The sequence below is a fragment of the Netta rufina genome, assembly GCF_964035555.1.
Source record: "Netta rufina genome assembly, chromosome: 5".
In the NCBI taxonomy this organism is placed as follows: domain Eukaryota; kingdom Metazoa; phylum Chordata; class Aves; order Anseriformes; family Anatidae; genus Netta; species Netta rufina.
The window spans coordinates 40204904-40349082 of NC_140128.1; the positions used below are offsets into that span (position 1 = coordinate 40204904).

The 144179-nt window shown below is 37.9% G+C and overlaps 5 protein-coding genes across 8 annotated transcripts; 2 read left to right on the forward strand and 3 right to left on the reverse strand.

Annotated features, from left to right (window-relative positions):
* Nucleotides 1-3290: 3290 nt before the first annotated feature.
* MIA2 (MIA SH3 domain ER export factor 2) lies at nt 3291-36691 on the reverse strand (the record flags this gene model as incomplete). Its single annotated transcript, XM_084287295.1, has 29 exons — nt 3291-3807; nt 4604-4829; nt 5235-5311; nt 7730-7861; nt 9232-9390; nt 11308-11439; nt 11791-11873; nt 12549-12616; nt 13569-13604; nt 13956-14016; nt 15251-15352; nt 16872-17010; nt 18187-18277; nt 18506-18552; nt 19274-19397; nt 19990-20112; nt 23744-23848; nt 24258-24329; nt 24693-24803; nt 25561-25632; nt 25990-26078; nt 26183-26204; nt 27889-28020; nt 31408-31508; nt 31643-31870; nt 32399-33563; nt 33896-33982; nt 35277-35410; nt 36577-36691. The coding sequence occupies 29 exons, from the start codon at nt 36689-36691 to the stop codon at nt 3656-3658; spliced, it is 4185 nt and encodes a 1394-aa protein (XP_084143421.1). The 3' UTR covers nt 3291-3655.
* Nucleotides 36692-42723: 6032 nt separating this feature from the next.
* On the reverse strand, nt 42724-53465 carry PNN (pinin, desmosome associated protein). Its single transcript, XM_084288574.1, has 9 exons — nt 53309-53465; nt 53005-53076; nt 52143-52211; nt 50527-50599; nt 50335-50429; nt 48212-48287; nt 46338-46493; nt 46113-46251; nt 42724-45105 (listed from the first exon to the last, which is right to left on the reverse strand). Exons 1-9 carry the CDS (start codon nt 53419-53421, stop codon nt 43823-43825), a joined length of 2076 nt encoding a protein of 691 aa, XP_084144700.1. The 5' UTR covers nt 53422-53465; the 3' UTR covers nt 42724-43822.
* Nucleotides 53466-54183: 718 nt separating this feature from the next.
* Nucleotides 54184-59528, forward strand: TRAPPC6B (trafficking protein particle complex subunit 6B). Its single transcript, XM_084287436.1, has 7 exons — nt 54184-54376; nt 54463-54530; nt 55452-55569; nt 56214-56297; nt 56779-56872; nt 57441-57489; nt 58144-59528. The coding sequence occupies exons 1-6, from the start codon at nt 54296-54298 to the stop codon at nt 57470-57472; spliced, it is 477 nt and encodes a 158-aa protein (XP_084143562.1). The 5' UTR covers nt 54184-54295; the 3' UTR covers nt 57473-57489; nt 58144-59528.
* A 262-nt stretch (nt 59529-59790) lies between these two features.
* On the reverse strand, nt 59791-67531 carry GEMIN2 (gem nuclear organelle associated protein 2). The gene is made up of 10 exons (XM_084287211.1): nt 67388-67531; nt 66951-67035; nt 65639-65728; nt 63970-64029; nt 63686-63796; nt 63049-63093; nt 62246-62314; nt 60825-60935; nt 60561-60619; nt 59791-60232 (listed from the first exon to the last, which is right to left on the reverse strand). Exons 1-10 carry the CDS (start codon nt 67507-67509, stop codon nt 60193-60195), a joined length of 792 nt encoding a protein of 263 aa, XP_084143337.1. The 5' UTR covers nt 67510-67531; the 3' UTR covers nt 59791-60192.
* A 2982-nt stretch (nt 67532-70513) lies between these two features.
* Nucleotides 70514-97710, forward strand: SEC23A (SEC23 homolog A, COPII coat complex component). 4 transcript variants are annotated; one of them, XM_084287094.1, is made up of 20 exons: nt 70514-70621; nt 74301-74542; nt 75820-75877; nt 76121-76207; nt 76837-77073; nt 77176-77255; nt 77966-78110; nt 78441-78599; nt 79387-79502; nt 81237-81360; nt 82486-82566; nt 84691-84780; nt 85982-86088; nt 87165-87318; nt 88138-88215; nt 88460-88621; nt 90188-90274; nt 91757-91912; nt 92496-92561; nt 96340-97710. In XM_084287094.1, exons 2-20 carry the CDS (start codon nt 74322-74324, stop codon nt 96427-96429), a joined length of 2298 nt encoding a protein of 765 aa, XP_084143220.1. In that variant the 5' UTR covers nt 70514-70621; nt 74301-74321; the 3' UTR covers nt 96430-97710. The 4 variants fall into 4 exon arrangements, with proteins under 4 accessions (XP_084143220.1, XP_084143218.1, XP_084143219.1 ...); XM_084287092.1 differs by lacking the exon at nt 70514-70621 and adding an exon at nt 70730-70797; XM_084287093.1 differs by lacking the exon at nt 70514-70621 and adding an exon at nt 70962-71119.
* The last annotated feature ends 46469 nt before the right edge of the window (nt 97711-144179 follow it).

A 144179-nucleotide genomic window follows, 5' to 3' on the forward strand; every position in this document is an offset into this window, starting at 1 on the left:
CTGATTGTGCTGTGAGACTTGGAGTGGCTGTTCGGTGTGCGCGTGCCAAGCACAGGTTTAACTCGAGCTTCTGAACTTCATTTTATGACAGCTCAAACCACCACCGAGCATGAGGATTGCGCTCCTTGTTGTTTAAGGAGTCTCCTAGAGCTTGTAGATCTGGCAAGCAACAACGCTTAACGACTTATTGAAGAGAGGACGAGTAGATTTTGCGGTGGGTAATAAAGATAAGGTATGTATGATTATAGCTCTTTATATTCCAGTAAAGTGAAATAACAGGACTGGATCATGGTGCCTTTCGGGGTTCAGCCTCCTGAGGGAGGTTTATGTAGCAGTTATATCTGACAGGGATTGTTCAGCATCATCTGGACCTTAAATGGGGTTGTAAAGTGACCACATCTCTGGCCATTTCCGTGCAACTTCCTAAAAATGTTGCATCCTCTGGTTTAAACAGTTGCAGGATGTTAATTCTACCTCTGCAGACTACGGTGTTTCTATGGATAGCTGCAGGATTTACCTCAGTTGGGAAGTACCTTGTTTACTTTTGTTACCTAAATGCATTTTTCTTTTTCATATAACCTATTTTCTGCTGCGTTTTTAATTAACTTAATATTGAAAGGTAGGGTGGGGGCAGGAAAAACACCCCTCCTGGCTATGGTACAGGGGTGTTCAGGCCTCTCACTCCGTTTAAAATAGGCCATCTCTGTGGGTGCCCAGGGTGAGTACTGGATGTCAGTACATTCACTTTGAAGCAAGTCTAAAGAATGGATAAGGTTTGTGTTCTAGGTGCAGAGTCTTTATACTTAAAACATACAGATTACTGTAATAAACACTTGCTTCCCAAGTATGGGGAGTCCAGTAAGGTGTGAGTGAGTGAAACATACCTCGAGCAGGGTTAAATACCTGTCTAACTGTTCTGTTTCTTAGCAATAAGTAAAAGCTGTTGATGGTTGCATTTTTAACAGTAATTTGGATTAGTGATATTGGGATGAAGGGATTTGAACTGAAGCAATTTGCAATCAAGTGTTGGGGAACTTAGGCAGTCCTAATGTGGAAAACACAATCGTATTTGGAGTGGGGTCTTACAAGCTGTGTGGAATTGCTTTGAGTTTGCATAATCCCAAATGGAACTTTGTTTGTTTCCCTTTGTTGTTCCTGAGCAGACAGCAATGTCAAGTTAGTCTTGCTTCATTCTAGATTTAGCAGCAAGAACTTGAAACACAAGCCTTCAGTTGTTAAAGCTGGATTGCTTTTTCTCTGGGGGGGAGCAGGGGCTTTCCTGCATACACGCTTGCTTGATCCTGCTCTGTCAAGCTTCTGTAACCTATTTTATGGGCTACTTTGCCCTACTTCCTATTGCATACCTATTGTATCTATTGCTGGGCTGTCGCTGGAAAAAGAATATCTGAAATTATTTCATTCTGTCTGCAGGATGTGTCTTAGTTCTGGTAACTTTGTTTGCCTGCAGCTCCCGATATCATTCTGGGCTCAGAGTACAGTGTTTTGGTGGAGGAACTGTATTTTGAAGACAATTAACTTGATTATAAGCTAGAACAAATATTCAGCATATACAGAGAAAATACAGTACTTGTTCAGAAAACGTAGTTACGTTTGTAAGTAGCTTGCAACCCTTTAAAGTGTGGTGGTGTTATCAAACTAAGCACTTCTGTGCTATCAACCATGTCCTACAGACAGGGTCAAGCTGGTAGTTTGCTCTTCTGGTTGCTCTAGGGGCTGATGTAAGGGTAGGGGTAAAAACTCAATAGTTTCTAGTATGGTCCTGGTTAAGTCTGGCAGGCAAACTTGGAGACTCCAGAAGGCAAATCATTGGCTTAAAGTGATGCAACAGCTGAGCTAAGCTGAACAGCAGTTAAAAATTTCAACATACGTGAGCCTTTAAAGTAGCAGTTGCCAGAATTTGTTGGTGACTAGCTTAAGTACAAAGGCTTTTCTAAATACCTCTGACTAAACTAGGAAGAAAGAAAGGGCAATAAAGAGCTGTGGAAGAGTTCTGCAGCTGAAATAAGAACAAGGAAATAAGGTTAAGAGGAGGAGTATTGAGCTGAAAAAGTAAAAGCTCAGCTGGCAGACTTGATCTGAGTCAGCAATTACAAAAAAAAAAAAAGTGTTCTGGAGCTTTTTGGTAACTTCCAGTTATGGGGTGTCGTGGCCTGTGAGAGTAGAACAAGTGTACACACTAAGTTTATATTTAAAAACTGTGTTTTGTGTGTGTAAAGGGGGGATGGCAGTTGAACTGCTGCTACTGTAACTGGAGGCTTGTCTAAAAACAGTTTCCTTCTGTTTTTTTAAAGGGTTCTGTACCAAATGACTGCATTGTGAGTAATTATGTGGTTTTTAAACTGAAGCATGCTGGTCTCAAACAAAACAAACTGACAAAACAGCCAGCAGCTTCCAGCAGAAGTCTTTAGAGTGTATGGCAGGTAAAATTAGAGTGAGGCTCTGTCCAGATCTCACCCAAATGCCTGTGCCCTGGCTGCAGAGACTGGGCCTGCTTCAACAGCCATTATCACAGGGCAAGAAGCAAATAGGAATGAGGAGAACTAAATGACATAACAAACTTCTAGACACAAGATTATCAATTTTGCAGTTTGCTTTCTTTGTTGTTTGATTCTTCGTACTTTGTGAAGCCTAGCACACACTACAACTTGTGTGTGGGCACTTGTCTAAAACCTTTTTCTAGCTTCTATGATGCTTCTGTATCTTTGGGCTTGTTTTAAATGCATGTTTGCTCTAACAGCATATTCTTGACTACTTTTATTGCTTTACTTTTGTTAAGTCTACGGGGTATGCTTGCTTTAGACAAGAAAGGAATTTTACTTTTTTCCTTGCTCTTTTAATTATCTGTAATGTGTAAGGATGAGCATGGTTACATAAGTCTCCCACTACACTATACAGCCATTTTGTTGATAAATACTGATGGTTCTTCAGAGTTGGAGAATTGGAAGAGTGAGGACTGGAAACTTAATGTGTCTTTTTGTCCCATGCACCTTCCCCAATGGCAATATTAAAATCTAAACACTATTGTAGTTGGGGTGAGACAGTGAAAAAGCAAACAAAAACCATACTAATTAAGGGCTTCAATTTGCTGTGGTTAGGCATCTCTAAAGGCAATAGTCTGGTGGTGCTGAAGCATCACATGCAGTTATAAAAAAAATATATATATATATGTATGTAAGTTCCTCTTTACTTCCTCAACTACTTCTATAGTATCATGGTAACAGTGAACTTGCAAGGGAAGCTTTATTTCATCATCTTCAGTAGACATTTATTGTTTCAAATTTTTTCACATTCTACTCATAAAGCAAGCATCACTTGGCATGCAGAGTCCCTGTACAGCTAGACAAGCACAAAGCAGCTGGACTTTTAAGATTATTCATGATTTAATTTTATACACCTCTGAAGAGATTACTCAAATTAGAAATACTTAATTTAAAATGACTACTGTACAATGGAAATCACTTATTCACAATATTCATAGTTATATTTCATTCTTTATTTACAAAATACTATCCTGAGACTTCTCTATTAAGCTTCAATTTGAGCAAAGTAGTTTATATATATACCTAAGTAACAGTGGTTACTTAATGTAAGGGAAAATGCCACTAGCAGAATACAGACATTGTTCAAATGACTGTCAGGTCTCTTGCTGTGGGTCCGTTTGTTCTACAGCTGCTGTATTTGACTGAGGTGGCTCGATTCTATTTTCAGGAGGCAGCGGTGGAGGCAAGAATCCAGGTCGTTGAGGCGGATAGTGAGGAAAAGATCTCATTGGGAAAGGATTTCTCACTGTGAGACAAGGAGAGTAGCCCAGTTAATAACAATCAAACAGCACACACACCTGCTTCTTTACCCTACGCATCTTATTGCTCAGCAACAGCCTCCCGAAATAGAAGTCACAAATTAGAACTATGTTAGATGAGGTGCTCTGGTGAGACAGAGCTGCTAGGAAGGGAAGGACAAAGTGATATTTTTCTCACTAGTGATCTTGTGACAGGCTCATGGCAGTAGCCAAGTTAGTGCCTTGTAAGGGGCTTCTGTGGCCACCACCTTCAGTGTGATGATGACCTGGTAGACCTTCATTGCCATACCCCACAGGTGCTGTGGGGGATAAAGAGCTCAGTTCTTCCCAGGTCAATCACAGAACAGCAAGAGCCAGGAAGAAGCCCTTCAGTCTGATACTTCCATCTTGCTCCAAAAATGTGAAAGGTGAAACAATTAACAGGTATGTCATAAATGCATGCCTCTGTATGAATGTTAGCACACCTTAAAGATATGGAGTTTAAAGATTTATCACACTAAGACTTATGTATGATGCAACCTCGCATCTACTTGCTTTACTATGCGAGAAAAGGAACCCTTCAGGTGCTGAACGGTGTTTATATGCTGTTTTCTAACGGTAATATTTGTAAAAGCACTATCACTGTGAGCAACTGAGAAGATGAAAATACACACCACCACCTTCAGCACACAGATGCTCCCTGCAGCTGAACTGAGTAGTAGTATGTGCAGGTAACGATTTAAGTGTTCACCCCATGTGATAACTCATGCTCATATGAAGTAAATGCTCCCTAAAGTTACATACTTGGCATTGGAGGGCGTGGTGGCCCAAAGTCTCGTACTGGAAAACATTCACGTGGTCCGTACATGCCAGCAGGAGGAGGAAGAGGAAATGGAGGTCCTCGTCTCATGAAAGGTCCTCTAGGATCCATAGGCATTAAGGGAGGTCTGACAGGAGGGAAAGGTGGAGGAGCAAACCCTGAGCTGACTGCTTCGCTTTCAGAGGCCAGTGGCTGATCAGGCAGTGAGTCCTGTAGCAGAACAAAAACAGAGAAGTTAGCGTTGGGAAAGGGATTAGGAGAGGGAGCATCTTCAATCCCATCAGGTCCATTTTGATGCATGCTGCCACTGGAACTAGCTACAAGCTAGCTCCCAACAGCTTAACTCTGAGCAGGCTACCTCTGTGCACTGGCCAATCAGCTTGACCATAGCTTTATCTTTGAGGCCTTAACTAATTTGCAATGGGGATTACATTAGCAACATCTCAAAATTAACTCACAAGGCAGCACCTGCTTTGATAAAAGTCTACATTCATTTTTATGATTTGGACTGCACAGTGCAATGTAACACATGACCAAGTACTACAGACAAACTCTCCTATATACTTTGCAGAAAATTAAGGATTCTTTAGATCAGGTTTCTGGTTAGCTACTTACACTAAGATTAGAATGATCTTTCATCCCATTTCCACTTGGTTCTGTCCGTGGGCTATTTTCTGAAGATGTTTGTCCGTCTGTATGCAAAAGTTAAACAAGTTATTCAACGTTCACTTCCCCACCACCAGCATTTTGTCTTAAATTAGAAGATACAGGCAAGAAAAATAAATATACTGCTGTATGAAGCAACTATTGTGCAGGCAGACTGAAAGAAAACAGAGGAACACAAAGCTATGCTTGAACATTCAGGTTGCACATGAATATACGCAGGCTATAGCTCTCACTCAAGTTTCTTGTATGGATCCTTAATTCAAATAAAGTTTTTTCTCGCATTTTAGTATGTTTTTCTCACATTACAGATGCATTTTCCTACTGATGTACTCTTTATAAATGAAGAGAAAAATATGAACTTCAGTGTTTTTACCTCTACCTACCCCCAGAGAACAATTATTTTTTAGAAACAAATGGAGAAAAATATTGAAGAGAATTGTCAGAGGAGAATCAAAGTGGTTATAAATGTACTAGTGATACATACTAAATTTACTCCAGTATTCAAAACAATCCAAACCAACAACAAAAAACTCAGCACTTTGAGATTTGAAAAATACTGCTTCCTTAAACTTCAGCATCAACAAAGACACTAATAATAAAAAGCGTAAGACCAGAACAATACTGCTAACAAGTGACAGATTTCATTTACATTAATTGCATCTCTTCTCCTTTAAGCAATAAAGCTCTTTTCTCAATAAACAGAAACGTCCTTTCCAAAAACCTAAATTGTGTCATTTCAAGCAGGCCTACATTGCTTATGTTAGAAATACTGTTACTTAACAATCTGAAGAATTTCAGTTACTTATGTCATGCAGAGAATATTCCTTCCTTGATACTTAAGTTGCAAAACACTTTCCATTTTAAATCTGTCAAGTTGCTCACAATCTGTCAAACTTTAACCCTTTGACAAAAAGTTTCCTGCTCTCCAGGTACCTGCCTCAAATTTTTGGAGTTACCTACCTCAGCTTAGGAAAATGCAGATTATCTTGCTCACAGAAAATAACATTTTGATCATCTTGCTGAGAAATCGTAATTAATTTGAGTTGGAGTCTGGATTTCACTACTGCAAGATGCTGCTCTTCAGAAATCAGATGGTGTATTGGTTTTGTTTTTATTTTTACAAATACCCAAGTCTAGTGAAATTATATGCCTCTAAAATCAACATTCACATGTGCTTAATTACATGTGAATTTTGGCAGCAAGGTTATCCAAAACAGTTTCCATTAAGTTGGTTTTGAACTGCCCAAGAAGAAGATAAGCTTTTTTTTTTAAAAAGAAAAAAACTTTTAAAAGCAGCTTTTTTTTAGCAGCTAAATAAATGGGTAAAAATGAATGCAAGAACTGAGTGCAAAGACCACATGCGTCTCCTGTCCTTCAGTCAGCAAGCAGGCACTTTGAAGAAAGCAGTGGAATTCCCCAATGGAATACAAAGAAGTAGGAAGCAGAAGTGAAACAGACAGGCTTGGGGAACATGGTAGGAAGGTGAGTAGCTGTACAGGAACAAAACTGTACAGAATTTTCCAATAGAGAACAATTCCCTATTAAACCTTTACCTCAAAACAGAATTCAGCATTCTGACATTATGACACCAAGTAAACAAAGGGTTTCTCTTCTATTGCCAGGAACTGAGCAGCAAAGATGGTAACTTACTAATAATCACATGTACCTGAACACTGCCTGGCACAGTTTCTGTCAAGAGTTTAAAGGTTTCGTTATTCCTGACGACTCAGACATGTCACTTAGTAGGCATTAAATAATGATGAAAACTGTTTAATGAGTATTAAGACTCTGAGCTCTTAAATTGTTAGTGATAAGGTTTAAGTCACCACAACTTTGTCTCTGAGCGTCTGTGTGTCGCTCAGTGTCACAAACAAGAATTTACAAAATTGGGCCATTTCAAATGGTAATGAGACAGTGAAACATGATGAAATTGATGGGCAACTGCACTGTGAACTACAAAAAGCTCAAAGTATTACAAACAGTTTGAAGGAGGCTGCAGGACTTTCTACTCAAAGCCAGTGAATACTTGAAAATGTTGCTGTTGTTCTTTCAGTTTCATTTACTCTAACTTTATAAAAAATGACACAGAAATGCAAGTAAGGGTTTGTGAAACTTTAACACTGTGTTGAGCTTCATGGGAGGAACCACAAGATATGGGAGGCCATGTCTGAATGGTTAATACCCAGATCAGTGAAGGTGGACAATGAAAATACCTCACGGTTACCATTCACTGGATTCCATCCACCCAATAGAAGAGCCTGTAATTGCTGAGAACAGTGAAAGACTGCATCAAAGCCAGCAGGTATTAAAATGTTTTTGCGCAACAGAACATATCAGGCCTGGGGTAGCTGTCAAACTGCCCTCCTCCCATGGCGTAGTACATATGGTCACCCTATACTGAGACTCCTGATCATGTCATGGAAGCCAGGTAAAGCAATTCCCACCTGTTTTATCAAAAGACTGCATGTTGTATGTTCGTAGCTCTGCTGGTCCAGAAAGTCTTCCAGTATTTGGAGGATTAGGGAAAAATCTTTCTTGTCTTCGAGGAGGAAGAACGGCATCAGAATAGGGCTCACCTATCATTGAAAACAAAAAAGTCACAAAACAGGTCAGTGAAGATTTATTACCTCATTTCATGTAATTTTATATCAGCAAAATTATCTGGATATCTTATGCTCCCATTAACATTCTAAGTGACTATTAAGCAGGGTGGGCAAACAATCCTAGAATTAAAAAAAAAAAAAAAACAGACCGTAGGAATCCCACCTTCATATACTACAGCTTACATTTGGAGTAAACTGGCATTTCAGGAGCTGCAAAAGAGAAAGCTCCCTGATTTTTGGTTTAACATACAGTAGAATTCTTTATGTTGTGATTACATAAGTGACCTTGAAACAAAGATTCAGCACAGCAACGAAGGCTCATGTCAAAATAAGTTACTGTACATTTGAAGCCATGCTAATGCAGGAGTGCTGTTTCCCATGACATTTCTTACCACTCTACTGCATTTCCCATCTCCTTGCATTGAATCTAGCAATTATGCAGCTACAAGGCAAAGAGTATTAGTCAGATCCTGGGCAAGGATGGGATAAGAACACAGCTCTGGACAAGAAAACAGGACTCCAGTATCCTGTAAATAGATGAGATCTGACAAATGGAAAACTGCATCCTGAGGGAATTTTGAGTTTTATGACCAGGCTTACATACAGATGCACAGCAACTACAGTAGCTTGCTGCATCTGGAAACTGAGGTACATTCACCTGTTTTTTTTTTTTAATTTTTTTATTGTAGTATTTTTGCTTCTTTATTACAAGTACACAGGAAGGTTGTTTCCTCCCCTGAATTCAGTTTACTTCATAAACATCAGTATCCTCTTCATTTTATCTATGTCTTCCTTGAGTGATGATGCGTAACACACGTTTATCTAAAGTGAGAGCGATGACTTATTTTGTTCCTGTTGTTATTTACGGAAGAGGCAACATCGACATGAAAATAAGTACTAAACAGCACGTTTTCAGCCAGGATGACTGTCCCATGGTGTTCCCCTACTACGAGCAGAAACATTAAAAAAAACAGCTAGCTTTTGGGATTTTTTTTTTAAGCTAATGTACCATTAAAAATTATGACTTTCTCAGATCTCTCATTCATCATCTAGCCTAGACAGCTCTTTTGATGCACTAAATAAGCCCCTAGTAAAAGATGAAACTAAGCAGCTGATTATGCACTGCTAGGATCAATATACATTTAACAGACAGCACAGAAGAAGTGCAAATGAACTGCACTATTCAAGAAGGGGATAAAACTGTACTATTAAAAAACCTTATCAGTGTGACTGCACATGCCATTCCTAGAAAACACCTCATATTGCTAAGCAAAAAAAAAAAAAAAAATTTATGCTGCAAGTCAGAAACTCCATTATTCTAGTAGCTAAGCAGATTTCTATACCTGGTGGAGGCAGAATTATCCTGCGTTCTCTGTCCCAAGGAGGAGACAGGGATCCAGTATCTGATGGTGGTCTGTGGGGATCAGGTAATCTATCAGAACTCAGCTCTCCTCTTTCATTACTAGCTTCATACATGACAGTAGATCCTGGTCCTCTGGATCCTAATTGAAGAAATGAGATAACTATTTACTCTGGTTTTCAAATCCTACATTACGTGTCTTTCTTCATTAAGTCTGAAAACAATAAAATATATCATGCAATGCCAACACTTTCAAGACATGAGAGGTGCACAGCTCCCCAGGAATCTCCAGCTGTTTGCTGCTGATGACTTACTAGAAGTGTTTAAAGGTTTGGTTGGAATGAAAAAAAATGTAGTTCAATGGGAGCGTAGCCTACAGTACCTGATTTTTTTGGTAATCATTTTAAGAGTTTCTGTTCATTGAAGTAAAAAAAATAAAAATGGTGCCTTCATGATAAATGTTATTCTTAGTACTAAAATAATTGTCATTAACAAGACTTCATCAATTTAAAAATTAGCACTCAAAGTTAACAACCTCATTGAAAAAAATATTTGCATTACATTCAAGATTATTCTCATTCGTTCTAACTCTTTAATCAAGAAAAAAAAATAGAGAAGACCAGGTCAACATATAAGCAAGTGGAAGACAAATGTGATGAGTGACTTCAGATTGCAAGTTTCCTTTGAAGTAAGATTTGGTCTGCATAAATGCAGAATTCCAGTATCATTCTGTAATTCCCTACCCTAAAATCCAACTTAGTATTTGAAGCCATTTTCTATCTTGTGCAAAGTGAGATAAGCACTATAATCGCTCTATAGTTAGCATTGACTAAACACATCATTTGTTTAATCTTCCCAAGTTAGATTAGTGCTCCATTGCAAAGTGAACAGTAACGTCTTTGCATAATTTCTTTCCTTGCTAAGAGTGCATTTTGAAATCCAGTTTTCACTCTTACCCACCAGTAACAGCTGAGTTATAATTTTAAAGATTCATATAACATCTCAGTTTCATTACATACTGTCTCTATTCAAGCAAGCAGTTATCAAATATGTGATTTTACCTGCATGTGGTATGTGTGCTATGGTTGAACATTTGATCTCAGTTTTTTTTTTTTTTTTCTTGACTTAGAATGTGAATCAACTTTCATATGCAACTGGGTATACCACTTAGAGAGAATTAAAGTAAAGAAACAGTCTTCTAAAAATCAATGTTGATTAGTGACATCCTTATAGATGAAACATATTTAGATGTATTTCCTGTGAAGCAAATATAGGTACCAACAGATTTAACAGCGGTATTAAGTTAAATAGTAGCTTCTTCATTACCTGTAATAGATGCTGAACCTTACTCTAACATTCATCAACACTGTTTCCATTTAAAAAAAATTACAAAGGAGTAGTGTTTCCTTCCCTTATCAGCCATGACACTATGGATTTATTTCACCTACTTCTCAAACTCTACATTTTACTCCTTTTTACATTTACCCTTCTGTTCTCTTTCATCAGTAGGAATGAAACAGCCTCCATGTACAATGACTACCTTAAATTTAGAAACCAAGGGGAGGAAAACATTACTGAATCAGTAACTTCCTATAGAAACATTTTTCATACGTCGATGTGTCTTGTGTTTTTTTTTGATGTATTTAACTCCCCATTCTTCTCTCTCCATCTTTAGACAATTGAGAAGTATCAACATTCTCTCCTGAGAAAACTAATTAACTTGTTTACTTTAAAATCAGAAGTTTATTTCAGCAGAAGTGCATTTGTCCAAAAAATAAAACAAGACTAAGCTTGGCTTTTCACTTTTCTCAATTTATGCTTCTGAAAGCAATCTACTGACTAATCCACTAGTACCAACAAAACTTTCCGTTGTGCTGGTATACACTAGACAGCTTTAGAAACAAGTTGAAAAACAGGAATAGTTTGTCTGAGGACCTGTTTGTACTGAATTGGTGGTTTTAATACTTTTTGTCACCAGCAAGAGGAAAAGGTGTGACAGATTTATAGCAGAGGAGAGAGAAATCCAGAATAGATAGATTTTCAAGTTTAAGAATTGTACCTCTTCCTCCTCCTCCACCTGGAAGCATAGGTGAAAGCCTTAAAGGACCCTCCAATAAAGTTGGAGGGGAAAGAAAAGCTCTTGTTTCAGATGAAGGCCGGCCCATTGGTGAGGGTCCATATGGGGAATGCTCTGGAACAGTTAAAACAAAATGCTCAAGTTCACAATACTTAGTTCAGCAAACTGTATAAAGTAATTAACTTCTCAGGTGAAGTTTAAAAATAGATTGTATAAGTGAAACAAGAACTGTGTTCCAGTTACCATGTGTGTCATATTCCACTCTCCTCTCATCAATGCTGCAATACTGCCAACACTCTTAATTTCAACAAAATACTTGACAGGACCTAGAGTAACTTTTTTTTTTTAATGACTACTACATACACATGGCCAGGATAGTTTTCAAACGACTACATATGTGCTGCCTTGGGAAACAAAACCAGAAACCAGAACAATTAGAGTCTATTTCACAGTTCAACACTGTACCTCTGCCAAACGGTCTAACTGGAACATCAAGAGCATAAGGATCTTTTTCTAAAAGGTCAAGTTTAAATTCTGCTTCTGTTAATCTGTAAACAAACAACAAAAAAGAAATGCAAAAATTTTACTGGGCTGCACTGCTTACTAGTAACATTTCTACTAAAAGGGCTAAATAGACAAATGTATATCATTCCTTAAATAAAAAGGCGAGATATCACAGAACTCTGAATTTAAGAATTCCTTTAAGTATTCATGCTATTGCATGTAAGCTATAATTCATAAGTTGAAGTGGCATGCTAGATGTCCTAACTCCCAGGCACAACACTATTCTCATGAATATGTTGCACTTCAAGTGTTAGTTAGCTGTACATCTGAAGGTTTCCCCCTTACACACCTCAACTGCTAGTTCAGTATAAACTTCTGAATTAAAGAACTGCAAGATTATTTAGTAATCATGACTTCTGGTTAATACATGCCTATTAAAAAAAACAGTACCATCAAAACCCTGGAGTCCTAGACCTACATTCTGTTTCTTTTCTGAAATATTTCAATGCTTTACATAGTTCATTTTTTCTTGCATAGTATCATTACAAGAATCCTCAAATGACTCCCCCTCATTCAGAGCTACAGCAGAGCACTGCTCTCTGCTCTGTCTCATTCACCATTGATTAACATGTGCCTAGAAAATACCAAATTGCATAAATCCAAAACATTTTCACATTACAAATCACATTTGTTTAGAATCAGATGAGGACTGCACTTACTTTTGTCTGTTATGTGCATTTTCTTTTCTTATATCATTGAGGTGTCTTTCAGCTGCTCGGGCTGTCAGCTTTCAAGAAGAACAAAAATCAGATGCTTAGATATTGCTGTTTATTAATTAAATGAATCATAAATGTGACAGCTCCTAGATCCAATACATTTTTCTATCTGAAGTGTTCAGATTGTATTTTCATTATGTATGACTCATATAGAAAGCATAGGAAACAGTCTCAAAACATCACCAAATGACACTAGCAGTTCTACTACCCAATTTTTTGGGAAACAATACAGTTTTCCTGCAGATTCTTAACACTGCAGAAATTAAATTCATTGCTTTGAAGCATCTATGGAACACATACAAGATTTAAAATCTCCAATTTTACATATGCAAGTTTTATTTTTAAAATAATACAATTCAAATCTGTAATATTATGACCATGAAGTGCCATAACTTTTGACAGGACTATCTCACACAGACCATTCAGTGAAACTGAAGAATGTATTAGTCAGGAGATATTTTAAAGTTTCCTGTTTGGAAAAAAAAGGTTAAAAAAAAAAAAAAAGCATTTTGTAGCAACATTCTTAGGAAGCTGTCAACGGAACATACTGTTCTCGCAGGACATAACGTCTTCTATTAGCAGATAAAAAGAATGGAGTACATCCAGGAAAAATATTAAAATGGCACCAAAGCAAGGCCAAATGCTTTTATTATTAGCAAAATGCCACGCACTTTTTAAATGGCAACATGTTATTCAAGCAGATTTAGCGCTATAGCAAACAATATTGTAGTATTCAATTCTACTGAGCTCAGAGCTCACTCAATTATTGCAATTGTTCTATGACAAAAGTATTTTTAACATGCTTTTGTGTATTTCTGCAAGAAATCAGTAGGTAACAGGTTAATGTTGATGATCTGTGTTTAATAACAAATTTAGAAGTGACAGACCAAGCTATTCAGACCATTGAAAAGTGAGACAATAGTTGACATATCGAATTAAGTAAATTTATTGTTTGGAACTTACCCAATTATCATGAGCTTTTTTCTCATGTGAAGTAATCTGTGAAAAAGATATTTGTTAGATCATTACCGAAGTGCATTATTCATCTGAAAAAGAAAACTTAAGATTGAATATATGCTCTCATTCATAAATGTAATATGTAGGTAAATTATTATGAGACATGTAAACTTAAACTGAACTTATTTTTAAATGAAGTTAGTGATTTCTACTAAGACAGTAAGTCTACGAAAAACAGATGACATAAAATAGGTAATAAAGAAAAAGACAAGGAGAAAAACAAAACAAAAGAACAAGCCATATTCAGTACAACAACCTAATGGAAAGTGGTATTTCAGTTGCATTAACATCCATCCCTACTTGGCATCAATGCCAAGTAACATAAAGACATACCTGATTCTGATAAGAACGAATGGTTCTTTCTAACTCATCTTCGAGATCTTTTGCTCGCTGTCTGTAACAAAAACAGGATTTATGACACTGTAATAAAATGCTGAGGAAAATAATTTTAAATATGGTAAACACAATGGTTAACACAAAGTATAATTATTTTCAAAAAATAATTTTTGTATCTAGAAGTATCATCACCTAAAGCCTAGAATTTCCATTGCTAGTCATTTTTGTGTACCACGTGATCCTTAGTCAACCACTCCCCAACTGCTCAGTGGTCTGTGATATATTTCCAGTATGAAGGATATCACCCTACAGTATGTCCTAACAGCCAGGTTTACCCAGCTCAGCAATTGTAGTGACATGGCTAGAACCTCATGCCGTTACAGTTTAGCAGTCGGTTCTGGGGGACAGGTAAACAACAGGTAAAAGAAATAATTTGCACTCAAGTTATTTCAAGACCACAGTAAGTATGATGCCACCTAGTTGCCAGCTGCCTGGTGCACAGCCTTTCTAGGTTCTGCACCCTCTCAGCAGGTGGGCCAAAGACACATTCCGAGTAAATCAAAAAGAGTGAATTCTGTATTCCTAAATGAATACTGAAAAATGTCTACAAGGGCTTCACATTCCAGAGGAATGCTCCTCAGGAAGCATTTCTGATCCGTATCGTTCACTTAAGTGTCAATACTCCCATGAACATTGAAGGAAGACAGGAAATACATATTACAAATCAAAGAATTATGCTGTAGCTCAAGAAGCTACTGAAGAAGCCCATATGTACACAGCTAGTGTAACACAAAACATTTACAAAACAATTACAGAAAATATTCCCACATTACGGTAATACTATTTAAAAGCTTAGAGATACAGAAATAGAATACTAAAACTAGACAACAAATACGTTCAGATCTATGGAAAAGGTGAATGTTGCATTTATTTCACAGTATTCTCTTTTTAACTTTCTTTTTTTTATTTTAATTTTTTAAATCTGTTCACTAAAGGGAACTAGATATAGACCCACTTCTACCATTCCATTAAAGCTAACATTTCAATACAAACAGCATTCTAATGGAAAAGCTCTCAGTGGTCTTCCATTCTCATTTTATTTTTTATATATAGTTTTTAATAAAACAGAAACTCTAATACTATGTATTATTACACACCTACTGGCATATAACAACACAAAAAAAAGCAAACCAAAGAATCTGGAAGAAAACACATTCACTTAAGCTGGTGTTATTCTCTACTGCCTTCTGTTCACTTTAAAAGTCATAATAGTAAGTAAAATTTGTAATTACCGGTAGCTGTTTAGTTCTTCAGCAGCATGATTAATTTTTTCATCTACTTTAGAGAGCTTTTCTTCTTTTTGTAGGCGTTCTCTCTCTTCTACTGTCAGTTTCCTTTAAGAAAATTAATAAATTCATCTTAATTTTAAGTCAACAATTCTGCTGGCAGTCCAAGAAAAAAAATTCTCAAATTATTTAGGCACGATGTGTAGATGATATTTATCCAGATAAAGAACTTTAGAGGTAACATATAAAACGGCATAAACAGAACTAGTTTTTATGTCTTTATTCAGTTTATTTTTTGCTTTGCTTTGTTTTTAATGAAGCAATATCACTATTCCTAAAAGCAATTTGGAAGACAATTTAAGCTCCCAAATACTCCAGCTTTCCTTTTGCAAAATATTACTGCCCTAGGGAGCTAGTATTGCAAATGGAAATATTTGCAAAAATGTACAACCACACACAGAACTACACTATCTTTCAGTGTTATTTCAATAACTATTTAAAAGATGTCCCACTAGTACTAATATCCTCTTTAATTCAGCTATCTCCACCACAACAGCTTCTCTCCACTCCTTTTTGTCTCTTGCAGTCTTTGACAAGAAGCATATGTTTGCTGAACTTCAGCATGGTATCTTTAAATAACTTATTTTCATTAAGTTCCATTCTATCCCTCATCCCCTATAAAAATCAAATGTTAAGGTAGTGGATCTGGGGTTTTGCAGCATCTATGAGGATGACAGTCACCTGTGTATTACACAAACTACAAAGCAGATTATCATAGAAAGCAACACTTGAAAAACATCCTGCATACTGCTCAGTACAAAATCAAGACTTGTATTGCTTCTCTTGCTGCCTTCAAGATTATGTTTGCTCCTTAAAAAAATAATTTCTGGCTAATAAAAATGTAAATTTGTGCCTTAAAATGATTCCCTCCTGATCCCACCACAGCCAGACACACACACTTCTCAAAGTTATTACATGCTCCATCCCACCCCAGTCCTTCTGCGTTTGATTTTGGTCAGCAAGTCCCGTTACCTACTGACATCCTTACTGGGAGACAGATGGCACAGCCTTCACACTGCGTCTTTGTTGGTGAGGAAAGACAAAATCACACAGGTTCTACATTGCTTACTGATAATAGCTGTCCATGTTTTCACTCTTAAGCTTAATTTTACATATAGCGCCACTCTTCCACAGACATTAGTAGCTCCCTTTACTATATAAAATATACCCCATAGTTAAAGAAGCTACTGATTTTCTTTCTTTCAGCAACTTTGATACATGTATTACATCATACCTCAATTTAGAAGTCAAGCTTTCCAACTTCACCCACCTTACATCATAGATTAAAGATTTGTTACTTCTCATGTTATCTTTTTTTCCCTATACTTAATTGTGGAAAAGTCCTAACTTAATATACCACTACTTCCATGGTAACAGTTAGTATAAACTTACTGTCATCATAAATGCACATGAAGGTGCAATGTAACAGGGTCTTCCTGCTACTCCCTACTTCAGGAAACTCTGGAAAGCAGTATTCAAATTTCTAATAATTTTCAGCCACCCAAATCAAAAAGCGTGAAATCTCATACAGTAAGGATTGAACATAAAAGTGAAGAAAAAACAGCACCTGTGTAGTTTCATTTCATTTTCTTGATAAAGCTCAGTCATTACTTTGAGTTTCTGCTGAAGCTTTTGAACTTCACTTTCAAAGCGTTCATTTTCAGACTGCAAGGAAACTTGTTCACTTTGGAGGTTTTCTATACGCTCTGTCAAATGCAGAGATAATTATATTGGGAACAACATACAATTTACAAAATTAAAATATTTGTAACATTTTAGGACAGAAAAAGTCTGTAGAAGCCTCTGCTACTATACTTATTTAATAATGTATGCAGTAATATGTATTGATACATTTCAGTAAATTATAAAGATTGAGAAACAGTGTTGGTCCTTTGATGGGAAGCCAGCATTATTCTCTCTACCAAGTGCAGCTCTGAGCAAATGCCTAGTCTTTGTTTTCCCTCTAAATGGCATAGCTCCTCTAGACACTGCAGTTTTATAATTCACAATTTTAATTTGGAGCTTTTATTATTGTAATTATTCCACTCTAAAAGAGTAAAATCATTACCATTATATTGCAGATTTAGCCACACAAAGCCTTGCTCAGTAGCCTGAAGGAATAATTCAGATTTGTTATCTATCCGAATTAAAATCAGTCCTGTTTTCCTTCCTATTTACTATTCTTATGCCTCTTTTCAAAAAAGATATAAAACTTCAAGTAAGCTAGAATACCTTTATGAGAGAGAGTTAAAATCAATTTGGAAAACGAGTCAGGCTAAATGACCTTCATGCATTAAAAAAGAGCATATCATCATTCAAATAACAAAGCACAGTACGTTCAAAAATGATGGCTATTCTGCTGGCTGTTATCTATAAAAGCAATTGGTAGTTACAGACTGTTTTTAATTGAAGTGGCAGTGTTTTCATTTTATAAATTTTAATTCAGTGTAGCCTACACAACAAAGGAAAAATTAGAGAAAAATACTTTAGCTTTGATTCTCTAAATGCAGTATTTTTGATTTTACTAATTATTCAGCTTCCACCTACTACAACTAAACTACAAATTTTAATAGAGTTTTAAAATTTAGAGTAGAACCCCACTGTTTCATGTCCAGCATTTATGTAAAGGTATTATATATTTATTAACATCATTTTGCTAATCTTTATATAACTTCTATACTGTAACGGTACAATAAAATTTGCAAATGGTGCTTTATAATTAAATATAAAATCACTATATTTTGACTGCTTTACCTCTAGAATCAAATATTTAAAATAGCTAAGCAACTCAAACAGGCATTTTAAACATTGAGTACATCTATTAATATAACTTAAATCAGTTTTTAGTCGAAACTAGACAGCCTGTAACATCATTTAATTACCTGTAAGTTCTCCTTTGGCTTTGTTTTCATCAGACAATTTTGAATACATTTGATCTCTTTCTGTTTCCATGGTCTTTAAACAAGCATTTAACTACAGTCAAAATTAAAAAAAAAAAAAAAAAAAAAAAAAAAAAGGAACTTAAGATTATTAGAAACTGTTTGTATGGAAAAATATTTAATTAAGTATCAAAAAATGCTGGGTCTTGATACCCTTAAGTGCACACATGTATCTATATGCACTTAAACTTACCATAAGAAATTGCACATAGTACATTTAGCCTCCCCCCCTTCCATCCACAAGTTTCTTAAACTCACGTACCTTTGCAGCATAGATCAATTTCTTTACAGTTCGTTTTTGCTGATCATCTGATTGACAGAATAGAATACGTCACATAAAAAGCACAGAAAGGTTTGTGACAGAGCTTACTACTCAAACATATCATTTGACTTTGCTCTTATAAAAAATGCAATCCCCAACATGCCATGATAGGCATATTTTAAATTGGTGGCTTGCCTATTTTCTAAATAGGTTCAGAATGCACTTATTAAGAGTGAAATGGTGAACACACATTGTAGGACTTACTGGGCTATTGTACAATCAGCACTAACAAAAAAGAACCTGCAGCAAGAATCAGGAGGAGGAAAGGCTACTCTGTGCTGCTGTTTTGAAAGGACCTACATCTATATCCCCACCTCTACTACACTGCTTGCAACAGCTGCATAAGGACAAGGAAACAGAAATAAGGCTCTATGGACCTACAGGGCTACTGCTTGTAGGAGCTTTGGGAAGAAACCAAAGCAACATTTCCATCTACAAATGCATGAAAATCATTGCCAAGACATCCTGCAAGAGACTGAGCACTCAGTCTTTACATTTCCCTGTGACAATGCATACACTTTTATCTATAGCCACGTTACCCTATAGCACAGGCTACTATTCCAGAGGTTTCCAAGCATCAGTTAACTGTCTGACATTAATAAAATTGGGTGAGTTTTAAAAACCCATTTTTTAAAAAGCTGATCTTTCTACTCTCCTAGAATTTTGTTGGTTCTCTATTTTTAAAACATCTATTAAAACATATTATACCTAAATGCTCTCCATTTTCTGTTTCACCCTTTATATCAGTGTCCCAGTGATCATCTTCAGTGTCATCATCATCTCTGATTGCTGAACTCCAGTCTTTCATCTTCAGCAAGTACTGTGTCAGCGACTAAGAAAAAGCCCACACAAAACAAGAACAGTAAAATAAATATAAACAATGAAAATGTGGTTAGCTTCCCAATTACTTTTCCAGGATTTCTGATCTTAATTTACTTCCCTTAGTAAATTTAACAAGCCTCATCCATAGGACTCTAAATGTCCAACATTAGTCTTCTCATTAAAACATATACCTGCAGGTTAACAGGTATGCTCTAGGCAAAGATTCCTCAGATACCCAAGTAAGTAGGCTTTTCACAGGGCTTGGGCATATATGGTATGCCCAAACACATGACAGTAAGTCCCCAGACCCCATGCTCCAAATTCCCAAAAGAGTAAATACTCTATTAGAACCAAAAGTGCTATGGTCTTGTTTAGCCTGTGGGCTTCCAAGGCTGTCAGACTGCTCCACTGTGCTGCTAAGCAACCTTTTTTTGCTTAGCAGGAAAGGAGACATTTGAGGATGGACACATCAAACACACTAACAAAAAAAACCAACAGCTTAACACATACTAAGAAAAGGAGAGTTTGTTAGATCTTCTTGAAACTTAATGGTTTAGCATCAGACTGAATAATACGATTCAGTGCTACCTGTCATCATTTACCTTGACTTGACTCTCTTTATTTTTCAATACTTCTTCTATATCTGTTTTAGATGATTCAAACATTTTTGTTTGTTCATTTAGTTCACTAAATCGTTCATCCCATCCTTCAGCTTCTTTTAAAAGCTAAAAAGGGAAACACTAGATTAGTGTGATTATTCCTTATAACAAAGAACCAAGGATGAATAGCACTTCAGCCTGTTGTGCATATTATCTACATACACAAAAGCAGAATTTTAACCTCTCATCCTACAATATGAATTAAACAAGAAGACTACAAGGCAGTCTCAAGATTCAAATATAAGACTTCTATGTTATTGTCCTGTTGATATAACTACAATAACTCTCTTGTAATTAGTTGCTAGAACATTTAAAAAAATAGCAAAAAGGTTCATTTGCTATTCCACTCACTTAAAATCACACGATGTGACAACAGCAACGCATATAAAAAGTGACAATTTGTGTAACAGTTATGAACACTGGGCAGGAGTGGACAGAGGGGAGAAGATTCCTTCCCCAACACGCACATACACTTTTGAAATTATACCTGTCTTCTCAACCTAGGAGAGGTCGGGGAGGTAAGGAAAATCTGGAAGCTTTTCAGACAGCTGCTTAAATTCACAAGACTTGTACATTTACACTATCTCCCTTGCTCTCCTCCACATTTCTTAATGACATTTCAAAATTTTATTTTAAAGAGCTTTCCCATTAATTAAAGTCACAGCAACTGCATGTAATCGCTACTTAATGGTATGTATCTTTGTCATTGTGGTTAACTAAACAACAGGCATATTCCAAGGTTACTTTTGATAGATATTCCCTAGTAAAATCTCATTTCACAAAAGTACTTTACAGTAGTAAAGCAATTTGCACATGTAAGCACTTAGTTTATTAAAAAAACACTGGAATAAATTAATCTAAGTAAACCATGCTTTCACATTGTAAGAAAAAACTGATATGCATGCAAATTTTAAAGATAAAACATACAGTACAAAAACATGGGGAACTATTTGTTTTAAGAGAATGTCAAAAGAATTTTGTTCAAACTTGTACAACGGGCAACCAATTTAAAAGCAGTGAGTGGACAGAAAGGAATAGCTAGGTTGAGCAACGTAAGTGAAAGTTATACTAAAAATAAAACCAGAAAATGGGAGTTAAACAGGGGAACTGCCATGCAAGTAGACAAACAAGTCTGGACACTTGTTATCAAAGATAAAATGAAAGGTGTAAAACAAAGTATGTGACTAGAATTGGATGAACACCACTTGGCACACAATCGCACCTTTCGAGCAGTAAAAGCCATATATGAATTTGTAGCATCAAACTAGAAATTACAGATAAAGCAAAAACACTCTCTTTGCTAATGCTGCTCAGAAGACACACACAAGCAACTACATTTATCATGAAATGTCATTCCTCAAAGGGAAACTAAACCTTAAGAGAGTCCTTCTACATGAAGTCAAAGAGAAAATAAATTGACCTGACTTTATATGCCTGTAAGAATTACAAGAAAGGATTTGCAATGAGCTAAAGCAGCATTTATTTCTGATGTTCCTAATGAAGGGGGAAAAAAACACATAAAGCAGGAAGTCTATGAGTTCATTAACAGTTCCCTTGTTCAAACTAAAAGGCCCAATCCTTTCTCTGACACATCAATCTGAGAGAGCACATCTGTTATAATGGTTAAGCTATTATGTGCCAGAAGATTACGACCCATTAGTGCCAATGGACAGAGGAAGAAAGCACTCTAAGTTCTGTAAACAAATAACATCTTTGTTACCTTTTGAGCATAAGTGAAATTCCATCTTTCAAAAAAAAAAAAAAAAAAAAAGAAAAAAGAAAAAAGGGATATAGATCTTCTAACACAGTAAACTAATTTACATGCTTACAACCACCTCATAAAAGAAAACACAAACAAAGCAGATATCAGGTCCTATCAACTCTTTCCAGGTTCTGTATCCACTAAAAAGCAGAGCAAAACACAACACATACAAATGTTCTCAAATTACTTAACACTGCAACAAAGCTCAGTTAATGACAAAGTGCAGGAAATTCATCCTAAACAATGTGGTTAAGGAACTACCATACCCAAGTTATTTTATCTGGAAGGAATACAAAAAAAAAAACTTATTTATCTAGGAACCTGACAAGTTATTTACATCCTGGGGGCTGTTTTTCCTGATTTTTTCCTGGGTTTGCTTGATAGAAAATTATTGCATATAAAATGTAGGGCAATTCTCATCATTCAGTACTACCTTGTTGTAAGCCCTATTAAGTGGAGGAAAAAAAGAATAATCTTTTTAACAAAAAGAAATAGACTATTTCTGTCTAAAACCAAGAATTTACCAGGAAAAACAAAACAAAACCCTGTTGAGACTTTACATCATCTTCTACTTCCCCTCCCTCCCCCCTTTTTTAAAAAAAAGTTTTACTGAGAACAGAGTTGTGCAGAATTGGAATATTCCTCCAACAGAATTTTTTTTTTTTTTTTTTTTTTTTACCCCTTGAATCAGTAAGTTTGATATATAATGATATATAAAGATGTTTCAATAGGAAAGGACAAAACCAAAAGTCCTGTGCCTCTAGCTCTGCAAGGTAGGTTCCTTGATACAATTCAGACAACAAAAGCAATCATCCATCAGGCAGGACAAGAAGCACGTACTCATAAAAATGAAACACTCTGTTTAACTTTTAATGTTCTGAGATTTTTTTTCAACAAAGTTATTGCACCGAATGACTACTGCATACGTTGAACATTTTAAAAATAACCAGCATTCTTTGGGATCTATTCTCACGATCAGAGGGCTAGAATGCCTCTCCTCTGAAGACAGGCTGAGAGAGTTGGGGTTGTTCAGCCTGGATAAGAGAAGGCCAAAGGGAGACCTTACAGTGGCCATCTAGTACCTAAAGGGGGCCTACAAGAAAGCTGGGGAAGGACTCTTTGTAAGGGAGTGTAGCAATAGCACAAGGGGTAATGACTTTAATCTAAAAGGGGGGAAGACTTAGATTACATATGAAGAAGAAATACTATGAGAGTGCGAGGCACTGAACAGGTTGTGCAGAGAAGTTGTGGCTGCCCCATCCCTGAAAGTGTTCAAGGCCAGGCTAGATGGGGCTTTGAGCAACCTGGTCTGGTGGGAGATGTCCTGCCCATGGCAGGGGGGTTGGAACTGGATGGCCTTTAAGGTCCCTTTCAACCCAAACCACCCTGTGATCTAGCTACAGCGTTAAGAAAAACAGCTAAAATTTGGGAAGTAACTAACAGTCCTTTCTGTATCTTCATATTACTGATCTGACTTTCCACTGTTTTATTTATAGTGACACTACAGTAGTTTCCTACCTGCCTTTTGCATACATTGCAATTTCTTCATTTTTGTTTTGTTTTCTGTATCAAATACAAGCATTTGCTCTCTGCCAATGCAGAGGATCCTAGCTGGAGACTTGCTCAAATCTCTCTGCTTTCCTTTAGGTCTCAGCAAAACTCTTATCAGTCCCACATTACTTACATGCTCACTTTTTCACTGATCTGTATGGATGTTTCTTTACAATTAATTTTGTTTTTTAATAATATAGGACTATCTTTGACAAAGTTTTTCTACAGAACTTCATTTTAAAGGCATGTCCTCTTCCTCATTCCGTTTACTAGAACACTCAGGGAGTGTTAACAAACACACGGAGAATGAGCTCCTTACAAAAGTCATGTTTACATTGGAGGAAAATATACAATTTCTAAGGAATTTAACTAGGAAGAACCTACTTGTTTCTCACTTTCCTGAAGATGGCAGTTTTCATCTACCGCATCTTGAACGGATGTCTTGAGTCTCTCTGTATTAATCTGATACACTTTTAGGGTGGACTTGGCCTAAATTGAAAGAAAGAAGCATTGTTTCAACTGCGTAAGTGAAGATACAACAAGCAGGGGCACCATGGTATTGCTGTACTCATTCTTAACTTTTCTATCCTTACTATATACACACTCTCACATTTTTCCCACAGTTTCAACAGCCTTTGTTGATTGAAGTTTTGCAACACTGTATCATTGTGGACTAAAAGGGTAAAGAAAAGACAAAGGTACTCCCCACTAAATGCCAATCACTACATGAAATTAAAAGTTGTTAAATCAAATCACCAAGAAGAAGCCTTAGCACATCTCTTAGTTTACAGAGCACATTAATTCTGCACACTTAGTAGGCAAATTTTTAAAAATGTAACTAGATGGAAAATAGAGAAATTATGGAGATTTGAAAACAAATGATAAAAATCAGACATACCTCATCAACTTGTGATTGAACAGATTTTGCTTCATTCTCTAAAGACTCCAATCTTTCCTCAATTTCAGCCACCTGAAAATTATTAGTTTTTAATATAGCTTCCACAGATTTGACTGGAAGTCCAGGCAATTGCTAAAGCTACTTTATTTTTCAAATTGAGAAGGTTGATACTGCCAAATCAGGGAAAAGAGTTCTTTTTCTGAACATTTTCTCACATGGGTGTTATTTTGCCAGTACGGCACAGGGAGTTTGAAGACACCAAAAGGGGAAATACAGTTTTTGTTTAAAAAAAATATATATACATATTGTCTTCTCAATAAACAATAAGACAATATAATAGACAATAAGACAATAGACAGTATAATTCCATAGGAATAATAAAAAAAACAGTAAGAAGAGTAAGAGCAACAAAGACAGGATTATTTTTATTCTCACCAAGTTATCATTTTCTGTCTGCTTAGATTTTTCTTCTTCCAGTTCTTTTTCTAGATCTGCAATTGCCTGGTTGAGTTCTAAGTTTGACTTGTTCAGTTTTTCATGCGTTTCCTAAATCAAATTGTTTTGACAGTTAAGACACTTGACATTGACTTGACTTCCTACCTGACTACGTAGGAAGAATATAAGTACGTTTTAAATATCATTTTAATGCAAAATGACAAAGTACATTTAACAAACATCACAATATCAAGGATAAATCTCAAAGTTCTCTAGACTCTTGTATGCTAACAAAGCATGTAACAACTAGATTTATACAGCCTGAGTTGCAGAACAAAATAAATCTGTTTTTTTATACAGTGGATTTGATATTATATAGCCTATGATGTATTTGATTCACTTTTTTGGAACTCTTTTACGAATATAAGCTTGGGGGATATAAGCAATGTAATTACACCTGATTTTATTACTTAAAACATGAAGCTATTCTCTCCTTATGTGTCACTGAAAAGCACTGGTAATTTTAAACTGTGCTCCAGTAGCTTATAAAATAAACTTGAATTGAATCACATGAGAACGTATTTAATGCAGTGCTCTCTCTGCTAGAAACAGGAACAGTTTACTGTTTAAGTAATTAAATATTGTCTAAAATGTCATTTACTCTAATATCAATCATTTTGTTTCCATTCTGCTTTTAATTCAGCTGTAACAAAAGCTTTTCTTAGTTAGTCTTACTTCTGTGCTATTTTCAGTAACGCAGGATTAGAAAACCAATCCTCACAATTACGCAATTATGTTTTTAATGTGCATAGCATTTTCCTGAAATACTGCCTTACATTGCTTAGATAATTTCTATTTATCTTTTTACCTCAAAAAAAGCTGCATCTGTTGATTCTTTTGTAATGTTGTCGTCCTTTAGAGAAGATTCTAGATCTTCAAACTAAAAAAGAAAAACTTTATGTCAGAATGGACATCGGGAAAAAAAAGTGCCTAAATAATAGAAATAATGATGTTCTAGTCTGAAACACAGCCATCACCTCACAAATATATGCTGCCAGAAATCAGGACAATCTTAGCTTGAGTACGTTATCAGAGAGGTATAAAAAAAACCCTTGATCACACTGACAATGTGATACACAATAAAAAGCACTGACATAAAAAGCATTTAAAGAATTACTTCTAAAAATTTTAAACCTTTTTTAGTCACAGAATCAGGCTTAAGTTTAGTAATTCAAATACAGAAATTGGATCAGTTTATCAAATGACACATGTGAAAGCAATTAATGAGAAATATTACCTCTTTTTTGCAAAGGCTGAGTTTTTCAAGAATTTTGCATTTCTCTTCAACTAGTTCAGCAATTTTGTTGGCAAGCTGTTTTTCCCTTCCTATAACAAATAGACAACGAAATGTTGCAGCATTCACATAATTGCAAGTAGCAAAAAAACGAGTTTAAGATAATAATGCTCCAAACTATGAAAAATAAGCTTACCTACATAAAGTCGACTTCTAACCTGAAATAAAAAGAATAAATACTTGAAAACATCTGATTAATCACTCTTGCATAGTAACTGAGAACAAGTTTTTTAGTTTATGGTTCTATGATCAGGTTAAACATGGCATTTAAGGAATATAAATACAGGTTCCTGTCACACAACCCACTATTGCCAACACAAAGTTCCCAACCCACTATTGCCAACACTTCCCACATACAACTCTGTGGGAAGTGCCAAATCAGCAGCTGCAGCATGAGGTCTAGTGCCCTAGAATCAAACTACGGGACAAAGCCTGTTACAAATGGCCTGGACAAAAGATGCAGAAGTTGGCTGGGCCAAAGATTTTACAACAAAAGACTCCTCTCATGGCTGGGCCTGGATCATGTCTCTAACATATAAGGAGTCTTTGATTTTCCCTGTTTCTTTCTTATTCAAAGACAAGGAGACCAAGTAAGAAGGGTAGAGTGAAGACACAATTATGCCTATCCTATCAACCCCAAAAGCAAAAAGTTAAACCCCACTGCTTTTGAATAAGCAACTATTCATTCTTCAGAAGACCACTCAGTGCAGTTTTAAGTACGGATAACTGAAAAAGCTGTCAGTAACTTGTAATATCTTGGGCCTTAGTGATAGATCAGGTAACACATGAGAGGAAAACAACACTAACTAGAGTTGCTGCTTGACTCAAGTATCAGCTGAAACTCGTCTTTCAAAGCATCTAAAGCAATGAAACATAGTTAAAAATCAAAAACCAAACCAAACTGCTAAGAGATACAAGGAGTAACACAAATTACAGATTTGTTAGCTTAAACAAATATGGACTACCCCTTCCAGACAATCTGAATTGCTGCTGCAGAATAAGTGGTGTTTTTCCAGATCTAAGGAGACGTTAGAAGCTGAAATAAAAATGCAATTGCTCTTATCTGAAAAAAATAAAATGCTACGCAGCCTATTTTCAAACAAAATTATCATTAAACCCAGCACAAAAAAAAAAAAAGTCACCCTCTGACTACTTAAGAGCATGCAAAAAAATTAAGAAGTTTACTAAATATTGAATTATGGACACTGAATACATTTCTTTAGTAGGGAGAGTTTGGTAGGCAGGTGTTATTGCTCACATCCTTACCCACTCATGACTGAAACCAACCCATACCTCAAAATATCATCTGATGTATGTGTTAAGAGGTTTCAGCACTACATTTCTCCAACACATCAGCTTAATTCTCACAAACTGACAGCAAAATCAGTTCAGTATTCCAGGAAACAGAATCAAGGTCACTGGCTGAAATGTTTTAAAATACCTGCCTTGATGGGACTCCATCCAGATTGCTTTTGCTAAGTTACCTTGGGAAAACCTGAGTTGATCTAGCTATAGCCAGAACAGTCAGATCAGTACATACAGCGATATGTACATCCATCAAATCTCCACATCCCATGGAAATAATTTAGGGACTGACTTTTAAAATCTGGGGTAGATATAAAAAGGGAAAGAAAGAGGAAGTCTTACTGTTTTGAGTTTTATTTCATTTCCTCTACTGACAATGGCCACTCGCTACACATCCAAACACTTCCCATCTTGACAGAACAGGCTACTTCCCAAATTTTCTCCTTTTTAGGGGGAATACAAATTAAATCACAGCAGATTCAAAGTTCCGAAGCATTAGATACCCTGAACACTAACAATTTCAATTTGAACACTTACTGACTGATAACTTCTATACAGGAACAGGAAAATTGTAAAGGCTCCAACAACTGCAGCACAAAACACTAATTCCCAAGGAAAACCATACAGATCAGGACCAGGTCTCATCTCTTCTGGCAGCGAAGCCACAGCCTGAAAAATAAAATCAAAAGTTTTAACTAAGGAGATTAATTTCATATTTAACACTGAGTGATGCAAACAGACATTATTGAGTGATGGAAATAGACACTAGAAGCAAATTAAATCAATACACAAGGCAGTAAGTACAGGCTTGTACTTTTTTTTTTCCCAAAAACTCCATGAAATTGGTTAACAGAAGCTTTTGATTTTTAATGTACACATTTAGTAAGTGAAGAAAAAATAGTAGAGATTAAACAAGATATTATGATGATGATGAAATAACGCTGAGTACTTCTCCTTCTGAACCTGCCAATTATGGTATTTCTTTCTTCAGACTGTCTACGTTTTAGTACTCAAATAGTCAATACCAGCCAGTATTTTATGATTTACTGTTAGAAAAATCGTTTAGTAGGAAGATCTGCTCAACCAACCTCACTCTAAAACGCACAGTCAATGAGTCGGTCGCTGTAAGCACTTACACCCACTCGCGTTTTGTACGTAAAGGGATATCGCTGTTTTCTCAAAGCAAACACATAACCTGCTTCAGGCAGGTGCCATTTACTACGTGCAGCGCGCCTTTAACAACTTAACAACGTGTTGCAGCACCACGCAGCCTCAGCCCCCGTTCCTCTCACAAATCGCTCAGCCCACCGCTACCTCAGGACAACCGGGGGGCGCAGCAGGGGGTGCGGAAACCCGGGCGTGCTCTCGGTCCCCACCCGCCGCCAGCCCCACCTGAGGCAGGCCGGGGCGACGCCGTACCGGGGGCCGCCTCCCTCCGGTCCCCTCCGGTCCCCGGCGCTCCCCAGCGCCGAGGCAGCGGGCCGCAACCGGCCCTGAGGGGCTGCGGCACTCACCCTGCGCGCCCCCTCCAGGGCCGAGCGGCAGCAGCGCCGCGCCGCGTCCCGCAGCCCCAGCCACAGCCCGGCCGCCGCCACGTCCAGGGCGCCCCCGCGGCCGGCGGCCGCCATCTTGGCGCGGCGCGGGCCCACCAGCGGCTCGGCCCCCTTCCGGCTCGCCGCTTGGCAACCGGCCCCTACCACTGCCGCGGGGCACGGGGGGGAGGAAAAAAGGAAGAAAGGGGAACGGGCGGGACAGCGCCGCGGGACGAACCACTGCGGAGTGAAGGGGGGCGCTGCGGCTGGGCCGCGATGAGAGAGTCACGGGGGGGGGGGGGGGCTCAGCGCCCGGCCCCGGCGCCTCGTGAGAGGCCGGCCGCTGCTGGCGAGGCTTACCTCCGCTCCTTCCATTTGCCCCGTGTAACACCAGAACCTTACAAAAATAAAAACACCGGCGGCTGGGCCGCTTCCCTCGGCGGAGAGCTCGCCCCGGCCGCTGTCCCCGCTCCTGTGACACTGGCACCGCGGGGAGGGGCAACAGGTGGCCCGGTGACAGGCGGCGGCGCACGCCCGCCGGGCCACACGGCACAGGGCTCCTGGCCACCTCCTTCTCCTTGATTTTTTTTTTTTTTTTAATTACATTTTATCTTATTTTTTTCACATAAACTTACGACGATTTATTTTCGTACGTATGCTAAGTCTGTTTTCACAATGCAAGGTGAATGACTTGCATGTGAAACTACCGCCAACAAACTGACAGGTAGAAGGTGGAAGTGCCTGTCCTGATCACATCAAACACCACAAAAATGAGAGTTGCCAAAGCAGCAAACTGTCGATGAGCATTGAAATCCAGCCTGCTTCACTAGAAAGAAAGCAAAACCCTTCAGCTTTTTTTCTCCTAGTCTGTGACTTGGCCAAAATCTATTAAGTCTGCTTTTACCTGGAAATCGGGTAAAATTAGGCGTGGTTTTTAAACTTCAATCACACAACCCAAACAAAGTTAAAACCAAAGTGTCACATTGATAAAGTTTACCATATATACCAGATACCATGTATCTGATATTACCCTTCTGTTTAGAGGGGATAGTGCAACATTGTCTACCCTTTCTCACATTCCCTTGGCAACACTGTTTTTTGTGAAATTAACATCTGGTAAAGTCCCCTTCACTTTGTCCCTAGTGCTAAACTTAATCCCACTTCATTAATTAATTTGCTTTTGATTCCCCCCCAAGCCCACCCTCTCCAGTTTCACTCCAAATCATCTCCTCATCTAGAAGGCCTTAACTTTCATGACTTTTCACTCCATTAGCAGAGTACAGAGCAGACCTGTACATATTTCTCACCTATTCCTTCCCAGACATTATTTCCCATATAAGTTCTCTCCATGAGGTTTCCACTGAATTCCTTTCCCTGTATTTGCCTGGTATCAATCCTTTGGCTCCACCATCCTCAAGCATCTCCCTTCACCTAAATCACAAGAGCCCAAGGCCATCATAACTCTCCGCTCCTCTTCCAAAGCTGTCTCTTCCAGAAACTCACCCCTTCCACCCCAGGCACCTCCAGTCTTGTTTACCATGCTTCACCTTTATCCTATCTCTAATTCCTGTCTCCTGCAGAAGTCCCCTCTCTGTTCCACCCCTTACCCATACCACACATTCCTCAGCTGAACACAGAAGAATGCCCTTTCCTCCTCCCTCCCCCCCACCTTTTTTTTTTTTTCTTCTTAGCAGAAATATAGAAATTAGGGCTGGGTTGGAGAGGCAAACTTGCCTTAGTTTAAAGTGGCAGAAAAGAGGCTAATTTCCAGGTGGAGAAGCAGATGAGGCAATTCTGAAAGGAGCTTTCTGCTCACCTAGCAGAGGACATAGGCAGGTCATAGTGGAAAGAGGCTAGACTAAAACTTCCTCTTTCCAGTTGTACCTTAACCAAGTAATAGGTTAATTAGGTTAACCTAATTGTGGAGGGTGTATTTAGGCAACCTAAGGACTTTCATCTTAAAGAAAAAAATCTTATCCTTGTAATTGAAATTTTACATTTTGATATTTAAGACATCCCCATAACAATCATAATATAAATCATATTTATATTTTTAATATTTCCTTAGAGAAATATTTTAATGCGGTCATGGATGATGTGAATCTTTGGAAATCAAAGCTTTGAAATTATATTTTTAAAAGTGATGGAAGTATTCTGTTTATTTTACTTATCCCAACCAAGCTTTCTAAGGCCATGCAAATCAGTCCTGCCATGAGAACTATTAATGAAACTCATGGTTCCCTAAAGCAAAAAAAAGTGGGGAGGAAGAGGGCAAAAAAGGCTGAGTTCATCAGATTCTGAATTGCAAACAGAAGCAGATGAACAGCAGCTGCCTTGACATTTTCTTTTTTCCAGCTCTCTTATTTAGTATCAGATATTCCTAGAAGCAAGGGGACTGCAAAGGTTTTATTAAAAATAAATTTTCTTTCCTTCTCTCCTGTCAGAAGTGCATTTCAGAACATGGCTAACAACTGGCTTAATTTTGCACCAATTTCCAAAATACTATCACATAAAGAACTCTTACCTTTTTGATAATACTTGTCATTGCTGAAAATACAGACTTTATCAACTCCTTAATCTCAAGAGCATCCAAGCACTGAAGAATCTGATATATCCAGCTTCCTTCTGGTTTGTTTATAAGGAAAACAAACAAACAAAGAAGATTTTGTATTACAGTGGTCAGCTTAATACAATTCCAACTATTTTTTTTTTGAGATTTCAAATTTATTTTCCTTCAAATTAGGATTTTTTTCACATACCATTACTTGGGATGTAGCTCTGAACTTGGAAAACGTTATCTGAGAAAGGCTTTTCACCATCAAGTGGTAAATCATCTACTGAGCTAGGTATTTTTTCTTCAGAATTTACTGAAGGAATTACTATTCCATTTGAATGTTGATCACTGTTGCATTCACCGTCAACAGCTCCATTCATTACATATTTCTCCTTTGGCATTTCTTCCAGAAGTTTTCGTTTACTGGCTATTCCTGCAAATAATTCTGAAAGGACATAATGTTTATTTTTAGAGGATTCAACTACCCATTCACAGTTTTTTTCCCCTCAAGACATTAAACTCCACTGAGATTTTGATCTTACATTTTTTAAACATTTTCCTCAACTTAAAACCAAACATCAGAGTGCTTTGTTAGATTAAAAATGTGCTGCAGATTTATAATTTAAGCAATGCTAGTTCAAATCATTGTCTCAGAGTAGAGTTTGGAGGACAGAGCTTTAAAGCAAAACTGGTATTGCAGCGCAGTACATAAATATTAAAGAAATATTATGCTCTTTTTTTTTTTTGCCTTCTAAACAGCAGCCTGGCTTTCTAGCTTGAGGGGTTTTAGAAAGCTAGCTGTAATGATATTTTTTTCTTTAAAAACTATCTTCTATTTTGTGGGCTTCTGGGGTAAAATTTTTTCTGATACTTTCCAGAGCTCAGATTCATTTTCTGTGTTTTTGTATCTTGCACAGTCTGTTTTATAATTAATAGAGCAATTACAGATTTTCATACCAACCTGAATGGCCATAGCTGCTTTCTGACTCTTGATTTCTCATTTTAGCTTCAGTGTTTTCCAGCAGTTGCCTTTCCAATATCAGTTCTTGTTCTGAATCGTAAGGTTCAACTGGCTCTTTTTTCCCACCAATTAGTATATCAAAATATGATCCAATGCTACTTGAGGTGCTTTTGGTGTCACTAAGAGTATGCACACTTTCTGGTATCTCCCCAGCATTTGGCATGTTACTGTTTGAATCTATTATTTCTTTTGTATAAATTTCATCTTCATCTGTCACTGCTTTAACTGTCTCCTTTGATTCGTTGTCCATGTGTGATTCTTTCTGGTTTAAAGTCTGCATTTCTTCATTCTTACTTGCTTTATCTTCTGTTTCTCTGCTTTGCTGATCTTCCATAGCAATTGTTTCTTTCTCAGTATGCCCAAAATTTAGAACATTACTTAAACCCAAATTGAACCAATTTGATTGGTATTGCTGGCTTTCACTATTTTGTTCTTCTATCAATAACTCTGTGACTGCTGTTTCATGTTCATTATCGGGATGTCCATCCACACCAGAAACATCACGGCTCTCTGGATCATTTTTTTCTGATACAAGACCAACATCCTCTTTCTCTTTACCAAAATACAGAAAGTCCGTCAGTCCACCCTGAAACCAACCAGATGCTACAGGCTCTTGTTCCTCCTTATCATTTGTCTCTTCTAACTCATTTTCAGCAGTTACTATTTTTCTGCCTCGGTAACTATTTTCTTCTAAAGAGTCAGTAATTGCTTTTAAGTTCTCTTCATCATTTTTACTTCCTGTGGTAAACCATCCTGCAATATTGGAAACCATCCAACTAGACTGAGCTGGAATGGGTTTTAATGGGAGACTGTTTTGAATTTCTGGCTGCTCAGCGTCTTCGTTTCTATTCTCATTTTCAGTAACCAGCTTTGTGCTTGCAGACTCCTCCTGACTCTGAGATTCCTTGGAATCATTTCCAAAAGCTGATTCAAGTCCTTCTTCATTTTGGTTGGAGTCTCTTATATGATTTAAGAGTTCATTTTCTTGCAGCTTTGATTCTGCATCAGATGCTGAATATTCACTTTCTTTGTTGGGGTCATGTAATGCACTGTCTTCATTTTCAAAAACATATTCATCTCCATCAAGACAAAGGAAATCAGTTTCCTAAAAGAACAATATTAACTTTTAAAATACTCTAACATATAATTTTCTACAGTGCTGTGTAACAAAGTAAAGCATCTTTACTCTCTTCCTCTGTGTGTATGTATAGTCTTACACAAAGTACTGTAAGTATTTATATTATTCCTAATGCTTCTATAACATTTATTAGATAAAAAGTTATCTTAGAGAACAATGAACACAAATGGTGCAATAAGAAAGGAACCATGTTTTGAATTATCTGAAAAAAAATATATGTTGAAACTTGAGCTTCTAACTGGGTATTAGATTTTCAATAGTTGTGAACTACGCTGGAGAATCCGGTGATGTTGATTTACCTTGGTGAGCACTTCAACTTCTTCTACAATTAAAACTTCTTCAACCTTCACAGCATCTTTTGGGAAATATCCAAAATCTTTTCCTTTCTGTAAGAAATATAAAAGGAGTGAGAGCACTTACACGGTAGTGGTAAGTATATGATATGCTTGCATATATGCTAGAAAAGTATGAACAAACAGTAAGTTTATAGGACTGTCCTCCACCTCCTTCATTTTTTTTTTTGGTCAAAAATGATTTATTTTTCCTTCACTAAAGTGTTCCATTTGCTACTTCAGAAAGCAAAAAGAATATTATTCTAACTATTATTTTCTGTAGTCTTAACAGTCCTTAACTGAGCACAGTGTTATGTACACAGATGGTCTCTGCTAGCTCCTAACAGGATCAGATGCAAAATTTCCATTTACTCAAGTTAGAGAACAATAACACCTTAATAACTAATGACCCATAAAAAGTTACAAGGAAAGTACGATGTGAAATCCAGGTATGAGACCAGGTGCTGCTGAAGAGAAAATGGCAATGAAGACAACACTGCAGAACATAAATAGATGATAATGGCCAAAAGAATAATGCCAACATAAGTAAGAGTCAGTCTGACGATGAAACCAACCACTAGCTTTACAACAAAGCACTGCACATGGCCTTTAATGGAGGAATACACCTTGGACAGCAAGAAGGAATGAAGTACCTGCAAAGATACTCTTAGATGCAGAAAGAATGACAGAATGCCACTGTTAACCAATAAATGTCATACATCATTTGGGAAAAACAAACAAAACAAAATAAAAACCACCATCATAACTGATGTATTCTGGTTTTGAAACGTTTACACTGTTTTACCAGCAGTTGGATTTGGATTGGTGCATCCACTGCCTTTTATCTATACCTTAACTTTAACTATAGCATAACTTCAGAGCTGTTCTAACTACATTGTCAATTGTTCCAAACCATTAAATGTGTGTGATAACTTCTCTGGGAACTTTCCTTGAGCACTGAACTGTGAAGTCATGTCCCAGTTCTGAATTGCCGATCAAGCAACTGTAAAATCTCCTTACCTGCAGACCTGTAGGTAGGTACCTGGCTCACTAGACCTGAAGGTTTTTAAGGGAACGAGATGTAATCATTCCAGCCAAATGATTAGATGAAGGAGTCAGAAAACTTGGATTCTGATCTTGACTTTGTTTCTCCATGAGTAATCTATGGCCAGATTTGATTTTCCCTTTTATAGAAAGATATCAACAATGACCCATCTCCCAAACACGATGTTGATCCACAACTGGTTAATGTTAAAAAAAGATGGAAGATCCCTAGAAGCAAGCAGACTGCTATTACAATGCTATCTAAATTATTTATGCAGAAAGCCTATCAGATTAAAGTACTTACACTTCCTGTCCACAAATTTTCATTTTTCCTGGAAAGTCTGGAGTATACAATTATCTCCTCCCCTGTTTTGAAGTTAAGATACCGGCAATCAGGCCCCGAGTAGTCTGTAATGGCTTGAACTCTGCTCATTGCCGCTGGAATATGTAGGAAGAAAGAAACAAGTAAGTATTGTAGCCACTTTGTTTGAAGAATGTTATTGAAGAAGTGTGTTATATAGATAAACATTATATAATTTATATACATATTTTTATATATATATACACATTTATAATTTTATATTTCAGAAATTGCAAGTTAAATCTAGCTGTAATTGCAGGGATTTTGTCTGCTATTTTGAATTTATTAATATTATAAATAAAATAGTTAAGCTCTAGTAACAGAAACCTAAACACATTGTCAGAAACAAAATTTACAATTCAATTTGAATGACTTCGCTTTCTAGTTGTCTCCACCTCTATCTCCTATCATAAAAATCATGGTTTATCTATCATAAAAACCTCCACTGATGTGCTCTAATCAGTTTGGTGCCCATTCCACGTGCTGCCCTAAGACAGATATCCCTGAGCACCCAGAACCTGGTGAAGTTGGAATGGCTCCACAGGAAATAAATCCAGGAGCATTCTGTAGAATTCTGAGCATTCTGTATGGAAATGTCTTTATTTATTGTTGTGTCCCCCCCCCGCCCCGGTGTCTCAGGGGCTGGTCTGACAACTTCCTGCAGAGCTATTTAATCCCCAGGAACTCCATAACTAGTTACTGCTCTTCATGTTAAAGAAAAAGCTACATTACAGTATCTTTAGAGAAGGATTACAAAAAAACAAAAACAAACAAAAAAACCACCAAACAGTTTGCTTAGAATAGAAAAAATACAGTATTGGAGAGTAGGTTATGAACCTACTGTAAACAAAAAATATGTTCTTTATTAGTATATAGACTACCATGTACATTTAATTACCTTTGTAATTAATTCCCTGTAAGGAATGAGTTAAAATACTTAAAAGTTGTTTTATGCTGAATTTTTGAGGAAACCTGAGAAAAAATAGCTATTAAAGAGTTTTTCATTTTAACTGAACGTCAATCTTTAGATACTTGCACAACACGATCCCTTAAGTAGGTTTTTCAGGAATATCTTTTTTGTCATTTGAAAAATTTAAGTTTTTTTTCATAAACTTAGTATATAGACAACAAACATTTTCTATGCCTACTCATTTTCATTCAGTGCTTCGTTCCTAATCTCAACATCACGGTCTGTAATAGCTACATATATATAAACTCCTTTAGAAAAAAGATTTTTACTTACTCTCACATTCCCGATCTCCACACTTCTTCCATTCTGAAAGTACCTTTGTACTCTGCAGACTTGTTATAAATGAAATTACTAGCAGCAAAATTCTCTGATCCAATATTCTTGACATTTTTGAGTAAATCTAGAATGCACTGAAACTGTGAAAACTTAATTCATTTGCAGAGTACAAGAATATTCTACATTATTTTTCTTAGCCTAACAAAAAAAAATCGCAACTGAAGTTATAATCCCATTTCCCTTCTCTCATCTGCCAAAGCAAAAGTACACTATGCTAACTCTGCTAATAATCTGCCAAGTCAGTTGTCCTGATTATACGCATGTGTTTAATAATTAACTTAGTTCTGATAGCTAGACTGATGTTTTGAATACAAACAAACTAGTTTTAGCCACATAAGAATTCAGCCACCATCAGAGAGGATTTTTGCTGTCAAGTCTACAGAAGGCTCTGTTCAGGGAAATTCAATATCAATTCTAATATTTTTTTCTGGATTATGGGATTTTTAACATCCGTTTTTAAGTTGAACTACCATTTTTAAACATCATTTCCACATCATATAGCACAGAGCAATGCATCAAATCTAAGCAGATATGTCCTGCTTTATAAGAAATACCTTCTGTTTCTAAGCAACCTATTACCCAATGGAGTTATAAATAATTTTCTCAAATACAGGCTATGCTTTAAAGTGGTAGTTGTGCAGGAAGTTGTACACAGCTTATATAGATATGAAGTTACACTATAAATGCAATCCTACAGAATGATTTGCTTTACAAGTAAGCTTTGCTTCAAATGCTTCACAGCATTGCCCCGAACATCCTTGGTCGACTATGCACGATACATCTTAGGGCCCTCACCTTTCATTTCCAGCTCTCCAACATGGGGTAGCCTCTACCCTCTCCCTTCCTGATAGCATCCCAAGAAACCATATTCCCTCCCAAGCTGATAATATTTGCAGTTATACATGTATGCTTCCTAGCAATCCTGCCCCTCCTTCTGTCCTGAGCATGACTCACACAGACTTTGCTTTGCTTTTTCTTTCCATGAACCTAAGCTGTATCTTACTTGCAGCATAGTTCCCCTCTCTCCTGCTCCACAACCCAAACCTGCCAGACATGGATGCTCACTACCTATGAGCCAGCAAACAAATCGCCTACAGGGGGCTGGGAGAGAGGGCACAAAGTGCGCTGCAGCCAGAGACGCGTTGACCAGCAATGTCCTGTAAACAAAGAAATCACAGTAGATGACGTCCTCCAGCTGCAATCTAACACTTTGTCCCCTTCCTTTGCCACATGACCTGATAGCCAGACGGGCCTCTCCTATGACCCAGCACACCAGCTGCCCCTGCTGTTAGGTAATCCACCAGAGAACCGCTGCACGCACCCACCAGGGCAAATGCATGATAGATCTGTACCCCAGCACTCTCCCCGGAATAGTTTTGATGGAGTCCCATCCCCAGTTATTTCTCTCCTCCACTCCTCTTCTGCTGCTTAGAGTGCCTGAGAACCTTTCCTGGGGTCCTCCAAGTTTATCTGTAGGAGGTGAAGGGGAGGAAAAATAGAATGCCAGGCAGCTGAAACATCAGGCCGTTTCTTTGCATTTGTGAAAAGATGGACAAGTTTTTGGTTCCCTAAACTGTACAGATTAGGACAAACTAGTGAGAAGGAATATATAAAAAAATTACACTGGGGAGTAGGAAGAACTACAGAAGAATTTTATATTAGAGGGATTGTCTATTACCAAGTGTCATACAAAAATCAAAAAAAAAAAAAGGACAATTTTTATCCTGACAAGGTTATAAGCTGGTCAGAAGAGTCTTTCATAATGCTGAATACCGACCGTGGAACGTAAGGCAAAAAAACAATCATGGTCTTAGAAAGTTTAATAGTCCCTTTCTGGCCTTGGTAACCAAGAGGTGATTCACAAAAAGTGGTAAAGCCAGACATTCTAACATCTAAAACTACATAGGTCAGCAAGTTTGTGTCAGAGGGCAAACTGAAGGACCCACACCTTGAGATCTACACATTACATTTGTCAAAATAGCTCTCAGAATGGCTGACTCTTCGTATGGACACACAAATGAATTCTCAGGTCTTTGTATGGAGATGCTATAAATGGAGTAGCTAGGATGAATTGCAGTGTTTCATCTACATCTGCAGTTTTCAAATTATTCTGGGCCCTGTTTATTGTGTAGCTTAGTCTCAACAATCATCATTCTAGGTTTGAAGCTGTTGAAAGGTTGATTAGCAGTGTTCTCTCTCTCTTTTATTTGTTCCTCTAATACAACTTCAATAACAAAGTACATTCATATCAAATATTCTTTTCTTCAGGGTGTAAAACTCACACTTGCAGATGTTATACAAATGTAAGCTGTAAGCACCCTTGAACTAAAGTCAAAGCTAAAGATACAGGGGGTTTATCATAGCTGCCTCCCAAAGGACAAAGTTGAAAACTTTACAGCAGGTAGAGCAAGATTTCACTTTATTTGTTTAGTGAGTAGAAGTTGGATACTTCTGCAGAACTGAAGCAACAGAAGTGAAGACTATTATATATGCAAAAACAAACAATGCTAATGAAAAAGATCTAATTTGAACAGCTTTCCTTAGAACTAAACTATTTTGTTGGAAATCTTAGTAACTATAAGCATTAAGCTTATAACTTTAGTTATAGGTAGTATAGTAACTAGTAACTTTAAGCATTAAGCTAGAAATACATAACATCACGTGTCTTGACATATCATAAATTCCTTCTGACATACTAAAATTCACAGAAGAATCAAGTCAGAATTAACGGTTTGATTTAAATCAACTGATTAGTATGGCTCACTGAATGACTCAAGATATGATCCTGTATAAATACAGAGATGTTGCATTTCCTAGACCATTCAGGATCTGCATGAACCATAGAGATCCCAAAGGAGATCATAAGCAGATACAAACTCTCTTAAGTACATAAAAATCAACAGCTATTTTATAACAGTATATACAGTTTTGATTATATTTTTATGATAGCACCAAAAGGTTACATACAGAATGTAAGGTTTCACTGTGTATAATATTGCACAAATACATGGAAGGATACAATTCATAACAAAAAACATTTGAAACACAGTTCTCTTGACTTGAGATGTTTGCATTAAAATGCAGATCAACTTTAATATGGAATCTCATGTTGTTTTTTTTTTAAAAAAACAAAACAAAACACTTTTTGGCATGACAACTATCTTTTAAAATCTAGTAAAACAAAGGAAGAGAAGAAACACTAGTTCACTCACTCTTCTTCTAGTTAAATATAAACATGTAACAGACATTCTTTATTCAAATTTAAACCATATTTTTAGCCAGGGTAATAAATTGTAAGAAAAAGCCATTATTGCTTCCCTATTACAAAAAGGGTTGCAAACATGACAACTTCGTGTGTTACTTGAAAATCATGGAACTTGTGATGTACTACTTTGAATCTTGATAGTACTTTCCTAAGCTTTGAATGCCTCACGCTTTGCTATACATTAAAAGGCTTCATGTAATAAGAACTGCCTGAATGAGGTTTGTGTAAAACAGGGATTTTCTACGCAACTCAGATGAAGGGGAAAAAAAAAAGGCAAAGAGCAAAGTTGTATTCTCCAAAGCACAGATCTCTATGTTATGCATATACACCACTGCTGCAGCATTTGATCACATCATAAATACGTATAGGATTAGAAATGCTTCTTTGAGCAGGGAAGCTCATTTTAAAGATCTGGGACACACAAAATGAAGATGTTTGTCCTGTTGTGCAACAGCAATTATTACAAAATGAGCAGCTAAATCTGGATCCCAGAATTATAACTGTGGCCTAACCACAAGACCTTCATTTCCTTAGGAAGAAACGATGCTGGAGTTATCTATTTGCAAATTTACTGATCTTGGAAATTATTGAAGTTTACCAATACCTTCTTTCTTCAGAAAAATTACTTTCAAATTTCCTTACTTACAATGAAGCTGTTCTAAGCACAAACACATGTAAGTTTCAAGTAAAGAAGCACAAATTTGAAGAAGTGTACCTTTTATGCAAAGTCATGCTTCAGCTTACAGTTCATGAACAATCTGCATAAAATCTACTCTGAGAAGGACTCCACGTGGAACATCGTGGAAAAACACATTCTTGGAGACTTCCAGCTTACTGCTGCCAGGAGTGAAGAAAATTGAGACAGGTAAATGGTATAGTCAGTGCACATACATGTAGTATAACAGCACTGTAACAAAATACACCAATCCAACTCCTCTAAATTCTCATTTAAAGCTAGAGTGGACAATTTGATGCAAGCACTCCACAAGACACGCATAGATCTTACATGTTACCCACTCGTACAAAACATCTCAACTTCATTATTAGTTTTTTGCCTCTTTGATTGTTTTTCTGTATTACTTGACTGAAAAGAGACCAAGGTATTTTTCCATTGATCTCTACTCACCACTATGTGGGAGTGAAATAAAACATTTTAGTAATTTCCTACTTGCATGGTATCTGCACTTAATTCTCAGACACAAAACTATTACATTCAATTTTAAGACCTCATTTGATACATTTCTACTGCTATTTGAAATAGACTGGGAACAGAAAGGAAATTGTACTCAGGGTCTCAGTATTATCCACAACTTTGTTTCAGTGTAAGAGGAAACACATCTCTATCCAATGCTTTAAAATTGTTTGGCTCAGATGAAGTGACATTGAGCGTAACTAAATTACTAAAAATACAACTGCTTTTTAAAGACAAGGGTCTTTATGTGGTATTGTGCTAATAGTACAGTATTATCTTATACCACTACTGTAACAGAATATTGGTTGGAATATACGTAGTTTTTAGAAAACTTGGTTCTTATAAATTTATCATACACTGACATTTATATGTTGCACTGTGCTGCTTGGATTTGGCAAAACTATTTACAGCACAGCGTAACCATGGCAGTTAAATTTCTTCAAATAAGCATTAAACTATCAAATACATCACCTGCTTTGTAACTTGGCAACAAAATTCCTGTATTTTCACCTTTTCAAATATATATTCCTGCCTGTAATACAACCTGAAACAAGAAACTTGAATGTTATCAATCCATTCCCTAGTTTAGTTACCGGCACCCACCACACTTATTATAAACCTATGCAGCTTCTGACCAGCCGCCTATTCCAGCTTAGTATAATTACATACATATATAAATACCTCTATATTCCAGCCTAGTATAATTACAGTATTAGCTATTAAAACCTGTACAATAAAACTACAAAAGGTATCATTTAACACTGGATCACTCAAGCTCAGAGTAAGAAACCTTAAAACATACTGTTAGGGATATCAACAACCAAGTAAATTAAAATGATTTTCAAATGCAACTTGAAATTTGTATGTTTCACATTTCACACCCAGTGACATTTACTCAACTACTCAGTGTAAGAATTTTTCCCAATGGTAAACCACTGTGTTTAACATCTTAATAAAAAACTTGAACATTTTGCTTCCAAAAAAACAAAAATACATTAATCTACCACTTTCCCCTGAAGGGAAGGGAAGCATGGTTGAAGCCTACCGACAAGAAGTGAAAAGCAATCTCACTTGTAGAGCTGCAGAGGCAAATAGGATATCAAAGCAGGAAATGGACTGAAGAATGAGTAACATAACCGGTTGAGAGAAGGAAAACCCAAAGAGCTTTCACACTGTTTAAATCTGTCATGAGAGAACATTTCACTTCATCCCTTGCTAGGCACACTTCTGTAAGCCAGGAAGTTCAGCACTTCAGAAGTCTGTCACTACTCTGAGTTCAGAAGAAAAGTCCGAAAACTAACATCCTCCCAAACTAGAACTATAAAGAAGTACACCGTGTTTCAGGAAAAAAAGGGCATACACATGGCATTTGATGCATTAAAGCCAGCCTATTGCTCATTTCAATTCTGAAATCTTTCCAGGACTTCCTGATCTGTTGTTTGGCACATCAGATTAATTCTCTTACTGCCCAGACAGTCCAGATTATAACAGTGCTTCACGTTCAGTTATTAGGCATTAATTACAATCTTTAAGAATGATTTTAGATACAGACCTATGGTACGACAATCTTTAATTGTACAAAGGCAGTACACCTATCTTAGAGAAAAAGACATGGGCATCAGGAAAGTAGTCTACAAAGCCACATTTATTTGCACATGTACAGAACAGAGCAACAGATGTTATTGTTTTCCATACAAAATTATATAAAAACAGTATTCACCTTCATAGATAACACCATACCACTTTGTATTGTATTAAATACATTCAGAAAACATTCTGTCACACACACGACATTAGTTATTAGGTAGTCCCAGGTAACTCCAACACTGCAATGTTATTCCTAGTGGCATGAAGGGATCAAAGATAAGACCGTAAATAAAAAAGAGACTCCTTGTTGGGAAGCAAGCTGAAGTCTTTCCTCCACTGTCCATCAAAGCAAGGGACATCATTAAACATAGTAACTACCTCCAGAACATAGATGCAAACACTACCAAAGGACCTGCAGAAGGCAGGTAAGAGTGGTATTCCAGACTGCCATGAGCTATCTTGGTCAGCATAAAGTGTTCACATTTAATCACTGCTTGCCTATGGGTAGGAAAAAGTTTCATAACTGGAACAGAGTTGAATAAAAATTTGTGATTACAGAAGAAAGCAAAAAGGCATAGATTCAAAGCAAATACTTTTCCTTCCTATCTAGCACTGGAGAGATTACTCTCTTTAGAGGAGTCTTAAGATTCCCATTCTTGCAAGGAATAGAGGGGAAAAGCAAAATTTTAAGTTTCCTGCAACACTGCCTCCTTACATATGATCTAAAAGGGGAATTTAAGTGTCAACAGGACATCTCAATTTATTTAAAATGCACATTTATTTCTACAAAAAAACAGTTTATGATACAGAAGAAGTGATCACACCAACTTAAAGATTTACCTATTAAAATATACAGAGGATCTCAATGAGTACAGGATATTTAAAAAAAAAAAGATGCAAAGGAGTGTTAATCTTTTATTTTTACATTTTCAGGAACTTCACATAATTTTGGTAGGTAACCTTTTACAAAATTATGTAAAAAGTACAAGAATGCCTGGTAAACAGTCTGCATTTTTCCAAAAGATTTTTTACAGCATGCAATTCTTAAGGCAGCCTTCTCCTCCTCCTTATAAGGAATCCTTTCAACTCAAATAATCTTCTGCTGCAAAGATTAGGCTAAGGAAGCTTGGTCTCTTCTGTTAACGCCTTTTGTCTTTCCTGTCTGATTTACGGTCTCTTTCACTCCGTGAAGTTCTCTTGCCTGACCGACTACTTTCTGATATAGATCTCTTTCGGTCAGATCTTGAACTTTTATCCTTTGAGCTTTTTGCATCTCTACTCCCACCTTTTGAGGACTTGTGACTTCTATCTACTCCTGAAGCATCCCTTCGCTTCCTGTCTGCGCTCCTCCTGCGTTTTCTGTCTCTGTTATGACCTCTTCCTCTGCTCCGACTTCTACTTTCACTACTGCTAGAACTACTGCTGCTACTGTCCCTACTAGTACTTCCACTTGTAGTGCTGCTGCTGCTGGAACTACTCCGACTGGTAGTGCTGCCAGTGCTGGAACTACTCCCACTAGTAGTACTGCTTGAAGTACTACTGCTACTACTGCTGCTACTACTACGACTATGACTCTTAGTTTTGTTCCCTGCCCTACCCCTGCTTCTACTCCTAGTCTTAGTTTTAATTTCTATGCTCAGTGTCTGACTCTGCTCTGTCTGTGCCTCGACCACCTTTACAGACATGACAGCATTTTCATCCTTGTCTGCCTGGGGCTCTGCATCCTGAATGGACTGAGACAACTGAGGTGACTGTGGCAGTGGCACAGACTGCGGCTGACATGGGGCCTCAGCCACAGATTCTGGCTGAGCTTCAGATGCCTTCTCCTGTTTTTCTTCAGTTTCAGCTTCAGTTTCTGCTTTGATACCTTTCTCCTTCTCAGGAGAAAGAGCATTACCCGATTTTTCTGGCTGAGCATCACACTCCATTTCTGTTTCCACTTTGCCATTTTCATTTTCTACAGGTTCTACACTATCTGCCTCATTGATTTCAACCATATCCTGCTCATTATCCACTGGCTGAGTATTTTCATTTTCCTCCTTTACAGCTGTGACCTCTTCATGCTGACCATCCTGTTGCTTGTCATTTTCCCTCACCTCAGCAGCCTCTTCTACTTTAATCTCCATTTCATGTTTCTGTTCTTCCTCCTCCTGTTCTTTCTCTGCATCACTATGCCCTGAACCTGTTTTTCCCTTTTCCTCCCCTACCTCCTCCATTTCTACATCATTGTGCTGATTACCTGTCTCCAACTCTTCCACCTGCTGAGCCACCTTACCCTCTTCCTGCTCCTTGTTCTGTTCTTGCTTCTTTTCTTCGTTCTGCACCTCCTGCTGTTCTTTTTCCTTCACAGATTGTCTTCTGGGCCTGGCCTCCATTTTGTTAATCTGCTCTGCAAATTCATTGCGCCTGCTTTCAAAGAGTGCTGGGGGATAAAATAACAGTTTCAGACAGGTAACTGGAGAAGCTGAAGTCTATTTTCTCCTTAACTATAAGCTAATAAGTTATCAAATTGTTTTAACTTAAGAACTGCATCGTTATTCATTCTGCAAGCCATTCATGCATAATGAAGAAGACCACTGGTTAACTTAATAAAACAAAGCAAGTTGAATAATCGGCTTAGCTGAGTATCAGAACAGTAAAATCCTAAATCTAAGCTACCAGTTTTTAAACTTCATTAAAATCACTCCAACTGTGTGTCAAAACAATACCTACATTCCCTGGTATATAAAAAGGTTATTCTTCCTAAGGTGATCAAAGGACACTAAAAATCAGCAGAAAGCAGATTAGACATTCAGAAAGTTTTAATAATGTAAGCTATTCAGACAGGTGAGTTAGCTTCTTTTATCCCCCACCCCAGACAATGAAGAAAACTTCTTTAAAGAAAAAAAAAGAGATAAGCTCCATTTAATCAAAAGAACAACAGGACTACCATCACCCGCAGTGTTTTAAATTGTTTTGCAAAAGGAAAATATAGTCGTCCTGTGAAACAAAGAAATGAACACACATTAAAGGTAAAAAAAAAAAAATCATCATAAACTTCTAGTACTGTGCTCAAGACAAAACTTCCCAGCCCTCTATAAAGAAACCTGCATTTCCTCGGGTCTCCAATCCATAAAAACAGCCTTTTTAAAATGGAAGTTGTTGCACTGGCATACACCTAGATACTAAAGTTAACAATAAGGACATTTTAAACACATACTTCTGAGTTTATGTATATTCCTCTTGACCTTTTGTAAGAGAATCAGAGCACAACCAACAAAATTAAGTCACTGAAGAAGTTATATTGTTATTTATGATGAACATCCATGCAAGAATATATACTTTGTCCTGTGCATGAAATTACTGTATCTAAGCACAAAGACTTAAATTTGTGCAGACACCAAAAGAAAGCAAGAACAAAGGCAGTCTTGTATCTTAAAGACCACCTACCATTCATCTTTTTCTGTGAATCTTCCATCAACTTCTGTGTAGCAGGACACATTCTGCCAGGTATGTAGAATAAGTGAGGTTTTGTCTTTGTCCTTATGTATTTAATTATTTTGGCATTATGTTCATTCCATTCTTCTTGCTGAGAAATTAAAGAAAAGACCTTAAGACACCAAAGAAAATACATTGTAAACAAGAGAAAGATTTGAGAGCAAAACTAGGACTTACCAACTGAGCAAGCTCAACCTTTTGTTCCAGTAACCGCAGCTCTGTCTGTTTAGCACGTCTTTCTTCAAACAGTTCTCGCCTCTCATTTTCAACTTGCTTTCTTTCTTCCTCTGCTTGCACTTCAAGTTTTTGTTCAATTTCTTGTCGTCTTTTTTGCTAAGATAAATAAAGAACTATCTTAATATTTTTCCTAAATCAAGAAAAGCATTCTAGTTTGGTCTAACTAAAATTATTTAAGGGCATTCCAAGAAAAAAAAAAAAACAAACAACAAATAAGGAAGTCTACTAAATTACATGTAATGGAGGAAGAGCACCATTGTTTGCTGGTGCGTAATTTTTTTGTGGTGGTTAACTATAAATTAATGTGCCCCTATGGCTATCTGCCTTTCTATCACTCACTGTGGATTTGAATTTTCAACATGACCTGTAAGATTTTTTTTTTCAAATGGTAGAGAAAAATAGATTTCAGGAACTCTGCCTGGAGGGAAGAAAGACAATAAGCAAATGAAGAGCTAAAGGCTGATGTTTGTGACCAACAAAATAAATGACACTGCAAATACTCTGAGTACTGTTGTCATTAATTAGAGGATATTAATTATATTATTGTAATGCAGGAGGAGTGTCCTGTCTCTATGTCCTAGACAGCCATATGTCCAGATTATAAAATAATTGCCTAAAAATTTATATATATAGTTTAGTGCCTGGACAAAAAACAGCTGTGTCATAAAATTCCTTGGGCTTCCACTTAGACTTATAGCAAGATTTTATGTATGAAGAAAGCAACACATTCTCAGAAATATGCTGCAATGAAGAGGAACTCCTCAAAATCTTTTTATACAAACAAACTAATATGAAGTATACCAGGACTCCGTATTTCCAGACCATCTCTTGCAATAGCTTCCTATTATAAGGCAAACAGGCAACAAAGAACTTTGGTCTTCTTCAAGCACTACAGTGCTAGTTAGATAAAGCAGTCGGATATCCAAATACTGAATCTGGGGGTAATCAATATCAACATTGCAAGTCAGCTACACTAAAGCCACACAGAAGAGATTTTAAACAGATTTGTGTCTGCTTCCATAAGACCGCTGAAAGTAGTTTTTTTTTTTTCCATAAACATTTAAAACACTGTTTATAATCTATAGGTTACTGTTAACTGAATAATCCATTTAGTTTAACTGTAAGAAATACAATGACCTTCACAATTCAAAAGGTCATACTAAGAATAAAGTTACCACCATCCCAGATGTAAGTTTTTTTTTGAAGTTACCACTAAGCTATGCAAAACCTTTGCTTCTATACAATTATATATTCATTTATAAAAAGAGTAATGCTTATTATCTGTACTATGGGGCAAACAGCCACTTGTAGTCAAACAGAAGGCATAACAATGCCATGCCTTTCTGTATACTTGGCTATAATTTAAACACCCAGAACACATCAGGGTGGGCACTGATTCAGCAATACCATTAGTCACAGAAATAGCCTACGAACAGTAGTCTACCTGATTAAATTCCAGGTTATTTTGAAATGTTCCAAAAATAATGTCAATAAAAAAGAAAATCTATTTTGTATTTTAAATGTTTTAAAGATGAACTGAAATAAATAAATAAAACCCCAAACGTTGCCTTACCACTTCTGCAATGGTCAGAAGGCATTGTAAGGTCATGAAATTATGTTAAGAATGCCTTTCCTGCTTTCCCACCCCTAATTCCACTAAATTAAAGAAAAGAAAAACCCTTTTGCACTCTTAGCAATTTGCTACACCTGTGACCCACACCACAGGAATTTTCATTCCTATTTAAAGCAGCTTAATCACACCACTTTGCTTTATTATTTACAATCAAAAATTTGATGAAATTAAGAATAAGTACCCTCTCAGTAGCAACTGTGGACTCCTGCTTAAATTTTTGAAGAGTGCCCATCAACAAGCCAAATATACGTCGATTCCTGAGGGGAAAAAAAACAAAACACAACAAAAAGAAGTTTGAGTTTCAGTTCAAGTACCAAGATTTTTTTTTTTGTATACACAATCAAAGAAACTTTCCCACCTCAGAGATGTTTATTTTTAAAGGCTTAGTACCAGTCAAGGCTGCTAGCAATAGAACACAAACTGACTGTGCCAACAGTTGAAGATATAATTTACACTGACATATCATGTTTTGCCTAAGAGCAAGACACAGCTCTTATTCGTAACGCAGCACACTTAGCACTGGGAAAATCAGGAGCCTGCACATTTCACATATGAGAAAAACAACACTAAGTAAATATGAAAAAAATCCAAAACGCGAGAACTGACAAAAAGACTGAGTAAATACAGTGTGAGGAAGAACACTCCCACCCCACTAAGAGGATTAAGGAGAAAAGGAGCCACAAGGGAGCGAAAGATTATCTGCCACAGTCTACCTAATAATATCTTATACAACGAGACATTGAACTGTCGGATGAAACCACAATTGCTCTCATCAAGTTATCAGTTGTTTTGAGAAAATTTAAAGTAAAATTCTTAAGGAATTCCTTTCTTTCAAACAACTAATTTGCTGAATTTCACCTTCTCTTTCTTTCTATTTAACCTCAAGTAGTGCTTTTACAGCAAGAAGCCGACTTTCTTAGTAGTTGCCTTGAACTTTCACACAGTTAGAAAAAAGAAAAGGGTGCTCTTCTCTCAGTACCACAAAGCTCAACTGCAGTGGTACATACCTAGCATGGAGAAGTAAAGGTACTTTAATAGAAACAAAAATAATAATGGATAAAGAATGGAAAGCTATGGATTACTTGGGCAAGAGTATGACATCCCAGATGGACCTGAGCAAAATCAGAGTCCACTGGATGCTGTCCTCCTGAAGAACCTCTTTCTACTGTAAGTCATACACAGAGCAAGTGGTTATTTTTTACCCTTATCTACCCAGAAGACTACTGAAATGGAAAATGCTAAAACCTGCCATTCCAAACGAACTTTATGTGCCAGAAACTCTATGAAGTCCACTAAGGATTCTGAAATCCTTCTGTAAGGAAAGCATTTGGGAGTAGGTGATGGAAGCAACAGTCTGTTAGTTATGTTGTAAACTGCAAAAAATCAACTTAAGTGCCATTTTTTGTACAAATTAATCTCTGGTCCTTATCAGAGAAGCTTGCTATAGTTCATTACTCCAGCCCTCACTATATTTGAAGCATAAGGTAATATGGCACAAGGTGAGCTGCAGACTGAAGCAGGCAGAGTCCAAGATGTAGGATACAATTGCAAGCTTGCTTCTCCAGCACCTCTTCCCAACACAACTACATCTCAACAAGAACTTTAGCAGTGAGCTACCTTAACACACACAAAAAAAATCTAAGAAAAATTATATAAGTAGGAATAATCTAAAGAAAAGGAGGCAAAAGGAAAGCCAGACTGTATGCACAAAAACAAGCCTGAAAGTATTAAGAGAAAAGAAACACATGATGGAACTACTCTGCAAAAAGGAAAACCCCACACCCCAAAGCTTTCTTCAGTCAACAAAATAAGTACTGAAGAATCGCCTGTCCTGACTTTATAACTGGTCTTTTAAGATGCATCTTCACTAGGTTCTCTAGGTACTTGAGGAACAATTGGTTACTTCCAAGACATGCTTACAGAATTTTCTACAGTGCAAAGCACAACAGAGTGGATGTCCCCAGATTCAAATTCCCGTTTTGTTTCCTATTATAGCTCTCCAAAATGTTAAGTTGCCAATGAAGTTGTCTTAAAGATGACCCATTACAATAACACTAGCAAACTTACATGTATTCCTTTAGAGATTCTGCTCCTCAGGCTATCTGCCAACTACGTGAAATGAATGATGCATTGTTACTATTTTTTTTTTTTAATTGAAACCAAATTTATACCATTTTGGTTCCTCTTCAACCCCGTATTTTGATATATGACACCATTTGTATATTTCTTTTCAAATCTAAAACTATTTTCTAGACTACCACTTAGAAGCACCACCATTAGTTCTTACAAGAAATTTCTACATACCTTTGTTTTCCTTTTTCATCCATATTTTGATCTTGTATTAGGTCTCGACGTGTTCTCTCTTTGGAGGTAGCAACAACAGAAGATGGCAACGCAGGCTACAACAGCAACAACAAAAACTACTTAGTTCATGTTCCAGGTAAGCATGTTTTTTTTTTTTTTCTTTTCTGTACAGCCCCTTTTGTCACCTATTACCTTTTTAATATCATCATCCTCTGCGTCGCTTTCTTGGCGTGATTCTCGTCTTGTCCGGCGTTCTCCGCCCAGCCTGGGGAGGAAAAAGCATTAGTGGTCATTGGAAAACATATTTTAAGGACTGCACCTATTCTAACAGTAGAAAATACAAGTCAGCGTGTATAGTTAGTACAACCAATGATTCCAGTAAAATCTGTCATTGGAGCAGCGAGGAGGTAAGTAGAGCTTTTGCAGACAGAATCTATTGCTGGTGTTAAAAAAAAAAAAAAAAAAAAGATAGATTGTGACAAATGAGAAAAAATGGTTTAACTCTTGATCCAATTTGCATAGTGAAGTTAAAAAAAGGAAGAGCCCACATTACGACCTTATTTAACTTTTGAATAGTTCCCTTTTTCTTTTTTTCCAGAATCTCTAAAATGGTTATTTGTGTAAGGAAAATATAAGAAGTATTTAAATGCATTAAGATAAAGAGGTCAGTATGATTTTTTTCAAATTCAAAATGCTACTGAAATTATCTAGCCGAATACCTGGAAAATGGGTTAGGGCAGACAGAGTACTTAGTTGGGAATTGAGTACTTGGAAAAGCTGAAGTTTTTAAACAAAGAACAACAAGGCAATCTGTAAATAAAAGTTATTTTCAGCCTTCACTCTCATCTTTGTGGCATAGCCCTTTATTACTGGTAAAGCCACTTCAAAATATTCATTTTGTATAACTCAAATTCAAAAGCAAGCCTTGCTTTTTCAAGAACTACCATTGCATGTAAGTGGTCTGAGAATGCAATTCACTATAATCAAAGCCACAGTCGACAGATTTGCATCCAGTTGTGAAAGCTTGAAATCTGAGTCTGTTGTCAAACTGTACGCATTAAGGTTAGCAAAAGGGAAACCTCAGTAATGATTCGATTTGTGTCTACTGTACAACAAATCCAGGCTACTAAGCAAAATGTAAGCAGATGGTACACCAAGTAAAACAGAATTCCGTAAGTTTTTAATCACGCTTTTAGAATCTGGCACTTAGTTCCATAAGTATATTCAGAAAACTCTGCCCAATACACTACAGCCTGCAACAAAAAGGTCTAGTAAGTTAAAAGGGGAGTTATCTGTAGGAGGGACAAGGGACAAAAACTGCTTTACCACTGCATTAGAGAAAATACACAAGAGAAAAGCACTCTTCATTAAAGCAAGTGGAAGACTTTAACACCTTTGAATTTTGAATCTATTATAAACACACAAAGCTCTTGAACTCCCCACACAGTTCCCTCCCCCAGTGATTCTAAAGACAGCACAAAGCCTTGAATCTGGTGCAAACTAAATTGTGCATTTACGTCTCATCTCCATTGTGCAAGAGTATTTGAATTATTATATCTATATATTGACACTCTAATCTCTACGTTACTAAGAATCTTTATAGTGCCATAGGATTTGGAAAGATTTCACCATAGACAATTGCTATAATCAAAAAACATTTCTCATGTGTCTTTTACTGTCTTCTTCAAAGATTACATGTTAAAGTCAGCAGTTATAAAATATTTAGAATTAAGAACTGCTATTTAAGTTTACTGCTATAAACTCTCATTCTAATAACACAAGTTCTCTACATCAGTTTTTGCACCTACCTACTGGATGCGCCTTCAAGATCCCTCTGTTTGGCTGGGGGTCCTCCTCCACTATCCGAGAATCCACGCCTAAAAAACAACCACTCCTGACCTCAGAACAAGCCATAAGTTTTACTCAGCTCTGTAATCACATGGCAATTGCTACAATAAAGTATTTAAACATAATGTTTGTTGAGAAACTAATTTAAATTTGAATTTCTGCACTTATTCAAATGAGTAGCTACGCTCAAAGAAGCAGCTCCATTAGGTTCAAGTATTTCCATTTGTAAAATTTCAGAATTATGACCTATACAACAATCTAATGTTGAAATTTAACAAAAAAAAAATCCACCACATAAAGCATTAAGTAGGCATCCCTGAACAAAAATCAGTCTTTCATTCTCACTCTACTGGGGGTGGAGAGGGAGGAGGAAAAAAAATGGAAAATCCACAACAAAACCCAAGTGCTTTTACCATCACTGCTTTGAAATTCCTGTTGATTTTAACTCTTTCTATTCTTCCTAGAAAAGTTATCAGTTCCTTCATTACAGAGATGCGTCAAAGAGACAACGTCCCAGATACCCCACACAATGCCCCCCTTCATTTCGAAGTTCCACCTCAATTTTCAGGCAAAGGGCTGAAAGCTTCGGGAAAAACAGGCATTCAGAACTGGTGCAACTCAGAACGAGAGGATCCCTTAAATTTCAGCGCGTGATACAGAACTCCAAATGCCCTTGGAGGCCTCCCACCCAGCTTTCGTGCCTGCTTGCTAAAACACCGACTCTTCAGAGCTCACAGCCAGCAAAGGGACCGGGGAAGAGAGCAGACCATCGCCGTAGGGAAGGATAAAGGAACCCGGCGGCCGCCTCCCGCGGCTCCTTACCTTAGCAATAAGCTCCCTCGCCCTCTACCTCCACCAGGGCCTGAGAGGGCCAGCAGTCTGTTCTGAGGGGGCCTGTGGGAGACAGCACCGTCAGCGGGCTCTGCCCGGGAGCCCCCCGGAGACCCTCCCTCCACAGAACCCGCGGGGAGCGGGCACCGGGGCCTCCCCGGGACCCCTCCTCAGGCACCCCCCGGGTGGCCCCTCACGGAATCACCTCCCTCGCCCCCCCCCACAACCGGGGGGCCCCTCAGGGACCCCCCCACAACTGGGGTGTCCCCGGGCCGCCCCCCCGGGCCCCGCTCACCTCACATCGTTGGGGTCCCTGCCCGTGAGCTTGCGGATGTTCTCATCGACGTGCTTGAGGCTCTCCTTGGCCTTCTCGAGCTGCTCCTGCAGCGCGCGCACCGCCACCGCCATCCCGCCCGCAGCGCTTCGCGGCCTAGCCGGGGCCCAGCGCGAGGCACCGCTGGGTAACGGGGAGGCCCCGCCCAGGCCGCAGGGTCCGCCCGCAGCCAATAGAAAGGCGTAAGGGGAAAGGGAACGCCCCTCGGGGGAGGCCCGCCGCGCGCACGCGCCAATCAGAGGGCTCGGAGGCGGATTGACGGAGCGGTGAGCCAATCGGAGGAAGGCTCATCTCGCCAGCTCTACGAATCACCGAGCGGGGCCCGCCAGAGCGACGTCGCTCCCGGCTAACGAGAAGCAACAACGTCACTTTCCCGTGGCGGGGGCCAATCGCCTCTCCCTTTGAGAGGCCGCCGTGCCGGGCGAACCAATAGGCGCGGGCGTTACTGAAGGGCGAGGGCGGGCGGGCTGGGGCGCAAGCCCTGGCAATGGCGCTGCGGTGCGGGCTGCGTGTCCGCGGCTCGGCCCTGCCTCAGCGCCTGCGGCGGGCCTCAGCGCCCCGTGGGCCTCGAGAATCCATTTTTGAGCAAACCACCCCAAATCACGCACAAAAATAATAATAAAAACCATAAGCGTACATTTTTATTAGTAATAAAAAGCGGTCTCCGTCTCTCTCTGACTCCTGACCCCCCTCAGCAGCGGGTTCCCCCCGGGGCTCCGCGCCCCGCTCGCTGCCCCCTCCCAGCCCCGTGCCCTGAGGCGGTGCCGGCGGCGGGCGATCGGCTCCGCTTGGGTCCGGTCCGGCCGCGGGGCGGCGCTGGGGAGGCCGGGCGGCAGCCGGAAAGGGCAGGGCAGGGCGGCGCGGCTCGGCTCGGAGGGGCCCGGCAGCGGCGGCGGCGGCGGCGGAGCCGTTGCCGTGGCGCCGGGTGCGTGTGAGGGGGGAGCGGAGATGGCGGACGAGACGCTGTTCCTGCTGCTGCACAGCGAGATGGTGGCGGGGCTGTACCGCGCCGCCGAGCAGGGCGAAGGGGTGAGCGGGGACGGGGACCGCCTGAAGGGACCGGCCGGCGGCGGGCGGCGGCGGGGAGCGCGGGGCTGACGCCTTGTGTCTTGCAGGAGAACGGGCGCTGCACCACCAAGCTGGAGAGCATGGGCTTCCGCGTCGGGCAGGGGCTGATCGAGAGGTGAGCGAGGCCCCCGCCTGCTTTCTGCCCTGTTCCCCCTCAGCCTGCAGGGGCCAGGAGCTGCCCGCTCCCTGCGACACAGCGAGGGTTGGGCTGGCGCTGTGCGCCTCCTGACACCTCGCTCCTGCTGGCGCCCCTGCCCGTACACCACGTTTTTTTATGTGTTTCTGTCATGAAAGCAATCACACAGGGCTCACGGTTATTTATAATCCTTTATAAGTGCACTTTTTCTTTGTAGGCCTAGTTATTCGGCGTTTCCTACTTCTGGTAGGATTTTTTCATGATTTTCTCTCTTTTAAACATAATTTCATGAATGGCTACTCCAGGATTTTCTTTTCCTAAAGCACTCGGTCCTTGGAGCTTTGTGACAACCTCCTCACCTCCCTGGGCCCTTTCAGGGTGCACAGTGACTTGCTGCACACCTCACTTCAGTGCCCTTGGTCAGGGGTTGTGTAGAGGATCCTGAGCTCATGAAGTCATGTTTTCCTTGACTAAAGTGAAGCTTTAGTGCCACATGAAGATCCTCAAGGAGGATGCAGGGGGAGAATTCTGAAATGAACAAGGGAAAGAGGTTGCTTTTTAGGAAACTGGAACAAGTTTTACATGTTTGTTCCTATGTTTTAGTGCTTCTTTTGGTATTGAAGGAGCCCTTCCACACAGTAGTGGAGGTGTGAGCTGTGTGTTTCGGTAGTTAGTTGAAGATAAACATTATGAAGTGTTCTCCGTCTTTCTGCACTTCAGCTGTCTTTAATGATCGTGTAATTCAAACACATCTTTTCTGTTGTATTGCTTCAGATATTAAGATAACACCTTGTTACTCTTAAGTTATTATACATGATGAAAGCTGAGCAATGCTAGAATGACACTGTCAAGTTGTTGGGTGTACCTTCATTACTGATATGTTTCTCGCTTCTCTCTTAGGTTTACAAAAGATACTGCCAGATTCAAAGATGAATTAGATATTATGAAGTTCATTTGCAAAGATTTTTGGACAACTGTATTCAAAAAACAAATAGATAACCTCAGGACCAATCATCAGGTACGAGTGATATAGAATATTTCAGTGACAAAATCAGTAAGACTGTTTTGAGTTACTACGGCATTTTGTGTTTGTCTTGCTCTAAAACTAATTACCTTATAAGAAACCCCAAATGTTCTTTATTTATATATTTTTAAAAAGCATTTGTTAAGGTTCATGTTGGTGTATAGTTGGAGAATACAATTTAATAATTGCTTATGATTTAGTTATTGCCACTGTTTGAAAAGACTAAATGCTGTCAATTTCATATGTACTGTTGTGGAGTTAGAAACTGACAGGACAGTAATGCTTACAGTTAATTAACACATACAGGAACTTTTTCATGCATCTCCCAATACACTTCAGTAGAAAACCAGTGTGGGAAAATGATATTGCTGCCTTAACATGCATTTAAATAGGATGGATTGCATTTAAATGCATTTAAATGGCCACCTTTAAGTCATTTTTATTTTGAAGAATATTTTCATTTTTCAGTGGTTAAGATACTTAGTTATACACTGCTGAATATGCTGAATATAACTGTATACAAAACAGCTGAAAAACTTCCCAAGGTTTGCTTGTTGGTGATGTTGATTGGTAAAATGCAGACTACATGTTACTGGATATTCTACTAAAAACTTTTTTTTTTTTTTTTTTTTAAACAGGGTATTTATGTCCTTCAGGATAATAAATTTCGACTCCTGACACAAATGTCTGCAGGAAAGCAGTATTTAGAACACGCACCAAAGGTACCCTTTATTTTTATCCTTAGGATCTATGAGTTTAATTTGAATAATCTTGATTTATTAGCTTGAAATTTTGTAGTTGGATGGATACAAACTCTCCAAAAGGGAGGCTGAAATTAAGTCTTCAAAAATCTTCAAAAACTGTGTTAATTTTAGAAATGCACCTTGTTTCAGAACAGTGTTTTTGATCTATGGTTCAAGAAACAGTAATAGCGATTTTGAAACTTGCTGTTTTCATATTTGAGTTACTTGATGGTGGGAGCTGGCTTGACTGCAAGTGGAAAGTCAGTGAACTGGTGTTTGTATTTTGCATGCAGTTAGGGAGAAACTTCTGCCACTGTCACAATGCACTGATAGAGGATAGCAAAACCTCCATAATTTTATATGTCAAAATGTTAAATCTTCAGTTAATCATTACTTAGTTCCAACCTTTTGCAACAAGCTTCACCCTTCAAACTTCTTTAAAATGTGACTTTTTATTTAGTTTTTAGCATTTACCTGTGGACTAATCAGAGGCGGCCTATCGAATTTGGGAATAAAAAGTATTGTAACAGCTGAAGTTTCATCAATGCCTGCATGTAAGTAGTTCTCAGTATTCAGGTTATTAGCTCACTTGGTAACTTTCCTTACTGACTTGATGACTGTGCTTTACTGTTATGATAATACTGATGGATGGTGAACCTCCATGACATTAAGTGGAAAACCAAATTTAAAAGTTATGTTTGCATTTGGAAGCATCAGATACGTAAGGGTACTGGAGGCTATTGGAGTAATTGAAGATAAAAACAACTAGATATGTGCTTTTTATTTACAGAAATCATTAAGAAAGGTAGTAACTGAAATCTGTTGTGACTACACAAGCTGATTAAGATGGATTTGAAAATTTCTATAGGCTTAGCAAAAAAAATACGAACTTAGCTGACAAAACTGCTGTAGTGTGGGACATGCAACAACTTAAAAAAAATTGTTCAATAAGAGCTGATTTTAAATGTTAAATTTAAATCATGGCTAGATATTTCACAACTTAGCTGTAAGAATTAGATGTTCTGTAGTATTTTTTTTAACAAAATTGTTATAAGGTATTAATCACTTGGAAAAATAAATCTAATGTTGATACTTTGATCCAACTTGGCTTTTTCTTTGCAGGTAAATTCCAGGTGATGATACAGAAGATGTAGGACACATTCAAATCTGGGTATCTACCTTAAAAATCCTTTGTCTGTGGTTTTGGTATCTTGGTTCAGCTTTGTACGTAGCTTGTAAATTATAGCAATGTGCAGGAGAATTCCCAAGTATATAATAAATGTTCATCAAAATAATTTAATGCTATCCTCGTATCTTGGTATGAAATCGATTCTATACCAAGGTATTAATGTCTATTTGGGTAAAAACTGTCTACTCAAAAGTTTTCAACAAAAGATTTCTGGTACCAGAACAGACCATGGGCACTTTTTAAGAACTGAGTAAGGAAAACAATCAAGACTCAATTGGAAAAAGAAACTGTGTTTTGTGTCACCTTACATGAATGTCAAACTGCTGCCTTTGCATATGCACTCCTAACTGTGAGGCAGTGATTGCTTTTTTATTATTATTCCGAGGAAGCAATTATTGCTACAGCCTTCATTAATGGTGCTCAATGGAGGATTAGTTCTTTTATAGGACTTACATAGGGCAGTAGGAAAGAACCCTTATTTCAACAAAAATAACAGCATATCCCCCCTACCTAAAAATCTGTTTTTTTGCATCAGAATTTTACAGACAAGGTCATCTACGACTCAGCAAAGATGGCAATTTGTTTTAGCCTGTTGTGCATAAATTCAATATTAACATAATTGTTTTTAATTGCTAGCTACAACTCACTTCTGTAATGAGTGTGTACAGGAAGATGATTAGGCCTGCAAGAAGCTATAAAGACATCACCAAGACTCTTGAGGATATTGGGGTTTGCTAGATACTACTTGTTACAAGATTTGTATAACAATACATATCTTGCTGTAGGTAAGCATGAAAACATATTGTTTAAACTTTTTAATGAATTTTGCTGTAAGACTTTTCAGAAATGTGAGAATGCCTCATGATACTGAATCAGTTTCTGCTTTGAGACCAGTAACTAACAAGATAGTTACAAAATAATATATTTGAACAAAACTTTTGTCTGTTTTAACTACCTTCTGTGGTGGAATAAGTGTATGTTGTCCAATTGCATGGTTGGGCAGGAACAGTGGAAGCTGTTCTTCCTTAATCTCTAAGGGAGGTCTGAAGTTTATAATGGATTGAGCTTTTTCCAGATAGCTGTTACAAGCTGTATATTATAAACATGATAATCAGGGGCTTATTATACTTGAGCTTAATATGTGACCAAGTTCTGATCTTTTCATGTACTGTGAATGCTAGTTCAGGATAGTTATAACTTAAAAATTTAACAGTTCGGAAACATCTGAAGGCAAACTCAATCTGTCCCACTGTTTATAGACCTAGCAAAGATAAGAGTAACCAGGGATCAGCCGTGTGACTGAAAATACTGGGCTCTTATAGGGGTAGTTTACAGGAAGGCTGTGGTTGTTGTCCACCTGAATGTTGTCCACATTCAGATTTGTTTGAAATTATAAGGCTTGAGAATTAGCTAATTCTTGCTGAGTGCATTTAATGGGTTCTTCAGTTGCCAACTCACCCTGCTTTTAACATGCTACAACTATTACTAAAGGGACTAACTTGCACTGTGCCTAATAGATGGACACTTCAAAGGCCCATTTTAGGCCTATGCAACATGGTAGATATTCAGTATCAACACACAGAATCATTTTGTAATTTGCTTCTCCAGAATTAAAACTCCTATAGTTGCTATTAATGCACTTTAATTTTTCACTTGATAGTTGAGATTACTGTGAACAATACCAATAATTTCAAGATGCATTAAAGGGTTATCAATAACATGTTGTGCTTAATGATCTGTCTTTTTTAAATAGTCAGGGACTTAACTGACATCTGCTTCCTGTATATTGTGAAATTCAATACTGTATAGTGTCTGCTGTTACCAGCAGAATTCAGAGTTCTTTTACCTTGGATTTTACCAGAAGCAGATGCTGATATTGGCAAATCACTCCATGTTAAGTACATATGAAGTCAAGTCAAAATGATGAGCTAATATGTTTGTCAAGATACTAGACAGAAAATAAATTTGTTCCTTCTGTTTAATAAATGCTTCTATTAAAGAGCATTGAATACAACTGTGCTGTTTTCCCAGGTTTCTGTAGCTGTTTACTAAGAAGTAATAAGTATTATTACTCAAGAAGTCTTTTATATTTTACTAAAATAATTGTTTCAATAAGTCACTGGCTATAGTTGAACTGCTTAGCAGAACTTAAGCTCAGGAATTGATGCCTGAAAAATCACATTTAGTCCTAGTTGTGTAGGCTTTTATACTAAGGCAGTTTTTAAATACTATGAAGAATGAGAACAGCCACAATATTTAAGAACACTTAAAATATGCTTCAGTTTTATTAAAAAAGCCCTCAAGGGGTGTGTGTTAGATAAAGAACATTCATCTGTAATGTAACATCTTTTTTTTTTTTTTTTAAACTTAGAAGTCTTTATCTAAGGCAGTGTCCACAGGAACACTCAGATGGTAGAAAATTCTAATGGAGAATGTAGTTTACTGAGACAGTAGCTTGAGAGATGACGACAAACACTTCACTGACCATTTTATGATGATGATACTGGAGATACTAACAATCTCATGCTAAAGATCAGCTTAAGTTATTCTTAGCTGTGCCAAATATGTTGTTACATTGAGGGTGTTCTGAAGGGTTTGTATTGTACTTCAGGTCTGATCTGCACAATGTCTGGTAACGCTCTTTATACCACAGCAACACAAAATAGTTGGTATTCCAAAAACAGTCTAGGAGGGTTCATCAGCTAAATCACGTTGATCAAAATACCTAGTGGAGAGAAATGGAATATGGTGAGAACCTCTAATGCAACTTACTCCTTACTTTGCTTTGAGTTGTTAGACCGCTTGCTTTCTAGATCTTATTTTTCCTGTCATATTTATAGCTTCATGGTTCAGGGAGCTCATCCAAGGAAATTGACCGTTTCACTCAGCTTCATTTTACCCTGAGGTTTAGCCTAAGTCCTTTTAGCTGAGTATATTTGCTACATACACCCAGAGAACTTGGATCGACTTCCACTTTAAAGGAATCTGGGTTAGGAAAAGGGTAATCACACATTCATTCTGGACATACATTTTAGATCTGTAACTTGCATTACCTGCTAACTAAGCAGATTATCAAGTTCAGAGCAGATACTTGCTCTTCATTCTTGTTCTCCTGAAAGAGAAACAAATACCAAAACAGTTCTGCTGATAACCATGTCCAATAGAAAAACAGTTATCCGCTGTGTTATGTGCTTGTAGTAATCCCTTCATTCTCAAGCGGGTTTCAGACGTGAAAAATTACTTACCAAGACTTGAAAAATCGTTTTCTTAATAGTTTGCTAAGTTGAAACAGTCCTCTGCACAATATTAAATCTTACCTCTAGTACTCTGACTTCTGAGCACCGTCTTGCCAGCTGTCGAATAAGGGAGTGAGCTTCAGGTAGCAAAGGCTTTTCAAGGCATGCCAACAATGCATAAAACCACCTACCCTGTATGAATTTAAATAAGAGTATTTTAATTACAGGTATTTTCTTAAGTTCTACACAAGGAAATTTGTTATACGTAGCAGGTCTGGAGCGTAGGTCTCAAAAACCTGAATCTGAAGATTCCTTTAAATGTTGCCAGAACTGAAGAGTTTGAAAGCCAAATTAGAGACTGCAGAGTAGCATCTCATGGCTATAGATAAGCTTCTTGTGAACAGCAGTCCTGGATTTCCTTCTATTTTTCTGGAGTAAGATATAAATTAATACAGCTTCGACTATTAATCTGAAGGAAGCATTTAGTAACATCTAAAGATTATTACATAGCTATTAATTTTTAACTTCACAAACTATAGAAAAATATTCCTGAAGAGTGAACATATAAAGCCAGATCTTTACGGTATTAATGCTGTTAGGTCAGACTTAAGATTTATACCACTGTGAAAATGAATTCTTTGTTTATACTTGACTGAATTTTACCACATCCCTACAAACCTAAATTCTGTTGGTCTAACTTCTCAAACTAATTCTAGTGTCTAGTGGCTCTCATTATGAGAATAAACTAAGAATCAAAGACAGAACATGAAAAGCTTTTAAGTAACTCAAAAATAGTGAAACTGTGTTTAGTATTATCAAAGTAATTTTTTATTACTCATTTACTTTGTGGTACTGAATGAGATGCACCTACCAAGGTCTTTGGTAGGTAAGATGACATTACACAGCTAGTTAATCTAGTTTTGGCCAACTACATGGTACTGTACCCCATCATTCTTTTTTTTTTTTTTTTTTCTTTTTTAAATTAGATTTTAGATTTTTCCGTGATGTTTTAGATGTTTCCATGCTAACACAGATAAGCTTTCTGGTCTGTGCTGCGCATGGGAAGACTAAATGCATCTCTTACTGCAGACTACCATGCATCTCCCAACTGTAAAATGGAGATGTTGGCAAATACAGCGTGCAGCACACTGACAACTTAAATTGGTCAGACTCAAAGCTGCTAGAGTCCGGCCCTCTTTTCTCCACAGCACTAATACTCCTCTGACCTTGAAGATTAGGTTAGTGTGGAAAACAAATGAAATGGAGGGGTTTTAGCAATACCTAAAACATCCGAATCTGTTGTGTTTTGAATTAGCCTTCCAAAAAGTTGTGTGAATGTTAAACCTAGTATCTAATCAAGTGAGTTTTGAAAGCAACTGAATACAGTACATCCATCTAGAGATCTCATTAGAAAATAAAATAACTTCAGGGAAAACAATGCACAATTTATCCCTTGTTTAAAGCAATCATATGCAAGTAGTTAGAATAAATTAAATAGTTACCAGTTCAGGAGTAAATTTTTTCTCTCCAAACCAGATTATCAGGTATTCTAAGACACCGGTTACTGTTGCCTTCAAAAGAGGAACAGAAAGAGACAATCTAATACCTGCAAAGTTTTGTTTTGCTATCCTTCTACCCAATGTATTATACTATATAAAAACAACCATGATTTTTGTCTTTAAATATGGACATTACACATTTCCACTTAAATGTAATTCTATATGGTATTTAGTTCAGGTTGAAATTAGACGTAAGGGTGAAGCAAGTGTTATAGCAGCAGTTCCTGAAAAAAGCTTTCTGAAAAATAAAGACCTTTATATAAAGCAATTTTCTGTGTTAATAAAAAGTTATGGATAAATAACTACAAATTAGAAAAAAAGACAGACTGTTTCTCTGTAAGGGTGACTAGCGAGCAACAGAGTAAATGTGTTTCTTCTAGTCTTGCAATCTATGTTAGAGTTGACAATCAGCATGAAGAACTGCACTTAAAACACTAAAGGAGAAATCTTAAAATACTGTAAGCCCCTAAAGGGGTATTCAACAGCAGTTCAAACACTAAAATGCTCTATAGAGCAATTACAGCAAGAGAATACAATTTTACTAGTGAACATGTACCATGAATGGTTGTAAGTGTTTGTGGTTAAAGGTGAGATCAAGTGTTTTCCTTGTAAGTGTACATTGAATAGCAGTTATAATAAACAATTACTTCCTCTAACACTGAAAAAAATAGGTAAGATTTATGCAGCAGAGGGAACATGGGAAGTAATAACTTAGGCCACTATGCTATTGTAAGAGGTAGGCTTACCTGATTCATTCTGCTTACAATACTCAGCAAAGGAGGAAAGCCCACCTGAAAAAAAGTCAGGTTGGAAAGTATTTATAAGAATGTTTCTGCATTTTAGTTCTAAATTAAAAATGGCATTTTAATGTGACATTCAGACATTTGTAAAGATTTTGAATTCTATTCTGAGCTTTGATACTTATGGAAAAAATATTCAAGCGAGTTTAAGATAAGGTCCAATCAAATTTGATATCAAAACACTGCTTTTGCTGTTATTTGTAAAGCTTTTTTTTTTTTTTTTTTTTTTTTTTAAACAAAGATGCAGTGAAGGGCATAGAGTAGCACATACAAGCACAGAAACCACATTCACAAAACACTAAAGCAGACTGTGGAAAAAGCTTTCCATTCATGTCAGTTAGCTAGGAAGTGTGTTTTAGCTAGGAACAAATGAGGGAACTCTTCCTACTTCTTGACTGAAGGCATAGACTTGTTCTCTGCTTCACTCTGCTTCCACTTAAAAGGGAAGAAAAATGGGTCTTAACTGGGCTCGCAGGATGGTCTGCCTTTTACTTAGCACAAATTGGTAGTAAGCAGTAGCATTGTTCCTGGTAGTTATTTGTGAAAGTAGCAGCTGAAAATTAGATGGAACTCCTATACTCACCTTCATGTAATCAATTCCTAGATTTTCATTATCAGATCGTGACTCTATTTCTGAGTAGACTCTTTCACCCAGGCAAAACTTCTTCCATCCTTCTTCATCTTCTAATTTTGGCTGAAGTAAATAAAAATAAATTAAAACTGTGAAATATTGTTGTCTTGAAGACACTGAAGAACTAACATGGTAATATTCACAAGCTGTTGCATTAAACAGTACAGCAAGATTAACCAAACACAATTAAATTTAATGACTAGAAAAAACACAGAACTGTTATGAATTCTACTCACCATATTAACATTGCTGTCCAAATGTTGTGACCGCCAGTGACTTCTGTGCTTGTTCAGGCTCTGAGTAATTAAAACAAAGCCAAATCACAGTTTAACTTTACAGTTACTATCTCCTAGCCATAATTGCTCTTCATTGTTCTTAATCTTCATAAAGAAGTATTTTTATGGTGTTCTATACATCATTAAAGGCAGTACTGGGTAAATATTCCTCAATCTTCTTAATATAAATGTAATTGTTACTTGTACAGGCTTTTTTGAAGTAATGTTAAAGTTGAAGGATTTTTTTAAGACTGCTGCATAAAGCTTTAAATTGAAGTAGTAAGCTCTACTAGTCTTACAGATTTTTCTTATGCTTGTTATTACCAAAAGAAAAAAAAAACAACACTGGATTAGTCAAAGAGCAAACAAAGCCAATAGCCTGTTTCAAACAGTGCTCTGTATCTGATGCCTACAGAATTGCAAACACACTTTCCTTGTATATTTCCTCTGACAGGGATGCCATGTAAAACAATTTAGAACGTAGAAATTGGCCTGCTTGATGGTTTTCTGTATTGCAGAGCAAACTTTTGATACTGGAAATATTTTTACCCAACCCAACTTTCACTCTAGCAGTAAAAACGACCTCTAAAAATGCTGTAAGTAACAACACCTGATGCATTATGTGACAAGTGACTTTTGATGCCCTTTTCTCTTAAGTATTTTCTAGGATAGTCTCATATTTCATCCTAATTTTGGTACAGGTGAGAGGACAACTTGTGTATAAAAAAAAATCCGTAGCATGAATGCGTCTTTAGATGTCCATTTCTTTAGCTCTGCTAAACTCTAAGATTGTGCCTAATACACAGTATGTAACGTAACACCTTGTAGAAATAGGAGTTAGTTCAGTTAGTGTTTGCAATATAGATGCAGTAGCACACATCTCCACCTTCACTGGTTTACCTCCCTGAAAAAAATGGTAAATGAGCTCATACAAAGCTCAATGCCACAGCAGCTTCAGTGCAATTCAGTATCTGCATTATAAACATTCCTTCAGCAGTACTGAAGATGTACTTTACATGTCGTTATTATCTTTTGCATTTCACCCTGTTTGAACTGTGGATAAAGCAAGGTACAAATGCAATAGGAAAGATTAAGTCTGCACTAATACTACAACCTTACAAATAACATTTTACCAACTCGGTATTTCTCCAAAATGTTTCCCCCCAAATTCCAACAGGATCCCAAACGGACTGTGTGTTCTACGTACACAAATCTCACAGTGCATTAGAATCTACTTGTTATTCAGTTGATGTTGAGTTTTACAGAACATTCCTGATAGTGCTTAGGTTTTAATGTAACTGCAAAACATCAGTGATTTCTGTCCTCCCTCAACTACTCTATGTCATTCAGTCTAAACACAGACGTTTATGCTGTGTTTGAAGATTTTTTTTTTTAAATCTTTAAACATGACACTCAGGAAGAAGTTTCATCAGAAATTTAAAAGTCTCATAGTAGATACTCATATTTTTTTTCAGAAGTTAATACAGTTGCCTAACACCTTTAGTATAGAAATGTTACAATTTGTGTTAGGTAAGAGATAAGGTCGTTCCCCAAAAAGCACACGTGCTCTATCTAGACAGTGCAAGTTGAAAACATCCCCCCACTCTCCCTCACACACACCATTTTGTACCTGACGAACGGCTGAGAAATTGGCTACTTGCTGCTGCTGCCACTTGAGTGTTGGAGAGTATCCTTCAGGAGCAGGCTGACATCCGGAAATCTAAGGAAACACTGGCAATAATTACAGTGTAAAGAAAGCTTTATAAAAAGAATTCTTAAGAACAAGAGAATTAGTCAAGTTTACCAGCAGATAAAAATAGGATTTAAGTACTCACTTAAAAAAAGGTAATTTCAGGAGAACATGCAAGACTGATCTGACAGTTGGTCTAGACAAAATTTATCCTGTTTGACTCCTCTTCATATGCAAAAGAAGGAAAACCAAGCATTCAAAGTGTGCTGTCAAAGAATTACTTAAGGTCATCTTTTTAGCACTTGTTCTGCCTTAATTTCCCTGTAAATAAAAAGAAGGGTGCTGTTTCCTTATCTTGGGTAGATGCTACAAATCTTAGAAGTTCTACTTGCTCAGATAATAAATTGAGCAAGACAAAAGACTGAAAAAATATGTTTTAGGAAATTAACTCTGACAGCTGAGTAGATACACCCTCTTTAAAGATTAGCACAAGAGAATTAATGTAAAGAAGTCTTTTTACAAATTTTTAGGAATGCCATTACAAAGAGAGGAGAAAAATTATGAGAATGGTTGCAAGTTACATAGTCATACACCAGTATTAGAAACTTTTATTGAGCAATTGAATAGTTAAATTTCAGATGACACAGTTTTTATTAAAGACAGACACACTTGGTCACTCGAACTATTTGAAAGCAGATTAAAAAAAGACAAACAGGTCAACATGACAACAGAAATCTACTTGTAATGGTAAATCTCAATAAAATATTCTACTAAAAAGGAAAAATTGGTGCTAGAATTTCAACTTCGAATTTCAACTTCAGTAAATCTTAGGTATATTTACTATCCTTACTACCTCACCCTAGATATATATTAGAATTCAAATACAGGCTTTCTTCCAAACCTTATGCTGATTGTATGATAAAGTTTTTGTAAAATGTAATGCAATATCTGATTTCTTCAGGCTGTAAATGTCTGCTGTGCATCAAGTGGTATGGATGGATATTACCAGTTTAAAATCAGTTACACAGACTGTTGACATCCAGGAATTCAACAGGTTCAACTTCAATCAACTTCAAACCCAGAAATTCAATTTCATTCAATTTCATTCTGTGGGTGTTTTAAAAATCTAGCAATGCTATTGGTTTACTTATGCCAACAATTCCCGCAAATTAATACACACATATAATATTAACAAATTCCCTCTACTTGTTCCTTAAAACAAAGCAAAAGGTGTAGAAGAGCCCAGACTTACTGAAATGTTCACCGTCTGCTTCTTTCTCAGTTTTTTGGGGTCTATTTGTGCCACGACCACATCTGGGCACCGAGCCGCTTCAATCCTACAAAATCAAATTGTAGTGCTGCATTTTTTCCGTCATTGCAACAGGTGGTTAGATACTGAATATCCCCGAGATATGGCACCTGCACAAATCTTGAAGTTTGCGGAAAAAAAAAAAAAAACAACAAACGAACTACTACTGGCTGTACACGCGACAGCACTAGCGTCCTTGAAGCCTGCTTACTCCTCAGCCGCCCCGAAGCGGGACCGCGCATCCCACGGGGAGGTTTTGGGATGCCAGCGGCCAGGCAGCGGCACTTGTCTGCCTGTGGCCAGCCGAGCACCGCCGGCTGCAGCCCCCCCGGCTGCCACAGCCGCCCAGCCCCGCCGCCCCCCGAGGCGCCGCCACTCACTGCACCCGCCGCAGGTACTCCTGCGGGGTCCTGGGCGGCACGCTGGGGTCGAAGTCCTCGGGCAGGTCGCAGTCGCCCACGGGCAGCAGCCGCGGCATCAGCTCCTCCACCGCCGACTCCATGGCTGCGGCCGCCCGCGCTCGGCTCCGCTCGGCTCCTCCTCAGCGGCCGCTCTCGCGAGAGAGCCGCGGCCCTGCGCCCTCAGGGAGGCGGAGCGGCGGCGGGGCCTCGGCCTGACCGGAGCCGGCGGCATGGGGCCGGGGCCGGCCCTTAGGAGCCGCTCGACCCCTCGGGGCTGCTCGCTGAGGAGACCCCGGCTTGCGCGGCCCCGGCAGCACACGGAAGGAATTCAGCCCCAGAGCACTGTAGAAAATAGCAATGCCAGCTCACTGCCCGTCAAATCTTCCTGTGCTACCTTGTAAACCTGTAACAACCCCTTTCAGGCGCTGTGCTTTCATTCTCAAATACCTTACTTTTGGCAAGTGGTTCTGTCAAACTCACCCGTTAATACTTAGTCCATCTGTGGACAAGTGGTAGTAATAAGAATTAACCCTTCCTTGAAATGCTTTGCAATCTATGGTTGAAATTATTTGTCTAACAGTTAACTGTAATTGTAACAGTTAATTGTAATTGTAAGTGTAGGCTGAGTTTTGGAAGACTCCGGCAAACTTTCATTTTGTTGCTGTAAGGGTTTATCCAAATACTATTGCCTGTCAGTGTCCATATCCCAAGTGAAAGTTGAGGTACCATTAGCACAACAGTGGGTTACTCTGTGCAAACCAGATGAAAAGCAGAAGAATAATGCTGTAACTGTTTAAATAATTTGGACTGTATATTTTCAAATTCTGCTATGCAAAACTTCAAATTGTATATTATTTTTCCTTAATAATTCTTAATAATGTGCCAGATCAGTTTAGTGCTACCCACCACCCATATAGTAGATCAGAGTAGCTCTAAATAGTTCTAAGTTTTAAGAAGCAGTAGCTTTTTTTTTTTTTTTTTTTTTTTCTCCTTTGTATTAACATAGTTCTGAACAATCATCAACCTTAACTCCTCCTCTCCGATGACTTTTGTTTGTTTTAAGGTGTTTCCAAAACCACGTACGTGTAACAAAGAGATTTAATGCTGAATTCCGGATCTAACATCCTGGTGGAGTATGTGACCATTGTAGCCATCACTTGAAATAAAACCTGCTAACCTAAAACCACAGTGATTTCTCTTTGGGAAGGTTGACCAATAGTCAAGAAAAAATCTTTGGTGAGTCAAGCTGTAAAAAATTATCTTCTAAAACTTTGGTAATATTCAGAACTTATTTCTTTTTATTTGTTGTGAAGTCAAGAACTCTGAACAGAACAAGATGCCAGAGATACAAATGTACTTTAAATATACTTCCTGTATTGAGATTTTTTTTTTTTTCTGGAACTTTTGATACTGTTTAAGCCAAATAACTATTTAAATTATTACAGATAGTCTTCCAAGATCAACAAAATTGTTACTTACAAGTTTTACCACAATGTTGATGCAATGGCTAGTCAATATGATTCACTGGAAGAAGAGGAAAAAGAAACTGGAATGGAATACTGTTTCTTCTCAGCTGCCTAGGCATTATGGAAGAATACTTTCCCAAAGAAAAGGTGAGTTGCCGTCAGTGGATATGCACTGCTGACTAAAAAATCTGACTCATAAACTAAAAAATCTTCATTAAGAAAAATAAAATACTATTTCTGTACAAACTAATAATGGGAGATAATGTATTTTCTCAGAATGTGTACATACAGTATTAGGACCCAATTTTCTGCTCTATTTTATTGCCTCTCTTTACTTTTTTGTGGTTTGTGCCATCATGGCAGCTGCAAGACTTAAAAGTAATTTAAAACATTGGATTGAGTCACTATATAATGAAATTTAATTGTGCTAATGACTGATTAAAAATACTGTATACCTTTTATATGTACTCTAAACTTTCCAGTTCTTCCTTCTTCCCTTTTAAGCATTTTCAAATGTTTGAGCTGTCTCTTTTTTTCTTGTTGTTCTTAGACCTCCTAAAGTTCTGACTTTGGGAATTGTGTCTTTTCATTGCATTTTTCTGAAAACGTTCAACACAGTACTTGATTACTCTTGAAATTAAAACACTGAATTACTTTCAGTGCATCTGTTTGAAAGTCATCCTGCTGTTATTTTTTTTCCAAACTGAGGAGGTTACATGTCCTTGGCGGTCTTCAGTTTATCAGTTTAATACTCCCACAGCTGGGAGTGAGATTCGAGGACGTGGAAATTTAAGTTTTAAGTTTTCTTAAAGTTTTCTTTAAGAAAAGTTTCCTTTTAAGTTTTGCTTTTTTTTTTTTTTTTTTATCTGCTCATGTTTCTAGGCTAAAGAGGACGGGCAAACAATATCAGAGATGGGAATGGCATAGAAATTCTACATAAAAATATTTGACATGTAATAATTTAGGATAAAGATGTTTTAGTTGTTATTTGGTTGATGGCCATAGCATTTTCAGTCACAGTGAGGGAGGACATGGTATATACAGCAGGATGTTTCTCAGTCCTCTCCCTTGTCTGTATCACTGGCACTAGGTTTCTCAGGAAAGACAAAAGCTGCTGTTTTAGCCTTTTGCAGCAGGCTTGTTTAAAAAGCCCTGAGACCTAGATATCACTGTAACTTGGGTTTTGTGGGGGAAAAAAAAAAAAAAAAGACAGAGCCAAGTTAAGGCTACATGAAGCTTTCTGTGCAGATATTAAATAAACACGTTATATTTCTAAATATTTCAAAATGTCAGATAGAAATATTATGTCAGGATGAAAAACACCATATATATATATATGACATATATATATACACACTTTTTTTTTTTTTTTCCTCAGGGAATCTGATAAAAAAACCCTTCCAGATTAAGAAGTTGACACAAACACATGGAAAATGGGTGTCACACAGAGTGAATTCAGGGACTCTCAGCACCTTGGCTGGCTCAGTCCTGAGGATTTATGCCAGACCCTAGCAGAAAAAAGAAGACGATCAGGGCGAGGTAACGGAGAGGTAGATCCACACGCAGGTGGAGGTGCGGACAGGAGGTGCCTCAGCCAGCCGGTACCACGCGTGAAAGGGAGAGAAGGCGAAACTCCCTCTGGCGGATGGGAGCATGGATACAGCAATTCCCACACGCACTTCAGAGGAAGATCTTTAAAAGAAAGCTGCAAGCCGAATACTTGGAAAACAAGCAGCCCCTGAGGACGGTAAGGCGCAGCACAGCCCGGGGCTGGGGAGCGGCGGAGCTCAGCCCGCCCCCGTCACGGCCCGTCCCGTCCCGCCGCTCTCTGCCCCTTGACGTGGCGGGGACCCTCCCGTCAGCCATGTTGGCTGCGTCGGCAGCGCTGCCGCGGCTGCGTGAGGGAGGCGGCCGGGACGCGGGGTGAGCGGGCACGGCGGGGCTGGGGCTGGAGCCGGGCGGTGGGAGTGGGGGCACCTCTGTGGGGCTGGGGGGAACCCCCGGCCGGCTGCTGGGCTGGGAGCCCCCCGGTGTCCTCTGGGGAAGGGCCCCGGCACCCGCTGAGGTGGAAGGTGGGGGAAGACGCTGCCCGGGGACTGACCGTGGTGTCCTGAGAGACGGCTGAAGATACACAGACGTCGTGCTCAGGCTGGCCCTGGTGCATTCGGATCTCTTATTTTATTATTTTTTAGGTGTGTTGTTATGTACTCAGATTGCTTATAAAAAGTCAAACAGAACTGGGAAGGTAGGTTTGGCTGATGACCCTGTGTGAGTAAATATGTGACAACTAGATACTTATGTTGTCACTTTGACTGCTTGTGGTTGCTTTCGATACGTATTAAATCATTCTCCTCAGACAGACCTCTTGGAACTGGAATAGGTTTGTATCTGAAGTGCTAATGGCTGTAGAGAGAAATGTTTTGGTTTTGTGTGTGCTTCTAAGGATTAGTGGATATTATTTTGGTATTGGGACACGTTCATAAGTGGTGGGTAAAGGTGCTGAGCTTGAAGCAGGAGCATTTAGAATAACCTGTTTTGAAGAAACTGCATCATTAGTGTTTGTACTTCTAGAATAGCTATTTAAAATAATGTGATTTCAAAGTAAGGTATTTCAAAACTGTTCATTCATCTATAGGGTAGTTTTATCCTTGCTGAGTGGTGTGTCAAGCGTGTTTGATATGTATAGTGGTTAGAAAGTCCTAACTGCACTCTTGCATCCAGTCAGAGTAATTGCATCAATACTATTACTTACCTGAGAATGAAACCTTTATACTCAGCTTGTGACTTTTTATGCAATTCAGGTGTGGCTTCTTCGAGCATGATACAGGGTGAACTTGCTGTGGTGCAGGAGTGGGAGGTGAACAGTCTCAGCAGTGGGAAGAAACAAGCCAGGAAGGACTGCTGGTCTCTGCTGGGTGTCTTATCCTGTAGCCCAGCTGGAGCAGTGACACCCCAACACAGAGCTTTTGCTGTTCAGCTGCTTTGAAAATCAGTTCTCTGTGGTTTTCCGAGGTGGGCAGTATGTGTTTTGTGATTGTCAGGCGGATGCAGCCCTTGTTAGGTAGATCAGGAGGGTTTGCTCTTCTGGTCTCATATCACGCATCCTCGCAGCTATCCCAGAAAATGTAAGATCAAATATCTAAGTTTTCATGGCTTTTGGAAAGGAAGAAAAGGATGGAAGAAAAGGTGGAGGAAAACTTGATTATTAGGAGGTTCTGCCTTCTGAATAGATAATGCCTGTTAGAAAGTAACAGTATTTAACTTATTAAATCCAATAACTCTTTTCTATATATGTACGTGTACTTCATTAGTCACTGCACAGTGGTGTTTGTACGTTGCCCTCTGTGGTGCAGTGACTGATTAGTAAAAATAACGTTCATGTAAAGCCATTTCAAATGTAGCTGGATTAACATGTGGAGAAAAGACTTCAAAATCCAGCACAGGAATTGGGAATTCATGTTGGAGCTGGAGCTGGTGGACTTTGTAGCAGATTCATATGAAACTGCTGAAGTGGTCACTTAAGTTGCAATTTTCTCAGTGTTTTTAGGAGATAATTTTAAAAGGAGAGATGATTCAGTTATTTGGCTTGTGCTTATAGCTAAGGCTGTTTCCTCATATGTATTGTTGTACCACTATCCCATTTTTCAGGGATAATGTTCTTTCACCTGTTGCATAGAACAGTGATGGATTTTGATGTATTAGGAAACCTATTACATCCTGCATCTGCTTCAGATACCAGGCTGCCTTTTCTACCTTAGTGGAGTTATTTTCATTCTCTGATCCCTCTATTCTAATTCTGGCTTCTGGGTATTACGTTCTTCTTGTTTTTGTTCAGTTTTGTTCCTTGCCTGATGGCCTTGCAGCTCTGTGAGTAACAGTGGTGGTGGAAAAGTTCCTGTGCAAAAATGCTCTGGCTTCCAGTGTTGTAGTACTGTGACATAGGGATCTTCTGCTAGTGTCAGTGAGGTGACCTGCTCATGGAAGTGTTGACAGACAATATTATCATAATATTTCTGTTACAGCATGGAGACTAGTGGAAAACTACAAGAGAGGAGATACTTTGTAGTTAAGTTTGCCTGTTTGTTGTGTTTTGTAGCTTTTTGATTGCTCTTTGTAGCTTTCATGACATGCTAACAGCTGATTAATTCCCTGTTGCTTTAACTGTGGAATGTAGGGTTTCTCTTTGTTTTATGCATGGCAATAATCTGTTTGGTTACAAGTCGTCATTAGATTGAAGCTCTTAAGTTTTTAGATTGAAGTTTTACTTTTTTTTTAATTATTGTGGAAACTAAAGGTCAAATGGTCTAATGCCATTACATTGTTTTTGCAAAGAGAGCTAGGTCTTTAGAAGTGGAGAGTTTTACAGGAGTCTGCTACAGCTCGTGTAATTGCTGGGCTAAGCAGGTCAGCGTGCTTGTGATTCCTGATTTACATCCCCATGCAGGAGGATGCCTGCCTGTCTAAAGCTGTTCGTTAACTTAGTGCAGTCTAAATTGAGACCTAGGAGTATTATCCCAGACTGTCTGTTAGGTGGTTCACGTAGACTTTTACAGTAAATTCTTATTGATTTGGTAGTGGAGGTTTATAGTTGCTGGAAAAGAAACTGTACAACTTAGGTATCCTAAAATGTACTGTGAAACAAACAGCAGAAATTGAGAGATGGTGTGAGCATAGCTGAGTTTCTTGAGTGGGTTACTTCTTGCTGGCCTCCCCATATGCTCACAGGTTTCTGTTGAACTTTTCAGATGTATCTCTGTTCCCCATTGCTCCAGCTTCTGAGTTACTGTTGCTGAAAGTCTTGAAAACCTTAGGCTGCTGTCCAAAATGTTAAGTTTGAGTTCAAAAAATTGCTGAAGGCACATCTTGATAAATAATGTAGTGGGATATGGTACGTGTACTTCTTGTAGAGCTATTTCCCAGCATTGTTACAGGAATGTACCCTTGTGGAGTATCATTTTATATCAGTTTTTATTCCTTTATATTTACAAATATGTTGCTTATTGAAAATGGCTAAGTATGGTTATAAAATTCTTACAAAATTTGCTACAGCAGGAAACAATGTAGTAACGCTGAGTAGAAATACTTTTTTTTTTTTTGCTATTTGATTTCTAAAAGAAATTAGAGGAGTAGTTTGCAAGAATGAAAGATTCTTCAAGAATGAGCAGAATTAATAATTAAATGGATTAGCGAAAGGTCTAAAGCACTGTGTTTTTTTTCCCTATGTCTTTTTTGTAGCATGTTGAAGTTCTGTATATTCTCTGCTCTGACCTACCCTAGAGTTATTGCTTTAGTTATAACATTTCTTGCCCGTTTGTTGCTTAAATCAAGAACTGATCAGAAGATCACTGCCATCAAGTACATTCACTATTTAGTATTTGCAATGCTTGTATTTCCACATTCTGCTTATGGTTATCTTTTTATTTTAGCACTAAACAGAGAAGCTGACCATGACAACCTTCCTGGAATTTATCCAGCAGAATGAGGACAGAGATGGAGTTAGATTCAGCTGGAATGTGTGGCCTTCAAGTCGTCTTGAAGCCACAAGAATGGTAGTCCCAGTGGCTGCCCTCTTCACACCACTGAAAGAGCGGCCAGACTTGCCTCCTATTCAGTATGAGCCAGTTTTGTGCAGTAGGACCACGTGTCGAGCTGTTCTAAATCCCTTATGGTAAACCTAATGTATTTATATTATGTCAATATCTTTCCAATAACAAACCAATATTTAGAGTAGTGCCAGTTGAACTGTGCAAAAGATGCAGTTTGCTGGAGTTCAAATATTCCTCACATCTGTATACAGTTCAGACTTCTAGATGTGAAAATCTATAATCATAAACTTTTAAGGTGTAATGTAATTTAAACATGGCTTTCACTTAACTAATTGTTTCAGCGTACTTCAGTACATTATTTTTTCTGGAAATATGTGTCTTGTGAGTTAGTATATTACTGCGTTTCACCTCTAGGAAATCACTTGGGTGAAAAGTTGTGCTATCTACTTGTAATTATTCGGCCCTGGTATAGTTTAATTTGCAAGTAAAATAAATGACGTTTGTTACTAACCTTAATTAATTCGTAGACCCAAGCAGGCTGGGTGATTTAACTTACCAAAAGAGAAGCTAAAATAAGATGTAATAGATAAATAAATAAATAAATACACCAGAAGCAGGCCTGAAAGAGGGTAAAATCAGAGTGTATCAGGCTAGCTAATCTGCAGCCCCTAGAATTAGCATAGCTCATTTGATCTTAATAGAGCTGTGTGTGTTTACAGCATGCTTGGATTTATGGAAAGATGTAATGATAGGTTTAAAACCCTTTGCTATTTTAGACAGAATATACTTCCTGTCTCCTAGCAAGAAGTGTACCTTGAAAACATATAAAATTTTCTTTCCCATAAGATGTGAATAGGACTTTGTAAGATATCTGTATGGCATGAAGATACAAGTTGCATTTTTTAAAGCTATTTGAATGCAAACAAAGATGTAGCTGAAAGGGGCTCACCCTTTGGAAAAAAAAATCTTTTTTGCACAAGGGAAATAGCTGTCAAGTTGGAACCTTTTTTTATTAGGGCATAATATATATGCCCTAATGTACAGCAGAGTCCCAGACTCTTAACGGGAATAAACTCAGAAAAGAGAAAAATGCAAAAACAGAGAGGCTTAGAATGATTTCCCTAACAATATGCAGAAAAGGTCTAATAAAAGTGCTGGCTGTGTATTTGTAAGTTTCTTACTTGCTCCCTTTTCTTGAAGACTGTCATTCCTCTCTAAAGACAACAGTTTGCCTCATATGTGTGTAAGACTGAATTTTATTTTGAATTTTTAATGGGGATATTTAGGAAGAAGCTTTTTCAAAGCCAGTATGTTTTTGAAAAATTAAATGTATTCTAAGGTCATTGGAAGAAAACAAATTTTTCATACAGTCTAAACTTTTCTTACTGTATTTTTACAGCCAAGTGGATTATCGAGCAAAACTCTGGGCTTGCAACTTCTGTTACCAGAGAAATCAGGTAAGAAAATGAAACATTCATTTTGTAAGGTAAAAGTGAAAAATTCTCATTTTTCAAATAATAGCTGTGAACTGAAATTGATAGTGATAACACAAGTATGTAACTATATCATCAGAGATGTCATTAAAAAAATCTCAATGCAAACAATAGTGAGCTTCTTTTGTAGAGGCAAGTAGCCCATACATATGTTCTTGCTGAAGTTCTAATCTTCTGTTTATGCTTAATATTTGTTTTTATTTGCAGTTTCCTCCTACCTATGCTGGCATATCTGAAATGAATCAGCCGGCTGAACTTTTGCCTCAGTTCTCTAGCATTGAATATGTAGTACAGGTAAAGTCATTAAATAAAATCTTTAATATTATCTGTAAGCTAACAGTGTACAAAATGAATTAATTTTGATTTTATTTCTTCACTGCATTTTAATGACTGAGTATATGTGCTTGTTTGTAGATTGAAAGTTTATGTCATCAATTGGAAATGGAAAACAAGTTTTTGTCAGAACACAAAGATAGCTAATAAGACTGCTGTTTTTTAAAAAATGAATAAAAAAAAACCAAAAAACACACCAAAAACTGGTTTATTTTAAAGACAATATTTCTCTTAGGTGTATTGCTTTAAGTTTCTTCTTAAACTAGGAGTTTAATTTGTGTTTGTGCTAAGGGTTTTCTTACTGCTGCTGCTATCTTGAACAATTTCAACACAAAGGATTTTTTTTTTTTTCGTAGTATTCATTTAGTTTTTGTGCAGAGTTTATTATGATTTGGATTTTGTTCCCCTTCAGCCTTGGATACTGATTACTACTTGAGAGGGAGGAGGGAGGTAAATTAGATGGTACACTGACATTATTGGTATGAATAAAATAACAAAACTTACATATTGTGTACTTTATTTGTTCATTTTTGATCCTGTAAATGTTGCAAGATTTGTTTTTCATGTGATGATATTTTTATTTCTTACAGCGAGGTCCTCAGATGCCTTTGATATTTCTTTATGTTGTGGACACATGCATGGAAGACGAAGACTTGCAAGCTCTGAAAGAATCCATGCAAATGTCGCTTAGTCTTCTGCCACCAACTGCATTAGTGGGTCTCATTACCTTCGGGCGAATGGTGCAGGTTCATGAGCTTGGCTGTGAAGGAATTTCCAAAAGTTATGTCTTCAGAGGAACAAAGGACCTTTCTGCAAAGCAGCTTCAGGTAACACACAAAAGCAAAGAAAAAGAAGTTATTGAGATGATGATGAACTTCAAATAGTCTGCGAACAAATTCTTTACTGAAATCTTATGTATTTGACTGCAGGAAATGCTAGGACTGACAAAAGTAGCTGTTTCACAAGTCGGCCGGGGTCCTCAAGTGCAACAGCCACCACCTTCTAACAGGTAATGTGCTTAAAACATTTAAAAACTCATCTTGGCTACACTGATTGGAGAATTTATGTTACGTGATAATGGAAAAAATCAACCAAGAGTTGAACCTTCTGGTTGGTCACAAATTCACTTGGAAACCTGTGGCTGTAGCCTGTTTCTGTCCTGGCAGTTTGTACTGGGAAGAAAAGACATAAGGTGTGGTAGTCAAATTATCTAGATGACATTTTGGAAATGTTCTGTGTTACGTAGTTATTTACAGATCTATAGTAATCCTGTGTCCCTGTTGGTTGGTATGCTGGAAGGTGTTAATGACTGCTTTAATGCCTGTCTTTTATGTCGAAAACTATGTCCAGTTTTCTCTTCCGTTTTTCTGTATTCTTCTCCTCGCCCCTCCCCTGTTGTCTCTCAGCTGGAAATTGTCCGCTGATGTTTGATTCTCTTGAGAGAAAGTCTTTTTGAGATTCTTAGGTGATTATCTGCTGTGTTCTTTTGGCTAGGTATGGTTCTTTCTGGGTAGCGGCTACAGTTCTAAGTCAGCAAATCTTTGTTTTACAAGCTCTGTGTTGAGAACTGCATTTTCTTGGTGAAGCAGAGGCATTGCTCTGAATCCAGACTAGAATGTCTCATACTGTAATATGTGTCTTCTTTGTTGCGGGTGAGCAACTGGTATCGTTTTTATCTTAAAATTACAATCTAAATCAATGCCATCTGTTTCTTTCCAGATTCTTGCAACCAGTGCAGAAGATTGATATGAATCTTACTGATCTTTTGGGTGAACTGCAGCGGGATCCTTGGCCTGTTCCACAAGGGAAAAGGCCCTTACGTTCTTCTGGAGTGGCTCTTTCTATAGCTGTAGGACTCCTTGAGGTAATAGCTTTAACTACAGTTGAGCTAATATGTAAATAGATATCTTGTAGAAAAGCTGTCCCAGTCAATATGTAAAAACTTTAGTAATTGATGCATATTAGATTTGTGTAATGATTCTGATGAATATCATCCCATACAAGCATAGCATATTGCAGGTGTTTAAATATACATTTTAATGAGGCAAGTTTGAGGCTGAATTAGTAAGGAATGTAGGGTTCTGGAGGAAAAAAATACAATTATTTTTAGAATCCTATCAGTGTGGTAAAGACCTGCATAGCTATTTTTTCAGTTCAAAAACTGATGGTTTCATTTGTCTGTGATTTCCTGCAGTGCACTTTCCCTAACACCGGCGCACGTATAATGATGTTCATTGGAGGACCAGCTACACAAGGACCTGGGATGGTTGTAGGGGATGAACTGAAGTTACCTATAAGATCCTGGCATGACATTGAAAAAGACAATGCTAAATATGTTAAAAAGGGCACGAAGGTAAGAGAAGATAATGGGTGATGTTTTATGTACCTACTTTTAAGTAAACATTTGTTGCCTGGCACTGTAAGATACTGTTAGTAGTGGCAGCAAAGGTGGGAATTGTGTGTTTTTGTCAAAATGTCTCTGGATGTCAACAGAAACTTCTCCAAAAATTTCAGTATATTGACTTAGAACTTTGTCCAGCTCTTATTAAAGTTCTTTGGAGTAGTTCCCTGATTTACATTGGAGCAGATTCATGTTACTAAATCTAGAGTGAGGCTGTCTGCTTCTAAGACAGCCTCAAGAGCATCTCTGTAGTTTCAAGGACAGTTAGTCAGTAGTGTTTAGGCCAATTTCACTTCATCCTAAAGGTACATTTGGGCAGGTGAACTTCATCCAAAACCTATTGAATTAATCTTGACTGATTATAATGAAAGCCAAATTATTAGCTCAGTCATGGGCACCTGCCATTGTAAATGCTTGAGATTAGAGAGGTAAATTTAGATCCAAATCACAGAACTGGTAATTAATGCACAGTTGAAAATGAAAAAATCAAGGTCATTTTTTACTTTAAGTAGCAACAATTGGTCTTCTAGGGTGTGTCACATTCTCAGCTGGTCAGAAAATAAAACACAGATGTTGAAAATTCCAGACTAAAATTCAGGAAAAAGTCTTTTATTAGGATATGATGTGAGTAAAGTCAGATAATGATGTTTTAGAGAAAATTGTGGAGTCTAGGATTTAATGTAAAGATGAGCGTTCACGTCATAAATTGCTATGAACTGTATTTTCATCTTGGATTTAGCATTTTGAAGCCCTGGCTAATCGGGCTGCAACAAATGGTCATGTTGTTGACATATATGCATGTGCATTGGATCAGACTGGTCTTCTGGAGATGAAGTGTTGTCCCAACTACACTGGGTAAGTGCCTGTTCATTTTTAAGTAGCATATGAAGATGTTTTTTTTACTTTTTTGAACTATTTAACAGGAAAACTTAGCAAAAACATTCTGCTTTTTTTTTTTTTTTTCCTCTAATCTCCGTTTTACTGTGACGGTTGCATTTGTGCTGAAACTTGTCACCATAATTGTGTGTTTATCAGCAGGCTTTGTACTGTTTTTCTTTTGTATGATCTGCTTGAGGCTTAAATAACGTGACTATCTTAAACGCTTTATCTGATGTACTGGTGTGTGTGTGTATGTAAGTCTTAGGTTTCAGTAAAGATAAGGACCTGTTATGCTTTTTCTTGCTGTTCAGAGTGGTACAAAACTCTGTGTTATTCCTTCTGTCTTGTTTATACCCTTCTTCTAGATACTGTTGCACATGACTTCAACTGATGTCTCAGGTGATTATCAGGTTGCATAACTGATGCATCTTGTTGCTCCTGAATTTTGCTCATCTATCCAGTTCTGTGTTTTACACATGCTCTTATATTCCTCCAGCGTGTCTTGCCATCTGTTCATTTTAATCTGATCAAAGCAATTCAAGTCTTTCTCCTGAACCACTCCTCTGTTTCCTGTCATTGTGGATGACACACTCTCCCTTTCTGTTATGCAGATCTACAGCCTGGGATAGCTTTTGACCATTGGTTGTATTCTAACCACCTCATTCATTTTGTAAATCCTGCAAATTCTTCTTCCATATTTTTTTTTCCACACTGAGTTTCAGGCCAGCTTGACCATGCAAGCCAGTGCTGAATAGTTTCTTTTCAGAGCTGTATGTATAGCCTTCACATGGGAGTTTCCACTGTTCAGGAGCTCTATGTTGACTTTACCTGTACATATGACTTATTTTTTGCATTGACTTTTCTGCATTAAATTCAAGCTATATTTTTCTGTATATTAGTGTAATTTTGCTCTTATTTTTTGCTCTTGTGACTCACCATACCCTGTTTCTGCTCTTACAGCAAAACTAGGCTTCATGTGTAGTTTGCCTATTCCTTCTATAGCTGTTCCAATTTTCTATTTGGTTACGTTCTACCTACAGGGAGGGGTTTCTGATTCTGCCCATGTCTGTTGTCTTCCATCTTCAAGTAAGATGAAGAAAAATTTGTGAAAACTTCTATAACTTCTTTCAGACTTCTTTTGACCTATTAACAGATTTTAAGAATGTTATTCATTAATATTCTTGAATAATAGTAGTATCTCCCATTATTATTTCCTGAATGCAGTATATGATATTTCAGGATGAGTGGCAATCATTGCAATATCCACAGAAGACTGCTAAACATAAAAACAAATCATGCTTTTTAGGCATAGATTTAAGCCTGAATGAGTGCATATACAAAATAAAATGGTGTGGAAATACGTTCAGAATATTGAATGTTAGAATTAGGTAGCTGACTGCATGAGAAGGTTATGAGATATTTGTAGTGCTCAAGTCCAATGTAGTATTTTCCCAGTGAAAGATTTTATTATATATTATAATCACAGTGACCTTAATTTACTGTTTGGATGAGAAGCTCACTTAAATTCATCCCTAACATTTAGCAGAGTGTTAACTTCATGATAGTCAAGAAGACAAAAACATACCTCACCATGAACTGTCTTAGGCTTTAATAGAAATAAGCTATATAAATCCTAGGTTAAAATAGATGAGTTATCATGCAATTATTTTGCACATAAGTTCTTGTTTTTTGTTTTATGTTTTTGTCTAGAGGCTACATGGTAATGGGAGACTCTTTCAATACATCTTTATTCAAACAGACCTTTCAGAGAGTATTCACAAAAGATATGCAAGGACAATTTAAAATGGGATTTGGTGGCACATTAGAAATAAAGGTAAGAATAAAAAATGCAACGTGTTAGGGAAACAGTGGCGTAGAATGGCTGTGAACTTCAGAATCTGTCCTTTAAGGAATTTTTAGGAACACAATTAAGAGATTCCTCATGGTTGGCTTGGACACAGCCAACCTCGTTACTACCTCGTTACCTCTTTGCAGTTTCATGATTCTGTAAATGTGAGTTAGATAAAACGTTAATTCCTTTTTACCCTGCATTCAATGACAGCTGAAAGGGAGACTGAACTAAAATTAGTCTGTGTTAGAAACTCACAGTGCTATGTGCTTAGATTTTGGTATCAATAGTGAGCATTTCTTGGATTAGATCCAGGTTCTTTATATAGTGCAGGAAAACTTTCTTTTAATTTTCCATCCTTATCAGAATCCATTTGGGCACTTCAACAATGTTCATTTTTATCTTCTCTCTTGGGAGGAGGTTAGAACTGAATGTGCTCTAGGTTAAGACGTAGGCTGCCATTATCTTTATTGTATTGCAACAGTGCCTTGTAGAAGAATATGGGACTATTTTCTTGTTCAGCAAAAGCCTGTTTAATTTTTAACTACCTGGACAAATAATCAAACTCTTTTTCATATGAGTGTTATTGTGAAATTTGTTGGAGGATCCTGGGAAATGTGGTAACAGAGCCTCAGTTATAGAGGAATGTTCAAACAGGAAAATTACACTGGAAGAATGTAAATAAGTGGATTTTGTTTTAAGATATATATGTTTAGAAGATCCACACGTTCTGTGTATGAATTCACTGTGGGATATATACAGGCTTATCCTACAAGTCTCAAGTTTTAATGTCTTTTGAATATTGTAATGACTTTTCTAGAAAATGAACATTATGTGTTTTAGGTTCTCAGAGAAGAACTTCTGTTATTTATAAACATGTATTTTAATATACATTCATGCTGTTATTTCATGTTAAAGCAAACATACATAATTCAGTGTTCAGTGTGAGCACGTGAAAAATTTCTCTAAATGTATCAAGCATTACGTGTATAATCTTTTCTAAAGGTATAAAAAGTCTGATATGCATTGAGTTTTTAATTAATTAATGGTAAAGTAAATCTGAGTTCTTAGTGTGGCATATTAATGTATGTTTTTCTTTAAAATTTGAAGACTTCAAGAGAAGTAAAGATTTCTGGAGCTATTGGGCCCTGTGTCTCTCTCAATTCTAAGGGACCTTGTGTCTCAGAAAACGTAAGTGAATTTTGCTGAAATTGAAGGTAATGTTCCATTATGGACAAGTCGGATTTAGGACTTTTAGATCTGAGGAGAGAGAGGCTGAGCTTCTTCCATAAGTGGAATAAATTGTGTTCATGTTTTAGAATTTTAAATTAAATGCACTCAAGGGCTGCTCTTTGGGTAAGCTCATGTTCACTGCTAGATTAGATTTGAGTTGTATTAAACCTTGCAGGTCCCTTGTTACTTGGTTATGTTTGTCAGTTGATTGGTTGCTTTAAAATGGGTATGGATAAGCTGTTACAGCAGGAACCAAATAAAAAGCGAGTGATTTTATTGTTAAAATGAAAGCTTATCCTTTTATCCAAACAGAGAGCCATAAAATATTTTCTTTAGAAAGACTGAGAGAACAGGAGGAGACAAGTATGGGAACATCCCCTTTATCTTACTCCCCACTCCTATTTATATAGCTATGTCACCAAATATTCATTTAATTAATTGCTCGGAGTATCCAGCTATTACAGGCTCCTGAAGTAACTCCTCTAAATTTACAACAGACTTAAATAATCACTTATTTTCTTATCAAATAATATTATTGCAGTTTAGTTGTATATTTGATTAGCAATCAAAAAAAAAATAATCCTACAAGTAAACAGATGTCTTAAATTTCAAAAGTCTCAGTTTTTGTTCCTAAAAATCTCTGTGTAATAGAGCACTTGACAGTGTGCAAGTGCTTACAAGTGGCCTACTCTCAAGCATTTTTCATAGCTGATTTTTTTTTTCTTGTATTTGTGGTTACATCTTCTTGAATTTAAAAATCTCAATATAATTAACCATTTTTTCTCTCAGTGATCTGGCACAGATTTTCTTGCATCATCCTCTGAATGATTGTGTATGTTGCAATAAAAGTTATAATGCCTTCCCAAAGCAATTCCAAAGTCCTCCCCAAAGTACATCTCAATATTTAAACCACATACTTAAATTATAGGGAGTAACAGAAAATTTAATTGTGAATTTGTATGTGTTGCTTTGCAGTTACATCATAATTAATATCTATTTCAAAAACCTTGTGTTGAAGTTATCTGAATTAATATTTAGAGGTAAAATGTATGAATAAAATATAAGTATATGCAGCTCGTTTAAGATGGTAACTGGACAACTGATTTAGCCCTAATACTTTGAGTACAAGCACAGTGATAACTGTTGACAATATAATTTTCCTTGAATGTATATTTTGTTTATTTTTGATTGTTCGCATATGAATGACTGATTTGGCTTTCTAAAATTGGTTTCTCTGGATGTTTGTATTGCTTTGATGACAAAAAGGAAATGTCACTTCAAATAGGTCACTATATGTATACAGATACCCCATTAGTTACTAGAGACTATGTGACTATATACTTAAAATGTAAACTACCTACTAGAAGTTCATGATGGTGTGCATTGGAAATGGTGTTTCACTTGAGCACATTTTTTGTTGTTAATGTTGTAATTTAAAGTGATTCACTAAATGGAAAGCTGCCATTTTTTTTTTTTTTAATATAAAATACAAATCCTGTTTCAGCCAAGTAATAAGAAAAAAATAACCATGAATGAGCCGTTCAGTCTCTCTGATCTCTACCATAACGGAAGTTGAAGCAGGGATGTAAGAATTCCTGAAATACATGCTGCTTTCAGAAAAACAAATTAACCTTCTTTCTTCTCAAATCTTTGTATGATTGTATGATGATACGTATCACTCTTTTTAATTCTTTCAAAATATATAAAATATTTAAAGGTTGTTGATTTTACTGGAGGTTGTCACATACTTTCAGGACAGCCTTGATGTACAAGTATTTCTCCTTGTTTTAGGATTTTAATCAGATACACTCTTAAAGTTTCTTTCAGCATAGATATCTCTGCCTTGCTTAATCCTCAATTCCCAGCACAAGTGCTCTATGATTTTCTTGCTTCTGACAATTTTCCCATTCTCTCTCTCTCCCCTGTTACAAGTGTTCTCTTTGTCTGAGAAGATGGCAGAATGAGCAGGGAGGAAACTTGTGACAGAACAGTTGTAAAACATCACCTGTAATAGCCAGATGCTGTGGTGTAAACACAACAATAATTCTGTTTTATAAAGTATTATATAAAATCTATTTACAGGAGATTGGAACAGGAGGTACATGTCAGTGGAAGATTTGTGGACTTAATCCTACTACAACACTTGCACTTTACTTTGAGGTGGTCAACCAGGTATTACATGTTTGTCTACTTCTCTTGTAAGCACAATAATTAGATTTTTATGTGACTTCTGAAGCCTATGAGTAGGGTTTTTTTTGTCATTCTATCAACCACAGCAGCAGGGATACGACTGATGTTGCTATTCTGTGTTGCTGATAATCCAAGCCCAAATCTTTCTTTTCAGAGTATTATTTAATGAAATATGTCAGTTGGAACATATGAAAGTACTGTAATCCATTTATTTTAAAGTATTTTTCAATATTTCTCTAGTGTTTCAGTTACAAGGTAATTGTTCCATGATGTTACATTTTAATTAAGCTTTTATTGCTCAATTTGTAAGTAAAGTAAGTAAAGATTGTCCCTGATGTGTTTCAGCGAAGCCATACAGTCAGGTTTCCTCTCTCCCATGGGGGTTACTGGGAAACAGGATAAAAAACAGGACAAGGAAATGTACTGTTCCCTTCTAGTATTGTCCCTTCTTCCAAATGTTTGCAGCTAGGGAAGTAGTGTGTTGATTATGATCTCCATATATTTAGTATACCCTATTGTGTACTTTATTGGAAGGGTGTAGGTTTTAAAACTTCAGCTTACCTTAGCCAATTCTTGCTTTGCTTTTTGTATATTTATTTTAGTCTTATTTATTACTAACTCTCAAACTGGTCTGGTCATGGTATGTCATATTTGATTTCAACTGTCCTTATTTGAAATGACTTACCTTGTTGACAGTATACAGACCTGCGTTTCTACTGATTGATAGACTTTGGGATCCAGGTGTAAACTGAAACTTCAAATCTACAAGTTCTGATGTTGCTTTATGGAAATAATTTGTCAATTTTTTTAGAATAGTATCAATTTCATTGTCCTGTGATTCTAGTGAATCACTTGGCATTCAAACAATCAAATTAAATGAGCGGTTGTAACACAGTCCCTTTGAAAGGATTATCTCTGTAGATATGTGGAAGGAGAGAGCATCTGTTCCTTGAAGGGTATCTGGTGGGGGCAGCAACTGCTCCTGGTATGCCTTGACAGACTCCATGCCATGTTTGGTAGAGATACTTGGTACGATAAAAGCATCAGTCAACTCATATGCAGAATTACAGCTGCCTTTTGTTAAGAACTTTATCATTTTCTAATAATGTGTTTATCAATTTTCAAATTATGCTGCAAGATCTTTAAAGTCTCCTCCATGTATTTTTTTTCCTTCCACTCTTAGCACAATGCTCCAATTCCTCAAGGAGGACGCGGTGCAATCCAGTTTGTGACTCAGTACCAGCATTCCAGTGGACAGAGACGTATCAGAGTGACCACAGTTGCCAGAAAGTATGTTTTTTTTTTTTTTTTTTTTTTTTTCCTGTGATGAATCGTATCTGAAAAAGAGGATACGTGTTTGCCTTTTAATCTTTAGATTTTATAAACAGTCGACTGTTTCGATTACGTAGTGCCATAGGTGGTGAAGGCATGATCATACCTTTGGGACAATTGCCTGTGTTGTTCTGTGGGCTGTTTCTTTTCCAAGAGCTTGCAGTAGCTGTGTAATTGTGCTATGGGAGAGCTCTGAAGTAATCCAAATGATTTGGGGTAACACGAAGAGGAAACATTGGGTGAAATTCTGTGGCCTAAACTGAGGAAATGGTTAGACTAAAGGAATGATAAATGTCACCTCATACCTTAGTTTGTGAGTGCTAGTTGCAGTTCAGGGGCTTTGAATATACCTGTTCTTCTGTGTGAATTTACCTGTTCTTTACCTGCAGCTTCTTTGAGTCAATTTACTTAATTTTGGAAAGTGATCCAAAATAGATATTATATATTATAGAGGCATTTTGCAGTGTCAAATGATGTTCCCTTTAAGATGAAGGAGATTATTAATTGGTAATTTGTTGGAAAACTCAGTTTATTAAAAAGCAATACCCTTGATGTTAATTGGAGTATCACATTAATGTTCATTGTATTAGCAAAATCATCTTAATGAAAGGTAAAAGAACAGAGAAACAGTACACCTTGTAAACTGAGAAGAACAAAAAGTAGATTCCAGAACACGTATACAAGAAAGCTGTTAGTGTGGAAATGTGTGATTAGCTTTGCAGTGTTTTCTGTAACTTAACTTTTTATAATTTGTCAATTTTTCAATACAATAACTGTTTTATAATTGTCATTGCTTTCTCTTCCATGGCATTTCTGCAGATAAGGGACATCTCTAGTTTAAAAAAAAAAAAAAAAAAAAAAAGTAAGTTAACTGAGAGACTGCTCATTGATACTTGGTAGATTTTTGAAGATACAGCATCAGTTTACACGTTAAACTGCTAACACTTTTCATTGCCTTAATTTTGAAGGGATATTTTGAAGATGGACACCTTTCCTTTCATTGTGATGCAGATATATGTATTTTAATTTTGCAGCTGGGCAGATGCACAGACACAGATTCAAAACATTGCCGCATCTTTTGACCAGGAGGCTGCTGCAATTCTCATGGCTAGATTGGCAGTGTATAGAGCAGAAACAGAAGAGGGACCTGATGTTCTTAGATGGCTGGACAGACAACTTATACGACTGGTAAAAAGGACTCAATTAAAATAATTAAATTGGTTTCTCGTCTCTAGACAATATAATTCTTAAATGACTAGTGTTCAGTGGTTGTTTCCTAAAAGTAGGACTGGGGCTGAGAGGGGCAGTGGGACTGAAGGCTACATTTCCGCAAGAGTTAACTGAGAGTTTCTATTTTAAATGATGCAAGAACATCTCTGGTTTTAGTCCACTTATTAATATCTCCTCAGTCTTCAGCAGCTGGTCACTGCCAGCAACTGAGGGAAAAGCTAGCATGATGCTAGCAGCAATTAAAGTTTTCTGTACTTTCTGGTGCCTCTAGCGATATTGTACATTAAGTATTTTAAGCAAAAAACAAAACAACAACAAAACAACCCCTCCCCCCCAAAAACAAAACAAAACAAAAAAACAAACCAAAACAAAAACACTAGAAAACCATTTTTTTATTTTCAAAAATTCAATTATTTTTTAAAATGGTAATTATTATAACTAAGTTATTAATAAGTAATTAGTTATTTTTTATTAATAAGTTATTAGTTTAATTTCCAACATTTTTCAGGGGTGTTTAATCATCTAACTCTCCTTGATGATTTAAATAAAAAACAGAAAAAAAAAAAAAAGATTAAAGCTTCATGTGCAAGGAAATCACTGCTTGGTAAGAAAAGAACTGATGTCAGTTTTTTTTGCCAGGTTTCCTTACAAAGTGTAGGCACCTCAAATCATATGTCTATTAAAAACCAAAAACTTACAATACTTACAAAATACTTATAAAAAATACTTACAAAACTTACATGATCAAGCTACTTACATTTTTCTTTTTTACTCCAGTGTCAGAAATTTGGAGAATATCACAAGGATGATCCAAGCTCTTTCAGATTTTCAGAAACCTTTTCACTTTACCCACAGGTGAGTAGAAAGAAGGTCCTGGTCATGGGCAACCTGCTCTAGGTGTCCCTGCTTGAGCAGGGGGTTGGACCAGGGGATTTCTAGAGGTTCCTGCCAGCCTTAACCATTCTGTGTTTCTGTGACTTGGAATTCAAATTTACTGTGGTACTTGGAATTCAAAAGTACTTTGTTTTGTGGGAAAAAAAATCTCTCCTTGTACAACTATATTTTGTGAATGTTCAAATAAATTATTTTGGTTTTGCAGTTCATGTTTCACTTGAGAAGATCTCCTTTCTTACAAGTTTTTAACAACAGTCCAGATGAGAGCTCGTACTATCGTCACCATTTTATGCGTCAAGATCTAACCCAGTCACTTATCATGGTTCAGCCAATTCTCTATGCCTACTCCTTCAATGGACCTCCAGAGGTATCCATTATATGTAGATTAAAAGATCCTGTTTTGAGAGAGACGTGTTGTCCTTATTGTTATACATGTTATAAAATGTATTGTTTTATAATTTATTACTTGAGAAACAATATTCATTTTATAAAGAACAAACTATGAATGAGGTATATCTAAGACTTCTGATGTAGCAGTCTTTAGACTATAAGTCATTTTGTTAAGAGATAATGTTTTATACTAAGGGATAATTTTTTCTCCAGTTTTTGAGAGCAGTTCTTGTTTTTGTGGTGCCAGAATGTAAACATTGACAAAAATGTTTTTATTTAAAAATGTAGTTTTACAGTAGATTTTGAAAGAAGAGTTGTTTAATTTGAAATGTATAAAACTCCCTCCACCTTAATGCTGTCATCCAAAGCTTCTAATTTTGATGTGGCTACCATATTTGGTACAGAACCTCCCAATTGACTGTATCATAGCATATTCTGCATAAACCTAAAATAAAAAGATGATCTTTAAAGAAACTTGTGAAAGAAGGGTAAGATAGGAGGCAACAAAAGTAGTTGGGTAGTAGTAGTCGAGTGAGAGGAAACTGTGAGACAGTAAAAATAAACACAGTAGATAAGGATCTTGACAGGCTGCGACTCCAACTTTTGTTAGGATTTTTTTAGACTATGTCGTGCAGATGAAGACTTTGAATAGTGGCATATAAATTAAAGTATTGAGATGGTTTATGAACAAATACTCAGAAGTGTGAGATCATTCTTCCATGTATAAATAAAAGTTACTCACATGGGTGATGCAAAAAGGAACCATGATCAACCTCCCACTTGGTTAAAGGGGTAGCTGACTCCTCAGTGTACAATATGTAATAAATCTATTTTTTCTTTTTGTTGGAATAATGAATATTTTTGTTTTCCCTAATATGATTGATACAACTGAATCACATGGTATTGATTCAATAAAGTCATATAATGCCAACATACTAACACAGCCCTTAAGAACATGGATTAAAACCTTCAGATGCTAAATCAGATCTCATAAACCATCAATATTTACTGTATATAGCATTGGAAGATACATGTATGTATACACAGTAATAATAGCTGCAAGGACAAGACTAAAAACAAAAAGCCAAAATCTACCTCCAATTCCATATGTGAATAACCACTGAAAATTTACACACTGAAATATCATTAAAGTTAATGGCATTGCATGGGTAAACGTGGAGGTACTTAGGCTAGTAAAATGCTTAATAATGAGAGAAGTCTCAGTTTATGAATTCTGTTTTTATTACTTTAATGAAGTTATATATTCAGAATCAAGGTGGATAACTTTACAATGAGATTGTGTGGGTTGCAGATGTGTAACATGAAAATGAGCAAATAGGGAGCTTTAGTAAGTGATTGAAAAGGTTCCTAAGATTAGTGGAGGACTTGTTAGTGTTAGGTCAGGTGTTGGACTCGACGATCTAGAGGTCTCTTCCAACCTAGAAATTCTGTGATTCAGTGACTTACTCATAGAGCTTGTAATGCCATCTGATTGCTCAGTTTTGCATCAGTTGGTAATTTGTTATTTATTTTTAAATCTTAGCCTGTTCTTCTGGATAGCAGCAGCATTTTACCAGATCGCATTCTTCTTATGGACACCTTTTTTCAGATCCTTATTTATCACGGAGAGGTAAGATTAGTCACTTTTACATAAATATTCCTTTTTCTGTAGGAGTGCTAAATTGTGCAAGTCAAGCCCCAGTTCTAAAGCACTTCAATGCTTGACTTCATCTGTGAAGTACCAAAATCATGATTATTGTTTGTAGTTCGGTGGTCTGCCAATGTGCCTGTATGTGGATACCTGGCATTACTTGCTGTTTTGGTCTAGTCCTGTTTCTTGTGACAGGTTTAAGGTGAATTCAGTATGCAGATTATTTGTTCTACATCAATATTTTTCAAGCTTTTGAGAATGTTATTTCTTCCTACCCCTGCTTTTTCACTTACTTCACACCTCTGAAGTATTCTGTGATAAGGAGACAGAACGCCGTGTTTTAGGGACTCCCTTCATCTGTGCTGTCCTAGAGGAATGAAATTGCTCCTGGCAGCTGAGTAGATACACATTCCCTAGTAATATAACTACAAAGGCACATGACTTTCTTGTCCTGGAGGAACTGAGCCATTGTTTTTTACTGCTTTGCAACTGTAAGTGGTTCCCAGCAGAGAGTTTGGGAAATACTGTTCTGGATCGTGTCCTCATAGCTGCACTTTTTAAAATAGTAACTAAACTTCAACACTTTTTAGGTAGAAAAATGTTCTTTGCATTTTTGTAAGATGGTGTCAGAAAGCAGCAAGGGTTTCTTTCCCTCAGGTGGGCTGCTCCCTGAGGGAAGGGGAGCTAGAAGCTGAGCACGATCACATGGCAGGCTGAGGCCTTACCAGCAAGGACCTGGCCCCACAGTCCCTGAGCAAGGCAGCAGAACAAATTGCAGACAATAGCGAGTTCAGCCATCTCACCAGATCATCACAAGTTGATGCGCATCAGGCAGGTCAGAGTTCAGGCCAGGAAGTCAAGTCCCCAAGCAGGGGTCTGGATAAGTGGGGTACCTGGCCAGGTACAGGCACGGCTGCAGTGTAATTTAGTTAGGAGCCAGGAGTAAGAGCCTTACCTTAAAACAGCTGCCAAGCAGATAAGGGGAACCCCTAGAGATTCCCTCCAAGTTTTCCTTAACAGCTCATATCACTGAGTTAATCTTGAGCAGCCAGTTTTACTGCTAAAAGGTTGGGAGGCTGCACTATAGGCCATGAAAGATAAATATCAGTATAAATATTTATTTCTTATGTGTCATAGATATACATATTAGAGAACTATAAATAATACCACGTCCTCATGGAGTAAGTGCTTAGTATACAAAGAATGGAAAAAAAAAAAAGCATAGATAGACCACACGTTTCTAGAGTTTTAAAAAATAAAAGAACTAGTAGTATATTGCTTGCACACCTTATTAGAGCCAATATTTATTGAGGCTTTTAAAAAAATGACCTTATATACTCTAAGGCAGAAAGCGATGAGTGATGGAATAGAGGCCAGCAATGGCACATTCTCTGAAGAACCCTGTTTATTCTCTAAGAAAGATTGGTGAATCAGTTCTAAACTTCCTCCTCCTATTCCCAGACCATAGCTCAGTGGCGGAAATCAGGTTACCAAGATATGCCGGAATATGAAAACTTTCATCATTTGCTTCAAGCTCCAATAGATGATGCCCAAGAAATTCTTCACTCTAGATTTCCAATGCCCAGATATATTGATACAGAGCATGGAGGAAGCCAGGTATAGTAAAGTGTATGTTATATAATCTGGAAAGTGATGTGTTAATATGTTTTTATTTTTTTTTTTTATAGCAGGCATGCATTTTTCTGCTAAAAATATGTATACATTGCAAATGAACATCTGAAATTTTAAAACTACCAAAGCCAGATATTAAATATCTTTTCATCTAATTTGTGAATCCTGTTATTTTGTACTGGTTTTGCCATACTGTCTTAGACCCTCAGATTCCTTGTGTAATATGTGTAGGAGAAAAAATAGTACTTGTCTTTGGATTAATAACAGAAGTATTGTGTTTTTTTTTTTTTTTTGATACTTTTAATTAATATTTTATTGAAGTTCAGATTTGTTTAGCTAGTACTTAGAAAAAGAAAAATTACTTCCTGCTGCTTTGAGAAGCTGTTAGCAATTCTGCATTATGGTGGAATTGGAATCCGGAGAACGGCTTTTATTGAGAGGCTACTTTCTCTTCTAGCTAGGCATCTTGTGCTTGTTTTTACTGACAGATAAGAACTGGTATGTGTAAGAAATGTGTGCTTGAAAAGATTAATCTATTGCCTGTGCTATTTTTTTTTTTTTTTTAAAGGCTCGTTTCCTGCTCTCGAAAGTAAATCCCTCTCAGACTCACAACAATATGTATGCATGGGGACAGGTAAGTATGAATCTGCTGATGAAGCTTGTAGACATAATTTTATGTTCCTTCTCCATATTTCAGAAATCAAGTGAGACATTGTTTACATAGAAGTAATAATGCCAAGTTTTCAAACTGAAAGAAAATGCAGTTATGGCCTAATACCACCAGATTTCTGAAGAAGAAGGGATTTCATTTCTTCACACAAAAATGATCTGTTTTTCTCTTTTAAGCTTTTTTTAGGCTACTTTCATGTCCAGCCATCTTTCTTAGATATGGCCCTTAGAATGAGGGCGCTTACCACAAATGAAGACTGAAGAACTTTTTTGCAGTAGAAGAAATAAATTTTGAACTTCTTTTAAGAACTGAAAAATACGCCAGTACCTACGTACTGACATTTCCTAGAATTTTTGTGGACCAGTTGATCAGGCTTTTCAGATTTTTGTCTCTGGGAAGGAAGTTACATATAAGCTCAAAAATTAAACTTTCTATGGCAGCTTGTGTTCTTAAATGTTGCATCCCATTTAATGTTCTCCTTCCAAATTTAGCTTTTATAGTGGGAAGAGAAACACTGCTGTGGGTGAATACTGGTGCAATGTCATTTTCTCATGAAAATATAATGGCATCAAACAGTTGGATCTATGTATTAACTGCACTTTTAAAGTATTTTTGTAAAGGGCGTACAGTGTTCAAGTCACGAATAAAAGGGCTCTGCAGCAATTCTATGGCAGTGATTTTTGTCAGTTCGGTTTTATCAGGGTACATTTTTATAGAGATGTATTGGTTCTAATGAAACTTCTGGTGCGATAGAGCACTAAGATCCAGAGTGAAAATGCTTGAAAACCTTGTACTGAGTCAGGGACAGCCCCATTTAAAACTCCTTTGCCTTCAAAGATGATAATGTAGCCAGCAATCTGTTGGTCTTTGTGTACCCACCACAACATACACGCAAACCATGTAGTTTGAAAGGTTTTTCCCTGTTTCCTGAAAATTTCTGAAGTTTTGATGTTTCTAATGGTATAGGACAAATGCTTTCTGCTCATTTAATTATTAAGCAAATGAAATGGTATTCCAAATATAAATGCAAATTCAAAACAATTACTGATCTCTAAGAAAACTGTTTGTGCTGGACAAGTCTCAGTGAGACTTTTTGAAGCATGTTAGAAAAAGCAGCTTTCCCTTTAATGTTGGAAATAATGCAGTTCAGGCTAACATAAGGAATTGTGTGTTAATCTCCCCAGAGGCATTGTAATGTGTTTTCTACATAATAACCTGCTGCTTTTATTTTATTTTATTTTTTTGAAGAAAGATGAGCTAAGTAAAAATCAATGAGAAATGAAAAATATAACTGCTTGGGGAAAATTTTAAACAGAGTTGGTTTTGCTCTTATTTTTGTCCTGAGCTTCCTGAATTATTTCATGTAGTTTTATGTGTTCTGCTCATAACTGAGTCTACAGAAAAAAAAATGTTAGTCTCCATTCACCTGAAGAGGGCACCCACATGCTATTGAAACCATGTTTCAGGAGGTGATGAATTGACTAGTTTAGTTTTTAATATTGTAAGTAAAGATTTTTAAGCTTTAGCAGATGGATGCCTTATATGATATTTAAACCATTTTCAGAAAATAATGGTAAACTCATTTCATACAGCTCTATTTTGTTTACTCTGAAAGTGTGTATTGATCAGTCTTTGAAGATGCAGTTGAAATTTTCAGATTATATTGGATATAGCATTTTTTTGAGCATACCTTTATTTTCAGCTCTATTTTTTTTCCTTTAATCTTTGTGTCGGTAACTATGGGGAATTTTTAATTTGAAGTGAAAGAGGAGGTCAGTGGCACAAATTTTACAGATGCCCAGCTAGCTGTCACTAAATCGCTATTAATTACATTTACATTCTCACTATATGCCTTAGCTGAAATTTTTAAATGAACAGAAAATTAACTTTAAAGTTATCTGTGTGAAATCAAAGCTAATTTTTCTGCCTTTCAGACTCGTACATTGTACAGTGAGCCCTTGCTGGTTTTCTTTGAATTCCATGTGCAAATAAAACATTCTTTCCTTACTTACTAGAATGAAGGGTTCCTAGTTTTTCAGAGCAAAGCTACTGCTGTTGGCAGTGGTGATGGCAGCAGCCTGTGTGCATGTATTGAATAAGGTGTTAAGCTTCAGGATCAGAGTTTGTGTGTTTTAAATATCTTGGATTACCACCAGCAGTCACTGTGGGAAAAATCTCTTAGATATCTAACAGCTCCATTGGCTTTTTTTTTTTTTTTATTTTATTCTGGAAGATGATGCAATCTGCTTCCATGCATAAGACACAAGGTGGCAAATCATATCCTGCCACAGAATTAACCTATTTGTAATTCCCTTGTGGCTTCTTAAACAAGGAGAGCTCAGGCTTAGCATGTGGCAGCATTGGAAGCATTACATCCTTTCTTCGTATCCTGCCTCCAGACGTTGATAGACAATTTAGTGGGTCTTTCCTCAGAGTTGCTATGTAGTATATCAAGTGTAATGTAGTGAAGTAAAAAATCTTACTGCTCCTGGATTTGTCCCTTGGCCATTAACTGAAAAGCAGCTTTAGCCAGTTCTCATTAAGAAGCTCATCCTCATTAAGAATTTCCTGTCTTTGTTTTGAAGCACTTAGTAAAAGTTTAGATAGTTGTGATTTCATTTGGAATTATGGGTGTCTATTACCTTTGAAAAGGTTGGTTTGTTGAGATTTATAGGAATTCTTCATACACCTGTAAATGGGAGTAATGACAATCTGTTTCAAATGACTGAAGAGAGTTACTATGTAATTTTACTCTTGTATTTATATTGGAAATTTGCTTAAAGATAATTTAAAAAAAAAAATGAACATTTTGAACTTTTTGGAGTTCTAGGGAGAAAAATTAAGTTACAAAAATACCTCCAAAATGGCTTTCATCTTTTGTGCTCAGATTTTGCAGTGGCATGACCTTCAGATGTGTGTGTGCCTCTTCAGATTGCACAGAGCTGTAGGAAAGGATTAACCCAGATTTCCTCAAAAAAAAAGCTGGTTGGCCCTCACTCAGTATCAGATCAGATTCTCAGTGGACTTTTTTTTTTTTTCTTTCCCCATTTTGATGTGTCTGAGTTTCAGTGGCAAATGCTGATTTACTAGTTGTGATGCTTGCACATTTGTTTGTCACCTTTGCTCCATTGTGATAGGAATGACAGGGGAGCTGTGGTACAGAAGTTTTTATTTACTTTTACAGATTCCTAAGTTAGGATTTGGAGCTGTCAAAAACACCGAGTTTTGTATGATTGATGTAAATATTTTTCCTCTCTGCATTAATATGGGAAGGGTGTAGTCATAAAATCATTTAGGCTGGAAAAAGTCATCATTTGACCATCAACTGCCACTACGAAGTCCACCACTAAACCATTTCCCTAAGTGCTAAATCTTGTAAATACCTTAAGGGATGGCAACTCCACCACTTCCCTGGGCAGCCTGTTCCAAGGCCTGAACACCCTTTCTGTACAGAAATTCTTCCTGATATCCAGTCCAAACCTCACCTGGTATGACTTGAAGCCATTTCCTCATGTCCTAGCTGTGGTTTATGCCTGAATTTATGTAAACATGAAAATTTATTTAAATATGTACTTATTTTTGTCAGAGAACTTCAGCAATGATCTGCTTTGAAGGTCATTCTAAACTGCAGTATGCAGTTAAATAAACACTGCAGAGGTGTTTGTTTAATGGAACATATTGTACCTTAAAATACTTTTTCTTCACAATGTGTATAACCCATTCTCCTTGTTTTCTTTTATAGGAGTCTGGAGCACCCATTCTTACTGATGATGTCAGCTTGCAAGTATTTATGGATCATCTGAAGAAACTTGCTGTCTCTAGTGCTGCCTGAGATTCTGTAGTGTATGAAAGGCACAGATAAGCTGTAGCCATATTTCAGCTTTTTCTCCTTTGCCCTTTTCCATGTCTCTCTTGACAGAATGCTCTGATATGCACAAGTTGCCTGACTAGATGTAAAACAGTGTTGTTTTCAAAGAAAAGCTTTTGTTATTGGCAAATGTTTTAATGTGAACTGCAGTTTGTAAAAATGAGAAGTAGTAGATTAAGTTATAATTACAGGAAAAAAAACACAGTCATTTTGATTACCATGATACTATAATTACTTTGAGATCAATTATAACAACTTTGAAATGTGTTTTCTCTTTTTTTTTCTTAAATGGTTGAGGTTGATTCTGCTTTGCACTACAAAGGCACGTTGAACAATAAAGGAAATCTTTGGTGATGTCAGGCTTTCCAGACCGCCATATGATATTGTTCCTTACTCAATCTGAGCACGAAGTGAACAAAGAAGCAACAAAAAGGTTATAAAAATAGTATTAACTCAGTCTTTTGACTTAGGCTGCTGAACTTTTCTGCAGTGATCTTATTTTTCACGTTAGTTATTTTAGGAGTATTTAACTTCAAATATTTCCTTTTCCCATTTTTACTATAGTTGATTCTTTGGGAACAGAATTTTTCTTACTTTCCACATGAATAATTTCAAATGAAAAAATACAAATAATAATAAAAAAAATAAATCTGTTATTGCACAAAATCTAAAGCTTGAGCTAAGAAGAAATCCTACACTACCAAAATAAACTGACTCAGCCTTGATTTTTGTCTTGGCAAGTATACTTTTAAAAAAAGTTATCTTTTTTATTATTGCCTTATAATGTTATTACATTAATGCATGACACTGCACATCTGCTTTCTGTTTCTGCACCCTTTTTCTTATGAGTTCAACAGGCTGTAGTTCTTGTTGAAACAAAATTCTATAGAATATGCTGCAATTAATTTGATATTTAGTTAATACTTTATTTTTGTGCGTGGGGAAATAAATTAGTAGGCTTTCCCATTTACTTTATGAAGTTTACACAAAACAGATGTTTACATAGGTAATATGATGTTTTGACAAGTGAAGACATGAAATATTGTACTGGGTAATAAAAATGGTGCCAAGTCTGAAGGAAGGGAGTTTTGACATAGGAAATTCAATCATACGTTGGTGTGATAAGCATGATTTTTTTCCGTTTGTCTGTAAATTCTCAAAAACTTGATTAAACCATTTGCTCTCTTTTACCTGAGTGAGATGAGCTCTTTTTGCCTCAATGCAAATAAAATGTTTTTCTCTCAATTTCTGTATTTGTTGTGCTGGTTTTCTGTCAGTGCTTAAAATTAATTGTGGAAATAAACTTAGTAATGATAAAATATAGAATAACTTCATAATTTATTTCAATAATAATTCGTATCAAACTTATTTAACTTCAAGTGATACTGAACTGCTTACATCACATCAGTTAGAGATAAAGATTCAGAAGCTCTCTTGACTTTGCTTTGCTTTATCTAAGAAACAGCTTTTAAAGAAATTCTGTAACGCTAGGTCTGTCCAATTTATTTGGCAATTAAATTCCATTTGACTAATGAAACTTTTTGCCATCATGCCATGATAATGGATTTTTTTTTTTGAGTTTCTCATGAGTCTAGTAAGTTCTATGCTTTCCTTCCTGCCCTTTAGCCAGCTTTCAGTCTACAGTAGGTTCTTTTAGCAGTCCCTTGGCAACTTTAGCTGTTTCAGTAACTTAGATATCTAACATTGTCAAAGACTTCTTGAAAATCCAATTGTCTGATGTATTACTTTCATCCTGCTGCTTACAGGCCCCTTCCAAAGACAATGTGGTTAGTGAGACAGGATTTCCCTTGGTAGCAAGCAAGCTGTCCCTTTCCCAAGAGCCCATGTCTATCCATAGGCTCATAAATCTTACTCTTTATTATAGCCTCTGCCATCTTACCGAGGACAGAGATCAGTCTAAGTGGCAGGATTTTCAGAACAACCCTTTTGTTGTTCTGAAAATATGGGCAGCAGTCTGCCGCTCCTGGGCACAGTAACAGTGTGTAAAGAGAGTTAGACAAGTTTGCTTGCATTTTTGCCTTTCTGTGTTTGACTTCCTTCAAAACTCTTGCATGGACGTTGTCCTGTCCTGATAACTTACTAACATTTATCTACTTGGTCTAATACCTCTTGCACACTTTTACATAGGTCAGGTTACCTATCTCCTGGAAAGAACATCTAGGGAACAGTAACCCCCTCAATACATTCAACAGGGAAGATGACTTCACTGAGCTTTATGCCTTTACTGCTCTTAGAATCACAGAATGGTTTGGGTTGGAAGCGACCTTGAAGATCATCTAGTTCTAACACCCCTGTCACGGTCAGGGCCACCTTCTTATATGTTGCCCCAAATCCCATCCAACCTTGCCTTAAACATGTCCACAGCTCCTCTGGGCACCCTGTTCTAGTGCCTCACCAGCCTCATTGTAAAGCATTTCCTCCTTTTATTGATTTAGCAGCCCTTTTATTACTCTGCCAGAAAGCAGTCTCACTGATTCCCCAGAAGCTGTGCTTCTTGTATTTAAAGAACTTTTCATTTTCAGGTTCAACATCTGTTGCAAGGTGTTTTTCAAGTTCAGTTTTAGCTTGATTAACTTCCCTTGTGCATTTGACCAGAACGTATACTGGATGCAGCTGTTTCAGGGCTTGTACCTGCAGGAAATGGCAGCAACCACCAGTTTTTTTCTGGATGCAAGAGTTCTATTATGATTCGTGCAGTGAGGACCAATTCAATTTTGCTATGAAACGGGAAAAGATTACATTTTTCAAATACGGTTTCTGCAACATTGATGTGCCCCTGCAGAGCACTATGATACTGTGAGTATTGTTAAATTCTTGTGCAGGGAATTTAAAAACCAAGAATGGGTAAAACACCCATAATGATGCCTTGTTTACATATATCTTGTGTCTGATTGCTGAAATTTTGTGTTGGACATTTAAAACGGATGTATCTTAAAATTGGTGCTGTAACTGATGGGCAGAACCGTAAATAACTTGGACAATTTTGTGTGTTTAAGTCCTCAGTCTCTTCACAGCACCTGTGTTGGGGTGCATGCTAAAAAATTCATGTTCAGAAGCTACCTGGGTTTAACACAGATGATTGTATCATCTAAAGACATTTTTAATACATTTTTCTGCTGCTTGGGGAAGTAAGCTGTTTGTTATGACTGAGAATTCATCAATATTTAAAATCAAAATAATATGTGTTAGGGCTGCATTATAGGACAAAATGGTCTAGGAAGATAAATTGCTGCTATTTACTGTTCTTGCTAGCCCATGTATTACTAGGTTTCAGGTGAAGAGATGTATTAAGATGCAATATCTATGGCAGCCCTTGCAATTATTTCTTTAAATCCTTGGTTTTGGTTGAACACAGATTGGAAATCAGAGGAGGAGTCAGTCAAATCTCCTTGGTAAAAACACCTGGAGATTTTTAATGCTCAGCCTCAGACTTGAAGAATTGGCCTTCTGCAGGACAAGGGGTAAAACTGAGCTGATAGCTGTTCTGTTAAGGACTGGGAAGGTGAAGACTGAAAATTATCAGTGTGCAGTCAGGTAGGGGAGCAAGCAATCAGGTGCCTCCTTCCTTACTCTGCTAGGCATGCTGTGCATTTTTGCACAGCGCAACATCTGTTCTTGATATAAGCTTCCCCACTGGATATGTATGTGCCTGAAGCCTTGCCATCTGGGAAGTGTATTTGTCTCAGAGGCAACATGGGTGAATCTGCAGTTAATGGGTTGCCAGGATCATGAAATCAGATGGAGGCTCATAACAATCTAACAGCTGTTCATGTTCTTGCATGTTCTTGTCACCAGTGTTTGAATGTTGAATGGAAAAGCACACTGACTGGCAGTCCTTGCGTAGTATCTGGCCTACCTGGCGTGTATTTCTAGCCTGCTGCCTTTTTCTCAGGACTCTTCATGCTGTATGTGCTACACAAGCATCTGATTTTTTCTTCTCTTTTCATTGCCTTAATTCCCATACTTACAGCCCATTTACTGTGTCCCCATGCACTCACTGAAATGAGGTGTGGGTTCATGCAGTTTGGACTATGCTGAGTTATAAAATTGTGCCGATGTTTGCCTAGATGTGCATTCTTTGTAAGGCCAGTTGTAACCCTCCAGTGATGGTACTCACATCTTCCCTCAATTTGTAGCAGGGGAAAATTAACAAGGCCTTACCTGTGGTGCAAAAGCTTCTTGTAGCATCATTGTGGGAGCCACAACAAATGTTATTTAGGCAGTCAGCACTCATGCTACCCGCTGATGCTATAATCTGTGACCGCTTTCTCTTTGGTCCAGCCATAGGGAGCCATGGTTCTACCTTTCCATTGCTGCCTTTCTTTTAGCTGCTAACAGGGAATACATTTTCTCATAGTACAAGATTTTAGCCTTTTTTTTTTTTTTTTAATTAAAAACATGCAAGCTATTTTTTAGCTACGTTGAGTTTGTTTATTTGTTTGTTTGTTTGTTTTATACCACCTGTCAATAATTTACTTCCACCTTGCTTTGGAAAAGGTAGTGGACTGTTAACTTTAGGCTGTCATCTCCTGTTTGGATGGGATACCTCACAAGGTAACAAGCTCACCCCAAAAGTTACAGTTAAACTGCTTAAAGTCAGGTGTACTTGACTAGAAACAGAAACACTGTCAGGTAGGTTCCAGGAGCCTCATAGCTTGGTCTGTGAGGCTGTGACAGAGGTGAGTGGTCTCATGACTGCCTCCAACACATAGCAGCATGTTTGGAAAGTCAAATTTCCCAATATTCCCTCTTTTCCACAGTTAAAAACAATAGTTGATAAACAGTGACTGGGAGCCTATCCCATTCTTCTACCAAATCTGAGGCAAACAATTTCATTATCCCCCTGTCAGGTGGTAAAGCGCAGAAGAATTGAGCTCAGTTTAGCTTCTGGCATTTTGGGTTTGTACAAAAGTTAAATGTTACATGAAAACCAATGAGCCTGAACAGAACAGATGGAAAAATTAATGAAGCTGTTGCTCTGCTCTGAATTTAATGTAAAATCTTGTTTAAAATAGCAGATTGAGCCTAATAGTGCAAGCTTTTATCCAAAGAAAGGACTGCAATGCTAAAAGATAAACAATGAAATCATTGCCCATATATTGATTTTGGCAAAACTGAAGCAAAATAACCACTGCGTACTTAAATAGTGGAGGCTATCACCAACACCTGCAGATTGTCCATCACGTGTGCCTTCCTATCCTATTCCATGGCTGCCTGGAGGTATCCAGCTGTGTGGTATGCTTGCCTTGAAATGAGGTAAGAATTTGCCTGGAAGCTAATGCATGTGGAATGAGCAATAGGCTGTCCTGTGCCCTTCTCGGAGAGAAATGTACGTGTGTGTTGTGTCCTGTGTCTACAGCCATGCATTGTGACTGTGCACATTCGGGGGTGTTTGACTCAAGAGTGGCCGAACGCCAGTATTCCTTATTAGAAAAAAAAAACGTGTTGCAAAGCCCAGGTATGGCAGCTTTCTTCTTTTCTCCTGAAGATAACGACTTGGGATTAGCCACCTTCAAAGTGGGTATGTCAAGGTGACAGGGAACCACAATGGCTGCGAGGCGGTGTTGAAATAATGTGAGGGTAACCTCTGAGGTCCCTGAACACGTAGTTCCTTCTAGGTTTGAAGTTACTCATGTCTACGTGGTTGCTGGCTTTTCAGCTTTGGGACAGATGACAGTGACTCATGGGCCAGAGTTCGCGGTCTGCAAATAGCACACGGAGCCAGAATGATTTTATATGGTTATGGATGAAAGTTTAGCAAGGGAGCACAGCCGTGTCTGAAAAACTGAAGGTAGGTGGAGACTGAGGAAGGTTTGGTGATTTTAGATGGTTATGAAGTAACCCATGAAATGAGCTCAGTCCCAAAGAAGAGGAAATTACATTTCTGGGATTCAGCTGTGAGCTCCTTTTTGGCTGCAGAGTGGGCCTGGCACGTGTTTTGCTGTTTTGTGTAGTAGCATGGAGAAGTCTGAGCCTTGGCTCTACATTGATATGAACCTTGGAAGACCCTACCTATCCTGCATGTCCTGATGAGAGTGACCTTTTATCCTGCAGGGAAGCCCAGCTGCTGAACCCTCCTCCTGTGTGTCCAGGAGCAGACAGGAAGGAGAGGCCATGAGGAGAAGCGCTGGCTGGCAGTCAGAGGGCCGAGCGGGACTGTTCACTGCCGAGGAGCAATTTCAAGCAATTCTGCCAGTCTAGTTAAGATCAAAACATCGCTCTCCCATAGCAGTTTCCATAACATGTTCTCCCACTCTAAATATTTGCACACTGTGCCAAGGGAAAGATAGTCCAGATGGGCCCAGCACCATGGCATGAGCAGTGCTGCACTATGAAAGGTCACAGATTCTCGTTGCAGACTTGCTCCGGTTTCCCTGCAGGAGGAGGAGGTACATGCAGATGACACTTTTTAAATGATAACATCCAAGAAACCAATGGAAGTGTACTTCATTTTTGTACTTAATTTTCGTCCCTGATATAGCAGACAACAAGAGAGTTAACTTGTTCTAGAGTTCAACAAAATGTGTATTTTCTGCTTTAGAGACTGAGATTTTTATCACAGACTCATTTTGGCTAAAACTACTCCACCTGCAGAAGGTAGAGTGTTTTTAAACTAGAGTAAAGGCAGGTGTGGAAAGAGAGGCTGTCACCAGAGCCAATCCCCCCCCCGGTACTGGTGTAACAGGCACTTCACTCAGCTGGGTCTACTTTGTGCCATTCCCTCTGTGAATGAACTGTCAGTCACACAAAACCTCAAATACTTAGGATAGAACCAACAGTTTTCTTACAAAAATGCAGGATACAGCTTGCACTGTCAGGGGAGAAAAAGCAGCAAAGATCAATAGTATATGACAATGTTTGGGGTGCTCTGCAACAGCAAAGAACATTAAATAAAATGCCCAGGTGATGGGAGGAAGTCAGACATATGAAATGTGGTACCTTGGTAGTCCCTGTCAATCTAACAGGCAGAAGAATCCTTGCCAGCTTCCAAATAGGAACTTAATTTAACCCTAAATACCAACAAGACACTCTAGAGCTTTCATTTGATTATGAGCACCAGTTTGGCATCCCAGAGCAAGCTGTGGTTAGCGGCTGTTTCCAAGGAAGGCAAAAAAGCCCCGTTAGCCAAGCTGTGCAATCCATGGGTGGAGGAGGAGATTACTGCAGCCTTTGCAGGCTGTTATGCAGCATATGCATGGCAAACAGATCTTTACTTATTCTATTTTCTGATTTTTGGCCCATCAAAAGATAAATCAAGCCAAGTACACTGTGATTGCTATTTTTGTAATTTGGCTGACTAAAAGGAAAAAGATGGTTGTGCTGAAATTTTAGTGCATAACTGTTCTGCTCTTACTTCCCTTCCTTTGGGAATAACTGAAATTGCTTTTCTTTGTGCTTTTCAGATATGTTAGTCGTGCCTTGACAGGATGCTTTTGAACACAGGTGCAAAAACTGTGATGGCTGCTCCATCCAGACAGAAGTGATAGCTTAAGTGACTTAATAACCTAGTAACATCTCCCTGGCTAAAGGATATGAATGGACTTTCCTGAGAAGGCAAGAATACAACCCTAACAGGTAACTGTGGAAAATGATGTGGATTTGGCAATTGCATGTCAACTACTAAGACTTCAGGATAAAGAGTCCCATTACTGTGCCAGTTACTTTTGACTTTAAAATGAGTTGAAAATTTACAAAATCAAAGACAGGTCCTTGCACAGGCTGCTTGCTATCCAGCATAATTGTAGCCCAAATTGCAACTGTTCCATAGGCTGCAGGAGATGGACTAAGACCTCTTCTCCCTGTTCAAGTCTGAGTCTTTGTGGTGCTGTGCAAAACTACAAGTATAAATGCAGAATATTTTCTGAGAGCTGATTTTTTACTGAAAAAATAACACAAGGGTAGAACACTTTCAAAGGCTAAATCCATCTTAATCAGAGTGGAATGAATGCAGATTAATCAAAAAATGCAAAAAAGTATCTGAAATGCATTAAGTGACAGGTCACATTAAGTCACATTAAGTGACTAGACCTCTTAGTGGTCAGTTACATCTGAATGAAAAATATCCTTTGTCCTGGTTAAGTAATGTGTATAAATAAATCTGGATTTATTTTTGAGATGATATAATTGGTAACGTGTGATATAATGACACTCTAAGCAGAGCTTGAAATAACTTTGCTTTAAGCTGACCAGCATAAGTAGGACATCTGTTTTAGTCATATTTCTGCAATGTGTTAATCTTGGACACAACTATCTTCTTTTTGCTAGTAGAAATATATGTTAAAAATATGTATTATTCAAAATACTGTTACGCATTACAATCGACAGTTTCCATGTCCTCACAGTAAGAAAAGACTACTTTTAAAGATTCTGTCTGCAATTTCACAAAGAAATGGAGCAATTTACTTTTGCACAGTGATCCCAGTGGTATAAGTGGTGACTTTGCTGTATGCAGAATCGAATGTGCATGCTAAGCCTCTGCAGGATCAGAGCTGTGGCTAAAGGAAGACATTATCTTCTGAGAAGAGATTTAGTACTTAATGTTAACAGATAAGCCCTGCCACACTTTGACTGCAATTTCATGTTTTTATATAATTGCAGGAACAGGTCTGCTTCAGAGGAAACAGCAGTAAGGCTTTGCATCTTCCCAGTGAGTGGGAATATTTTAATTGCTAGCGTTACCTTTGGCAAACCTTAAGAGGGCAGTAGCTGCATAAGGTTTCTGGTCTGATTTGGGTTCCAATTATGCTAGTTACTGGTGTAATCAAGTGTCTTTTATTTCTCTTTCTCACTGGTGTAAGTGTGAATCAAATCAGTGTGTAATATCAGTTAAATTAATTTTTCCTTTGAAAAACACAGAAGTGTTTTGTTTCTCTCTTCTGTCATTGTTTAAACATTTATGATAAAAATTAGAATCTTTTAAAGTAAACCACCTGTCCCAAGCATTTTTGACATTTTAAGAAATAGTCTAGAAAGAAGAGCTACAAAGGAATGATTTAAAATATTTTAATGGAATAATCAGAAACTCCCCTAGGTGTAACTAAACATCTTTTAAAAGGCTGGAAGAAAAAAAAATGCAAAAATAGCATAGAAGAGGAAATTCAGCTGAATGATCATTTTTTGATTCCTGTCTTCAAAGAAGAACACAAAATAAGCAGAAATTAAATACATGGGCACAGATTTGCGTTTTTTTTTTTTTTTTTTTTTTTTTTTCCTCCCTCTCCCTAAAAAGAGGAAAGTAGGATGTGAGTGACTAAAAGAAATTAGATGTGTTATATCTCCATGCCTGGACAAAGACTTGCCCAACACATTCAGCAGACTGGAAGTAATGTAAGAAAACAATTATCTTAGAGGTGTAAAATGCCTAGAATAAAACTTGTTGGTCTGGGAATTTTAGTGTTAAATGAATGTTTCTGATAACTTAACTTTAACTGAAAAGAATAATAATCATATACATAAAAGAATAAAAATCATATACAAGGAATCATTAGTTTAGAGAACAAGAGGATACTCACATGCAATCACTGCCCTAGATGCTGTGAGTTAAACAGCTCTGCAGAAATCTGAGCTGGGAATTGTAGTAAGACATGAAACACCTAAAACAGGCAATTCTGAGTGAGGAGGTCCACATTTTTAGGAAAGAGAATGGTCTTGGAAGGCTGGCACAGTCACGAGTGTCTTCACAGCTGAGGAAAGGTGCTTATGGCATTGCAGAAGTTTTTACAATGATAAAGATGGTGGCTTTGATGTGTGGAATTACTGAGAGCTACATATTACATGCACTGCTCTCTCCTTGTCCACATAGCAAGTCGTACTCAGCTCTGGTGAGGCCGCACCTCGAGTACTGTGTTCAGTTTTGGGCCCCTTGCTACAAGAAGGACATCGAGGTGCTTGAGCGGGTCCAGAGAAGGGCGACGAAGCTGGTGAGGGGCCTGGAGAACAAGTCCTACGAGGAGCGGCTGAGGGAGCTGGGCTTGTTCAGCCTGGAGAAGAGGAGGCTCAGGGGCGACCTTATCGCTCTTTTTAGGTACCTCAAGGGAGGCTGTAGCGAGGTGGGGGTTGGTCTGTTCTCCCACGTGCCTGGTGACAGGACGAGGGGGAATGGGCTTAAGTTGAGCCAGGGGAGTTTTAGGTTAGATGTTAGGAAGAACTTCTTCACTGAAAGGGTTGTGAGGCACTGGAACAGGCTGCCCAGGGAAGTGGTGGAGTCACCATCCCTGGAAGTCTTCAAAAGACGTTTAGATGTAGAGCTTAGGGATATGGTTTAGTGGAGGGCTGTTAGCGTTAGATTGGAGGTTGGACTCGATGACCTTGAGGTCTCTTCCAACCTAGAAAATTCTGTGATTCTGTGATTCTGTGAAAGCAGTCAGGTTGACCAGGTCCGATCTACTCTTAGTAAATCCGCACTTTTCCTCACTACCTTCTTGTTCTTCGTTTGTTTGGAAACATCCTAAGAAGACATGCTGCATGATCTTTCTAGGTACTAAGTGGAAGTTGGCCAATGTTTAGTTCTTCAGATCCTCCTCTGTACTCTTCTTAAAGATGAGTGTAACTTTAGCCCTTTTCCATGGATCATCATCATGATCTGAGGATGATGTGGCTTCACAGTCACATCACCAAGTTTTTTCACCATCCTTGCGTGGATCCTACCTATCCCCAAAAATATGAATATACCCAGTTTCTTAAAATAGTCCCCAGCTCTCATGCCTTTCCTTGTCCTTCTTTCTCAAACCATGCAGGTATGTGCAGGTATGATCTGGGAACTTTGTGAAGACTGAAGCAAAAGAAAGACATTGAGTATTTCAACCTTTGCTATGTTGTCTGCCACCAGGTTGTCTCCTCCACTGAGCAACAGCTTCATGTTTTCTTTGAACTTCATTTTGCTGCTAGTGTACTTACAGAATTGCTTTCCTTTGACCTTTTACACCCCTCAGCAGCCTAAGATCTAAGTGAGCTCTGTCTTTCCTGATACCATCCCTAATTGCCCAAGCAGTGCTTTTATACTCCTGTTTTGTCACCAGTCCACATTTCTGCTTCTTGCATGTTGTCTTTTTTTTTTTTTTTTTTTTTTTTTTCATTTTAATTCATTAACAGTTCCTTGATTTGCTGATTGGGCCTTCTGCCCAAATTTCTGGTTGTATACAAAATTAGTGCAGTCTTTAATAAGAATTAGAGGGTATTCTGTTAGAACATTGATCTTTTTGTTATTTTTAGAATAAGTTCTGGCACTGGCCAAATTTAAGATCTTGCAACACAGTTTTTATGACAATTCTGCCCTCTAGAAACCCCTTTAAATCTGAGTGATTGCCCTCTGTTTCTTCTTTCAGTAACTAATTTGCAGTTTTTCCTTAATGGAATGCAGATATAGTTAAGAAGACATTCACTTCTAACCTTTGCAAGAAGCAAATGTAACTTGGATTCATCTGACCTATCTTTATTCAGATCACTAATGCATACCTGCAATATTCCTAAGCCTGTAATATCATATATCATGGAATGTGTTTATTGTACACGCATATGACATAAGGGCACAACTTCTGGTGGACTCAGCTTTTGATAAACCAATACTTTTCTCTTTGAACATGATACTAGAAGTAGGTTTTATATATGTGAGGACTTTAGAGAACTCCTGATGTTCTTTCCATGTCAAATGGAACTAGATTTTTTTTTTCTTTTTCTTTTCTATTTTTTTTTTTTCGGGGGGAAATGGAGGTATTGAAGGTAAGGTTCTTTTGCAGCATGAAGGCAAGATTTGGATGTTGTTCCATACCATATAGTTGATGGGGAGAGTGGGCTTAGCAATGAAAAAAAACAGCTGTGGTTTTGTCTAAAGGAAAAAATGACACGAACAAGCTGATAGTGGCAACTTGTGATCACCAAAAGAAAGTTCAGATTCATCAGTAGCAGTACCAATATGTTCATTCTCTGTTCCAGGGTGGTAGGAAATAGATTGAAATATTGCTTACTTTGTTTTTATTTATTTTTAAAGGATTATTCAAAACAGATAAATTATGTGGTTTAAATAAATTGAATAACCAAAACCAGGCAATGTACAAGTACCTTCTACTAACATCCAATGATGACTCTGATAAGGGCATGATTCAATTTCAATTCCCAAACAGCTTCTGCATGCTGAAGTTAGACTGCGGAAGTTGCTGTAGCCATGAAGCAGCAGTTCTGACTGTGCAATTGAATTAGCTCATTTCATAAACTCTTGATGCAGAGGCAGAGGCTCAAGCCTGACTTACAGCATGAAACATCTGTTAGAGGGAGTTAGCAGTGATGAGCTAACAGAGTTATGGGAACAGGCAGTAAGACAGTCGCTTTGTGTAATATTCCACTTCTGTTTCTTGTATTGCATCAAGACCTCACTTTGAAATAAAGCTGTTTAGATGTCATTTGTAAGTCTATGGTAAGTAAGATGAAGTAGGAAATTTTGAGACAGTTACAAGATTTTTTTCTCATCAAGTACAGGCAACTACAGTGACAGACAACTGGAGATTTAGTGTGTATTTAATCCAAAAAAAAAAAGAAAAAAAAAGAAAAAAAAAGATTGTCATTGAAGAAGAAGAAGATTGTCATTGAAGATTGTCATTTTTAGGAGCCCGCTGTTTGCTAGCTAGTGCTCTACTGTGCCTGCTACAAGATAGAGTGACCATGTAGTGAGGTGGCACTGGGATGAAATTACAGAGCAATGCCAGTGCTGTCTGGATGAAAGGTATAGCGTGAATGACTTCTAGGGATAACACCACGGAGACCAGACCTGGACCCACAACTTCTCTCTGGTTGGCTGAGACTCAAAGAAAAAGCAGGCTTTTTCTTTGAGTGAGAGAGGTCTGGAAAAGATGGAGGCCATATGAAGTCTGTGAAGGATTTCAGGCTGCAGAGTCAGACACGGGAGCACCCTCACCCCACAGAGCTTGGAGACATACAATTTGAACGGAGTGGTGGAGTCGTTCAAAAATTTTGTTCACTGGCATCAGGCCATAGGCAACTCAAACAGCTTGCTGCAGTCATGGCTGCTCAATGGCCTCTGCCTTTGGTCTTTCAGCTCAGGCTGGGTCATACCCATGTCCCTGGGCACAGGGCCTTGGGAATGCCACCCCTACAGCTGCTGCCCTCCAGCCTTTGCTCCCTATGCTGTGCCCAGCCTGACCCGCTGCACCTCCACAGGCTGGCTGCACTGCCCACCCTGCCCGGCGTGAGGGTGGTGGAGGCCCGGATGTTCTAGCTTCAGTGTCGGCTGGAAAAAGAATTTGTTGGGGCCTCTTGGTGTTTGGCTTTTTCTCGTGAAACACAAGAACCCAGGTCCCCCCCACATGTGGATGCATTCAATCCTTCCCCAGCTCAGCGGATGGGTCCTAAGGTGCACTGTAGATATCACAAACACAACAAAGCCCTTCATGTTTGCATGCAGTTGTGTAGCCATGTGAGGGGCTAAATGCCAGGCCTTCTGCTGTCTAGCTGTGGAGGTGCCAGCGTAGCCATTTCCTCCATCGTGCAAAGTCACTGAAGAAATGCTCTGCCCAGGCCTCACGTTGTGGCAACATGACCAAGTCCAAGTGCATGAGGAAACACAATATGGCTGCACACTTGTGGTGAATTCAGACCTCCCCACAGGTACCAGCAGGACCTGAGAGAAGTTACCATTTAAAATTGCCCTTTGATTTTACAGTGAGGGAGAGGTTAGAAAGCACATTTTGAGAGGTTTGGGTATGGTGCTGCTTCTATGCTACCACTGCCATCGCTTATCCTAGAATTGGACAGAACATGGTCCAGCTCTTTTGAGTCATTTTTTGAAGAATGGTTCAGTAGGTCACTACAGAACTTGGAAAAGAGCATTCAATTGGGTATTTGGAAATTTGGAAAAAAGATTTCCTTGCTTTCTTCAGTGTAGCTTCCTTATTTAATGTGACTGCATCCCCAAATGGAATTAGGTAACTGTGTTCAAAGCACAACACTGATTAAAATCAAAGCCATCTATTTTATTGTATATTAAGTATAAGGCTTTGAAATGTAGCCCAACTTTTATTTAAATTAAATAAAAGCCTTAGCCATCCAATGGAAGTTTGCATTGCTATTATCTAGGATGTTCACCAGTCATAAACAACACGAATTAAAATACTTCTGAAATAAAGGGGACAAAACATGTGAAAAGAGATGATGACATTTGGCCTAGAGCCTGGGAACACAGACCTTTTACCTACCTAGAGCTACTGCTCTAATCAGGCTACTAGCAGGACATAGAGAAGGTTAGCAAAGGTAATAGAGATAAATTATTTTATGTTATTACACTCTTTTATAGTAGAAAAATAAACGTTAACTGAAAACTCCTGAGGTCTCACATACAGGAGGGTCAGGGCAACTAGAAGCTAGCTTTACCTTTCTTTCTTGAGGCAGTTCAAGTAATTGGGGTTTAGGACCACATGGTTCATGTATTTATTATTCCTTCTGCTTTTCCAGGTGTATGACATCTAGTGGCAGCTGTAGCTTGTAAGACATTGGCAACACTGTCAGCTTTGTTGGGCAACGCCAGGAAGGTAAATTTTCAGTGGCAGTTTGCAGATTTGTGTTGGGCAAAGCAGTTAGCAGTCTTGCTTTTGTGATCTGACAAAAGGTAAACTTTATTTATTTATTTTTCCTAGGGAGAGTTGAAGATGTTTTTATGAGTTGGAGCCCTTATTTCCCGTGAGACTAAAGTCTATTACCTTGACTTTTAGTTGCTGAATGTCATAGTAGTTTGGCATTGTAGTGTCTAGGCTTAATCTGGATATTTATTTGTTCTGGTGGTGTAGTGCTTTACTGAAATGGTGAAAGGATTACAGTCCTGCAGTACAGGCTTAGTTTGTTGGATATACAGCCACAAGTTGGTCAGAAAGATTTCTGGAGAAATTTCTAGTAAACGTTCTTTGATGAAGTAGAAACTTTAAATGGACTTTCTGTTTTAGGGAGAGATGCCAATCCTTTAATTAAGAATAGCTGAATAATCAAGGGTACTACATTGTCATTGGGGATCTGCTAATACTCTGATGACCCAATTTTTGCTTTGGTAAGGAGTAGAAGCTAACTTCAAAAGGGATGTCCTTGTACTGATTTTCTTTTTTTAATTACATGGATTTTTCTGTCCAGATTCAAATTGTTAGATGTTGTAAAGCGCTTTCACATAGGAAAAAGTACTCAGATGGATTTTTTTATGTTTTTGTTTTCTTTAGTCTTACTGGTAGGAGTTGAAACTGTCTTTAAAGTGTGTCCCTCATGATTATTGAATCAATTGCTCTACTGATCTGTAGATGAAAGTGTTTTATATGCTTAAACAACAGAACAATAGAGCTTCCAGTATTGCCCTCTGTGTTCCATCTTTCCGTCCAGTCTTTTTTCTTACCTTCTACATTCACACATTAACTATCATAGAGTTTTGTTAAATGTATCACTATTATTGCACTATTGTTGTGTGTGTGTAATATAAACTATTGTAGAAGAAGAAAAACCCAACCCTACATTTGATTAGGACAAAAACTCGTTATATAAAGTCTTAATTTACATTTTGTTTTCCCAGTAGATTGTGCAAGCTGGCAGTAGCCCAGTCATTTTTGTAATGTAGTTATTCTATGCTTGGACAGCAAAACCCATAAATCTAGGTGAATCTAAATAAAATCATGAAAAGGTAGAAATATTACGAAAAACTACAGTTATTTTCTGAGTAGTTTCTACTGCTTTCTGTCTAGCTGAGAGCTCACAGAAACAGCTTTTTCCAAGAGAATAAGTGCTAGATGCACCACCACACCTTTTGCCCAAGGAATCCCTTTGAGTTAAATAAAGTTACAAGATAGTAAGATTAGTTCAAACACTAGGAGAATAGACATGTGAAATAGCAGATTAGATGCTGCTATGCTCAGTACTTCTGTATTTGCAGTTTTGTTTTCACTTGCAAATACCACGTGGTTACAGCACTTTTGAGATTTTCTTAGTTACCAAATGGCACAGTAGAGACAAAGAGGAGACTCCTGAGCTGTCTCACTTGTTCAATACCCAAATGAAAGGGGTAGTTGCTGCAACTGTGTTTGAAACTACAATTTACAGTTATCACAGAATCACAGAATTTCTAGGTTGGAAGAGACCTCAAGATCATCGAGTCCAACCTCTGACCTAACACTAACAGTCCCCACTAAACCATATCCCTAAGCTCTACATCTAAACGTCTTTTGAAGACTTCCAGGGATGGTGACTCCACCACTTCCCTGGGCAGCCTGTTCCAATGCCTCACAACCCTTTCAGTAAAGAAGTTCTTCCTAACATCTAACCTAAAACTCCCCTGGCTCAACTTAAGCCCATTCCCCCTTGTCCTGTCACCAGGCATGTGGGAGAACAAACCAACCCCCACCTCGCTACAGCCTCCCTTGAGGTACCCATAGAGAGCGATAAGGTCGCCCTGAGCCTCCTCTTCTCCAGGCTGAACAAGCCCAGCTCCCTCAGCCGCTCCTCGTAGGACTTGTTCTCCAGGCCCCTCACCAGCTTCGTTGCCCTTCTCTGCACCCGCTCAAGCACCTCCATGTCCTTCTTGTAGCGAGAGGCCCAAAACTGAACACAGTACTTGAGGTGTGGCCTCACCAGAGCCGAGTACAGGGGGACGATCACCTCCCTAGCCCTGCTGGTCACACTGTTCCTGATACAAGCCAGGATGCCGTTGGCCTTCTTGGCCACCTGAGCACACTGCTGGCTCATATTCAGCCGACTATCCACCATCACTCCCAGGTCCTTCTCTGCCTGGCAGCTCTCCAACCATTCCTCTCCCAGCCTGTAACTCTGCTTGGGGTTATTGCACCCCAGGTGCAGGACCCGGCACTTGGCCTTGTTGAACTTCATGCAGTTGACCTCAGCCCATCGGTGCAGCCTATCCAGATCCTCCTGCAGAGCCTTCCTACCCTCAAGCAGATCGAGGTTGGACAGTGAACAGAAAACAATCAGTTATAATCTCATCTCTAAAAATGCTAAGGGAAGGAAAATATTTCAAAATCTTTCTTCAGACCATTGAATGCCTGCCACTAAAAGCCTTCAAGCCTTCAGGACAGTAACTTCTCAAGTGTATGATCTTAAGTATGAAGGAATCTTTCACAGTCAGTGGAAAATGAGGAAGATGCTATCTTCAGCAAGGCCTTCAGGTTTCCAACAGTATCAGCATGTACTATGCAGGAGATTCTAGTGATGTCTGTAGTCCATACACTGTAATGTCTTGATTAGAGCAGTTTCTTGGCACAATCAGATAAAAATAGCCGGACAACTGAGATTCTTACTCTGAAACAATGTTGAAAGGTCTCTTGAAATAAAGTCTTCAAAAAGAGATTAAACTTAACTTTTATTTGTTTATAAATGAGGTATAAACTTGTGAGTTAATGATCTCATTCACATTACACAAGTATTTTTTATGGTGCCTTCTTAGACTGAATCTTCATTAACTGTTTAGTAGGTAACTTTTTTGAACCACGTTGAATGTGTGTTCCTTTCATCTCCTCTGTTAGCAGTGACTTGTTCCTAATTTATTCAGAGCCTGTTGACTGTGTATGCTATGTTGAAAATAATGTGGCACAGGCAGTTTTCCATTAAGTCATGGAATAACAAGTTGTGAGAGCTTCAGTAAATGAAATGTAAAAAAGCAAGGTGGAAGCTACACAGCCAGGCTGTCTTTTGCGTAGTGTTTTTAAGCGTTAAGTGAATTCCTTGGATACAGATAGAGTATTCTTGTCATTATAATTTTTAATGGGTATGTTTTCATCAGCCCTTTCTCCTAGGTCATTCAAATGAAAAAGACTCTAAAGCAGGGAGTGACACTTTTTATTTTTGGTGACTTGATAACTTAGTTATTGTATTAGTATTAGAAAATCTAATGATCTTCATACAATAAGAGAGGAACAAGCCCAAATAAATGGCTTGCTCATATTAATTAGCTAAAAGGATTTGTAATCTATTTACATAAAGAAAGCATTTGAAAAGCTTTCTGGAAAAAGATACCTGTAGTAATATGCATGATGCTAAAACCATATAACGAAAAGATGGTGATGTAAAGGGCAAAAGTAGTCACTGACAATAGTGGGAGATGTACTGGCCTCAAATCCCCTTGCAGAGATTGAAGCATGAAGCTGAATTCAGCTTTCTTGAGTTGCCGACCACATCAGGAGCATAAAAAACCTTAACTCTAGTGGCTCCTCCACCTTTGGACAAGGAGTCTAAAGAATATAGTAGCTACCTGTGATGTTAAGAGTCTGCTTTCAACTGCTGTAGTCAGCAGCCTTGGTGTATGTCTGCTCAGACCACCTCTGGCAGTTCAGGAGCATTTATTCTCTTTCAAGATCTCTGTTTTAGACTCTCTGAGGGCATCCTGTTAACTACTAAGGGTGAGAGAAAGCACCTCTTTCATCTTGTCTCCATTTAAAATGTACGGAAGGGCCTTCAGCACTTAGCAAAATGTTATAAAGAGCTTCAAGCTATCAGCTTGTGTGGAGGAATTGGAAAGGAGAGGTAACTTGTCAAGTGAAGAGAACTCTGAATGCTAATCGTGATGGTGATATACAGCAGGTTTCTTTGGGCTGTTCTGGAAACACACTAAGAGGTCTACTTAGAGAAGAAGTGAAGAGGTCTAAATCTTATTGGATTTGGGAGGTCAAGGGTTTGTCAACAGCCAACCACAGCTTACTTGAGGTCGAAAGCCGTGGGTACTTTAAGTCGTGTGTCTGTGACAAGGAAGCTTGAAGACAGAAAATTGGTAGATGTAAGGTCTGCTTTCTGTTTTCAAAAAGTTCTGTTGTTTCTTCTCAGACCATGGATGCTATTATTGCTGTTTCCAATTGAATGTTTAGCTTCTGGCAAACTTGAAAAAAACACAACTAATTAAATGCATCTTTAAGTGCATATCACCTGTTTTACACTCATGATCTTAGGTAGAATTTGAACATTTCATGTGTCACTGAAGAAGACAGCTGGCAAAATAGAAATGAAATCTGAGTCTTTATGGTTTTATGGTTGCTACAGTGTGCATCATGGCTGTGCTTCAAATATTGTTCCTAAATTGGTTAATCTGTAATTAAATCTGACCAAGTGTACCCTAAACCTGATTCCAATGTGATTGTGGGTGTTATGCCACAGAAAGTCTGTTTTAAAGCAACAGCACAGATTAGTATAGGATGTCTAGGCTTGTGATAATCTGTTGCTGTATATCAAGCCCTTTCATCGTATTTCTTTTGCTGCTAGGAATTCCAGTAGTCTATCGAACCAAGCAGAGCCAGTGTGCAATCCTGCTGATTGACAATAAATGCAAATCATTGTTCCTGAAGTGTTGTCCAATTACTGGTTTTAACTATATGGTTAATGATCTGCCTCAGCAAAGTCTCAACCCTAATTGTAGTTACGTGTTGCAGCTGGAACCAATGTGAAAGCCTATCTAACAGCTAAGGGCACTGCCTGGACTTGTCTGGTGTTTTAAAGTTGGACCGTGCTAAGTAACTACTCCTTGGTAACTATTTCTTGGTAAAACCAGGGTAGATCTTAATTTATACCTGAGGTCTTCGTTGAAAACTTACCTGGAAGACTGTGCAAGAATACTGTAATCTTGCTAAGGCTGGCTTTTCTGTTTGGTAATGCTGACATTTATCATAAGAGAGGGTTCTGGTGAACCAGAGAAACTGGTTAAATGAGAAAGCTGGTAAGAAACTTGGTCAAGTGTAAATCTATGTGCTGACAGAAGGCACTGTTCAAAGCAGTCTTAAATCCCTTCCTGCCTAAAACGTAGAAATGCACCTTTGAGGAGTAGGTGGTCTTCGAATGTGTCTTGAACAACTTGATAACTGTGAAAGATCTTTAATTTTCCAGCAGCTTTATCAGCCCTAGTTTCTACTGAAAATTAGCTAACAGTATCCTCCAAGTCCTTGACCCGCATTATCTTTCTGTTTTTGATAACACTTGGTTTATCTGTGTCTTAAGCCTAATCTCCTAAAGCGGGAAAACTGGCAGAGCTGTGTGTTAGCTTTTGCTCATTGAGAGTGTCTTTCTCCTGGAAAAGTATGCAGGCATTTAACTCCTCCAAGCACTGGATCAACCAAAAACTGAATGGGGAATCTGGAAATCTGTTCCTAAATCTATGCTGCTACTTTCTGCTGGCTCCTCTATGAGACTAATAACGGTACTGGAATGCATCCAGTGCTGTGAGGCCCAGCACTCTCTGTGCAGATCAGGATTAAGAATGTGTTGCAACAATGAGTTCCAGGTGTTAAAGCCATGTGGCAAAGTCCTTGGAGCTCTAACTATGCGTGCATGTGTGGTCGAAGACTGCGTGCATTTCAATGTAGAAAATGATTTTTTTTTCTTCTTCAGAGTAGCAGGACACATGGATACCTGAAGACAGCTGTATACTTGAATTTTGAGTGTCAAGTTGCACCTTGGATGTAGCTACTATGTAAACCTTAACACTTGGTATGACTTTTATCCTCCATGTAGCAATCTGTCTTCATAACTCTTCTGAGCAGGTGTGCAGTCAGGGGTCTCACCTACAGAAGCTTTTGATATCCCATTTTCCCCTGAGCTGCATGTTCTCTTTTATGATGAACATGTGAAAACAAGCCTTTTTTTCTCATTATCTGCTTTGGATACTACCAGAAAGAACAACTGTCACAGGATTTTTGTAACTAACTCAGAGAACAGGCTAGAATGTCACATTAAGCCTCTAGACTCAGGTTGTTGAGGAAATACTTGTCCCTCTTGCACCACCTTGTCCCTTCCTGTCTGCTCCCTCCTCCTCCCCAATCTTCTTTGCTTTTCTGTTTTAAAAGTTTTCTGAGAGTTTTATCCTAGCTGAAATCTTCAAACAAGATTTAAACACCCCCTGCCCCTTAAATTGTCAGCTGTGTTGACTTTTTTTAGAATCCATTGTGGATGTTTCCTCTCACAGCATTTTTGTGGCACAACATTTAGACGCTATGGAGTTCATTTCTCTAGTAATCTGTTCATACAACCGTATTATAAAATGTATCCCAGACTGAGAAAGCAAACTCAGAGAGAAAAATGGAGAAACCTTAGAGCACTAATTGACTGGGGAATGGATTATCTCCTTTAAGAGGAAGCAAACTACTGGCATTTGCTTTATTAAAAAAGCTATTGTTCGGAGATGTTGATATCCTCTGCAAAAACAGGCAGCTTCTTCGTCCTGCAAACTGATGAACACATTCAGGGAGCAGTTCCTGTTTGTTTTTGCTCAGGTTATACTTGATCCCAAGTGGACTGAGCTCTGAAAAAGCCCTTTGGCTCCCACAGTCAATCAAATCTAGCTTCAATACTAACCTAAGCTAGAAAAGATTATTGAAACTACTCGTCTATAGCATGAGCTTGTTCATGATGCACTCCTCTGTTACAATCCCTCTCATTCTGCACACCTTTAAAAGAATATGAGCTTGGAGCTGATGTCTTATAATTACAGAAGAAAAAAGGGCAAATTCTTCTTTCCAAAAAGTTTTGACTCCATTAGCCACTATATTGTGATATCCACCTAAGATGATCTCTTTCTGTGTGTATGTTCGGGTGTGATACTACTTCATCCACTCTTTTGTTTTCAGAAAACAGTGAACATATTAACAGGGATATGTATAAGGTTCTGGTCAAAATGATAAAATTCTTCTGAGCTGTGGCTTTTTTTGCCATTAAAAATTTATCTGTTTCTATTGTAAAAACTAATGATAAAATATGAACTTCCAGACAGGTTGATTCAAATCACCAGAGAGGTAAAGCTTGGATCTCAGTTGTTTTTGCATGCTGAATCCAATATTGCTGCATCTTCCTTACAAAGTTCTGTGAACCTAGGTGAGTTCAGCTCTCACTCTGCATGCCCCTGACTGTGGTGCATCTCCCCTTTGGAATCTGCTAGTGAAATACCAGTTAGTTTCTGGTAATGAGCACAGGTTTTTATTTCAAATAATATTGGCTCAAGTTTACATTGGAAACTTTCAGCAGTTTATCTAGATCATCCTTGGCATTTGGTTCATTCAGGAGGGCATTGTGCTTTCCAGAGACTCCCAAATCCTGCATGCAGAGAGGTGTCAGGAAGATGCTCTAATTCATTTTTCACCTTGGGCACAAAATGATGTGGAGGCAGTTGGATGGTAATGTAAACTGACTCCTCAGCGAATAAATGAACATGTAAATTCAACTAGTTTTACTGGGAATAGGCTTCGACAGCGGTGTTTTTGAATATTCTTCTTATCAGGTGAGTTGTTTATATGCACAAATTCTATTCATCATCAAATCTTAAGTGCAATAACTCTGAAATACATTCCTTCCTTCCTGTAGGAAATGACTACAAATTTTAACACATTAAAACAATTCCTAGAAGTGTGCTATTTTAAATGTGCTTTTTAAATGTGCAAGTGAATTCCAGTGACATTTAGACACCTACTTAGTGTTCTTTGAAGCTCCCTTTAACTTAGGGGTACATGGAATCACAAACACCCAGAAAACAGAATGTTTCAAAACATTTCACTGTTTCATAAGAAGATACTTTGCTGGCAAACAGTGTTTCCTGTGATATATTCTCCTGGCCAAATACTTGGAATACACTCCAGAGACCAACTCCTATTACAAAAGCAATATATGCACCTTACACTTGTATTGTGACTCCTGTGGCAGATTTATAGGTACCAGCCAGTTGTACGTGCTCATAACTTTTGGGAACTTTGGGATGAAATCAGACCTTTGGATTCTTGGAGCCTTCCAAAATTCTGGAATGCTCTTAAAGATGATTAGGAAGAGGACAAATAAAATGACTAGGTGGCGTAGAAGGGAAATAATATTTGTCAGCTAAAGTGTAGAACAGCAAGTGGTAGATGCTGTTAATGACCACAGAAACAAAACCAACTTAATGAAATACTCTGTAACTTTGTGTTAAGGAAATGTACTGCACTGAAAATCTTTGATTCTATAATGAAGAGACTATTATCCTGCTGCACGTTAGAAATATACCACATGTGCTTTGTGCAAATTGCCTCCAGCTTGGTGGTGCAGACAAGGCAGGCAGGAGGGAGGATTTTGCCTCTGTCACTGCAGATACTCCCTGAATCAAGGGAAGGATGGTGTGTGAGAACAGACCAGGAAAAATTGTCAGCACAAGATGGCAATTGCTCCCATATAATCTTCCTTGAGGAATCTCTGGTACAATTGCATGGTCTTTATGCTTGACGTGACAAAAACAAAGATGCTCATCTGGTGCTCTTGCCATCTTATTGGTGCTGTCTTGGAGAAAGTAGTAAAATCAAAACAAATTGGTAGAAAAGTAAACTTCCTTTCCTAATGTAGTGGTTTCATATTTTACATTACTTCTCAGACCTACAGAAATTTATCTATTTATTTATTGAGAATGGACTAAATCTTTGAAAAGGTAAAGTTTAGAGTCTGACCATTGCAGTTGGGGATGTACCTTACCTGGTGTCACTGAACTCACTGAAAATGGAGTGAATGTACACAGAGTTTGCTCATCTGTCTGTAGTTTGCTCTTAGGCCATAAACATCCCTGTGGCCTAACCAGTTTGGTTTGGCTAGGTGCTAGTAATAGGTTTTGTGACAATAATTTAGCCTTATCAGGCCTCAAGCTGTAAACTTACTTTAGTATTTTCTTTTTTCTTTTTTTTTTTTTTTCTTCCTTTTAAATGTATTTTTCTGTTTAAAACAACAACAACAAAAAACAAACACAAAACTTTTGATCTAACTGCAGTTTACTTGTTAATTAGGTGACTACTGCCCTCATTGTAGTAGTAAAATTACCCAGTCTGTTTGTTGCCTACAAAGTGGTTTCAGCGAGCTGGCTCACAAGCTTTAGTTACTCAGGGATTGCTTAAATTTATTAGTCATTTTCCATGCATAGAATAATGTCTTGAACTGCCTCATAGTGTAGTGCTGGAGATGTGTGAAATCTTCAAAAGCCTCTTAGATCCTAGAAATATCCTGTTGTACCTGCATAGGCTTTGCAGCTAAAAAAAAAAATAAAAAAAATAAAAAAATAGGGTAGTTCCAAATAACAGAGCAGTTCTGGAGAGAGTTTTTTGAGGAAGCCTGTGGCCTTGAACAGAAAATGGATTAAAAAAATTGTTTTCCAGAACACACCAGCATAAACACGATTTGTTTCTTTATTTTTAATTAAACTTTTACAGTTGTACACTAGCATACCCAGTGGTCATGAAACATTTTTTGAATGTAATATTAAATTTCTCTACAGAAATTCTATCTACTTTTTTGTTGTCAACATACTGATTTCATCTTTCAGAGGAGTTGAATTTTCTGCAGTGTGGGCGAATGTCCAGGTTTGCTATACTATGCTCCAGGCAAGGATCCTGAACTAAAATCCCATCCACTGGTACTAGTTAAAATAATCCTAAAATCACTTGAACTGGTGCTGGAAGTCAGCTTGGACTCTCCCTTTTGCTATCTGTCAGGGGTAAGGTAAAATGTGTTATCACTCATACCTACAAATCCTCCAGGACCACTACTGCCATGTTCCTGAAGACCTCTTCTCAGTCTATTATGCAAGAGTTTCACTAGTGCTGATAAACCGAAGAGTTGCAATTACTGTGTTCAAATATAGCCCACTTTTCTCAAGCTCACCAGCCTCAACTCCTTTCCTGCCTGGGCTTAGTTTGTTTGCTATTTAACATTTTTATTACTGCTCAGTAACCATAAAGGGTTTTCAATGATATGACATATAAATAGATAGCTTTGCTTGAGTTCCAGCTCTTATTCCAAATTTTAGGCTGTGACTTAAAATATTCAGATAAGTTCTGAAACTGCACTTATAATAGCAACGCTGAGCCCTAACCGTGGCTCTGCCGTATAAGCTGTTCTGTGAAGTTTTCAGCCTAGAGCTTTAGTGAGTGAAGCAGACCTGTTTATTAACTAATCCTATGATAAACTGCAATACAGACAGGAAATATTCATGGATGGGTTCACAGAAAATTTTAACGTAAATGAAATATTTTGGAACTTCCCTTATAAATATGCATTTAGAGCTAGGACCATCTTGTTATAATGAAAAACAGTAAATTACTTCTATCCTTATAAGTATTTCAGCCTTCAACTAAGCCCCTGTAAAACTTTTTTTTTTTTTTTTTTTTTTGTCTTCAGGTTGACTTATGCCAGACAGATTTCTGACCATTTTAGTGGCCTGAACTGATTCCCTTACATGGAGAATGTAGGAAAGTCCCTTTTTCCTTAGATGATGGTAATAAAACAACATTACCAGAGAAGACTAATTCTAGAGTAGTTGCTTGTGTGCAAGTTCCCACAGGAAAAAAGGGCATCAATTTTCCCCATGGTCTGATCAAAGAATACCATCTAATAGATTACGTCTTAAGGTTACTATATTGACAGAACAGTTTTAGTTATGTTCTTTTAACTCTTTTTGCTCTTCCTCTGTTTTCTTCTTTGTATCATTAGTAATGGCAGCGTGTTTCTGGTGAACAAAGAACACAGATTCAGAAATTTTTGAAGTATGCTGTTGAACTGGGGCTACGATGTTTGGATTGGGAGCCAGTTGGGGCTTCCAAGGGTGGGAGATTGCTCAGTGATAGGCCCAGAGCTAGAGGAGTTGTTTTGTAAAGTAGATCAGGGTTGTAAGAGATGGCATATCTTTGTTAATTAATTTACAAGTGATGTATGCCAGAATGAATTGCATTCTGGTAATAGGAAGGATTTTAATTCTCCAATTCATTGTGTTAGCCAAAAGGAAATTGTGTGTTTTGTCTGGCACTAGATAAGGACACATTCATGAAGAATTAAATAAAAGATTAATCTTGTTCTTGGAAGTGTTCTGTAACATTTATAAATATTATATAAAATTTTATTTTAATAACCTAATTTTAGATATAATGGTGTGGTGTATCAAGTTAAATAATGAAAGTGATGCATTGTTGTTCCATCAGTTTTCAGTGAATATGAACAGAGTGTTATACAGCTTCTTAAAGAATAAGCCCTGTGCTATGTTCTTGATGCAACTTGGATGTTTTTGTTTTGACTGTTGACTGTTCTTCAGGAGGTTTCTGGACAGCGATCTATGGGCTGACTCAGAAGAAGGAAGGCTTCCAGACAGTGAGGTCAGACTTGGCACCTTCCTCTACTTCAGCTTCTTCGTGGATGTTATGTTGTCCACCTTAGGTTTTTAAATTAATGCTTTCTCATCCACCTCAACAAAAGAGACCAGTTGGCACTGCTTATCTGCATGACTGATAATTTTATTTAATTTTATTTCTTTCAGTTCCAATACTTTCTCCTGTTACGGAAAATGATTTTTTTTTTTTTTTTTCATTCTTAGCCTCTCTTCTTCTATTAGAACTAACCCTCTCAACATTTTTGACATGACGTTACCATTAAATATGTTTATAAAGCAATAAAGATAATCAGTTTTCGTGGTAATTTGGGATCAGTTGCTTGAAACACTTCCCTATCCCCAAGTATTTGTTTACCATTGTGTGGACTCATTTAAAAGGAAACCAGGCAGTGCTTATTCCATGCTGCATTGGATATAATTTCATTATATCCAATGTCTGTTTTGCCATTTTGAGATGGAAGATGGAATTCTATATTTATTTCACTTACATAAATATGCAAAGCATAAGTGGTTTATTTATAGCTTAGTAACCTTCAGGACAGTTACAGATTTTGTCTTCTGCCAAGATGGAAGATGGTTGCACTTAACTATGCAAAGTGTTGTTAGCATTTTTGTGAGCAGTAAGTAGCAAGGGGGAAGTGGAAAGAGAACAGAAATAATCTTGTTGTGCAGGTTAAACTTCAAAATAGCGTGTAAGGTAGCTGGCACAAGTTGAGAGAAACCTCTTGAATTGCACTTAAGAAAGGGAAGATGGAAGTTTTCTCTGTGCTGTTTATTTATACTCACCTTTTGAAACTATCTGTATTTTTTTTATTATTAAAATTTATTTTCATGATAACCTCTCTTTGTAAGAGTAAGTTAGATTACTAAGAAAGCAAAAACTGAAATTTGCAGCCTCCTAGATAACAAGCTTGATCTGTGACCTCCATTGGCTAGCTGGGAATTTCTAAATGAAGTAAAAGGAGAAGTTGTAAGGGAATTTTGCTTCATTGACACTTTTACTGAAATATTTAGGTTTCTCTGTAGAAAACTGAAAAAATAAATTTTTAATTGAACAACCTAATTTCTCAGCTGGAGTCCAGCTCCTGAGAAAGACAGGGGAATCAATGGAGTTTGCTCATCCAAATCTTTTTGACTACAGCAATTGTGGCACAGCTCTTCATGGAAAGGCAAGGGGCAAGGAACTTAATCACTGACAACAGGTAATTCCTCAGGACTGCAAAGGCCTGTGGAAAACCTCAGCTTCAGGTTTGAGGAAAGAATAAAAACCCAAACTCACTTCCCTATCACCAGTGGAAAAGCCACTTTGGTATAATTCAAAGATTTTGTTGCTATGGTGTCAACAGATAGGAAAGCCAGACTGATGTTCCTGCTTGTGCCAGATTGGATTGCAATTTAACACTAAAATGGGATGGTCTGTCTATAAATTTGTGGCTATTTACGATCTTCCCATAAGAAAAGCGGGGAAAAGTGATCCATAAATCATGCAGTTACAAATGTCTTCTGTTTTCCCAGTTGGTTTTAGGAGCAGAAAAGGTGTATTTGTTTCTTCATTTCCCCTCACTTATGCTTAAAATACAGCTTTGGTTTTATCTTTGCTAAACAGAAACGACCTTTCTGCTAGCAACCAGGCTGATAATGCGCAGGCTTTTGGCAACGGCTGTGCAGGCTGTCAGGCGCGGGTAGGTCCATCCTTTCCAACTAGAAATGTAATTGCACGCTTGCGTGGCACCATGCACAAGTGAGCATGTAGGTCTACGTGCTCTGCCTGGCGCAGCACTGAGGACTTTGTGCTGCTGCCAGGGAGCTCAGGGCTGGGCTTTCTGGGCTGTTAGGCAGGGCGGGTATTTGCCTCCCTTTCCAGATGCCCTCCCCATTTTCCAGTAAGATGATTCTTCTCCATGCACTTAGTAGCATGTGATTCCTCACACCTTTTACATCAATTTGTGTTGAGAAGAACCAGTATTATTGTGGCATAGTGCTATTATACTGCTTAATTTAGAAAGCAGAGCTGTGCATTTTATGGAACCTAAGTAAGCAAGACCTTGAGTGAAGCAGTGAAAAATGTAATACAATCAATATTCATTTGTTTACATTTACTCTATACTCTAGTGATGCTGAGCTGTGGCAGGTTCAGTCAGATGTGCTAGAAGAGATGGAGAGAGTGCAATACCTTTCTACCTTCTGCCGTAACCACTCTGAGCTGTCTGGAGCCAGGAAACCCCACACTGCTGGATGGTGCTAGGTAGAGGAGAGCTGCTCAGAGGCTTCATTTTTTTTAAGCCAACGCCAAGGATGTTTTCAGCTAAACATGTTTCACAAAAGTGTTTGCTTTAAATTGCAAACTTCATTTATGATTTTTGAAGAAGATTGCCAGATTTTTTTTTTTTTTTTTTTTTTAATTCTTCAGGAAGTTTTCAGGTACTGGTGGGAGGAAAAAGGAAAACATTTTCATCTAAAACTCCTATTAAGAGAAGTACTCTAAATTTTGTATGCAGTTTCCATGCTGGCATTTTAATATATTTTTCTGGCCAGCGGCAGTGTTTAATCTCAGTAGAAGACTGTAACTAGAGTTTGCTATGTTTTTTCTTGTGTGCAATAAATCCTTTTGTTTTGGCAATGTCCTTGCCTCTTTTGCAAGTGGTGAATCCATTTACTTATAGGCAGCCCCACACAGGGTTGTGTGTACTGAAATTGTGCCCTAAGGCTTTTAGTAAATTAATTCAGTTTGAGTTATGTGTGGTTTTAGGAGTGCTTCAACAGCCAAAAATCAAATCCATGCAGAAAAGGACAAAAGGAACATACAAGCTTATTTCTTTAGGGGATGAAGAGCTGATCTCATGACAATTATAAAGGTAATTGCACCAATCAGTGCAGAACTGCAAAAGTTTGTTTGAGACCCGACAAAGGCATTTGTGACAGAGGTGGAGCAGGAGGGAACGTGAGTGACCACAGGAAGTGCAGTCTGCTGTCCTTCACATACATTGAAGGAGTTGATGAAAACTGATATGGGGAACAAGGGCAGCACCTCTGAGAGAAGGGAAAATCCTGCTGACTTGGAGGATGTAGTACTTGCCATGAATCCCTTGCAAGGCCCATGCAGGGTGTCTGTCACTAAAGCATAATCCAGGGCAGGAGTGCTGAGTTTAAACCTTCTAAAATCATCCGTGTTATTTTTCTCTGTAGCATGAAAACCTGTGGCTTGGCATGAGGGGACGCAGGCACACTTTAGGGCTGGAGGAAGCCAAGCCCAGTGCAGCCTGTTCACGATGACTCCTGGGGATGCATCCCAACATGGACATGCCAGCTCTGACCTACGCCCGCATGTTGTACTGAGGAGCAGTCACAGCTGTGTCAGGGTAACAGCAAAACACCAGGGGCAAGCTGCAGTCCTGTACAAGAGCATGTCCTCTGGACTTATCTTCTACAGGACTCGGTTTCCCTGCTGCTCACACAGACTCTCAGAACATCCTGTATGAGGTCAGGCCATCAGAAGCAGTCCACAACTCCTCAGGCTTTTATCTGGTCTGTGAAATAGTAAACAGCTCTGCTACAGTGCAGAAGAAATGCGGTGTGGTTGCTGAAAGCTAACCTCATGTTGAGTAACACAGGCTTTGATCATTTTTTTGGGGAGTGCTGCCTGTAGATCTTCTTATATAGAAAGAAACATTTGACATCCCTAGAAGGGAACTGGTAAAATATCAATAAAAATCTAGTGGCAGTGACAGGCAAAATCGGTCTGCGCCATCGGTGGTGAGGTCATCTTTTCAGAGGTGTGATTTGCCTTTTGCTCTTTAGAAATCTGGTCACAGACAATACAGGATATGTAAAAGTCTGTAGCAAACTGGGTTATCTCGAGTATTGCTGCCTAGAAGTTTCTTGGAATTCTGTGACATTGCAGTGTTTTTCTTCTAAATTAGTCCCCTGTGGAATCTGGTGATTTTTTTTTTTTTTTTTTTAAATCAGTGTTCCATGTTGCTTGGTTTACTGTTAGTTTATATAAAAATTTTAGACACTTTTGCAACTTGGAAATACAGCCTTGTATTATAAACAGAAGTGCAATGAAGCAGAAGCAATTCAGTGAGGCACTGTGAGGGTTTCAGCTTACAACAGATGTTAAAAGAACTTGTCAGTGCAAGAATGTTTAATAAGCTAATAAGTTCCTAGTAGTTCTCGTATGACCTTCTCGGGAACAAGTGAGTTCTGATTTCTGCAGCTTCTGCAAAAAAATTTGCAATTCTGCAAAAGCTTCCTAGGAGAAACTCAGAGAGGTAACAGCCATAATGGGCTTGTTACTGAGACAGGACTGGAGGCAGAGGTGTTCTAAAACCAGGCAGGGAGGTGTCCATTCTCCAGCCTGGCTCCCCAAAAGCTGACGGCTTTGTTGACTTGTAGTCAGTCTCCAGCCCACTTGGCTTTCCTTTTTTTACTCCCAGTTAGTGTTGTTAGCTCTGTGTGTGTGTGTGTGTGTGTTGGTGGAAAAAACACAGGAGCTATGTGCAGCCAGATTTTTTTTCCCCAGTATGATGAATAGGAGAGTAAGTAGTTTGTAAGATCATGCCTTAAATTCATAGCACGCATTTAAATTGCCCAGGGGCCTATGAAAAATTTGAAAATCTCACTGAATGCATCAGAAACTGAGGAACTGGGGACTTGTTATTGCCCTAGTCTGGATTCCCTACAGTCTTCTTGCATCCCATTCTCTTTCTCTCCAGGCTTTGAGTGCCTGTATCTTTCAATCAAATTTCTTTTACTTGGGGAAGAAATAGTTTTTAAATAAATCCTTGTACAGACATGAAAGGGGGAAAAAGCTTGATGACCTCTAACCCTGCATATTTCTAAGTTACACAATGAGGCCCATGATGAAAAATATATGCAAAGCCAGATAAGTTTACAGTAAATGAAATTGCACAAAATCAGAATGTGAACAAAAAGCAACAGAACTTCTGAAATTGAATCTCATCTGTGATAGTATTTGGCATTTAAGGAACAAATACTCTAGGAAAGTTTTGGTTTATTACTTTACCTCCGGATTTTTCTTTCAGTCTTGTTGCTTCTCTATCTCTGGAAAGATTGGTAAATGCATGACTTGGAATACTTCATTCTTATGACATGATGACTGAACTGTCAAATAGCTAGCTGCATTCTGGCAAGTCATGTCATTCTGATTTCCTTTCAGGGAAGAACTAGGAAGAACTTTGCAAGGTTGAACAAGCATAGGATATACTAATTAGTATCATCCTCTTCTCAGATCTCCTTCAAATTGGTTTAGAGTGTCTTCCAAAGCTTGATAACTGAAAGTCTGGGAGTAGAACTAAATTTAACTTTTCATTGTTCAAACAGGGTATTCTGAGTTTGTATTGGATTGAACTGATATTTTCAGAACCCACTTAGATTGCACATGTACTTTCTTTTTTCCTTAGACACAGTGCTGCTAAAACAATTAAATCTGCGTTTCTGGGAGAAATAGTGCTTGTCAATAATCTCATCTGAAATAAACTAAAGGTTAGACTGATGTTGTATTTCTTCCGTTAGCCCAGGGCCAGGCACTGAAAACTCTTGATCTTTTGTGTTCTCAAGACCTAATGGTTGGATGGAAGAAGACAAGTGTGTCCTGTGTGTTACCGGTAAAAGGAGCTGTAATTTAACATCTGGCAAGTTTTTGACTTGCAGTTTAATGCATAAAACATCCACTATTGCTCTTGAACTGATGAATAGACATTTATATCTGTTTTGCTAATGATTGCAATAAAGAGGAAACCATAAACATTTGTTAAGTGAGTTCGAAGTATTTTGCTAAAAGAAACTATAAATACCTTGGAAAAAACTTAGGTAGTTAATCCTAGATTTGCACTTAGGTACAATGAAACCCAGGCTGAGAGCAGAGACTCACCAGCAGAACCAGGAGCAGGCTGCGGAGCTGTGGCTGTGAGCGGTGCACTGGGCAACTCCACTGGCACTTCAATTGTGTTGAACCATCTGAACCTACAGTGTCTCTTAGCAAAGGTCTGTGGTCCTAAATCAAATTGCTAAGAAATAAATGTGGCTAACACAATTTGGGCAGATAATGCTCAGGCGGTGTCACATGGCATGTTCTGGAAAAAGGCTAACTTACTCTGCCTGCCCTTCAAGGTCTCTCAAAGTTTCAAGATTGTGTAACAAGAGTCTTGTGGCTGAACTAATAAATCCCATTGGGAATGCATTAGATGAAAGGACAAAACTGATAATGTGATAATCTGATTTGAAGCTAAAGAAGTTCTGCATTTTGGATATCACTCCTAATACAGAGAGCTCTGTTTACGTAATCTGCTTTGCTTTTGGTTTCATTTGTCATCAGCATAACTACTAATGTAGAAGGAGTAGAAATACCCACATTTCTAAGAATATATATACATATTTTTTACCATGTCAGACTATACAGATGTGGTCTTGAAGTGTCATGAAGAGTAGTTGCAGACCCAAGTTCTGCTTTCCTTCTCCACAGCTATGATTTCACTGCATTTATGTCATGTTTCAATGTTTCAAGAAAACGTTGCCTCTCATAACCTTCGGCCCTTCCAATTCAAACCATTCTTTGGTCTATGGTTCCTTGATTGTATGATTCAACCATAAGTAGCTAAAAAGGCCTTACTGGCAAAGAGGTTGAAAAGCTGGCAGCTGAAACAATGATTGATTGGGTTAAAATTGTTACACCAATCTTTTATCTTATAAAAGCAACGAACCTGGTGGCACCAAACACAAACAACTTTTTTTTTTTTTTTTTCTTTTTAAACATGAGTTGCAGCTCCAGAATTCTGTATTTGGTTAACTCAGAGTTCTGAACATCGATCTTGTAGTCCTTGAACTGAGAAAATAAAGGGTTGTACTAGCTAACCTTACAAAATACTTAACAATTCTTTCTGTGAGTTAGTGCAGCAGTTGTGCTCCCATTACTTGGTGCTGGCAGAAGAAGGTCGGTGCTACTACTGCAGTGGAAACAGCACGTCTGTTGCTAGCTTTCATATGCTGATGGACTAATGATGGCTAATGATGAGTTTGTTACTAGAGCAACTGACAGAGGATGCAGCAGTGTTTGTTTATCTTCCCACACTTACACTCATTCATGCCAAGCCTAAAAAGCTTTCATATAAATCTAGTGTAGGAGTTCCAGTTTTTTGTTGCTGTTTTGTTTCAGGTAAAAGAGTGTTAAAGTCAGCATAGGTAAATGCTGTCTTTTGCCTGCTTAAATTACATGTGTCAACCCTTAGGGATGGTAAGGTCAGGCCTTTCAGAAACTGCAGCTGTATAGTCAGAGGACTTTGCTCTAGAGGTGTAAGGATGTGTGGGTCACCGAGCCAGAAGGAATAACACAGGAAAGGAGAAAATTTAATATCCAACTGCAGAATTCAGAATATCAGAGAGAAATTTTCAGGTTAGCTATTGAGGGTTATCTATTGACTGATAGGAAAAAAGCTTAAGATGTGAGGAAAGACATTTTGCTTCTTTTGATTCCTTCTGTACTCTGAGAAAACAGGATTCTGTGTGTTGCTTGTAAACAAAGATACCAGGCTCCGTTATGAATGTCTTCTCTTAAGTGAAATCAACCTTTATATCTCTGGCCAGCATCTCAGATCAAACAGGGGTTTGATACAATAATTCTGGATATTTGCTTAGAAAAATATCTTTACTATTACTTTAGTGTCTCCGCATGTTATTCAGGAAGGCATGAACAGAAATAATTAGGGACTTCTAGTGGGTCTATTACTTCATTCTCTAAACATGAAATGAACAGTGATACTCAACGTGACAAACCTAAACAAATATTCTCCAGAAGTCAAGTCAACTGCATTATGAAATACTGAGATAAATGTATTATCTCAGTGGAAAATATGAATAATGGTCCCAGTCTGCAGCTATATTAAAAGCAAAAATGGATTAGGACAAAGGCAGATCTGCTACCATCAACAGAAAATGTAACCAGGAACCTGTTTATGTTTAGTTCAAATAGGAATTTGCAGTCATTACCTGGAAAAGTTAAAAATCAATGAATCACAGAAAAAAAGGATTTTTATGCCATAGCGAATGAGATAGCTATGTGAAGGAGGCTGTAGGATGACAGAAAAAATATATAAAGGAAGGAGAAAAGCAAATGTCACAGAGAACAAGAAAATCAACACATACAAATTACACTGCAACAACAGATTGAATGGCTAAGTGTATTGACTATGTGTTGAAAGATGAAAGCCCTGAAAGCAGATGGAAAACTGGCTGGCAGTACCGGTACCAGTTTGTATGACTTTTGTCCTCAGGTATCCATTGCCATATGCAGGTACAACATTTTATGTCTGCTAGAAATCACAAAACTGGGGGATTGTGTGGGTGGTTTTCAAGAGTTGTCAAATAATATTTTTCATGTTTAGACCTTCCGACGGCCTTTTAAAGAAATGCAATAGTCCTTGCCACTGCTGTTGCTCTGAGGAAGACTTCCTTTTCTGAAGAATGGTTTAGGCTAGATGTGTTTAGAAAGAAAAAATATTACGGCAGTATGATGGGACCTCCTAAATAATCTCATCCATTTACTTCTGCTAGTTTTCAAATGTCCTGCCATGTAGCAGGCTTTTTAAAGGAAATTATAAATACAGAATAAACCTTGAGCTGAAAACTCAGTTTAAAAAAATATACATTTTTTTCTACATCTGCACATCATAAGATGATCAAAATATCAGCTCAGTGCTTCTTTAGACTTATATTTAATGCACTTGCTTTTCCTGTTGCTTTGTAAAACTGCAGTTAATGGCTCTGTCATGTTGCCATTCTCCCTCCAGATATCTGAAAATCGTTGACCGAGAAAGCAAGAGGTACTCCGTAAAGCTGCGAGTGCCCAGCGTGAGCCAGCCAGTATTCATGATCACCCATCCTGTCACAGCATCTGTGTAGGGACACATTGTTCCAACAGGGCAAGCACAGGGCTGAAGGTGGGCAGACCTGGTTTCTGTTTTGAAACCTGTGACCCCAGACCTGTGAGCCTGGGCTTCCAGTGCCTCAGGATATGCCGCTGTGGTGTGCCATATGGGTTCTGTCCAGCTGCAGGGTTTGAGCATGGGAAATTGCTGTCCTTGCTACAGGCTCTATTTTTTGTTACTGAAACACATGAGAGAAGTCATCTGTTTGGCTAATAGAAGAAACAAGCTTGAATTGCTCTTTATCTATTTGCCACACTCTTTCCTATGATGGTACAGTGACAGTGCTTCGATACTGCTGCAGTTTGCACTACAAGATGTTCAAATTAAGGGCTCTGTCTCCTGTCTTTTCCATGTGTTGTTTCATGTACTTGTCCTGGAGATGCTGGCATACATAACACTTTAGGCTTCTGGCATACTTTCCTAATATTATACCTTTACAAAATGTTTACCTGCATGGTCTGCATAATGGCAGCTAGAAAGGCTGAAAAGTCACTTCCTAGCAAATTGCAGGAGTAGTGGTTTTTGGCAATTTTGTGTGTGACACACACATATTTATTTTCCTGGGATGAGGGTGGAATTATAATCATTTTTTGTTTCTTTTTCAGTAACATGAAGAACGGGCCAAAGTTGGTTGTGTTGAGTGCAAGTATTTGAAATTGCCAGAACTGAACACTGGGCTGTAGAATTTCTCTCTTGAATATAAGTAGTTCAGTACAGAGCATGGTGGTAGGAAATGAACAGTGAAATAAGTGAGCAGGAAAAGATGGCATGATATAAGCTTTCTCGGGGTCAGTAATTCTGTGCCAAGAACTCCTAGTGGCTTGCAAACGTGAAAACTCCTTTGCTCAGCTCTTGGACAATGACATGGCTGGGGATTTGTCCAGTGATTGTTCAGCTCTACCCAAAATATGAAAGGCTGTGTAATCTCTGTGCTGGGGTCTTAGTGCAAGGGAGAAAATTGAAATTAAAACAATCATAAGGTAGGCCTAAACTAAGGAAACTGAAATTTCATTTGTGAATGTTTGTAGGCTGAAAAAAACTGTAGATGATAAAAGGAGTTGTGAACTATTAAAAGAAGGAAAACTATAGTGTGAATCTTAGCTGTAGATCATTCTTATATCTGACCTTATCCTGAAAGCATCCTGAAATGCTTTGAACACTACATTCTCACACTAGCTAAATAGTAACTCTTTCCTAGTCATAATGGCAGATGAAGGTAGGATGATGGCAAATGGATGAAAGTGCAACAAATGATGCCTCATGAAAGCAGTCATACAGGAATAGAAGAAGTAAGGGGCTGTCTAGAAACCTGGATTTTGTCTGAGTTCACCATGGTCACCTAGGCCACGGTGACCCTCCTCACCCACGTCCTGCTCCCCAGAGGACTCTGCAGAGGCCATGTGCTTCTTGGGGGCAGCCCCAGAGCAAGGGCACAGGATAAAAGCCTGTAGATAAAAGGTTTCTGGACAGGAAATGTTCCCTGTTCCAGAAGAAATTAGAGGCACTCCTGAGAACAGAGCTTCTCTGTATTTCTTTTCTATCCAGCTCAGTCACTAGAAGAAGCCCCTGCTGCAGTCCTGAATTCCTCTAATTTTCCTTTAGCACAGTGTTTCTTGTTCCCTGGTTGGTAGTTGTTGTTTGAAACTTTTGTTTACTGCCTGCTATGTTCTCAGTCTCTGCAGAGTTCAAAAAACATCTATGTGCTTTTTAATCACTTAGAACAACTTCATTTACTGATTATGTGAGCTGAACTGTATGATTTTCTTAAAGAAAAGAAATTTCACTTTGTGAAAGTGAATTATGTTGTTTATCTGTTCATTCAGTTTATGAAATGGACTGGAGAGACAGGTATATTTTTAGATCAGTCAGCCAGTAAAATTGAACTTGTGGGTAACCCTCTCATATAACATAAGAAAAGAAGTAATTGGACTGAATAAATCAATCTGCAGCAAACAGCTGCCCCAAGCTGTCATTTACAGATATTTAGAAGCTTAGAAAAACAACAAAGAAGTTAATCTAGTTTAAAGAAAACAAAATAACACCTACATAAATCCCATTGCGAGCCCTGGTCTCCCAATCTTTAGACATCACAAGCTTTCTTAACATTCCTGATGTGCTGAGATATATGAAGCGTGATTTCCAGGAGGTCTGTGTTTAGAAAATGTGCCTGAAGGTAGAATCTTATGCACATCAGAAATCCATTTTTTATGGAAGTAACTTCAGTCTAGCTGCATTCTTGGGTTGCACAGTAACTAATTAACATCTGAGTTGTATTTTAATCTATGAAATGTTAGCACTTGCTTTGTATTTTATAGGAGAATTTATCTTAAAGCTGTTTCATGCCCTTGCCCTCACAGATGCTAAGGATAAAACACTTGGCATGTTGGCATCAAAGCTGTGTGGGAGGAAACATCATCCCACCTCAGCCTTTCAAAGATGCAATTTGCTGCCATTCAGCTGCTGGCTGGAACACAATTGCATTTTTAATATCGTCCTTTGCTTATTCCTTTGGTGCAGTCTCTGTCTGCAGAAGGGATTGATGGTGCTCCTCATCTTGAACTTAATCACTCATCTACCGCTCATCTGGTTTAGGGTATTTACATCACAGTGCTTGAGTTAGGTAACTGGAGGCAGGGAACATTATGGTCTTTCTGTACTTTGGTTTTCTGATGGTTCTCAGAACTGAGATGGGCAAAATGGGAAAAGGACGGGTGCTTCTGGGGGAAGAGGCAGTCTCATACTGGAAGTTGTGTTGTTCACTTCTGGCAACTAAGACAGGTGCCAAGGCAGAACAGGCTCGTGTCTGTCAGGGCCTCAGCTGGGAAATCTGGACCTGCGTGACCCCCTCCACAGCCTGGGCAAAATCTCATGTAAAAGACAAACACTCCATGAGCTATGAAAGACGGCCTCTCAACAAATCATTTTATCACAATATAAAATGCATTTGAACAGTCGCTGTAAATATTATAAATGGGTGCAGACAGCAAACCTCAAATCCTGACCTTTATGATCTGTGAGCAACCTGGTTTGGCACCATCTCTTGAGAGCAGTGGTAATGTTTGAATCTAAAAGTGACTGTGTCTGGTGAATTGAGGCCAACTGTGAAGCTGCAGCCTAAACTCTTCTCACAATCTTTTCAACTCCCCCCAGATGGTAACCAACCAGCTGACCAGAACCAGAAGTCATTCTTGTTCTCTGCCCCTGTAATTTCTTTTTAATTGAAATAAATGTTTTGTTTATAATAATTTTTTACACTGCATGCAGTTTCAATTATAATAATAACTCTGCTTTTAATTTTCATGCTCTGATTACTTCTGTGGATATCAAATACAAGAAAATGCCATTTCTTTTTTTTTTCTGCAGCAGGTAGCTGATAGGGCTTTCAACTGCCTTTTAACAATACCAACTAAACCCAAAATGTTTCAGAGGTTTCTGTTAAAAAAACAGTCATTACGTGTCTACATCCTTCTTCTGAGATCAATAACTTCTCAGTACTTTTTCATTCATATGGCTCACCACGGTTTGCTATTCAGATAACTGGAGTGTACCTGCTGTAAGTGAAAGCAAATATTAACACTACTGCGGTAGTTTTCTTTTAAAATAGCAAACAGAGACTCAAACTCCCTTTTGTCTGTGACCTTTTCCATAGCCTTAAATAGAATCCAACTCTTCCACTGAGTAATCAGCATGAAGAAATAATGAGGCATACATGAAAAAGTTAATATAATAAAGAAAAAGACTTATCGTAGCAACTGGCAGTGATACCATATGAGAACCAGAGGTCTCTTGGAGATGTGTTTGTTTCTGTGAACTTGTTGTTGTGTGCTTACACAGGGCATTTGCTGCCAGTCAGGTTAAGTGACTCAAAGAACATAGCATTAATGAAGACTTAATTGCATATAATTAGCTATCCTGTAATACATTATTATTATTATTGCTTTTACAAAAGGGAAGTTGTATACAGGGATATCAAAAAATTAAATCCACCACAATTTCCTTCAACAGGTGTTGTGGGAACACCCTGCCCTGCTGAGCTCCCCTCCCACCCCAAATATTACTGTGATTCTTTTACAACCGTAGTCCATTGTAAGGACATTTCTTCCTGGCTGGGAAGAACCAATGTAAATCCTTCAAAGGAAGACAGGAGAGTGAAACTAGTGGAGGAAACACAAAGTTAAGAATAAAGTGCTGTGCTGGGAGAACACGTAGGAGATGGCTCCTTTTCTGTACGTAGGAAAATACACCCCTCTACATATACAAGAGGCTAAGCTTGTCGAGATGGCCTGCTGTCGCTGCAGAGGCAGCTTTCACAGAGCACAATCCATTCATCATTCCTTGTGCCTTGTTTTCCTATTTTGAGAGTCTTTTAGGCTGGCTGGGGCAGGTCATATGTTCCTGCACAGAAAGGGCCAATTTTCACTTTTCTCACTAAGGTTGATAACAACTGCCTTCGCAGGGCTTCCTGCTGATAAGCAGAGGAATGCGATTTGTGCCAAAGGGAATAATGAGGGTGCGATTGAACCCAGGGGAGATGCATTTCAATCTAGGTTTGAATCTAAGCAAAATGACTCTTAAATTCCTGCTACTATCTTTAACATGAGAACTTTTGTCAGAGTGCTTTCAAAAGTCATCAAAGCAAACATTATTCCAGGTTTATTTTGATGTGTTTCCATAGTTAATTCCAAAATAAGTAAGAAGACCAATTACTTTGATTTTTTTTTTTCTTAATTTCATTTCATTCTCTGAAAAGTTATACTTTGCCAGATCTTGTAACTTCATTTTTGACTGGCTTTATCCCTTCCTACTTTTTCATAGTAATACAAGACATTGTAAGTTCCATATAGCCAAAGTATTTATCATCAGTAAACAAAAGAAAGAAAATGCTTTTGATAATGAGATTGATGTATTCAGTAACTCTTTCTTTATTCTGTTGTGTTTCTTTTAACTTGCAGAACTTATTTATTGTGTTTCTTTATCTCTCTTTCTTGCAATGAATGGTCTTAAAAGATTTTTTATCTTCTTATTGTTTATTTTCATAGGAAATTTTGATCAAAATCTCATACCTGTTATCCAAGAGAGCCAGTGGGAGATATGCAGGGCTTATTTTGCCTCAGGCTACTTAATGTACACGGCACATCATAACACATTCTATTAACCTCAGTTTGGAGTATATCGTTCTTCTATAAATATGAATCTATATGTCTGAAATCACTTAGAAAAATGAGAATACTTTAGTTTCAGCAGCTTGAGGTTTGCCTGGATTATCTGTGACAGACTTCGGAAGTTGAATTGCACTAACCATAGGATCTATATCTATCTTCATGCGTGAGCACATTTTAGTATATCAGTTTGTTTAAAAAAAAAAAACGGAGAGAAAGAGAGGGAGAAGTGCTGTGGAAAACCATTTATTAACACACATTTATTGTGATTCATCATTTGTAGTAAACTCAGATTATTAAGGGCCACTTATGGATGGCGGAGTACAGCTCTCACATTTCTGAGAGGCTTACTTTCTTTAGAGGGATGGCATTTTGCACTGTGGAGATTCTCAGGAGTTGTCTGGGAATATAGTTTGCTTTGTGTGACTGGGATAAATGTAGAAACAGTGCTGCCACATGCAAAAGAGACATCTTTTTTTCCTCTCCAAAACACATAATTTGCTCAAACGTGGCAGATTGTTTATGACAAAATGTACTATACTACGGTAAACCAGAGGAACATGTGGATAGCTTGCTTTCTTCAAAACTAGCATTCTTTCAACTAAAGGGAAGAAAGCATTCAAGTTACATGTTCCACTACCTTTTCAGTCCCAGTTTCTTCTCAGAACGGAGGAATGGTTTTAATTGAAAATTTGCATGTGCTATTCCAAGGCACATGGCACAGGAAATTTCTGTCCAGACTCCTAAAGCTCAGGCAGCTTATCTGCAGTGGAAGCAGGACCTTTGGTTGGAAGTCCTGAGGCAAGTTTTACTAGAAGTTCCCATCTCTGCAATACCCAGTTGGGAACACCACACGCTTACATTCCTAAGGTGTTCTGTGTCTTTTGAACTGTGACTCTGATGGGAGTATTCCAAGTAAAATATAATTTTCTATTCAATCTGTGAATGCCATATTACCAACAAACTGCTTTAATTATGTATTCAGGGCTTCCTGGGACCTTTATAGCTGTCTTGATATGTTCCAGTAGAATATTATCAAGTGCTGCTAATTATCCTTTCTGCTATATTCCTCTTTGCTGTGAAGCAGAAATTTAATGTTAGTGTGCCACAGAAGACAACTTTCTTTTGATGTCTGTTTTAGGATTTTCAGTTGTGAGTTGAATGTGTATGCCAAATTACTTATTATTATACTCCTGTGATTCCTAAAAAGGTCAATGACAGAGCAAGACATAACAGAGTTAGTTGGGGATAAGAAAATGCTTCTTAAATGTAAAAATAAAAGGAAAATGTACTCTCATTAATATTTTTGCAGTTATATACTTGTTGCTATGAAAAGTGCTGTACTCACTAGCAAAGCCTCAAATGTGTACTCATCAGGAAGGGCAACAGGGATCATTTACTCTTGATTATTTTGTAGTGATTGGCAATGAAAATGCAAAGGAAATGGCTGGTATCCATTTCAGGAGGGAAGAAAAAAAAGGAAAGAGCAGAAAATATCAGGAAATATGGAAGGAAAACAGCAAATTAACAGAAGAGTCACCTAAAGAGGGATAACAGAAAGAATGAAAGAAAGGAAGCACAGCAGAAGGTTTTTGTGGGTTCGAGTGTTTGGGCGTGCTTTTGATGAAGGGCTAGAACTAAGAAAGCTAACAGTTGAAAGCCCAGTGCACAGAAGAGATTCAGATCCTTGCAGCAGAAAGTTCCAGCCACTTATTGCAGAGCTACTTTGCCTTTTTCTTATCCAGCTCTTATTCTGTGAGAAGGCTTCGCCTCTTGTTCTATAGCATCTTTAAATTCTTTAAGAGACTTATGGAAAAAAAATTAATAAAGGATGGAAAAGAGAGGAATAAAGAGACTTTTTTAACAATATAGGAGAAAATACCAGCAGAACCCGTGAAGGATCTGTGCACAGACACAGTCACAGTCATTGTACTTATATATAATCCTGGGAGCTGAGCAGGGATGTAGCAAAACTTACCAGTGACATAAAATTTTCAAAGTAGTCAGGAAAAAGGTAACTGGCTAAAGTCTCTGAGAGGTTTTGCATTAGCATCACTCTCTGTGTATGGGTGAAGAGCTTTCAACTATCTATTACTACCCAGCAGAGATCTTGGCATTGCTATTGTTTGCCCTATTAAACGATTCACTTCAAGGCTTTGTGATAACAAAATAATAATAATTAGTACTGCAGAATAGTAGGAGAGAAACAAACAGAAAATCACAGGTTATCATTATGCCATTTTCTAAAAGTGGATCTCATCCATCATCCAGTTTGGGTCCCCTAAGGAGAAACATTCAGACAGTGTAGAGGTCTTCAATGAAGAAGAGAGAAGGCAAATACCAGAAGGGAAGATAAAGTTCTGAATGCTGTGAAGGTGGATAAACAGTTATCACCTACTGTTTGTCAGAGTACACGCACTATCCAGCAGCAAGTTGAGCAAAAGCAATGTAGAATTTTTACATTCAATGTCTCAGCAACAGTTTCCATAGGACACCAGAAATGAAGAGAGGTGAGGACAATAATGCAAATTAACATTGGAAAGATTTCTCAAATGCCATTAAACACTGCATTTCTTGGTCATCTGTCACTTTCTGCTCTGTCACCAAAATCCTTTTATGGAGGGAGGGTTTTGATCTTTGCAGTAATATAGCAACTTTTTTTTTTTTTTTTTTTTTTTTTTTTTTTTTTTTCTTAATAAGAATAATCTTTTTCTGTGCTGGTTCTCTGCATATACTCTCCATTAGTGCTGTGAAGACTGGTGACCACCCAACAGAACATACTCAGGATTTTGCTTTTTTAGTGAAATTCACAGCGCAAACTTGAAATAACTTCTTAAAAAGCCTTAAGTAGTAAAAGCTGTTGTCAAGCTGAAAAAGAAATAGAATTGGAGGCAATACATTTCTTTAGCTTTCACAGAGGAGAAAAGGACGTGAAAAATAATCAATAATATGTAACACTTCTTTAGTGTTTTATTTTTCTTCAGCAAAAGCCAAATAGTGGCTCTTATAATGTGTGAATATGCTCAGTCACTCATCCTCTGGGTTGTGTGCTGTGTGTGCCACCTGATACAAAGAAGAGAAACAAGCTGATGGAGCATTAGGTAGCATGGAGAAGCTTCTCCTGGGTCAGCACCTGTAGTGTGCTTCATCATGGTGTTCATGTGTTTTCTCCAGTCATGTTTCTGCTTTCCTAACTGTGATTAGCCTGAGGAACTGGAATTAAATCCCTGACATCATGGACTGCTGAAAGAGGACAGCAGCTGAGCTGTTGTAGTCCTCTATGTAGTCACAGAGGGCTTCATTTCCCACCTCTCTTCTATTTCCAATCTGCTCCCTTATGTGTGGCAAGAGCTGTCTCTGTGAGCTGTCAGTTGTTTGCCCTGTGCTGGCCAGTGGCCTTCTCCCCTGCCTGCCAGGGCTTTCTGGCAGCCACCCAGGTTCTGCTGCAGCCTCTTCAGTGGCATTTTTATTCCTCTTGCCTACAGGGCATTTTGGATGGTTTCGAGGGAGAAATGTGACTAGAGAAATGAATACTGGGCTGGTTACAGGGAGTTTGTGTCAAAGTGAAGCCTCCTTGGAGCAGAAAATTTCCACTGGCCTTGTATTAAGAAGGGGAGACTTTGGCGTTTTGTGTGTGGATGCTATAGAAAACTGATGGTGATAGTCTCTGTTGAAAAACAGCTTGGATTTGGTCCAGAGCATATGTGGATATACTGTTTCTCAGCAATTAAATCAGTGCTTATATGCTCTTTTTTATGACAAGCAAATTTGTAAATATTAGTAGTTTATTAAGAAACAGTTTCAGGGAAGAAAGACAGGCTGACATTACAGTTTTGTACTGTTTCACTGGCAGAAATAATTACACATTAATTTTAATTTAAATTATTCATAGTTATAGTTTCTACAGAATTGCTCTGGGCAGTATTTAACCTTTTAAAATGTTTAATGTTTTCTGCTTTATTTGGTATAAGATTCAAATATTACTATAAAACAATGAATAATTAGTTTTGCTCATGTGTTCTTTAATCAGTGTATTTGAAACTAATGTTGCTTAGCGTTGCAGCAGTGCATGGCTATAGTACTACATGCAAATTGCACAACACTCTAGCTAAACTGATTAAAATTAATAAATATAAAGTCTGATAATCTTTGGTGGCATTTAAAAGCCAAAACAGATATAAGCAACTTATTCTGTATATCTGGCATCAACATCAAGTTTGATAAAACCTCAACAACTGAGCGTGTTTTTACCCTCAAGCAAGGTTACTCAGCCATGCCAAACTGGTGTGAAGAACCTCCAGGCTGTGGGGATGATGATGATGCTTCTGGTCTGCAGTCATTCTGATCCAGGTTGATGCATTTGTCTGGGTGCAGTGCAAGGTAGCAGTTCCATGTACATGTTGCTGGTGATAATTTTGAGATGAGGCATACTGTCTTAATAAAATTTTGCTATTTAAATGCCTTTGAATATTTTGTGTGATGGAAAAAGTGAAATTCCCTTCTTTTGATTGTGCAGAGTTGAAAATTGGAACAGGGCAGAAGTGAGTATGCCAGGCATTGGAAAAAGAAAACAAGCCTGATAGTCGTGAAGCAATTTTATCCAAGAGCTGCTGATACATAACTATCTTCATAAGTGAAGAAAAATGCTAATTTCATTAGTAGTTAGTTATGATTAACTCTTTTAAATAATTTCTATTCTTCCTGTCCAAGTTCACACTTCTTTTGCTGTTTCCCCATCACACTGTCCCAGCTGTGTCCTGAGCTGACAGGTACCCTGGCAATTTCACCTAATGTCTTTCTTTACTTTATTCCTATCCTTTATCCTCTCCTTTTACCTCCGGGATCCTCTTCACATGTGCAGTTCCTACCTGGCAAAGGATCTTTGTTCCTTTGGTTCTCCTCTGTGATATTCCGGAGGTTTGTGCTGCCAGCCGCTGGTATTGGGAATTTCACCAGTGGCACTTTCTGCTCTGTTATGCTTGAGTTGGCAGGTGCTGTTTAAAGTTTGCTAGAAGTTTGAGGCATCAGCTAAGCTTTTGAAAATAGAGCTTATTAATATTTCAAAACTTCTTGATATTTTGGAATTATTATTAATATCCCATGGCATCTTTAGAGACTAGCCCAGAGGAATGATTTGTTACAATTTGACTGCAGTCCCTTCCCCATTCTCTCTCTTCAAACTGACAAAACAACTTTTATAAAGAAATTCTTCATTGATCTTTTTTGCTATGTTGAGTCACACTATATAGCTGTTAACACATCAGGCTATAAATCTGTGATACTTTTCAGCCTTCAGTTTTCCCAGGAATAGTCTCATTCTTATCCAGATGAGTGTGTCCTATTTTACTGAAATCTTTGATGTACTGAGAGACAGTAAATCACAGGGGTCAAATTAGGAATATTAAAGGGGTTACTAAATACAAAGAGAAATGTGTCTGTTCTATAAATGGATTTCAATGGAAGGAAAAAAATCAATATCCTCTTTAGTTTTGTAGGAACAGTGAAAGATAATAAAATATTTAAGAACGCAACTTACTGTCGTTACTCCCTCTATTTTTAGATGTTCCATGTATTAATTGACAATTGGCCTGTTATCAGACTCTTTTGTATTTTAATCTATGATTGTCCATTGGAAGCTTACTACTTCAGTGAAAATGGCAGTAAAAAGCAGATCTTACAACTTCTTGTGCCATTTTTCTTAAGGACTGGTAAAGGAAGAGGATATACTTTTTATGGGTGAAAGCTGATACAATTTTCCCATTTTTTTTGGACTTGGATTTCTAAAGGTTGTGAAATGCATTCTAATATTATCCTGTATTGGATAATAATAAAAATAATAATAGTAATAAAGGTAACATATTGAGCAATAATATCTAAAATAAATAATAGTAAAAAAGAAATCAACCAACAAAAAAAACAAAACACAACAAAACCAGTGATGTGTCTCTTTCAAAGCAAACTTCCTGGCCTTCTTGAACTTATTTTCAAATACTTTTCTTTCCTGTTTTTGCTGCTACTTAGGAGAGAAAGATGGTATTTTATACTTGATCTTTTTAATATAAGCTAGTTTTGGGAATATGAAATGCTCATAATAAATTTAAATGCATAGCTAAAGCTTATAACATTAAGATACTGACTGTTCAATGTTATAAACATGTGACCTAACTATTCTTAGGAAAAAAAAGTTAAAATCTCTAAGGTAGTGGAAGTTGCAAACTAATTTATAGAACTGGGTCTTGCTTCACATAAGTCACTTTTAAGAAGCATTGGCTAAATGGAAGCAAGTTTCACTTAAATAATTTTCTGCCCTGGGGAGAGCAGAAACATTTCTATCTGCAACTTAATTTGAATTTCTTAAACTACATTTTATGTACTATTCCACCACAGAATCACTGCTTAAATTCTGAAAGCCAGTGCATAGGAAGCTGTCTAACTCCATAATAAAAATTGAATTTTATATAAACTGGAAAGGCAACATTAATGTTACCTTAAACTTTTTCACTAGTGTAGATTTAGATATATTGAGATGTTTTTCTGCCCAAATATTTAGATAGGCCTATCTTGGAAAAGGGAAATGAAATTGAGCCCTTCCTCACCTTGGTAATCATATGCTGTTGTCCTTTATTTCTCAAGTGTTTTTATGGGGAGAATGATTTAACACATTGAACATATCCAGTTTTTAGGGGCATTTGAGGCAATTTATTGCATTGTTATTATCATGCGTGCTGTAACAGAACCAACAACTGTGTACCGTATAGGGAGTTGCCTGTGTCACTGAACTGTGTGGGGACAAAAACCGTCTGGTATAGGTAACACCTCTGCTTGTGCAGCATTGGGGCAACTGCTGCAGTTGCTGAAGCACGTGGGAAGGTGAATAATTCTTCCTCAAACTGCAACAGCAACATGCTCCAGCTCCCCAGTGCTTTCCTGTTACTCCCTGTCATGCTCCCACCCTTTCCCAAGGCAGAATTAGGCTGCTTTAATCTGCTCCTTGAGAAGGATTCTTGTTCTGAAACACACAGCTATGGAAAAATATTGACAAAAATCTATAAGAAATTGCAGTCTGAGTGCCTGGAAAAGTAGTGTGAGAAATGGCTAGTGAATAGAAACCTCACATCTGACACAGACTTCTGAGTCTGCTGGGACTTCTCCACCTCTCAGCTTCCCTCTTCATGAGGGCAGGCAGGCTCACATGAGGAATCACGTAATAGTGCCTTCACAGAATTAACTGCTCATGCTTCTTGGTATAGGGATGAAGCTTAAAAGGTGTTTTCCTTACCAGCTTCCTAGCAGATGCTTGTATGACACAGGATGTGGCAGCCTTGAAATTGTGTATTAGTCGCCCACATCCAATATCTGCATAAACCAAAGATTTCACCACGGTATGAAGAATCTCACTAGATTCTTGTTCCTTCCGTACTCTCATTTTTACTCTTTGACCTTAGGAAAAGGTTTCTTACCTTTTGC

Bases quoted from the DNA above. Each gene is read 5' to 3' on its own strand.
- PNN (XM_084288574.1), bottom strand. From the start codon at position 53,421: ATGGCGGTGGCGGTGCGCGCGCTGCAGGAGCAGCTCGAGAAGGCCAAG. The intron at 50,600-52,142 runs GTAGGTGCAAAA...TTTCCTCCCCAG, and splicing joins CTTGAAGGCGCATCCAGTAG to GCTGGGCGGAGAACGCCGGA. The intron at 46,494-48,211 runs GTACTTATTCTT...TATTTATCTTAG, and splicing joins CCACAGTTGCTACTGAGAGG to CAAAAAAGACGACAAGAAAT.
- TRAPPC6B (XM_084287436.1), top strand. From the start codon at position 54,296: ATGGCGGACGAGACGCTGTTCCTGCTGCTGCACAGCGAGATGGTGGCG. The intron at 54,377-54,462 runs GTGAGCGGGGAC...TGTGTCTTGCAG, and splicing joins CCGCCGAGCAGGGCGAAGGG to GAGAACGGGCGCTGCACCAC. The intron at 54,531-55,451 runs GTGAGCGAGGCC...CTTCTCTCTTAG, and splicing joins GGGCAGGGGCTGATCGAGAG to GTTTACAAAAGATACTGCCA.
- GEMIN2 (XM_084287211.1), bottom strand. From the start codon at position 67,509: ATGGAGTCGGCGGTGGAGGAGCTGATGCCGCGGCTGCTGCCCGTGGGC. The intron at 63,094-63,685 runs GTGAGTATAGGA...ACTTTTTTTCAG, and splicing joins TAGGAATTGATTACATGAAG to GTGGGCTTTCCTCCTTTGCT. The intron at 60,936-62,245 runs GTAACTATTTAA...AAATTCATACAG, and splicing joins AAAAATTTACTCCTGAACTG to GGTAGGTGGTTTTATGCATT.
- SEC23A (XM_084287094.1), top strand. From the start codon at position 74,322: ATGACAACCTTCCTGGAATTTATCCAGCAGAATGAGGACAGAGATGGA. The intron at 82,567-84,690 runs GTAAGTGAATTT...ATCTATTTACAG, and splicing joins GACCTTGTGTCTCAGAAAAC to GAGATTGGAACAGGAGGTAC. The intron at 87,319-88,137 runs GTAAAAAGGACT...TTTTTACTCCAG, and splicing joins ACAGACAACTTATACGACTG to TGTCAGAAATTTGGAGAATA.